Source organism: Aquila chrysaetos, chromosome 6 (assembly GCF_900496995.4).
Source record: "Aquila chrysaetos chrysaetos chromosome 6, bAquChr1.4, whole genome shotgun sequence".
Lineage (NCBI taxonomy): Eukaryota > Metazoa > Chordata > Aves > Accipitriformes > Accipitridae > Aquila > Aquila chrysaetos.
This window is the reverse complement of record NC_044009.1, coordinates 31023100-31143741: the sequence shown is the minus strand read 5'-3', so window position 1 is coordinate 31143741 and position 120642 is coordinate 31023100. Positions and strand designations below refer to the sequence as shown.

At 42.8% G+C, this 120642-nt stretch overlaps 4 protein-coding genes across 6 annotated transcripts; 3 read left to right on the top strand and 1 right to left on the bottom strand.

Annotated features, from left to right (window-relative positions):
* Positions 1–3429: 3429 nt before the first annotated feature.
* Positions 3430–6985, top strand: SP5 (Sp5 transcription factor). Of its 2 annotated transcripts, XM_041124632.1 has the most exons (4): positions 3430–3574; positions 4593–5010; positions 5595–6686; positions 6728–6985. In XM_041124632.1, exons 2-3 carry the CDS (start codon positions 4960–4962, stop codon positions 6645–6647), a joined length of 1104 nt encoding a protein of 367 aa, XP_040980566.1. In that variant the 5' UTR covers positions 3430–3574; positions 4593–4959; the 3' UTR covers positions 6648–6686; positions 6728–6985. The 2 variants fall into 2 exon arrangements, with proteins under 2 accessions (XP_040980566.1, XP_029875061.1); XM_030019201.1 differs by having other exon boundaries at positions 5595–6985.
* Positions 6986–44948: 37963 nt separating this feature from the next.
* GAD1 (glutamate decarboxylase 1) lies at positions 44949–80399 on the top strand. Its single transcript, XM_030016742.2, has 17 exons — positions 44949–45194; positions 46432–46564; positions 48525–48587; positions 53919–54077; positions 54734–54976; positions 57712–57802; positions 62476–62588; positions 63997–64112; positions 64218–64297; positions 64500–64554; positions 65631–65747; positions 65920–65984; positions 69408–69486; positions 71133–71282; positions 73596–73703; positions 74422–74511; positions 76184–80399. Exons 2-17 carry the CDS (start codon positions 46495–46497, stop codon positions 76355–76357), a joined length of 1773 nt encoding a protein of 590 aa, XP_029872602.1. The 5' UTR covers positions 44949–45194; positions 46432–46494; the 3' UTR covers positions 76358–80399.
* On the bottom strand, positions 49746–53869 carry LOC115342490. Of its 2 annotated transcripts, none has more exons than XR_003923781.1 (2): positions 52532–53869; positions 49746–52435 (listed from the first exon to the last, which is right to left on the bottom strand). XR_003923781.1 is itself a non-coding variant. In XM_030016753.1 (2 exons), the coding sequence occupies exons 1-2, from the start codon at positions 52678–52680 to the stop codon at positions 51638–51640; spliced, it is 654 nt and encodes a 217-aa protein (XP_029872613.1). In that variant the 5' UTR covers positions 52681–53869; the 3' UTR covers positions 49746–51637. The 2 variants fall into 2 exon arrangements, 1 of the variants encoding a protein (XP_029872613.1); XM_030016753.1 differs by having other exon boundaries at positions 49746–52142.
* A 21150-nt stretch (positions 80400–101549) lies between the features above and the next one.
* On the top strand, positions 101550–118494 carry GORASP2 (golgi reassembly stacking protein 2). Its single transcript, XM_030016743.1, has 10 exons — positions 101550–101734; positions 110855–110935; positions 111711–111914; positions 112334–112420; positions 112901–113031; positions 113642–113774; positions 113896–114019; positions 114382–114468; positions 116551–116646; positions 117440–118494. The coding sequence occupies exons 1-10, from the start codon at positions 101672–101674 to the stop codon at positions 117757–117759; spliced, it is 1326 nt and encodes a 441-aa protein (XP_029872603.1). The 5' UTR covers positions 101550–101671; the 3' UTR covers positions 117760–118494.
* Positions 118495–120642: the final 2148 nt, after the last annotated feature.

Here is a 120642-nt window from a genome sequence, read left to right as displayed (position 1 = left end):
GCCTTTAAATCCTAAATATGCCTTTGCATGTGCCGATCTTGTCTAGGGTTTTGTGTTTTTCCTTTATGCACAGAAAAATGCAGGAGATGCCATAGCAGCTTTTAATCTTTCTTTTATTTTCATCTACTGTTGTTCAAATCAAACTCTGTTAAAACTTAGGAGATATAATTGTGTTAAACCTGTATGTTGGTAATCTGAAGCCAATAAACAAACCATGTACACTAGCATGTTAAAAACATGAACTGGTGACTCCTCTTAATATGCCAGTCATGTTGCCTACTGTAAAAATGGGAATAAGCTGAAGTAAATAATAACAATATTAATGGCACATAACTCAAAACTGTTGGTAGCGTATCCACACATGCTTGGAGCTATACATAGGTTAATTTACCTTCTGGTGAAACTTCTTGCTGATGTGGATAGATGGGTTCTTTTAGTAAGGCTTTAAACCGGACAGTTGCTTTAGTAAGCTTTTAAACCAGACAGAATGAGGGATGGTGTAAAGACACTGCCTTTTGGAGCAAGCTTATTTAAAGCCTGTTCAGGTTTAAAACCTGCCACACTCTTACGGAGAACTTGACTAGGAGGTTTGGCTGAAAGTTAATGCAGCTGTTCACTTAAAAGCACTCTTGTTTCTGATTCTTTGTCACAATTGCTAAAGAACAGTATTTCCTTGAAGGCAGTGCCAGATCCCCAAGCTGGGGGCAGGCAGGTGGCCAGAGCCCATCCAGGCTCCCAGAGTCATTCATGGCTGTGCTGGAAGAGCTGAGGGACTGGGGGGTTCATGGCAGGGGACCACAAAGGTCTTGGGAGGGACTGGGGGTGTCATGAGAGGACCTGATTGGGGAGTTCATGGGAGGCTGTGGCAGTGTGAGCCATCACTGGGACAGGCTCCAGGGTAGGCTCCGGGATGGGGTGCTCGGGGCCCAGGAGGCAGAGGCACAGCGGAGATCGTGGAAGGGATCACTGACATCCAAAGCAGCTGTTACTCCCAAGTATTTTTTTGTGCGCTACCTGCATTCAAGCCAGGGTCCAAAGAGCCCTGCGTGGTGCGTCAGTCGCTCTGGGATACCTGTATTTGAAAAATCCTGATTTTGGAGACACCTGCCTATGAAGATGGTGATGGCGACTCACGTTTTATGTCCACTGTCTTTAAATCGCCAGTTACCATCCAACCCAGCGCAGCCTGAGCCCCTCTGGCCCCGTGGCTGCGGGTCGGTTCCCGTGGCGGAGGGAGCGAGCGGTCTCCCGGCCCGCCGTAGCAGGCAGGGCCCCCCGGAGGCTGCGGGGCTGGGGCAGCCGGGCCCCCCTCGCGCCTCGGCCCCGGGGCCGGAGCTCTTCAGGCTCCGGCTCTTCTTGCCTCCAGGCCGCCGTGCTCCCCTCGGGGCCCGGCCCCGCGTTGGCCCCGGCCCCGGCCCCGACGGCGCTGCCGCTGGCTCCCCGGCGGGCCCAAGGGGCGCCCCGGCCCCCTTCAGCCCCGCCGGTAGGGACCGTCCCCCTTGGTCGGCGGGCCGAAGCGGGGCTGCGGCAGGGAGCTGCCCGCCGGCGTGTGCTTGTCCGCGCCGCTCTCTGAGCGGCCCCTGGCCCCGGCCGCGCCGCCGGGAGCCCCCTCCCGCGCTGCTCCTCATCTCTGGTGTCTCTTCGCTTTACGCTAGGAGGTAGCGGCAGCCCATTTCTCATGGAAACAGTGCTTTGTGTAACTGAATTGACATTTGGCCTTGATACCTGTATCTCCTGATAGCTGAAACAAATTTCTAAAATAAATATTGTACTTTGATCTTCCAGCCCTGCATTTTTAATGACAGCTCTGAACATCACTTCATTAAGAATACATTTCAGGAGACTGAAATGCTCCGAGTTTGAACACTAATTATTTGTACAGAAAATTATGACTGCAACGTTTCATTATTCAGCCCATTGGTTTCTTCCAGAAATGAGAAATTATTCTCGATTTTTAAGTAAGATGCTTTCTTGGATGCAGATTTATGGCATTTGTAGTGTGGCATCTATATAGAAACTTACCCAACTTTCCACTAACTCTTTTGTAACGTGACAAATCATTTCGGTTCGTCGAGATATCCGAGGAAATAATGTACCTTACAGGTTGGGGGGAACCTCGGGATGTTCAGCGTCTCCTGAACTACCCATCGACTCCCCTTTCGTTTATAAATACTGTTCAGATTGTTCTCCTGGCAATTATTAGCTAAAACGAATTAACAGAAATCGAGGTAGGAATTGAATCGGGCACCCCGAAGGCGTCCGGGCTTGGCACAACTTTGGGGACACAGAAGTTTAGGGGAGGCGCAAGTGCGATCGCCGCCGTTTCCCGTGTCGGGCGGGTTACTGCTCCCCCAGGGAGCAGAGGTGCGGGCCGGGGTCCCCCCGTCGGGGTCCCCCCTCGGCCCCGGCTGCCCCGGCTGCAGCTCAGACGCGAGGGGAAGGCGAGCGCGCCCCTGCCCCGATGCGGCTCCAGTGGCGCGGCTGGAGCTTGGCCAGGGAGCCCGGGGCGCCCGACGGTGTGGCGGCCGGCGGGCGGGCGGGCGCGCCCTCCCGGCTGCGCTGCCGGCCGGGGCTCGCTGCGGTTCCCCGTCTCCCGCCGTGTCCCGTGCGGACGCGGCGCAGCCCCCGCCGGACCGCGCAGCGGCGGTGCTGGGAGGGTGTTTGTGTGCGGTGGGTGGAGGTGCTGGACCCCGCGAGCCCGGCACCCTCGCAAGGCAGAGGGGGAGCCCCGCCGCCCGCAGCCTCACGCCCCGCCGGGGGCTGGCGCCGGGCCGCGGGCTCCCGCGGCAGCGGCGAGCCCTGCCCCGGTGCCTCAGTGCGTGGTCGAAGGGCTGGGTGCGGGGCGCTTAGCTGCCTGTTACCGACCTGGCGAAGCGGTTACCTGGCACGGGGGAAGAGCTTGAAGTGGCTGCTGCGTAGGGGATCTGCGTTACACGGGGTCGAGCTTTTACTTCTCCCCAGGACTCAATATGGAGCCGTGGGAGAGGACTTGGCACTTTAATCCCTTCAAAGAAACCGATCTAATTCAAGCCCTACAACTCTTGAAAGTCTTTGAGCGGACAGTGATTGTTTCCACAGGAAAGCCAGATAAAGATCTCTGTTTGCTGGCGTTTAAAGAGACTTCAGTGGCCGTGTGAATACAATTGAACCCAGCGACTGCGGGGAGGATCGAGTTACCTGGGCAAACAGCTCCGGAGGACCAGAGCCAGCCGGCCTCTGCCCGAAAGGGCACACACACCCCCTCCCCCCCACGCCAGAGCTGAACGGTTGGTACCTGGCCAAATAGGCCGGCTTACACGTTTGCCATGGCCTCGGAGCAGATGGGGAAGCGGCGAGGAGAAGAGCGCGCTCCCAGGGCCCCCGGCGGAGCGCGGCGCTGAGCGGGCCCGCGGAGGGGCGCGGAGGGGCGCGGGGCCCCGCCTGCCCCTTGCTGGGCGGTGCAGTGCGAGGGGTCCCGCCAGCTCTGCGGATCGCTGAGCGGAGCAGCAGGCGGTGGCGTTAAGCTGTGACCCAGATGTGCCTGGTGGTGGTTACCGGGGAAATAGCCTCGCACACGCTCGAGAGAAAAAAGCAGGTTAGATTTTTCATGCAGACTCGCACACGTATATATATGTATGTACACAGGCGGAAAGGTGAGGGGTGAGGGAGCAGAGCCCGCGGGGCCGAGTTTGGCGTTGTGGCAGGAGGTGGGCGAGAGGGGGGAGGCGGAGACCCGGTGATAGCGTCCGTGCTCCCGAGGGGTCTCCCCGACCTGCTCTCGCCCCCGGCCCAGGCCAGGCGGGCTCAGCAGGGCCGCCGGGCGCAGTCCGCCTGCCGCGGGCACACGTCCCGCCTCCAGAAACGCTCTCAGGAGAGACTCCTGTCTTCATTTAAGGAAATTACGTCTTTTACACCCAGCTCCCCCTAGGCAAGAGGAAACTTTTCCGTTCGGTTTCTCGGCTGGCCGCTTTGTCGGTGTGCCTGCCTGCGGGAGTGCGTGCTGCCGGCGGCCCCCCCGCCGTCCCCCCTCCGAGCCCGGCTGGGCGCGCTCGCCTGGCCCCGCGCCCGGCGGGGGCTGCAGATAACAGAGGGTTAGCGCCGGCTGAGCGAAGCGAAACCAAACCCAGCTACCAGGGGGGAATATGTGCGGTTGTTTGCGGAGTCATATCGAGGGCATATCCCTCAGCCTCGGGGGAAGGGCGGGCGGAGGGAGGGAGCGGGGAGGAACCACCGCCAATTACTCCGGGGAAGTTTTACGACTGGGATCGACCAGCCCCGATCAGGTGAACTCGCTGTGCTCCTGTTACTTTGAGCCATTGAACACTACTATCAGCGGAATCCGGCGGCAGATTTCTCGGGCGATAACAAAGACACATTGTCACTTTAGGGCTCTGCCACAAATCCTTAATTGCAAAAAAAAAAAAAAAAAAAAGAGGGGGGATCCAGTGTCTTGCACATCCAATGCGAGGGTCTCCAGGCGGTAAGGGGTCCTTTGATCAAGAAAATCCAATTATTTGTGTATATACATTTCCCACATAGTGATTACTTCATTAATTGTCCCGCCTTTATCTCCTCCCTTCCCATCCCCCCTAATAATCAGTTCTTTTATCCAGACCAACAAACACACCATAGGAGCTTTGTGGATTCAAAGGATTTGCTTTCGCTTCTGAAAGAGCCGCTATTCTTTGATGATTGGGTAGCGGCAAACTTCAAAGCCATAAATCTTCCCTCTGACTGGCTGGCGGCCCAGCAAAGTCCTTATCAAATTCTTGGAGGTGATCCTGGTGCAGTCAGACAGTCCGCGGAGATCGCGCAGCGCGGGGGGGTGGGACAGGCACAGAGGCGAAGAGATCAGAGGGAAGGAGAGAGGGGGAGAGAGAGAGAGAGAGACGGAAACTGGGCAGCTCCTCGTCTTCCCCTCGGCGTCCCCATGCCTCGGCCGTGCCCCGGCGCCTTCCCCTCGCCCCGGGCACAGTAGCCATGGCCGCGGTGGCCGTCCTCCGGAACGACTCCCTCCAGGCTTTCCTCCAGGTCAGTACCCGCGCCCGGGGGCCGCGGCGGCTCGCGCGGCGCCGCGTCCCACCGTCGTGACCCGCGTTGCGCCGGGGCAGCCGGCGCCTGTCGCCTCCCTCCCAGGGCTTCCACCCCGCGGGCGGCCCGGGAGGGGTAGGCAGGGGCTCCCGCGGGGGTGAGGAGGCCGGGGTCGGGCTCCTCGGGCCGGCAACTTCCCCCTCCCGCCAGAAGCCCGGCCGTAACTACAGGCAGCGTCCCGGGGCGGGGGGGGGATGGGTGTTGAGGAGCGGGGCGGGGGCTGCCGCCTGCCCGCAGCGGCCGCTTCCCCGGCGCCCCCGGCCCAGGAGAGGCGGCGGGGCCGGTCGCGGGGCGGGGCGGGGGGGGGACGCCGGGCCCGTCTTGCCCGCTGGGCGCGTGCTGTTTTCGGAAAGTTTGCCGGCCGTGCGGGGAGCGGCGGGGCGCCTCCGGGCAGGCGGCGCGGGCAGAGGCGCGGAAAGTTTTCCGCGGGCGGCGCGGCCGCTCCCGCGGGTCGGCGGCGGCGGCGGGCGGCGAGTAACGCGCTCTTCTCCCTCCTTCCCTCCCTCCCTCCCGCTCCCGCGCAGGACCGCACCCCCAGCGCCTCCCCAGACTTGGCCAAGCACTCGCCCCTGGCTCTTCTGGCCGCCACCTGTAGCCGGATCGGGCAGCCGGGCGCAGCGCCCTCGGATTTCCTGCAGGTCTCCTACGACCCGACGCTGGGATCCCCCTCCAGGATCTTCCACCCGTGGAGCGGCGAGATGCCAGCGCACTCCCCGGGCGGGCTGCCGCCGCCGCACCCCAGCCTGGGGCTGACCCCGCAGAAGAACCACCTGCAGCCCTCCTTCGGGGGGTCGCACGAACTGCCCCTCACCCCCCCGGCGGACCCCTCCTACCCCTACGAGTTTTCCCCCGTCAAGATGCTGCCCTCCTCCATGGCCGCCCTGCCGTCCAGCTGCCCCCCCGCCTACGTCCCCTACGCCGCCCAGGCCGCCCTGCCGCCCGGCTACTCCAACCTGCTGCCGCCCGCGCAGCCCTGCCGGCAGCTCTCGCCCAACCCGCCGCCCGAGGACATCCCCTGGTGGAGCATCCAGCAGGCCGGCGCCCCGGGCGGCTGCGGCCACCGCTTCCCCGCGGCCGCGGCGCTGCCGCGGAGCCTGGTGCTGGGCCACTCGGACTTCGCCCAGTACCAGACGCAGATCGCCGCCCTGCTGCAGACCAAGTCTCCCCTGGCGGCCACGGCCAGGAGGTGCCGCCGCTGCCGCTGCCCCAACTGCCAGTCGGCCGCGGGCAGCGCCCCCGAGGCGGAGCCGGGCAAGAAGAAGCAGCACATCTGCCACATCCCCGGCTGCGGCAAGGTGTACGGCAAGACCTCGCACCTGAAGGCGCACCTGCGCTGGCACACGGGCGAGCGGCCCTTCGTCTGCAACTGGCTCTTCTGCGGGAAGAGCTTCACCCGCTCCGACGAGCTGCAGCGGCACCTGCGGACTCACACGGGCGAGAAGCGCTTCGTCTGCCCCGAGTGCGGGAAGCGCTTCATGCGCAGCGACCACCTGGCCAAGCACGTCAAGACCCACCAGAACAAGAAGCTGAAGGCGGCGGCGGACGGCGTCAAGCGGGAGGACGGCCGCGACCTGTGACCGCCGGCCGGTGGGGCGAGACCGGCCCGGGACCGGCGGCGGCCGCCGCACCTGCGGGCCGAGCCGAGCCGCGCCTGCGTCGGGGACCCGGGCTGAGGGCGCTCCGCGGCCGGGGAGAGCGCGGCCGGCTCTCGGACTCGCGTCGGGCCCGGCGAGCAGGGAGCTCGGCTGGGGGCGGCGCCGGGAGGAGCCACGGCCCCCGCGGACCCTCGGGCCCGGGACTGGACGCTCGTAGGGCCCCGGGGCCGCCGCCGCGCAGCCCGCGGCCCGGGATAGGCGTCCTCCCGGCCGCTGCCGCCCCGCGGCGCGGCCGAGGGGGGGAGGTCGGGGCCGGAGCGGGGCCGCCCCGGGGGTCGGGGCTTGTGGGCGCCCGCGGGTGGGGCGGCAGCGTCGGTCCGGCCGTGCCGGGGCCTGGCCGTGCCGGGGCCTGGCCCTCGGCGCTTTCAGGGGAAAAGACTGAAGTTTTGTGTACAGGTTATTTAATAGTTCTGTTTGAATACAAGTGTCTCCCTCCTCGTCCTCGGCCCCGTGCGGGGCTCCAGCATGAGATGTTTCTGTAAAGCGACCCGCGGCTGCAGCGTGAAATAAACACGTTAACACTGGGGTCACGCAGGGAAGGTCCCGCCGCGTCGGTTTCATTTGATCGTCCCCCGGGCTCTGTCTCGCCCCCCCCGCCCCCGCCAGCAGAGCGCCGGGCCCCTCCGCGCGCGGCCGCCGCCTTCCCGCCATTTCCCGCTGAGGCGGCGGCAGCGGCGGGCCGGGCCCGGCTCCATCGCCGCGGCCAAGCGGAGCTCAGCGCACGGTGACCCGGGAGCTGCTCATGGTAAACACCTTTAAAATCTCTGCCTTCTTTGGACTGATGTTGGCCTGTTGGTTCGGCTTTGGGTGGTTTTTTTAAATTATTGCTGTTATTTTGTTTCCCACTCATGAAGCTGTGAGAGAAAAGAGAAACCCATGGTGCCAATACTGGGAGTGAACGTACAGGTGAAGTACTACAGACTGGGATATACATTCGAGCAGAGGCGGACAGTGGTCAAGGCTAGTAATGCCCTTTCTCAGAGAGATCCAGGCCACGGGGCCTGCCACAACCAGCCATTCCCAGCCTGAAGCTGTCTGTGGCACGGCACAGCGAAAACATGCTGTCCATATGTTAACTTTCTGTAAAATTGCAGAATTTAAGGGTGAGACGCTTGTTATCCTCCCAGTGTGACAAAATAGCAGTCACTCTCCCACACGGGGGAAGATACTTGGCACAAAACTGTGTTTAAAAGTACTTGGTAGACAGCGACAGCTTTTAGGGTTCATTATGTCTCATTGGGCATCGCGTAAGTATGAGCTTAGGCATACATTCATTTTGGCAAATTTCTTTTAAAATAATGCCTGGTTTTTTTATTGTAGTGAGTTCCCTATTTCTTTTTTTAACTGAAATTTGTGGAGAACAAACAAATTAGGAACCTGATTAGTAATCTGCTAAATTTTGCATTTTAACATAGAGATTATGGTATTTGCTCCTTATATTTTTACCAAGTCAGCTTTATTTTCTGGTTACCTAATGAGACGGCTGAATAAAAAGTCCCATCGAAACTTCACTGGGACTAATCTGGAAACATTCAGCCTCAGACAGGTTCCTCTGGTGGCAGTTGTCAAACAAGCTTCGGCACAACCATAATAATAGATACACTTTGCCATGGACTTCTAAATCAAGAAATGCAGCAGCTCGGTAAATGTTCGTAATGACAGAACATGTAAAACTGATGTGTTTGTATGTGTGTCAAATACTGCAAAGGATCTATTCTCTCAGGAAATGAGATGAGACAATACCACCAGAACCCTCACATCTGAAATAATGAGAAGTTAATGGATAGTTACCATGGTACAGCTCCTCAACAATATTTTAATGCTTATGATTCTGAATTAATTTCCCACACCATATTCTTAGGGTCAACTTATTAAATTAATAACCAAGCAGTTATATTCTTTACTACTGAAGAGTCTTCTATAACCTGTCCTATTACAGAAAGCTGTGTGAGAAATACGTTTAGCTTCATTGGTTAGTGTCCTTTTGCCAAAGATTTAGGCTCTAGAAGTATGTTGTTGAAGGATATTAAGTAGAAGATGCCTTTAGTGTTCTAGAACGAGCGACAGCAATGCAGGAAATAACTGATGGACCTGTTCCAGAAGCCCCTAGTCAAAAAAGTCTTTGAGGCAAAAGCACATCCCATTTACTACTGACATATGATTTAAATGTCATCAGGAATAACATAATGTTTCTGCTTTGTAAAATGTTTTATGGCATACAGTGGCAACCTGCTTGCTTGCTTTGATACTAAGTTACATTAAGAATGTAGTGTTACAGAATTCAGGACTGGTTTAAAAGAGCGTTTGTTTCACTTCATAGTCTTTCAATTCTGTGTTCACATCAGACCTAGTTAAAGTGGACAGTAATGGCAAGTGCTTTGGTTGGTAGCAGTAGAGGGGAAACGACAGTATCCCGGTGTACTAAAGGTCCACTTAGAGGATACCATCATGGACTTGGATGTTGCCACACGGTAATGGCCTTTCACTGCTATGTAAGTGCCAAGATCAAGATGAAGCATTAAAGTGAGCTGAAGCAATGCATTAGATGGTTTCTGGCACAGGTTTAGCCTGACTAAGAACTAGAGAACTGTTCCTACTAGAACAGCTGTAACTAGCAGAAAATAGCGCAATAATCATAGGTGTAATGATTTCTAAGCTGAACCATTATGGAAAGATTTTTCTCCAGTTGGATGACAAACTGAATTTACCCAGCATCTGTGTTGTCTGGTCTAGCCAGACTATTTTGGGTTCTTACTCATTCCTCAAGACAGACCTTCTACTGAAATACTGAAAGTTCTACCACTCACTTAAGTGTGAGCCTGCAAGTAATTTAGGTTTGAGCAAAAGACCATAGCCCAGGCAGTGCCAGCACCTGTGTCAAGGGGGTGGTGGTATCTGATTTAAAAAAAAAAAAAAAAAAAAAAAAGCAGCGGCATGTTGTAGCCTATGCACCTTGCATACTATCTGTATAATGACTGCATTTAAAGCATGAAAGTGCACAGGTTAAAAATGTACAGTCAAAATTAGTTAAATACCTGTCATGAGAGAGAGAGAGATGCATTTAAGTAAAAACCCATGATATCAAATGCTAATGAAAATCTTAATCTGTGAGAATAGTAAAAAAAAAAGAGGGGGCTGAAAATTAGGGATTTATGACACAAGGTAAGTAAAAGTAACAGTTTAGAATATAAAAAATATTTAATGAAACATTATTTCTCTCTAAAGCTTTTAAATAGTTCACTGGAAAAAGAGGGCATATCCATCATAGCTATTTCATATTCATCTCTAAATAGCTAAATCATATGATAGCTTTTCAATTGAAATCGTTAAACTTTTATAGTAATATGGCATTTAAATATACATGTGACCTTTCTGATGTATGGGTAGAGCGTTACAAAAATATATTGCTTACATCTCAAGAATTTATTTCTAGTTGGCAAATTGCACTCTATAATAAAATTAACTTAATTTTGCATTCACAAAATACATTTTACACTTTTAGCTGTTTCCAATCAACTAGAACAGCTGTTCATTTTATAAAATTAAATGATTAATATTCTTTTTAATTATACATTTTGAGTACATATGCTGCTCAAGGTCAATTCATTTCTGAATTTAAAATCTTAAATGTCATTGGTATAATAGACACATCATATAAACTAATTCATCTTGTAGTTAATTCAAATTAATCTCTACCAAAAAATAGGGATGTGGTTTAAAAACTTGAGATTTGGCATGTTTTCTGTTTTGAAAAATGACTTTTACACTTGGACAAACTTTTAAGCAGAGAAAATTAGAAAAAAACCACAAAACACAAAAACCCCAACATTGTTCTTCAGGTAGTTTTTTTTAACATGTTGTTATTCAAATTATTTTTAGTTAAGGGCCAAATAGAATAAGACTTTCACCCAGAGAAGGTTGCAGGATTCACCTTGTGGTCCTGACTGACCAGATTCTCACTGCAATAATCCAACAAATTTATAAAGTTTTGTTTCATACCTCCTCAACTACTATTATAGAAAAAGTAGGATGAAGTTTTAAACTATATTGGGAGACATCCGTCCTAAAGACATCACAGTGTAATTCTTCCTTCCATACTAAATTATAGATGTAATTTTTGAAAGAAATATTTAATCTTAAATTATTTGCAGATATTGAGAGATTGCATTAAATTTTAAAGTAACTACAACTTAACTGTTTCAGTTTGTAAATTCTCAGCTATATGTAATACTAGTCTTGAATACTGAAGAAATAGGGAATATAAAATGCTGATGTCTTGAAAATCTTAGACAAAAGATACATTTTACTGTTCAGTGATATTCAAGGATTTTAGCAGACCTCTCAATAGTTCATAAATAGGGTAAATTTATATCTCTGTGCAAGTAGTTGCACAATTATCGAGACACTTTGAAATGAGCCTTGTAACATTTAATAGATCTTGTCAGCTTATCCCTGTACTGAGTGGTGAGAAACAAAAGTATAATGTTTAGCTTACTGTCAGATCTTATGGTTTGCTATAGAATCTTTTTTTCTCTTTTTTAGTTTCTCCAATTATTTTACACTTTTTATGAGATTCTTGTGAATCCTCTGGTAAAGATGGGGGGTCTGCCGCTCTGGTACGTGATAGAGTCAACTCAAAGACCTCTTAGATTTTCCTGCCAAACTTTTTAAAAATACTTACCAAACAGGCTGCCTAAGTCTTCGAGACTACTGAACTCAAAAGCAAAGCTTTCCTCCAAACTGATTGCCTAGCAGGTATCTTCAATAATTTTGCATTTAAACAGCATCCAAGCCACCAAGGACCTGGAAGTGTTCACCAACCAGCAAGGCTCCCAATTGTCAGGTAAGTGTTAATGTGCAGCATAGAGAAGAAGGATCCAAGGCCCTGGGCTGATTGAATGAATAGTCTTGATCAGAGAAAATCAGCAGAAGTGTATGTAATTCAAAGGGTCTTTTAAATATGTTTATGCGTTTTATTCCCTGTTAATATTTACTCCCAACTGATTTGAAGTCGTATAGGTGTTTCATTATGGATAACGAAAAGCAAAGAAAACATGTATTTTGACCTTGTGACTGTGACAAGTCAGTGGGAGATTATAGATAGTGAGATTTGGCCTTTAACCTGGAGGCCATCGATCCTGTTTTTCTTCTCATCATCTCTTAATTTCTTTGCGGTACACATTTACTTAAGTACACACAAAATGCCAGCATGTCCCTGACCCAGGTCTGGTGATTACATCAGTGCTTAGCCATGTTAACCGGACCCCAACCCGAGCCTGTGTACAAATCCTGTGTGCTCACTGAGAAAGGTTGCAGATACCCACTCAAGGGTGCGTAGGTACATAGTAGGGGTCCATCTCCTCCGCAGGTGGCTGTGCGGTGAATCCCATGCTGTGGTGTACTGAAGTTAGTGGCCAGGAACTCTTGAAGAAGTGGCGAGTTTGCACTGAGGTGTGAACTGGGTCGCTATTCTCTGAACAATTTAAGTACATTCTTTAATGGTGCAGAAGCCTTGTACAGAGTCTCTGTATAGGTTCAGGTTTCTCTGTTAGTGGTAATAAGGCTAGAATTTCCGTTCATCTAATTGAACTACCAAAGAAATCATAATAATCCAGTTTATGTCGTCTGATCCCCTTTAGCTCTGCCTAAGCGAGGAACAGTTTACCAGTGTAGGAATATTGTATACTAGAAGCCATTTTGTGTGTGCATCAACTTAGCGACCCTTCTCTCCTGCGCTTTTGCCTCCCCTCCTCCAGAGTAAAAAAGAAGCTGTACCAGTGAAAGTGCTGTCTTGTCTGTCCTGCTGCATCTACAGTAGAGTCTTCTGCTGGTGCAGATGTCTCAGTTAAGGGTTATGTTTGTTTCTCACCCATGACTGGCACAATTGTGCCTGCAACAGCATGTGGTCAAAGCCTGGTTTACCTCATCTTCAAGTGAGCACAGACTTTTTATGCTTTGGATTTAATTGTTCTCTCTAGCCTAACAATATAATGTAACCTTTGCCTTAAGGTAGTAACCTCCACCTAGCTCATCTTAATCTCCCTTCTCTAGGGCATCGGTCACCAGCTTGTGCTGGCCATTGATGCCAATACTGAGCAAGTAACTCACTTTAGGCAACATCATAATTTGCCCTTCCTGTCAACCTGTCCCATCATAAAAGGCAATCTTTTTTACACTTGTAATTTCCTGTTGCCCCTGAATCACAGAGTTTTACCATGACAGTGACTGAGATGTCCTAAACTGAGTATTACATCACCATAGCATTTAGTATAGAGGAACGATGAACCAGCAGGGGGAAAATGGAGAACAAGAAAACCGCTTTTTTTTAGGAGACAGTTATATTTGAAATGAAAAATAATATTCAAATGCCATAAACTGTGATATTTTTCACAAGATAAGTGTCTCTGTTTACAAATAGCCATATCACCAGCTTCATCAGAAACAATAGTGTATGCCTATGTTTTTGTATTTTTAAAAGGTAGGGTTGTCTGCAAAACCAATATATTCCTATTACCTGTAAGACCCTGTTCTTTTAGCACTACTGAGCTGTTTAAACAAAGTTCCAGTACTAATTTATATACTACTCAAAAACATTTTTCATTTTCCTTTTTAACATGAACCAGCCATCACAGAACACACTTTCAAAACAGGCTCTAATTACAAAGCAGGTTAAAAGAAATTTTATTAGACCAAAGCCCGTATCTTCACTTGGGGTCATATCCCACATGCTTTATTCAGGATCAGATGGTGTGCCTGTGATCTCCACATGCAGATCTCTCATCTGTATGGAAGGGAGATGTCAGTCACGCTGCCACATTCCCTGTTATTTTAGACAGCTCTCCACAAGTCTAGGATACACATGCAAAGAAGAGAAAGGAAAATGGGCCCAATTCACTCATTAAAGATTAGACAGGAAAGATAACACAGCCTGAGAATGTCAGGTGGTCTCAGCTACCGTATGTGAATCCCAAAGGAGCATGGAAATGGCTTCATTTCTTCCCCTCACATCTAAATAATTTGCTTTCCTTCTGACCAGGACTAGTGGTAGTGCTTTGCTTTTGTTGAACCCTGCAAAGAACAGCCAAACACTTGCCACCTGCTTATTTTACATGTTATAAAAAATAGCTTGTTCATCTTAGTAGCCCAATATAGGAGGCCCATTCTTCTCAGCATTACCTGATCCTTCAGCAGTGTGGCTCCACTGTCTTCATTCTGTTAATTTGCTCTGAAAGAACTGAAAGAAATAGTTTTAAGCAGGCAAAGATTACACTTCTATATTTTCCAAAATATTAACCAAATCTTCTTATGTGCCTACATGACACCTAAGGCTATGTCTGAGCTTCTTAATAAAATGCTTGAATAAATTGTATAATGATGCTGAGAAGCTGCATGCAAAGTGCTGTAATCAAGGCTATGTTCAGTGCTTGAATAGTTAAGTTAAAGAGACCAGAACTGTGAGCAGTCTTGTTAGGGGAAGCAGGTTCTCTGTAACACTATTTAAAACCGGCCAGAGCAGCTCAGTTAATGCATGTAAACACTGGAACTGTAACTGCTACCCCAATGGGACCTTGAACATACAAAGAACAACACCAAACATGCTCAGCACATCCTGGCAGTCTACAGGGAACTGTTTTTTTCTTGTCGGAGGAAGGGCTTGTAAAAGTTTTTCCCACAAGGGGAAAGAAGATGTTCATGGGTCTGAAGATCATTACCCTTCTATCAATCAGGAGGGTGAGGCAGAAGACAAAGCAGGTAGGGAACCTTTCCTTTTCATGGACCACATTTGCTTACCCTCACAAATATCAACACTAAGAGGGAGTCCTAGTTCTCTTCTCGACCTCCTGAATGCAGAGGGGAGGCAGAAGACCCTGAAATTTTTAGAAGCCTTTAGCTGATTCACTTCCCCCAGTTTCCCCACACAACTCACAAGTTTGTGGTACAGCCCCAAAGTTCTCTGTAGGGTGTTCCAGTATGCAGCTGTTGCATTGCCTTCATGGGGCTTGCTCTCTCCCCTGTCCCAAAAAAACCAAATCATTGTGCACAGTTATGCTATTTTGAAATAGCTCAGTACGCATGAAGAAGAAAGTTTCCTAAGCTAATACAGTGATTGCAGAGTACTGAAATCACTGAGACTTAAATGTGGGAATTACCTTCTAGTTTTACCATTCAATTATTTTTCTCATTAGAACCCCAGTTTTAATCAGCTAAGAAATATTAAATATTAAACAGCCAGTAAAGCAGAATAGTATGTTACATTAAAGTAATTCTTTATAAAGTGCCTAAGTACATTAAAACCTCATTTGTCTTTTTATTATATGCGTTCATTCATCCTAGACTTAATTTAAAATAGGTGTCAGGTATCAGCTATAATGCTCAGATCTGGATTCTGATCTAGATGTTAGAACGTCCACCACTTACTGAGCATGTTCAAGAAAGAAGAAGGAGGAGGGTAAGTTTAGGCCTGTTTTTAATAAGCTACAGCAATTAGATATTTTGCATACTCAGAACGATGTATTAGAATTATACAATTATTTGGTTTGTTCGGTTGCTTTTCAATACACTTGAGAACCAGCTCCTAATTAAGATACACACACTATCAAAGATGAAAAACTTAGATGGTGGTAAAAACAATTAGAATGATGATGTAGGCTTAGATTCCCCGTGGTTTTTGTACGGATCTGCAAGACAGCGTGGGGTATGGGCACGTGGAATTTGCCTTCTCTGCACAAGGTCCAGAAACAGCTGCAGTACAGAAACAGCTGCACAAGGTTCAGAAACAGCTGCGTGCCCTACAGGGACATGAGCCACCCCGGAGCAGGTGGGGTGCTCTGGGACGTGGTTCTGTTTTCCCTGAACTGGTTGGGTGCTCTGACAACAAGAGCTTTACCTTTCAAGGGAACTGCTGCATTTATCCATTGCCTTTGGATAAGGAGTTGTTCCTCTCTGCACAATTCCTTCTGGGGAGCAATAGTCTAGGGGTGCTGCAGTCCTCGTCCTGCTCCCATGGCCAGACTGTTAAATCCCAGCAGAGCCTCTACCTGTGGAGCATATGCCAATTATGTGCTAATTATTTCTTATTTCACTTTAGAAAACATTCCTTCCTATTTAAAAGGTATAAGAGGAAAGCACAGCATACAGCAAAACACATTTTATAAAATAGAATAAATGATCCAACCAAGATTACCTTCAATTATAGGCATGCCTCACCCCTTTAAAACTAATAGACTATGTAATATACCATCCTTAATATGTGCTGAATGTATTGCTCTTGATCTCAAAAGCAGTAAGAGCAGTCTCTCTCATGAAATCTTGCTGCAGAAATGACTGTTCCTACCATCTCAATGCCACATGAAAAACCTTAATCAAAGCAACCTAACCTCTTGACTTGCTGCTGATTCCACAGCACTTTTTTATAGTGATATCACTTTTATCTATCATCATTTATTCAAAAAGGTAAATCAAAAGCATAAAATAGTCTCATCTGATTTTTTGCCTGCAGGAGATGTCCTTCTTGTTGGTTAAGCCATGAAGTCTTACATCAGTCAAACTAAGTGGCCGACCTGACTTCCTGTTCTCCTTTTCCATGTACATAAGTTTCTTATGCACAGGTTACCATCCAGTATCAAAATTAGAATTTTTAAAAAGAAAAGAATTGTCTTCAGCAGCTCAGCTGACACAAAGGAATACTTGTTTTTAGAAAGGTGCAACATTTTTTTAATTGCTGATCAGAAAGCCAATCCTCTATTAATCCTAACCAAGTAATCTGAATGTATCACTAATGCCTGTTAGTGCAAGATGCTTTTAGAGCTATATTAATGATGATTAAGACCAAGGGTTTTTACAATTTGAATTCTACAAATAAATTCTAACATCTGTGTGTGCAAAGTCACACTTTTCTCACATTTTGACTTTTATCAAACTCACTTTCATTTAAAATAAGTCGTTAGGAAATCGCTTTGAACTAGACTGCAATAAGCAACACTTCAGCTGAAAACATTCACAGAAAGATTGGGTGAGCCCTAAAGATCTGCCCAGGGATGGGTGGCATGTTAGTTAACAAACACAGCTAATGCCTGTAAGTTTTTGTGGCCGGTGGCAACACAACAGTGTAGTTAGGAGCACATCTTGCCACCTTCAGCTCTCGGGCCTCAGTGATTAGGTTCTTGTGAACACCTCTCCACCAAGATGCGGCTTTTTCTAACTTCTTAGGAGGGCTCTGATTCATGCCTCTGGGGACGGAGTATTTTACCCGTTCCACTGTAATGCTCTCAGGAAAGACCTAACCGTATCCCAGCTACATCTGTTTAAAATCATTTCAGTGCCTTTGGGGGCGCGTGTGTGTAAGACCTTAAGGAAGCTGCAGAACTGCACATGCCCCGGGAGCCGACCAAATAATCATTAGAGTCGCAGAACGCAGGAAGAGTCCCTGCTACACGTGGCTTCCTTTGGCAAGCAGGAACGGAGAAGCTTGAAATGGTTTTCTCAGGGGAAATGGTAAACATAATGGAGATGCATAACTATCATGAGCCAGACTAAAGGTCTGTTGAACCTAGGAGCCTGTTTTCCAGTAACAGATGCTTAAGGAAAGTGGATTAAAAACAAGGCGTATATAAAACAGACATTCCCCTTGGCATGGCCTCTCAGCTTCTGGGGAACAGTGCTTCAGAAACTTCCTGAGCTGGAATCGCATTTCGTTTGTTGTGTTTAATAGTGGCAGATAGGCCGATCCATCACAGATTTCTCTCATCCCTTTATGACTGGATTTACGCTCTGTGTGTCCGCAACGTCTTTTGATAGTCATTTGTGCGGCTGGATTATATCCTCTCTGAAAAGAAAGAGCACGATGGCTTTATAACCGCTCCAGTTTCCCCTGGACGCCCCTCAACACCGAGGAATCGCGCCGAGCGGTGCCTTTTCCCGCTCTCCAGGCCATTCCCAACCGGCACGGGCTCGCACCGCGCTCCTCGGGCGCACAGCCGCCCGGCGCTGCCGCGGGCTACAGCGGCTCCGAGGCCTCGCCTCGGACCCCAGCCCGGCCCTTCCCGCCCGCAGCAGCCGCGGCGGGGGACCCCTTCCCGCGCCGGCCGGCGGCAGCCGCGCCCCCGCAGCAGGAGGTCTCCGCCCCCGGCGGGACAGCGGCAGGTGCCGGCCGCCAGCGCAGCTCCGGCCCGCCGAGCCCGGCGCCTGGGGGCGCCGCCCGCCTTCCTCCGGGGCCCGGGCCGCCGTGACACGGCCGCGCCTTAACCCCCCCCCCCTCCCCAGGTGAGAGGCGGGTACCTGAGGTATCGCTCTCCCGCCGGGAGCCGGTGTCAGGGCGGCGGTCGCGCAGCCGCTGGGGCGCGGGGGGCGCCGTTCCCTCACTCAGGTGGGCTCGCCCTGCTCCGAGGGCGCCGTTCTGCTCTGGGACGAATGGTGGCTGTGGGGACTTGAGAAAATAAACCTGACAGGAATGTTAGGCATATTTCAGATCTTTTTGCAGCAAATTGAAACTCATCTCGCAGAACCGTAGGTCCAAGCCTCTCAACGATTTTTTTTTTTTAAAAAGGAACCAACAAAAAAAAAAGTCATTTGGTAGCAAGAGTCCTAGCTTTTATTTCTGTACCATGGCTTGTTTGTCTTTCACTGCAGTGGTGTAAGCTCTGGCGTTGTTTTAGTTTGTTGTTTGTGAAGGTCAGGTATGTATGCACCGGCATTGCCATTCAGAGCTGTGTTCCTCACAGCTTGTCCCTGGGCTGTAAAATGTCACCATAGGCTGAAGCATGGTAGGCGAAGTCCACAGAATCTTTTCTCCTGTTAGTGGAAAACTTTGGAGTTAAAGGAATGAGTTAAAATATGTGGGTTTACTGCTTTCCAAACCTTTTTATATGCCTGTGTAACATGAAAGCTGATTTAATTTAAAGAATAAAATGTGTTTTGACAAGCAGATAGTCCTGACTTTTATCTTGTCCCTTTATTGCATTGTACAAAAAGATGAAAATGGTTAAGATGTTAATATCTGAAAGGTGATAGCCCTTCTGATACTTTATTTCTCTCTCAGGATAAATTTCCTAACAAGTTTTTATGGTCTTACGGATATGTTCCCAAGACAACACACAAAATCTGGCGAGTTTCCTGTATGCTTCAGGTGACAGATGTTTGTCATGAGATGTGGTTCAACATTTGGAGTCTGCACTACTTAGGCCAGGTGAAGTAGTTACTGCTCTCTTTTTTTTCTTCCCTTCTTCTGCCTGAGCTGTTTGTTCCTACTCTTGAACCAGCCCCTGCAATGTGTCTTTGAAGCAGATCCAGCTGGTAGGAGTCAACTGAAAAATAACCTACCTGGAGGAGCAGGGGGGAGTACTGGGTCTCATCAGTTCCCAGGGTACAAAAAGTAACAGCAGGTGAGAACAGGGCAACGGTAAGAGCGGCAGCCGTGTGGCAGTGCTGCCCATTCTCGGGGCTCTAGGAGACACCTTGTTGTATGTGGAGCAACTCTTAACTATAGGCATAGTTACAGGCACCCATAGGGAAATCTGCTAATCGCCTATGCTGCGCTGCTGTCGTTGTTTCAGTGGCCTTTTCCATCTGTTGTCAGAAGGGTAAGTAGGATTGCATCTGGGGTGTCGATGAGATGTCTGAGTTTCGGCCGCTTCCTCGGGTGGTAGCACTGTTATCTGCCTGTCACTTTACTCCACTGAAATACACACATTACTGAAGAAACTTGCTCCTCAAGACCTCTTTCTGCTCCTAATTAAGTCAAAGGAAAAACTTTCTCTGACTTTTAAGGGAGCAGGGTCTGGCCCTGCAATGGAATTCAAACATAAAACATAGTGCTTCCCTGACAGCTGTGTGCCTTCTGTGAAGAGAGGCCAAAACCCAGCAACAAAATACGGCTCACTTTGGCTGCTTCAAAGTGAGATAGCGGCAAAGAGAAAACGTTTATAAATGCCAGTGCTGGCAAGGAGGGCAGAGAGACATTGGTCTGTTGCCTTCAAGGATGCACAGCTACTGCGTGTTGAGGAATTCTGCTTTTTTGCTATAGAGTTTCATGTTGAGGAATTCTGCTTTTTGTGACTGAGCTTCTGATCTGTATGCTATAGGAAAATGTATGTATCCTTAAGACCAACCACAAAATAGAGAGTTTTATTTTTGACCCAGAGAAGTTGCAGATCTTTTTGTTGAATGTTCTTCATATTTTTTTTTGGCATATGGCTCCTGTGTCATAGGCCCTTTCAGCCTAAGATTAAAGGAAAACCAGCTGATTCTGTTTATAGGAGCCTTCAGATAACTCTACTAGATTTTATAGTAGATATGGTCGCTAAACTTGTTTAAAAATTATTTCTTTATGTTTTATTTTATTTCTCAGGTTTTTGGAACGCCAGAAGTGATCAGTCCAGATGTATTTTATTATGAGATATCTGTGACTACAGATAACATGGGTTTTTTTTGCGAAGTAAAGAGTTTCTAATTTCCAAGTGTTTTCTTAAAACATTGGAAAGTGTGTTTATTACTAAGCTAATTATGAGAGCATAAGTAGCATAATTTAATATCTAATATTTTTATTTTTAATTTTTTTCCAGGTTTTTAAGAAAGATTACTTCTTCTGTGTGGCCAGGCAGGCCCTGATTAAAACCAATAATGGCATTGTAGCATTGTCTCTCTTTTACAGTGTAGATTGTGTAGTTGACATGTCCACTTTCTGAAAAATCGCTCTGACAAGAGTACCCTACTTGAGATATCTATCATGAGAACACGTGTGTTCCCTCTCATGTCCCAAATGAAAAATGAAATCTTTTCAACACCTGCTTCCAACACCTCTTTCCCATGTTAAATGTATAACTATGAACACTATACTTCAGATTTTAAAATTATTTTGCACTATTTTTTCATGTCAAACTATGCAGTTATGTATAACATATATTTTAAATATTTATTGTTTAACATAAAATATTCATGTCAGGTTTCTTCCATTCACTGATCCCTAAAGTTTAAAATAGTTTCTCTGTGTTTGTTCATAAAATTAAACACTTTTTAATTAAGAAAATTATCCCTATATCTACCTAAGGATATTTTAGGAAAGAAAAAAAGCCCCACCTACCTCAGAAGTTCGACACACATTAGATACTCAGTAGTACACATAGTCTGTCCTCTATACAGTTGTCACATACAGCAAACCAATCAAGATTAGAGGCTGCAGTTAGAAATACCATTTAAATTTTGTTTAAATTACATTTTACTGTCATTACATAAAACCAGCATGAGCATACACTCTCAGAATTACACAACACCAGCCTTGTAAGCTCCTGTAAATTGTATTTACCAACCCTAGTCTGTAGAAATGTTTGTGTATATGCTCACAAAAACATGCATGTATCTTATTCTAAAAGTTTTAAACAAAGATTTTGTATTAGTAGCAATGCACAGCAAAAATCCTTATAGGACATCTAACGCTGTTAAGAATAAAATCACACATTAATGTTTCCGATATGTTTTATAGGATGATGTCTTAGCATGTCACTACCGGGGTGGTAGTTCAGTTTTTCACTAACTTTACACTTGTCATACTGTCCTACTTTCAGCTGGGATAGAGTTAACTGTCTTCCTAGTAGCTGGTACAGTGCTATGTTTTGAGTTCAGTATGTGAAGAATGTTGATAACACTGATGTTTTCAGTTGTTGCTAAGTAATGTTTAGACTAAAGTCAAGGATTTTTTCAGCTTCTCATGCCCAGCCCGCGAGAAGGCTGGAGGGGCACAAGAAGTTGTCACAGGACACAGCCAGGGCAGCTGACCCAAAGTGGCCAACAGGGTATTCCATACTATGGGACGTCCCATCTAGTATAGGAACTGGGAAGGGGGGGGGGGGGAATCGGCGCTGGGGGACTAGCTGGGTGTCGGTCGGCGGGTGGTGAGCAATTGCACTGCGCGTCATTTGTACGTTCCAATCCTTTCATTATTGCTGTTGTCATTTTATTAGTGTTATCATTATCATTATTAGTTTCTTCTTTTCTGTTCTATTAAACCATTCTTATCTCAACCCGTGGGTTTTGCTTCTTTTCCCGATTTTCTCCCCCATCCCACTGGGTGGGGGGGTGAGTGAGCAGCTGCGTGGTGCTTAGTTGCTGCCTGGGGTTAAACCACAACAGTCCCTTTTAGCGCCCAACGTGGCATGTTATGGTAAATTAAAAATGAAAAAATACAAATTGAAAAAAAAAAGTTTTATATGTAAAAATTGTGCTAAATGTACTGTGCCTGCTGTTTAGATGAACTCACTCTAGAGACATCTGTAACAGACAAGGAAAGAAAAGACAGACACATCTTCATGCCAAAAGTTTTTAGAAAGCCTTCGTTGTACAAAGCCCATAAGAAGAAATCAGTTATACTGATCTGGGAAAGTCTGGTCGTGGATGAAGGGGCTTTGGTAATGGCCACTACTACTACCATTTATTTGTAAATGTTTTTCCCCTGTTAAGTTATTTAAATGAGTTTTTCATATAGTAGTATGCAGCAATACATTATATTTGAAGTTAAAATGTTCCTGCTTTAGGTTTTGGTAATTTATGCCTAATACCTAGAGCATATAACATTAATTGTTTTATTTGTTTACTGTGATTTGCAGGGATATTACTCCATGACAAGGTTACATTGACCTATCATTTCATGCATCAGCAGTTCTTCTATTGCACTGATTTGATCAAGCCTAGTGGATAAAAGAGGAGCAATCCACCCAGTGGATCAGATTAGAATTATAATAAAAAGTGCACATTCTGAAGGGCAAAGTAGGTTAAGTATGGTACTTACTGCTCTGGGCATCATTTTTGTGATATGTCAAATGTTAAGCTTTTTTCATAAATATTTGTTCAAACTTCTACATTCAAATTTTGTATTTTGATTTTTTGTAGTTATGTAAGTGATGCTGTAGCTGCAGTTGAGGAAAAAAGTAGGGGTTTGTACCTATTGGAGGCTTTTTTAGTTCAGATACTTGTGAAAGTGCTTTTTCATTTGAATTCACAGTAATTTCTGGGTGTGTCTCTGCTGTACAACTCTAGATACTGCTGTTGATCATGCTGAAGAACTTCACCATTTTGCAGTCATAAAATGTCAAACAACCCTTCCTAGTTACCTGGTTTGGGATCTGCTAGACAAAGAAAAAGGCACTGCGTGGCATACAGCTTCACTCTGTTTCTAAAGCTATCTTGTTCCCACTTGCTCTCCTTGAATGCCAACAATAGCTCAGTGAATCAGGAGGGCCTGTATACCGTCTGTTCTCTCCCAGGTGAGGTTTAAACTGCTGTTATCCAAGGGATGGGCCAAGGTACCTGTCTTATGCAAGGTGTGAAATAACTGTTGTAGGCTTAAACATGATTTTAAGATGTAGTAAATATGATCTTCAAATGGCTCTAGGATAAGATATGTGGAAGTTATAACATAGAAGCTTAATTTTTTGTTTCTCTAATGACAAAGAGCGTACATTAGACACATTTTAAAAATCTGTTTTTATGATCTGCTCGTACTACATAATCAGTCTGTACTGTTGAAGGTTTGCTAACAGTGGAAAATCAATAATTACAAATTCTAGCACCTCATAAATGCTAAAGAGCACAACAGTAGCGTTCATGTGGTTTGCTTACTAAGGAATCCACAGAAAAATTCATTTAAGCACACATTTAAATTTTAGTGTTCTCAATAGGACATAAGAACATGCTGTGGTTGTTTACATAATTGGGCAGAGCATGAGCACATATATCAGTGCTTTGCTGGATAGATCACTTCTAATAGGGATGGAGACCCCAGGGAATAAGCCCACCTCAAGAGCTTGTAGAAACACTGGGAAAGTCCTGGTTAGTTTTCTTTGTTTCGTTTGTTGGATTTTTTTCTTTGAGTTAGACATTAAGTTGATATGAATTAATTGCTTCAGTAACTGAAGCTAAATAAAAACATGCTGTCCCAAGATAAAAAAAAAAAAAGTATTCTCTTTGTTTTGATGTTGCATGTCAATTTGGACAAATTCTGGTAGTCTACTGTAAAAAAAAAAACAACAACCCACAGTTTTTTGTTTTGTTTTTAATTTTCTACTAGGTACAATTGTTTAAAAAGGACAGAGACCAATAACGTAAGCATCAGCTTACTCCAGAACTTAAACATACACCTCCCTTGTGGCAATAGATTAGTTTTATTTCTTAGATATTCTGTTGAATGATGTTTTAAATTCCATTGCTGTGAATATTCATGCAGTAGATGAAATGATGCCAAAGTTTCAGTTTGTATCTTTGTGTGGATTTGTGTTGAAATTGCTGAAATTTTTCACTGCCTCAAGAATTTGGTAATACCATGAATAGAAAATTAATGCTTTTTGAAGTTACTGTTTCTATTTTGTGAGTAAACAGATAGGCAAAATGAAAAATTATGTTTTGGGGGGCCAAAAGGTAAATTATTTAACAATTGCTAACTTTTAAAACAATACTTGCTTTAAAATGCTTGTTACTTAATCAGGGAAATCTAAGTAAGCATGGGGTTGAGCAATTTGGTAGTGCGTATTTGAAGTGGAACTTTTAAAAAGATCACCATACAGCTTCAAGTTAAAGAATTCTAGAGTTGAGGAACAAAATTTGCACCAGGTGAACCAAAATGTGAAACAGCTGTTTTGTATTTGCTTTTCAGAAGTGGCTATTGAATCAATTCAAGCAGTACCACGGTAAGAAGATGTCTTTGGTTTTGCAGCTGATCTATTACATGCTTTTTTAAGCAATTAGAGCTCGATAATGCAATCATTTGTCACCCAATTAATTTTGAAAGACTAGAAATACATGGATGAACTCTTTAACCTATGGTTCACTTGGCACCATTGTTATTTAGATCAAATAAAAAAATATTATTAGTATTGGGTAAGCTACGTTATAGAAACTGAACATCTTCATGTTCTGTGACTTGTCATTTAATTTTTAAAATATTTTTATTATTACTATAGATAAACATATGGATAAATAAATGTAACATGTTTTTGGTTTGTATAGAATATGTAAATTAATTACAATTAGAAACAATAGCTGAAAAAAAATATTGTGAAAATGTTTCTCCGGGGTTGATTCTGTGCCCTGACGTCAACGGAAACTTTATCAAGGGCATTAGTCTGTGCAGGCTTCTGCCCTATATTATCTTAACAGCTTTGAAAACATCAAACGCTGAAGCTAAAGTTCTTATAAGGCTAAGAGAAAACTATGGGCATGCCAAAATAAACCAGATCCTATACTTTTTTTTATACTTCTAGTCTTGAAGTCGTGATACCCTGTTATTTCAGTGCATCAGAGTGATGCTTCATGACCAGATTCTGCTCCTCCCTGGGAGAGGCAGAGTAAAAGCAATTTCAATATGGAAAGTATACTGAGACCTAATTTCTAGAATTTCTGCACTGAACTTGTACACACAGCAAATGCTGACTCAGATTTTTGTATTCTTGAAAAGAGATGTATGAACTGTGGAATAATATATGTCTCGAGATTTTTGGAGGTCATCTGGCCCAATGCCCTACTCAAAGCAGGGCCAGCTTCTGTTGCTCAGGGCTTCATCCAGTGAAGAAACAAATATCTCCAAGAATGGAGATTTCACAGCCTCACTGAGCAGCCTATTACAGTGTTTGACCACCCTCATAATGAAGCTGTGTGAGTTTTTTTCCCTGATATCTAACCTAAATATCTAATTAACTGAAATATGTGTCTTCTTGCCTCAGATAATCTGAAAGCTTGGTATTTTTCACCCTCTTGGTCTGTGACTCTCTTAAAAATTGTATTTTGCATTTATAGGTTTTATTTGTAAACTCACCTGGAGTTGCCAGACTGGCAACTTATTCGTGCTAATGTAAACTTGGCATAATGCTAAGGACTTCAGGGGTGTACATCTAGATTTATTCTGATATAATGCTAATCAGATGTGGTTTTCTGCCACATCTTGCATGGAAGCCTTTTCTTTCTGCAAAGAGAGTTAAGTCATAATTCTGTGTATGTACATGCATAAATACTTTAAAAGTAGGAATATTAGCTCTCGAAAGATAGAATAAAAATAAGTTATTCTTTATGATTCAGCTCTGGTACAAGATTATTTGACTGTAGTGTGTATACTAGGTTAACACATTCCAGTATTAAGTGGTTATTTCATTACCTCTGTACTTTTGCTGAAGTTTAAAATAGTTTACTCAGTCAAGGAACTTCTGTATCCCTTAAGACTATAGACCTACTGTTACTTATTACATTTGTATGGCTTTCTAGGTGGATTATCTTGAAAAGAATACTTGCTCTAGACAAGCATGTTCTGGACTGAAAAAATAGAATTTGCCTGTAGTGTTATGTGAAACTATGTACAGTTTACTAAAATTGTGACACATAATGACTACTGCCTTTCTATTCATGAGGCCTGCAACCTCGCACTGCTCAAGAGTTCCCCAGCTTAAGTTTGCTGGGTATCGCCTTAAACGTGTAACAGAGCAGCACCAGGAACATATCCAGGAGAAGGCGTACCTCCAGTCTTACTGCTTTCTCTCGTATGAAGGCAAAATTAGCAGCAGCTCCCAGCTCTGCTTGGGGCTGCATGTGGCACTGAAAGAGACCGATAACTACTAATATCTCTTCTGGACATAAATGGCAATTCAAATGTTTATGCCATTTGGAAGTAGTATACAATTCTGGAGTGGGCACCATTATGCAGAAACTCTGAGGGTGTTTATTAAACTCTATTTAAAGAAACTTGTTTCTGTCCTGTCCCTATACTATTATAGACTTTTAAAATTGTTGGTTTGGATTTGAAAGATGAAGGCAAACCTTGTAAAACACTAGATAAATACACTCTGAATTTTGTGGCTGTGGCATGAACTACATTTGAAATTTCTGTCTCTGGGTTTATTTTTTGGAGTATTATTTTCAGCACGCTTATAACCAACAACGTAAATACTGTGTGATTTGATCATGTTGATGGTGATTTGGTGTTTGTGGAAGCTACTGATAATACTGATGTATTTATAAGACTTCCAATGACAAATAATTGAGGGGATTTGAACGTTCAATAAGCAGAAATAAGCTTTCCTTATGCTTTAACATAGTTACTTCATACACTCACTGTTTAGAGCAGTTTCAGTTGCTTAAATATGTTTTCAGTGTCATTCTCAAAGAACCATTAAGAAGGGGAGGCAAATATCTGTGAGTTCTAAACAGAAAAGTTCAAGGAAGTGAACGGAAATGCTGAGAGATGCAGACTCAATAAATATGATTTCTACTGTTGCCATCATTTAATATGTGTCAAAGAACAGAATGATGCTGTTGACCCCAGATGGGTACTCACTGTCTGGGAGCTTTCTGTGTCACAAATTATATTTAAGTGAAAAATAAACATGAAAAAGAACCTTTTCTTGGGACTCATGTTCACATCACAACCTTTTTTTTTGCCATGGTACAGACTGGAAGCTCACTAGTTTTGTTCAGCAAAAGCTGAAAAATACTGTATTTTTATTGGAATATTATTATAATTTTGGAGGAAAGTGTATCTTGTTTTCTCTGTGTGGAAAATCATTGATTTTTAGTGTAAGGCAGTTTAGGATTTGGACCACAAGTGGTAAGCAATGGTGTCTCCCCTGCAAAACAAATCTCTAAAATATCATTGAAAAGCAGGTCTGATTTCACCCCTTTATGTACTTTTGATTAACAAGTGCTATGTAAATATTACCAGGAAGGTTTTTTAATAGCTGTTAAATCCTCTGAACAATTTAGATAGTATCCAGTTCTTTTAATGGTTGGCCAGTGGGAGGTCTGTCAACAGGAGGTGGCTGATGGCCATTAGGAGGACATGCTCAGCAAGAAATCTTGCCACACTGACCTCTGTGGCTCCTCCCTTCACCTGTTCATGACCACGGTCTTGGTTGGCAAGATGTGCCAGGAACTATATATTTTCTATCCCAGCTTGTCTTCCTGATACACGGTAGATGTCCCAATGAGACTGGTGGCACAGATGAGGCAGCTGCAGTCAGCATGATCTGCTATTGCCTAGGGTGAATACAAACAGAGGGGAGAAAAACAGCATCTCAGGCAGCCAGGGAAAACAAGGTTTGAGCTGCATGGTTTTGTCTGCTGGACATAACTTAAAAATAAACATATTCTAAAATGTGGAGCTATTGTAAAACATTATTTTTTGTCAGTGAACCCAGCTTTGATCTGGGTTCCCTTGAAATTAATTGCAAAGAAAAAATTCATTATTCATCATACTCCTGGAAAGGCTTGGATAATAGAAGGCTTGTTAAAATGTGAGATAAAACTTTTTCTTTGTGGAAGGCAGGAAAGGAGAAACGTAGCAAGTTAAGTGACTGTTCCTTTCTGATACTTTATAAATGAGGAATTTTCAGCTTCAAGGGTGAGTTACTAATGCATCATATTATGTCTAGAACTATTTTGGCTTTCATTTTCACGTGTGTTCAGTTTTCAACCAACCCATTTTTCTGTAGAGAATTAATATTTAGTATAGGGTTATCACAGGATATGTTATTTTGCTGTGGCTGTAAAACCTCATTAGACATCAATTTGGTGAATAATGATGCAACTTTTAGTATCTCTCTTATTTATATGCTTGTTTATTTCTTTTTTCCTTTTTTTTCCCCCTACTACTGGAAAATTTCTTGTAATATATATATGGGATGTTTCATCCAGAAGTGTGAAAAATAAGAAAAAAAAATCCAGCATTCTTCCCCAGATGATATAAGAAAATACAGGTACAATTTGTATTTACTTAGTTACCTATGGTTTGTGGGTGCAACTGTTTGACTGAGACACTTGGTTGATTTACAGTAGTTGTGATTGTGCAACTCAGTTGTGCAAAAGAATTTTTTTTCCCCTCAGGTCTGAATATGCTGTCTTGGCACCTGTTTTTATCTGGCTTTATGGAGAAAGTTTCACCTGTGGGATGAGTGCTTATCTCAATAAAGCATTTGCCTGTAAACATACTTCAGACTATGGGAACCATGTTTTTTAGTTCTGTTATTTCCTGAATATAGCTCTGTAGAGAGTAGTCTTTTATGTAGTAACAAAAAGAAAATATTTGGCTTTTACCAGTGTGTTACAGAGCTCATAAATACATAATACTAGCTAGATTGGCATGGAACTAACACTTGATGGCAGACACGCTACAGAATAATTGCTCCAAAATAAAGTTTGTACTTTCTGAAGCTGGAGAGTCTGAAATTCTGGTTGCATCAATAACTTTGTGTAGGAGACAAGAAGATTTGGCCAGTGTAATGAAATTCTAGAGAGGCGTTCAGTGAAAATTTTATTTTATATCTCAACAGACAATAGAAATAGATTACTTTTTTTTTTTTTTTAGGTGATACAATGATCGGTTATTAAAACCTATTACTTGTATCTAGAAATCAAAAATCAAGGAAGATGGACATGAATATTTGAAGCGAAGTATACTCTGAATTATTGTTAATTCTCCATGAAAATACCTTTTGTAGAGTTTTCCATTTTTTTCAAATTTTTCCTTTTTGGCATTAATGATAAATAAATAGCCACTATGGGAAAGGGTTAGACGCCCAAGGAAGGATGCCTGTAATTCAACATGCTGAGCTGAGAAGCCTCCTAAGCCAGTAAATTGGAAATAAGGAGTTTAAGTCTCCTCAGAAGAGTTTCAATCCTGAGCCTTTTTGAAGAGTTAGGCACAGAGGAAAAGACAGAGCAAGAATGCTGTTCTCCCTTTTCCTGAAATCTGAGTAGCTGTACATTCTGAGGTTTTCTGAAACTCAGTTCCTTTTGCCTGCAGGGATTTAAATCTCAATTCCCACTCCCCAGGGGAAAAAAAAAAAAAAAATTACCAAATTGTAGGCCGTTATGGATAGGGGCTATCCATAGGGGAATGGGGGGACATTATTGCTGAAATTATTCCTTTTCCCATTATATTATTAAATATTCATCAAGGCAGCAAGGAAAGAACAAGTGTGAGAATGACTCCTGTGACAGCATTTTAGTTTTGTAATAAGCTAAAGATATAGGCAAGGTGTGAGGACAGAGGTAATGTCTTTTGTTGGACCAATTTGCATAACTGAGGAAAAGTGGATAAATACTGGACACAGAAGCACTTCTTCAGGTCTAATATTGAAACAGAAGACTTCAAAGCTAAGTGTAAGTTAAGACTAAGGTGGTCTGAGTTTAAATTGATATCTATAGTTAGACTGCAAGAGAAAAGATAGTTGGTACTTTCAAATAGAAGGGATATTAATTAAGGGGAAGGATGGGAGGAGTAAGGTGGTTATCTCTTAAGGAAAATGCATCAGATTTCTCCCTCCTAATTCCACCCAATCTTGTTCTTGCATACCGCTCTCTGAGCATATGTACCCTCTTCTGATTTTCTTCCTTCCTGTTTGCCTTCCCTTATTTGTATGGACCTCTACACACATGTGCAGGCTTGTACAAAACCACATATTTTACTACTTTCCTGCTCCCTTCACAGCTGGGTAGACCTAAAATACGCAGTACTGACTCATTGCCTTGACTTTGCTTAGTTTTTCTTACCTGAAACACCATTGGGTATTTTTCACCTAAAGTAAAGATGTCAATTCTCTCCTTTAATCTGTGTAACTCATTGTTTCACTGGAACTGCAACTGATATTTCCATAAAGACATTCTGGTCTGCATCAGTTCTTTGACTTTTTCATATGATATAAATTTTTACATTTTCTTTACTTTTTTTTTTCCTCGCCACTATATTTTTTGATGCCTACTTTTACAAAAATTTCTTTGCAACTGAATCCTATGGGACAAAGCTGGTAAAATTAATATTGCCGAGACTAAGTTGAGCCCAGTAATGTCATTCTGTTTGTAGCCTAAGAGTGATTTCTAAACTCAAAAACTTAATCATTGATGAACACATTTATTCAGCTTTTTGTCGTATGTGTCAACAGGAAGATTGCATTTAAAATCAGATGGGTGTATAGACAAGGGAGGTTTAGACAGCTATCATTTTGAGTTCTTACTAGCGGAAGATACCATCTCAGTCCCATTGCATTCTTGCAGTAAGAGATTATTATTTTCTTCTTCAGGTATAATATCAATATCTTTAAAGTTCATAAACTCTTTTAAATAAATTTTTAACAGGAACCTTTTTGATGTAATCATTAAATAGAAAATATTTTAAACTATATACAGAAAGACCTTATCAGTGATCACCATTAATGAATAAATGCTCTGCAAGTGCTATTGTTTGTTATTGTTGTCATGAATAGATTATTCTACTTTTTTAATTCAGATGAAAAAGAATCTAGGAACATTAAGAAAGCACTCAGTAATGAATTTGGTGCTGAAATTGAGCCAAATGCTATTGAAAATCAAAATAATGATGAGCCACTGGGAGAAATATCAGATGATGATGAAGAAGGTAGCAATGAACAAAGTGAAAATTAAGAGGGAAAACTTACTGCACCAATAGAATTGTTGGGAGAGGTAAATTTTCCTTTATTAAAATAACAAATTAACAGCGTGACTAAGTATTATGGACTCCGGTAAGCTGGAGCACCGATTCTGCAGTGAACACTTCTTAATTCTTGTCAACATTTGTCAGCAGTATTAATTACCTAGTTAGTCAGCTTTTCACTCCCAGACCTAGGTTTACATGTGATTTTGGCTTGTAGTAAAACATACTCATTGATGAAAATGATACATTGTGTCAGTTATTACCATGATTTCTCAGCAACGACTCCTGATGATAAATATATTTATATATTTTGCTATGTTTGCCATGCAGCATGGCTTTGGAGGCCTCAGACACGTGGTTGTTTCCAGTACAATTGTTTCTCTGTGGTCTGCCTGCTTGCCATCCGTTAAATTGAGTAGTTGACTTTAGTATTATATTCTTGCATCTCTATTGCTGTTGTTGTCTCCAAGTGACCTCAGCTGATTTCTCCTGGCTCCCTGTTCATTAGTTGGTCACAAGCTCCTGCATGCACTGTTCTTTAGGATGGGGAAGGGAACCTTCGTTTCAACACATTTAACTGTTTTTTGTAGAAAATGCAATAGAGGAAGAATGTTGAAAAGGGGAGGCAGGATGGCAAAACCCAAAATATTGGGCACTTTCTTACAACAAGAACAGTGAATTTTGTACTGTCTTGTGAAAAATTACAATTGCACAGCAGCTGTCTAACTGAATCTTGAGGGATTTAAGTAGGGCAGTTTTCAGCTCAAAAGTATTCTTCCATGTGAAATTTTTAAATTCGATTAGTCTTGCTCACTTTATGGTGCATGTGGTATGCCAAATAATATTAAAGCTTTTTCATATCTTACTATTTTTGTGTTTCTTTCAGGTTTATCCTGGTGTCTGAATTTTCTGTTTTTTATATTCTTGTTTATGATATAATTATTATATCAATTACCATCTTTGAGATCTTTATGATCTTATTGCTCTTAAATGTCATTTGTCTTCTTTCCATCCTAATTCTAAAGTTCTACCTGAAATTATTAATGCAATTAGCTGAGAATTTTTTTTTTTTTTTTTTTTTTGCATTGCAGACACTCAAAATTATTATACTACCCAAGAGCACAGGTTGTAACAGTAAGCTTGATATTCTTCAGGTTATGAATATTCATTTCTTATATATGTATATGTAAAGTTGTTCATTGGTATAATTGCACTTTCATGAACCATAAGTGGCAGACTTATTTGGGGGGTGGGGGGGGGGTCTGTTTGTCATCATATACATGTTTGTAATATATTATGTTGTCAGATTGCAGTTCTGATCTATGAACCAGAAAATACTGAGGCCAAGCAGTTTTTTCCACCTCTTGAAGAAAAGGTGTTGATGGGTAAGTTTGAGAATCGCAACTACAATATTTATTGTAGAGGCGTTCTTGCCTTTCACAGATAAACACTGAGAATTAATGTGCCAATAGGAATCTGACTTTGTGTTTAAAAAGCCAGTAATTGAGAAAATACTTCTATTACATCAGGATTTTCTACATCTTAAATAGGCTGCCTTGGTCTATAAAATGCCAGAGTAAACGTTCTCTAGTTGTTAGTGTTCAGTTGCAAGTATTCATTTTGCAGTATATTAAGGGAGGAAGAAAAGAGTCGGAAGTCTTCTTACAAATTTAGAAACTGTCTTCTAAACTCAGAACAAGTAGAGTGGACCAGGTGAGCTCCCATCATCTGTCTCAATGTAATATCAACTAGCTTAGTCTAAATCATCAGTAAAGACCTTAAACTAATCTGGCTTACCCTGCACCGAAGTGGAAGAGGAACGCTCAAGAAAACTCTTTTAGCACTTGGGCAGGAAACTTCCAGCAAAGAATATGTAAAAATTAGTAAAGGAAATCAGTTTTTAAACTACCCCAGATAGATTCACAAAAAGACATCTGATGACGCTGTGAAATGTTACCTGTGATCAAGGCATTTGAATTGTGCCAAAATGTAAACTGTGTTTGTCATGAAATGGCATTAGGCTGAAGGATGTTAACCTCAAGAAGCCCCTCTATATTCTGTAATATGAGAAGGAAAATTGAGAAGGAAAGTATTACAAAGATTAGTTTAATCCATCTTTGGATACTCCTAAACCTGGTTTAGATGTACGTTTTCTTCTCTCACATGTTAATTGTAGTTTACACCACTTACTCGTGATCAAGACTTTCTAGTCCTGTAGCAATTAGGATATAAAGATACCTGGGGCAGGGGGTAGAGCAAGGGGAAATATTCCATTTTCTTGCTGCTATCTAGCTACAGGAAACAGGAACAACAAAGGAGCTTAAACAGTGGCTTCATTCATCTGAGCATTCTCCCATAAACGAACGATCTTCTGGTGACCAGCTGTGCAGGTTTTAGAGCTATGTTGAGCCTATTCCAAGTGCAAAGTGGTCACAGCACATTTCAGGATACAAGCTGACTTCATAGTTTTAACTCTGCAGTCGGCCACACAATCATTACAGGGCTTTCTTCACTTGCTAGAGAGGATTAATCAGTATTTAATGATTTTAATTGAAAATAGGTGAAACTAATTGCCCTACTTGCCTGATTTTGACTTCTTTTTGATGTAAAATGCAGTGCAGCAATGAATGATCTTGTGTATTTTTATGGCAGAAGCAGCACAGAAACTTGCCGGTGGGGAGAGTGAAGATGATGAAGAAACAAGTGATAAAAGCAGCGATAGCAACACAAAGAGTACCAGCTGTTCAAATAGCAATGATGAAGAAAACAAAGAAAGTTCTGATGATTACAAGGAAAAGTAGTTTGGAGATTCTACAGTATTGCAGTTGATGACTTTGATTCTCCAACAGGCGTGTTGAAGTATACCATTTAATCATAATTTTTCTTAGGAATTTCAGTAGTCTTTACTAACATTAATATCAGGTCTTAGAATTTTTGTAGTCCTTTGAATATTTTCAAACTTATACCTGAAAAAATTACCTCGTTCTGTAACTTGATGACACATCCAAACTTGATAGATGCAGAAGTAATTGATAAAGTATTTTTCCAGTGGAGCAGCAAGTCACATGGAAACTGTAATATAGATTGTCAGTTGAGCAAAACATAGTATTTTAGGAGTATTAGACTTTCTACACTCCTTTGCACCACTTGAACAGGGGAAAACTAATCTTCCAGCATGATTATATGAAACTCCCTATTCTGCAAAATGATTATGTAGTTTTGAGTGACAGAAATGCTGCCTTAAAATAAAAACACTGCTTGCTGAAAACTGTTGTGATTTTTATAGCCTTGACATTAATGAAATAGCTGTCAAGAATATTTCAACTGGAAAAGCCTTACCTGAGATCTTTGTAAAAATGTATAGCTTCAGTGAAAGTCTCTTGTCCAGACTTGGAGATAAACCATATACCACTGTTGAATAAGCATCAGTTGTAAAATTGATCAGAAAATCTACATAACTGATAAGATTGTGACTTGTACCAATTTAGTATTCATTTATTGTTAACATTTATAAAAGTTTTGGAGTGAGATGGCATGAACTACTGTAGCAATGGTAGCTGTCACTGTGGTGTGAAATATTCATACTCAACTGGGGAAGTCTGAACTCACACTCCTGGTGAGTTTGGTCTGCATAAAGAGATTATAGGATTGAGACTCTTGAGTAAATTTACCGCAGATATTCAGCTATTTCTCTGGCCACAGCTAGGCTGTAGAAAGAACAAAAGTTTAGTTTCTAGAAATGGATAAAAGATAAGCCAGCTGCTTTCCAGAGACAAGTGGAGCACCTCCCTTCTCACTTAAATTGGAAGGAATGAAAATGATCAACCTCTTTGAGGTTGTGATACCTGAATTACTAATATTCCTTTTAGTATCCACATCATTCAGCTCCTATTGCTTGGGTTTTTTTAATTTGGAGATTTTTCTAAGAGAGAATGATTTGCTCAAGACCTCAGTTAATTCATATTCATGCTTTTAAAAATGACGGGGAAAAATCATAGACTGGGAGTCATTCTTCATTTATAAAGTCACACTTTATAAATATGCTGATTTTTCTGGACTGACATTAAAACTTTAAAATTATTCAGATATGCTTGAGAGTCAAATTCCCTTTTAGTAGAGTATCTCAAGAGATCAGATATATAAACTCAAGATGGTTTACATTTTGTGCTAATATCTTCTGCCATTTTTAACGCAGACATCTATGTGTGTTGTCTGCCATATGTATTACCTCAAATCAGTTGGTGTCCACATGGTGAGGACTAAGTGAACCATGTTACAATGCTGAAAGAAATAGATAATAAGTTAAATGTTTTTAAAAGTTTGGATATAAATTGACTGTCATGCCTGTAAAAAGGTATGCATCTAACTCAACAGATAGTGCAACTCTCTTGTTTTAAAATTATGAAAAAATACTTTGATTAAGCCGTGCTACTGCAGGTAAGGCTTGTACCCAACTCCTACTGTATTTACAGTTTATTTTTTAAAAGTAGTAAGAATTTAATTGTACAAAACCGTAAGTTATATGGGGATGGAGAATTGGACTGAGTGTAATCACATTCAGTAAAGTCAACTAATGAAAACCAAAGATAGCTAACATGCTGTTCTGGGGTAGGCAGAAGAAAAGATACAATAAACATATTTAATAAACACGAGTACATCAAAGTTTAGTATTGCTTTTCACTACAGAAATTCTAAGGCCTGATATTAATGTTTAAGACTATATAGTAGCCATTTCATGCTATAATTTTAAGGGTATATTTTCCTTTTACCTCAGTGTAAGAAAAAACTGTTTACCAATGATGTGTCTAAATGTTATTGAATAAATGCTTTGCATGTTCTTTTTCATATGAAAAATAAATGCTCAAGTACTAATGACTCTATCTAAGTTTGTAAGTCTTGGAGAAATAATTGGTTAATACTCTCATGCTCAGATAGATATGCCTATATAAGAAAGCTTCCATTGGTTTCTTACTGTCTTTAGCTGCTGTAGTATCTCTGTTTTGTGTTATTTTTAATTCAGTAATTCCTGACGCAGATCTGTTTAGGTAGATATGACAGAGAAACCGCTTATCAAATACTTGTGACTCGTAACAGGGCTTAGCTTTGCTGTGTCTGTTTCTTTGTTTAACCCCAGCAGCACAAAGGACATGGAACCACAGATTTTGAGATAACTTATTTTACTTGAAGAGATCTTCCTGTGTTGCAGAGGTGTCTTTGCAGTTCTCCAGTACTTCATCTTGGTACAAGGTACAATGTCTTTGTATCTCGGTGGCATCTAAGGTCATTCCTGGAGTCCCTGTCACTACCAGCATATTCTTGTTCTTCATGATTCTTAGAGAGAATTACTGCAGGAGGTAGAAATAAACAGACGCCTGTAAAGTTGAAAGCAGACGACGTTTATTGCTAAAACACACACATATTTATAATCACATATTCTGCAAAGTCACTGTACACACGCACAAGCATAAAATATGATTGGTTATATCAACTCTGTACACGCACATAAACATGAGACATAATTGGTTATACCAACTCTGTACACACGCATAAACATAGGACATAATTGGTTATACCAACTAAAACATGCGAAACCTGTCTCAGTCTAATTGGTCAAGATAATCTGCCGAATTGAGGTTCTTTGTGCCAAGTTCCCTTTATTGTGGAATGCGCACCTGTGTTCTTCTAATTGGCATCTTTCTTTTTTTGTCTTCTTGTTTATTCTGTTCAAGGTCTTCTAAAGGTGTCTGGAATGCTCTTGCAACTGTTAGCTAAATATGTCTCCACAAATTACTGCAAAGAGAAGGATAATTGTGGGGGTTTTTTTCGAATTACTTTCAAAATGGGCATGTCATCTGCTTTCACAGTCCCATGCTCATGAAAAAAACAAGGTACATGTCACAGTTTTCAGAAAACGGCCATCTGGGAATAGGGAGTGCTTAAAGTGCTCTGAAGTTTGAATGACCACCATAGCTATTTTATTGTTATCTTCATAGAGTGTCCATAAATGAGACTAGGAGAAGCTCACGTACTGTTACTAAAGAATTGGACAGAAAGGCATGAGCAAAGACAACTGGTCTAATATGGAGGGTCTCTGAAGAGCTCTGAAGTTTTACTGAAACTAATTCTGTCTGGTTAATCAAAATTAGGAACCTGTAAGGAGGATCAACCTAGTGACTTCAATAACGATAGAGATTATTTTGAGTAACTAAAACTGAATATGCAAAGCATAGTAAACAGATTTTTACCTCTTCAGCTGAAAGCATTGAAGGCTTTTAATGATGCTTTTCAGGGCTTCTCGGAACTGTCTGGGAAGTAGGCCTTTTTTAAAACCAGTTTGCCTTTACCTACATTTTTAAGGAAATAAGTGTTTGATTAAATATCTTGGATCTCATTTCTTATGTCTAATGACACGTTATATTTATAACTGTAAAACATAAAACTAATTTTCACTCTCTGCTGAATGTGGGGGTTTTTAAACCTCATTAGTAAACACTTGTTTCTTGATCTTTTGAGTGGTTGAAATTGGTCATATAGTTTCTGAAAGGACTTTGTGTCTTTTGTGGGTTTTTTGGTTTAAAATTTGCATTTTCAAACTGGCTGTTGACCAGCAAACATTTTAAAGTCTCGGATCAATCTGTAATGCCTTTACTTGAACAAGAATTTCTTAAAACTCAGAAGTTATCCTTCACTCACCTAGATTCCATGCTGTATGTGTCTTGAGGAAGAGCCTATTAACTTGCAAATAAATACAGTAATTTTTTTAACATGTTAAAAAAGAGTTACCAGAATGCAGTCATACCAGTCTTGCTTACTGCAGACTGCAATCTGTTGCAGCACTTTATATAGCCTGCCTCTAGCAAGCAATGGACATGTTAATATCTGAAGGCACTGAGGGGAAATTTACACCAATACACAAGCCAGATTCCAGGTCTAACATTTCAGACACTGGAGGGGGAAATTCTGGACTCTTTTGCATCCTAGAAAAGCTATGTGTTGGTCTTTTTGCAGTCTTCAGATCCCTAAAGCCTCTGTACAGAATTTTCTCTGAAGGAAGAGGCCAGTGGAACTACACCTCTAACTTTTAAGTTTTTCTGTATGGCATGAATAGCATAAGCTTGGATATCTGTCAAATCTTTCAGAATTTTTGCTAGCTCACCTTACCTTCAGTGTAGTTTAGTTTAGACTTCTGCTTAAAGAGATTATTAATCTCTGAAGAGAAAAGATGACTGGTAGAAGAATGCTGAGGAGTGAAGTCCCAGGTTGGTGTTCTCTTATTGTAGCCAGAGAGGAGTGCAAGTAGCCTTGGTACCTGTCCTGTAGAGAACAGGGGCTGTCAGAAACTGGAGCACTATCCATTGTGCTCTCTTGAATCCCTTCCCAGACATTTCCTTTAAACCCTTGCAAACATTAAGTATCCCTTAAGATTATAAAGAGAGAGGTTTGCTTGATTCATTGTTCAGAGCTGTGCTGCTCTTTATCTGATGTGCTAAGCTTTAAAAAAAACTTTGTTGTGGCTGAATATGAACTGTTAAAGATAGCATGGCTAAGTTATATCTCTTGTTCTAGTGCTGAGTTGCTAACACTGCTGCAGATGACAGTGGCTCTGCTTTTTCCTGGGGTCATCTTCTGGTGCAGCCATCAAAATACCAGCAAGAGGAGTCAAGAGCATTAGGTAATATGGGCTTGCAGAGATGTTTTGAAGGGCTGAAGTAGAAGACAGGAGTTTATTACATAAATAGATCTCAGTGTGTGTCTGTAACATGACAACTCTAGTCTGGTTTTCTGCCTGGGAGCCAATGTCTTCAGTTTGAATCACCTGTCTCTTGATCTGGGAGATCTGGTTTTTCCTTAAAATTGCCCCTCAGTGCTCTCATAATCTTCCATACTAATACTGAAGAGAGAGGCATGTGTAACAGCTGATGACTTTGCTTTAAAGTTCATGCACTCCTCTGTTACCTCAAAATAGGAATCTGTTTATTGCTAATGAAATCTGCTGAGATTACGGAATGTGAACTACTCAGAGAGAAAGAAGTTTTTTCTTACCTGCCCTTCTGTTTTCTCTGGTGGACAAACTTGGTATTTAACTTCTCAGAGTACAGTGTGCCAATTGTCCGTTTCTGTAGCTTTTCATATCATCCTGTTTGTCTTTCTGTGCTATGTTTCACCTTGTTATAAAATTCAGGCATTGGTTTTCTGCTTAAACTACTTTCATTTCAATCAGGTGCACTTAACCTTCCTTTTTGGAAAAGTTTTTCTTTTGATTTCTGTAATGCTGTAGCTAAAAAGAAACCAGAACGGTGAAGGATTTCAAGTATGGTGCTGCAGAAGGCCTACTATTTCACTAGTACTGATGACTATTCAGGGTGAACTGACAAACCCATCAAGGCAAAACCTGACTTATCCACCACAGAGAAAAGAGGGAAAAGAAAAAAGAAAAAAGAAAAAAACCCTAGTTAAGCTCACAACTGTAATGATCCTGAAAACTTTTGAGACTTAGGAAAACCCATACCTGAGACTGAGTTATGATTTGAGAAGTGTTTTTTAAAAGTAGCAGAAAAGTCCATGTTTCTTGTTTCCTGAGAATTATTTACAAAATATGCTTAATTTAAGTAATCATGTATTTTAAAAATCCCAGAGTCCAGCTCTCCAAGTTCATTCTGAGATTGGAGAGCCATACTTCATTATCTCCTGTAGCAGCATTATGGAAATTACTGAAAGTTCTCATTGTAAACTGATGCCCTCCTATGGGATAAAAAGATATAATTCAGTGAGACATGTAACAATTATAATAACATATCACAAGGGGAAAATCCAGACATTAGCTGTCTTGGCTCTACAGGGTTATTGGGGGAGGCGGGAAATAAATTTTATTTCAAACACAGGGTAAACAGTTGCAATTCCCTAAAACTGGTAGAGAGCAGACTTACTGGGTATACTATCACTTTTGTTATTTTTTCATGCTACAATTGCAGTTCCCCAAATTAAGTAATTCTTTTTTGGATCCTTCCAGATAAATAAGGTTTTCTGCTGGGTTTTGTTTTGTTACAGTTTGGAAGTAAGGGGGTTCTTTGCTTACTTCCATGTTTGCTTGGGGGTATTGAGAGTTGGGATTTGCTGCTGCTGTTGTTTCAGGATGTGGGTTGTTCTTTGGGATGTTTTTCAGATGAAGCAGATCAAAACGGACAGCAACACATGCCAGCATGGATCAGGAAGGGGACATCCTGAAACAAGAAGCCACAAAGTATGTAAAACAATGTGCTTCAGATTAGACTTTTCTAAATGCCCTTTATCACAGTAATGCTGAATGTTCTAGCTGGAAGCTCATCTTGATCTGTCTTTGAAATTCAAGTGATGGACGTGATCCTTAAATACGGGACAGTTGGGTACATCAGTGACTGACTGATCATAAAACCCAAGGCAAACATGTCGCTCACCTTCAATACATTTTTAGCAAGTTCCATAAAACAGCAGAAATTATCTGTAGAACAGGAGTATAGATCCGTAGTCTCCACCAAATTTCCATTTGTAGAATTTTCTGGCCAAATAATTAGAGCAATAGTTTGTTATTTTTTCTTGGCATGTTCATTTTTTTGCTTACAGATTGTTGTGGCTTAACCCCAGCCAGCAACTAAGCACCACACAGCCACTTGCTCACACACCCCCACCCAGTGGGATGGGGGAGAGAATCCAGGAAAAAAAGTAAAACTCGTGGGATGAGATAAAGACAGTTTTATAGGACAGAAAGAAGAAAATAACAATAACAATAACAATAATATGATGATAATAATAATACAGTAATAATAAAAATGAAAATAATAATAATAATAATAATAATAGGAATATACAAAACAAGTGATGCACAATGCAATTGCTCACCACTCACCGACCGATGCCCAGTTAGTCCCCGAGCAGCAATCAGCCCCCCCCGTGGCCAGCTCCCCCCAGTTTATACACTGGGCATGACGTCACATGGTATGGAATACCCCTTTGGCCAGTTTGGCTCAGCTGTCCCGGCTGTGTCCCCTCCCAACTTCTTGTGCCCCTCCAGCCTTCTTGCTGGCTGGGCATGAGAAGCTGAAAAATCCTTGACTTGGTATAAACACTAGTTAGCAACAACTCAAAACATCCATGTGTTATCAATATTCTTCTCATACTAAATCCAAGACATAACACTATACCAGCTAGTAGAAAGAAAATTAACTCTATTCCAGCCGAAACCAGGACACAGATACACAGTAAATTATATCTGTATTTTTTAGCACTGCAGGTGATAGCCAGGAAAGTTCTGAAATACTTAGTTTTGAACAGTTTTCCAATTTTTCTTTGTCAAGAGTTAAGGAAGTTTATCATTTAAAGTATTCCATTCTATCAAAGATACAGGTAAATGAGACATAATTGTGTACCAGAAATGGTGGGAAAAGAAGCAGATACCTGATGCAATGAATATGTTTTGCAATAATGTACTGGATTACAAATTATTATAACTGTGTGATTTAAAAAAAAGTGTCACAGGCTGCAAAGATAAAAATACAAACCCACAATTTCAGGAACATCACAGATGTTCAGTGTCCATACTGTTGTACACATTTTTAAGGAAAGAGCGTGCCCGATCCCAACCAGCTGAAATACTGACAATCCAAACAAAATGGCATTTAAAAGGCAACAGAGAGAGCACACTCATGGAGGGAAAAACCACAATCATCATAATCACCAGAAGGCCAATTTACTGCCCTGCCTGCAGATAAATGCATATATAACATGACCATAGTTCAGAATATGAAGAAACATTATGGCACAGTGCCTTTCCCCTATTTGCTTTTCCATTGGCAAGTAGTTACATCCAGAACTTCTTACAGTAGTGTAGGCAGGAGGTGCTCCTGTCTCTTCAAATACTGTATGCAGCTCCTAACACAAAGACTCCTCAAACGCACAGGCTGCGATACAAATAATAAACAGTTTTTCTCTGCTCCACAGTCATTTTTTATATGCCCACAGTTATAAACACTGTATAATCATTGACTGGTCTTTGTTGCTGAAGATATTTATTGCATCGCTTTCATTCCTGTGCCCACCCAGGGTGCTCATGTCCAGTTAGAGGATGGAGGTGAACTTAAAAGATACCCCACGGTCTCTCACCTCGTGATTTCTAACCGCTGTGCTGGTTACAGGCTTCAGCTAAGGGAATTGTACATCTGCATCCTGCTGCCTTGCTGATACTGTGGGTCAGTGGTTTTTCCTGTGTGTTTCACATCCTCAGTCAGTGTCTGGGTTCAAAGCAAAAACCAAGTCTTCCGGGGCTCCACCCTGCAAAGAGATTCTCTGTCACCCGCGCCTACAGTGCACTCGAGCGGTAGCCGCGGGGGGGGCTGACAGCTGGAAAGAGAAAGCAGCCGAGAGGGGTTGAGCAGGAAGCTCCGGCAGCACGGCCGGAGGGGAAGGCTTTCAACTCCCACCGAAACCGGGGCCTCGCCGAGTGGCCCCGCCTGGGCGTGTACATCTGGCAAGGGTGTTTCAAAGGTCTGTCTCAGTCGGTGTGGCGAGCACCGAAGGAAGTCTCCAGAGCTGGAGCGGTTTGGGTTTAGGTCGGATCTTTAAGGGGGTCCGTTGCAAATGAGAGTTACCAAGCGTTTCCCCGCGTGGTGTACGGCCGCGCTGTAGTTGAGCGGGGGGAGCGAGGGGGGCACCCGCTGAGCCCCAGGGTTTGCTGCCTCCCGCTCCTCCGGTCGCCGCCGGGGCCAGGACGAAGAAACGCTCGTCAGCACCGGCTCCGAGCCGCCGCAGCCGTTCCCGGGCGGGCTCTGGGCAGGCCGGCCTTCCCGGCCGTCTGGGCTTGAGATACAGCACCACCTAGAGGGGACGCGGGGAGGGGGAGCGGTGCCGGCCTCGGTTCGGTTTGGTTTCGACATTCGCCTGCCCGCCCGGGAGCGAGGGGGGTTGCATTCCCCGCCTGGGGCCGTGCGGGGCTGCCGCCCTCGCCGCGTCCCCCCTGGGCCGTGCCGCTGACCTTGCCGGGGCAGCGCGCCACACCGCACCGCGCCGGGCCGGGCCGGGCCGGCGCGGGCGGGGCGGGGCGGCCCGCCGGGGGCGGGGCGGGGGGCGGGCGCTGTCCGCGGTGCTGAGCGGAGCGGCGGGGCCCGGGCCCGAGCGGGGCGCGGAGGGGCGGGGGGCGCCGCGCCGCCGGGGGCATCGAGGTGCCAGAACGCCTCTCGTTTCCAGCGTGCCGCGGGAAGCCCGCTGGTCTTCATTGTCTGGGCCCTTCCCCCGACAGGCCGCAGCTTCTCCGAGGGTGTAAATATTTATGTTAAAACGTGTCTGTTTACTCCAGACACACGCACTTCTGGAAGGCCCGAAGGGAAGGAACGAGCGCACACGCTGTGTGCCTGCCGGGCACAGACCCAGCCGGGTCGCGTCCTGCAGTGACTGACGGCTTAGGGGTTCTTTGCGTGACCTGTCGTTGGCTCTTTGTACTGCAATCCTGCCACGATTTCCTATGAATGCCTGTTTACCTTTAGAAAGACAATTAGCTACAGTTATGTCGTTATTTCTCACGCTCTGCACTGAGCAAACGTTTTGCCGGATTGGTTGAAACCACCTTTAAAACAATAGCCGGGAACAGAGGGAAAAAGGTCATGTCAGCTAGGGCTGTTAATACCTTTAAAGCTATGTGTAAAAGCTGGCTTTTGTGCCGTCAGTGTTTTTGTTACGCGTCCAGTTCCTAGACAGTAGGTGTGCTCGGCAAAGCAATCGCCTTGGCTACTTAATGCTGTCAGTCGGCCGGTCTCCTTTCCAAATAAGGGCTTGTAAGTTCTTGCTCTTCCCTCGAGTCCTTCAAGAAGGACACGTCCCCGCCGCTCGTTGCACTGCCCAGCACCCCCCGCACGGAATGAAATTCCCTGGCTCCACCGGGCTGTTTCCCCTCTTCCCGTCTCATTGCAGATTCCTCCCAGCCCCTTACGTGCCCTCTTTGTGAGAAGGGTTTGGTTTAGGCATCTGCGTAGCTACCGCGACATGCTGAAGTGTAGCACCGCGGTCACCGCCGCAAAACGTTGGCGAACCATGTTTGGGGGGGTGGGATAGAGAAACACAGATTGGAGCTTGTCGGGGGGGACAAAAAAGCAACGTTGTCTTAACGTTTCCCGTTTTAGCAAAAGGGTGTCCGGTATAAAATCGTAATCTGACGGCAACACTGAGGGCGAGTCACAGAACCCCAGGTGTTCCCCTACGGCCGGGAAGGCGAGCAGCGCGGCGGTGCCTGTGCCTCTGCCACCCTCTGGCGGAGAGCGGGGCGGAGGGCGCTGCTGGCGGCCGGCGGCGGGCACGGCGGAGTGAGCCGGCGGGGCACATCAGACCCTCGGCACAGCGGGGGTGGTTTGCTAAGCTACAGTTGACCACGGGCCCCGCCTGGCTCACTCGTGGCCCGCACCCCGCGCAGGGCAGTGCCGGGGCCGCAGGGACGGTCGGAGCCGGAGTTCGGCCCCGTCGCCTCTGCCGGTAACGCTGACGGGTGCGGTGCGGTGCGGTGCCGCCTGTTAGCACAGCCGGCGACCTCGGGTCAAGCCGGTGCCACCGAGGGAAAGCCTCCGGCGCCGTCCGCACAAGGGGCTCGGCGGGGGACTCGCGAGGCAGAAGCCCCTGCCTGGGGTGCCGCCCCCGCCGCTGCTGGGCAGCCCCACCCGCCGCGGGAGCCAGCCCCGCCGCCCCGGGGCGAAGCGGACCGGCGGCGACGGCAGCCGGGGCCGGGTGGGCCGCCCCTCCCCGCCCCAGCCGGCCGCCCCGGCGGTCCCCAGCCCCCGTGCGGAGCGGCGCGGAGGGGGTGGCGGCAACCCTGTGACTCATGCCTGCGTCGAAGCAGATCAACCGGCGATTCACGCTTTTAAAAAAGCAAATCCGAGTACTTCTGGAAAAAAAGGTCATCTCGCATTAAATTCCGCGGCGCGATTGGTATTCCGACGTCGTTTCTGGCGGAGTTTATAAGCGGCGGGTCGCTCCCAGGCTGGAGTCGCCCTGCCTGCCTGGACTCCGGCAGTAAGAGTGTCTGTCCGCTCGCCCCCTCGGTAAGTCTCCTCTAAACAGCATCCTATTTTTTTCAAACCTTCGGGCACCTCTTTCAGGATCTGGAGCTCCCCCCCCCCCCCCCCAAAATCGGTTTTCGTCGCTTTCGTACCTATGGAAGGATAACGGGTATTTTGAGACAGCCAGCGCCTTAGACATTTTGTTAACCTGTTACTTCACTTCCAGGCATTGTCTAGAGAATCTCTTCTGCTTTATGGTTGTTTTCCTTTTCCTCTTAAAAAAGTGAGATACCTGTTTTCCATCGAAATCATTGATCCGTTGCGTTTACACGCGGGCGTAAATCCGCCCATCAGTGGAAATGAATCGGTAGCTACCGACTTGAAAAAAGCAGCTAACAAAGAAAGCGTTCGCTCGTTACCGCGACCTTCATTTTCGTTACAAGGGGAATCAAATAAATCGCAGGTAGCCGTGGGGACAAAGCGACGAGCGGGGCACTGACCGGGCAATTCTCGATCAGCGACCCTGTATTGGTTATCGGAGCGCCGTGTCGGCCAGGAAAGAGCTGAACATCTGGCGAGGAGCGAGGGCTGGTCCAGCACCTTCCTTCCCCCAGACAGACGTGCCTTTCCTGCCATTTGTGCGGCTAAAGCGAGCGCGGGCACGGGAGAGCGCTGGAGCACGTACTGGTCCCGATTTGCTGGAACATGTGTGTGCGAATGCACATGTGTGTGGCGCCTGTCATTGGACCTGAGCAGAATGCACCTTTGTAGTGGCGGAGGTTTATCTGCCCGTCTTTCCTGAACGCTTAGCCTGGCGTGTGTTTGGGGCTCGCATGATAACGCACAGAAACGGGCTCCGTTTGGGATTGTAGGTCGTTCGGGCTGGTAATTTCGAAGCCCGCTTTGCACGTTGGTTTCCCTTTGAGGCGAGCCACGTAATTGCCCTGCTCAGCGGCCACCGATATAATTGCGATAGACTTCATGCTCTGCTAAATCCGTCATTCAGGCGCGGGGGGTAGCGCCTCGGCACCCGGCGAGGGGACGGTTTCGCTCTTCAGCCTGTCGAGGCATTTTCCCGGCGCGCCGCTTGCGCCTGGCCCCGCGGCCCCGCCGCGGCCGGCTCCCTCCCGCCCGCCCGGCCCCTGCCCGTCCTGCCGCCGACCCGGGACCTGCGCGGCTCCCGCCGGGCTGCGGACTGCCGCCCGCCGGCGTCCGGACGGGACTCCGGGGCGGCTCTCCAGGAGACCAGACTGCTAAAACCGCCTTTTCTTCCTTCCAGCAAATTCCTTGCTGCCCACCCCTCTGAGGAATATCGCAGGAAACCCGGGGCTTTTCTGAAAGGATGGCTTCCTCCGCTCCCTCGTCCTCCAACGACGCTCCGGACCCCACCCCAACTAATTTACGACCCACAAGTAGGTTTTAATATTTTCCTCGTTTAAAGTGTTTCGGAGGCTTTCTCCACCTAGGCTTGGAAAGACCGGTTTCGAAACGAAACGATAAATCGGTGAAGCCCTGTTCCGCGCCGTTAAGCAAGGTGCGGAAAGTGCTCTACACAAAGAAACCATCTTCCTGGTGGGAGCGGGAGAGGTTGGACCGTGGCGAATGAAATGCTGGGAGGAAAAGCCCACCTCAGCGGCCAGCGCTGCCTTTATCTTACAGCCACACTGGAGGGATTTAGACAATAAACTGAACGCCCAGATGGCCAAAAAATCGGGATGTTGTAAGGGGTGTGGAGAAAATGAATCAGTTGAAGGGCGAAGTTACACCAGTGGCTTAAAGCGGGTGTCGTCCCCCCCTCCCCTTACACTTTATAAATGCTAATGCTGCAGCTTCCTTTCAGCCTACGCTGAAGCCTGTAATCAAGCGAAATTTGGATGCTAATTGTAGCTTTTCAAAGCCTTGTATTCCTAATTGCTCTGAATTCGCCTTGAGTTATTGAGGTGTGAGTGGGAAGCAGAGGCTGCTGCAGGTGGATAGAGAATCAGTTTATAGCACTGCCAGGCAATTCAGACCGTCGCCTACCGAAAATAAATAAAAAAGAGGCTCGATGCTATAAAGCATCGGAGACAAAGAGCGGGCAACAGTAAGAAATGAAAGGCTGTCAGGCACAGCAAAGCGGGGAATAGCTTTTACCCTGAAAGGGCTACGAGGCACGAGCATCGGAGTCATTATTATCATTATTCTCCAACTGGAAGGAACGGGGGAGGGGGCGAACGGCGGCACTGGGTCTTGTTCCAGGCGGGGGTGACAGGCACTGCCGCCTTCGGCTGAGGTGTCACACGCGGAAATCGAATTAACTGGCAACGCGGCTAAAACTGAGATAAGCTCTGACAGCAGCAGCAGCAGCACCCGGCCCTGCCCGCCCGGGGCTCCCCGCCCGCCCGCACGGGCAGCTCCTCTGCCCAGCGGGCTCCTCCGCCCGGCCGGCAGCGCCGGGGCGCTTCCCCCGCTTCTCCCTCCCCGGGGGCCCGGCCGCCGCCCTCCCCGCCCAGGTGAGCCGCCCCCGTCCCAGCCCCGCTGCCGCCTTCTCCCCTCACGCCCCAGCGCCTCCTCGGCGCCGCGGCCCCGTCAGCGCCCCCGCCCGGTCGCCCCCTGGGGTCCGCAGCGGCCGGCCCTGCGGCTGCCCGGGAGTCGCGGGCCAGGGGCCGGAGAGGCTCTGCCGCGCCCTGGGCCGAGGCCGGCGCCCTCTCCACCTCAGCCCCGGGCGTCGCTCCCCGCTTCCCCCGGGCAGAGCTGGGGCCGACCGGGGCGCGGCCGGGCCGCGGCTCCCGGGGGCTGGGAAGGAGCCCGTCCCCTCCGTCGGTGCGGTCGCGCCCCCGGCGCAGCCCCCGCGCGGGAGCCTCCCGGCGGCGTTTCTTCGGGCGTGCAGGGCCGCTGGCCCCGGGGCCGCCATATAGAGGGCCGGGCCGGGCCGAGCTGGGGGCCCAGGGGTGTTCCGGGGCAGGGGCAGGGCCGGCAGCGTCCCTAGTGCGGCCGTCGGCGGCTCGTCAGTGCGGCCGAGGCTCGGCAATGCAAGTCCGATCATCTAGTCAACTACTATTTTTCACCCAATTAATTCCTGAACTCTTTTGTGACCCCATTTCACGCCACTTTATTTTAAGCTGCCACTTCCCTGGAGCCCCGCCAGTAAGTTATTAGATGTTCGGGTCCCGGGTGCCTTTCCCTCTCCTCTCGGCGGGCCAGCGTGTCACCTCGCTGTCACCCGAGGCTCAGCTGCCACGCGCCCGGCACGCTCCGGCGCCGCCGGGCTCGGCAAGCTGCCGTCTCTCCCGGCGAGGGGACCGCGGGGGGCTGTGCAGGGGGGCCGGGAGGGCGGCACGGCGGCCGGGCAGGCCCGCCGCCCCAGGGGAACGACTCTGTCCTCTCTTCCAGCGTACGACTCGTGGTGCGGCGTGGCTCACGGGTGCACCAGGAAGATCGGGCTGAAGATATGCGGTAAGTCCGCCCGTGTCTCGCCGCACGGCACCCCACACACCCACGCTTGGCGACGCGCCCTGCCTCCGCCGGCGTCCGGGGCCGTCCCGCGGCGGGCCGCCACCACGGCCGGGGGCCGCGCCGGCCCATGGCCCCCGGCCCCGGACGACGGCCTCGGCGCCCCCTGCCGGCCGCACGGCGGCTCCGCTCCCCGGCCCCGGCCCCGGCCCCGGAGCTGACACCGGCCACCGGCCGCCGTGCGCCCGCCCCCCTCCACCCCCCGCCTTGGCTTTGCGTTGGCCGAGGCCTCGTCTGCCGCGGGAGGGACGGCCGCGGGCCCCGCCGCCCCTCCTGCGATAAACGGCGGTGTGCGGGCGCCGGCCGCCCCCGGCGGGGGGAGCGCAGGGCCCGCCGGGGAAGCCGGCGGCGAGGAACGAACGGGGGGGGTTTGGCCGCCTCTCACCGTCTGAAATTTTTCAACCTTATCTGACTAGAAAATACGGATCTCCTGGGGGAAAAAGATTAACGAGAGCCTTATTAAAGAGCAATTCGTCAGCTTGCTGTGCTGGTAAGATAGCGCTGGCAGCCAGTCAGCGCGCAGGCACATGAAGTGCAGGAAGGGAAACAAATGCACAATCAGATCGCAACGTTATAGCAAGAGATTCATTTGCAGATAACAAGCTGTCTTCTTCAGATTTCTCAGTAGCGCCTTCGCTTTCGGAGACAAACAGTCAAATCTTCATTTTCTGATGGGGAGAATCGTTCGCCTTAGCCCGTGCCCCTTATGAATAGAAATTATTTCCCGTTTTCCCCAGCTACCTCTTTTTGGGGGGATGGGAAATTATTTCGAGGGGGAAACGAGCCTTTTTTCAAAGCAAAGGTATATTTAAACCTTTTGCCCTACTTGCCCGAGTCGAAGCTCATTTGCTAAACGTTTTGTTAGCTGGAAGTTTGGACTGGAAAAGAAGCGGGGAGTGAATGTTTAGCCCTGTGCCTATTCGAGATTTCATTGGTACCCGCAGGCGACATTAACGAGTAGTCGCTTAGTTCTATAAATAGCTCCTGATCTGGGTTTAATGGACCGTTTCCCTACCAGTCCCTTCAGTGGCTGGAGCGATGGGCTTTTTCATCATCATTTTAATTTAGCCCGGCAAGCAGAACTGATAAAGTAACGCACCGTTAGGCTTGTTTCGTGTTGCTAGACTACCGGGGTTACAGAGGGACATCGCAGCTTCTCTCAATGAGATCAAATACACTGAAAATGAAATATCCCACCATTTTGGATCTGAGAAAGGCAAAAGAGATTGTAGTAGAGGCTTTGTGAAGGGAGTTCAAAACAAGCAGGGCTGCTGTATTTTTGGGGTCGGGTTTGGTGCTCCGCTTTCCTTTTTTGACTCTCTTCTGGTTTGCACGAAAAATATACCCCGAATAGTGACGGTGATTTGGAATAATCGGATTCGATCGCGACCATTGTTTTTGCTTGTATGAGCCCTCCCACTTGAATCGAACACCTTCACAAAGACAGGGAGGGAAGGTTGCCTTTGGTATAGAGTGAAGTATTAAGGTTGCCAAGAATCCTAATTAAACATGCTAAAGAAGTTGACGTTTGACTGTTACAGATGATATCCCCTCGTCCTTACCTTTCACAAGACATCATTCCGGACCTTAAATATTGTGCAGTCACAAAGCTATAGTAAACCAGGCGCCTCGGAATTGTTCTCTCTGTGTGTGTCACACAGAAATCGATTATTTTTGAATGCAAACTTTAAATAAGGGTTGAGCTCAGAGAAAAGGCAGGTCTTGAACAATGAGTCGGTTCTTCCACCTGTGTTGTATATTGTGTGTTTGACATTTTCAGTAATTACGTATCCAAGATGTATGTAATTTCTTCTCAAACAACTGACCGATTTAAGGATTAGCTCCTTTCCTTTCTGGTTGAAAGCCACCGCCTTAAAAGCGCCCTGCCGCTGCCACACCCCCACGCTCTTCGTCTCTGCACACATCCACTTACAAAAAGAGAACATATTTTAAAGCGGTTTAATGAACTGTCACGGCGGGCAAAGCATAGGCAGATTTTCCCCTGTGTCTGGAGTTGCGTGCTACACCTTTCACTCCCACCTCGGCAATTATTATTGCTGCTGGGACCGATCCTGCTAACGTTTGCTTGGCATCGGTGGAAATACTCGACGGAGTAAAACTGCCCAGGTGCGTCTTCAGCTGGTTGGCCCCGGCCAGCTGATGATTCCCAGCCCGGCGAGCAACGCAGGAGAGTGGGATTTCAAAATCAGCCACCTAAGTTAGCAACTCGGCTCGTCTCCGGAGTCAGTGGGATTTATGCTGCCAAGTCACACAGGCGGTGCTGAACCCCTCCCCGGCCGCGGATCTCCTGCAGCCGCCACCGACGTGCATCGACCGGCGGCCACGGCACCGGCCGGGACCCGGCGGGTCTGTCCCTGCCTCGGAAGCTGAGCTCCCCGCAGGGCGGCGAGGCCGAGGGTGTTCACACTCCTGCCTTGTGCGGGGCCTGATGCGAAATCACGCCGGATTTGTGGGCACGTCGGGGACCGAGGCTCTCCCTCGCCAGTCTGGTCTCGCTCGGTTTTTAAAAACCCGGTCTCTTAAAGCGCATCGATGAAAACACCTCTCAGTGGAGCACCTGCGGCAGGTAGCGGCTGCTGCTGGGAAAGGCTGTGCTCTCCGCTGCTACAGGAGAAGCAGCGCGGACGCTATTTCATACGCTGCTACTTGCTGGATCTCTCCTGCACCGACCTCGTTTCTCCCACAGGTTACGGGCGACAGGCTTGCTGCAGTCACCCGCTTCCCCGGGGCGCCGAGGGAGCCCTCGAGGGCAAGCTGCCCCGCTGCCCTTCAGCCCGGGGCGCTGGTGGGCGCCGGGGAGCACCTCCCCCCTCCTGGGGGAGGAGCTCGGGGAACAAGAGGGGCCGGCGGCCCCAAAGCGGGGGGCTCCCCCATGTCCCGGACCCTCCAGGTCCGTGGGATACTGCCGTGGCCGAACGACACGTTGTCTGCAGCCGAACGAGCTGATGCAGGGCGGCAGCAACTTCCTCCCTTCAGGCTTTTTTTTTTTTTTTTTTTCCCCCCTTTCGTCTCCGCCCTCGAGCCGCCCCACGCGCGGCCCCGCGGGCCCCACGCGGCGCACGCTGACAGGCCCCGTGCGAGGCCGCTCCGAGCCCCTCGCTGCCGCCGGCTTTGGGACGCGGTGAGGGGGCCGGGGAGCCTCCGCGGGCAAGAACCGCCGCGAAGTCGTTTGGACGGGGGTGAGCTCCGCGCCCCCGGCGCGCTGCCGCTGCCGCCACCGCCTCCCTGGCGCGGCTCTGGTTAGGCCAGACCCTTCGGCGAAGCGCCGGCCTCTCTGAGCCCGATGCGGGCCGAACTGGCGGCAGCTGCAGCCTTCCTCGGTTAGTGAAGCGCTGCCCCCTCCTCTCCCAGCGGAGCCGCCGAGGGACGCGTGTCCGCACGCCGAGAAGAGCGCCAGTTGCGCGGCGGGGAGCGCGGCTGTTCTTGCAGGCGTCTCTTCTCACGCAATTCTTTCCACTGAGCATCACCACCGAGAGCCTAGAAGAAAGACAAGTGGAGAAATGAAGCAACGTGAAGCCGCAGGACCTGGGGAAAGAGGATCGGTCCGGAATTCAGTCTAGACTTGCACCTGCTTCGGTATCAGCTGCTCCACCTAATGAGCAGGCGAGCAGCACTAGCTGTTGCAGGACCGTTAAAAGCAGTAACAACAAAACTAAAAAAAGCCAAAGCAAACAGACAAACAAGTCATCGATCCTGGACGGCTACTCTTAACTTATGCACGAAGAGAGTTTCCCTTAAACAGTCTTTTTTTTCTCGCGTAACTCGTATTCCTAAAAGCATCATAGAAAGAAACTAATTAGTAGGAGAGCAATATTTATTAAAAGGCAAAACGTCAAGTGTTCACTGAAAGGATGGGCTTGACAAACCTGCCTGCGAACAGCCCTCCTGGAGAGGCGTTCGGGTGCCCGACTGACGCAGAAGGGGCTGCCGGCGGGGGGCTCCGTTTTCGGCAGCTCTTACGGGACTCCCAGGCTGACAGCAGGGTCCGAGGCACAGGTACCGTGCCGGGAGCCATTCGCCCAGCGGCTCAGTGTCGCTCCCTTTTCTCCGCACGGAGATGCAGCCCCCGGGGGCCTGCCCAAGCTGCAGGGGGGCCGGGCGGGCCGGCGGTGGGCGCCCGGCGGGAGGAGCCCGCAGTCCCGGTTCGCCGTCGGGGCTCCGGAGGGCGGGGGCACATGGCCGGAAAGCGGAGGGCGCTGGAGAGGAGCGGCGTCGGGAACGTGGGTGCGCGAAGTTACGGCGCTGGTTTTCCTCCTCTCCGACGGATATCCACAGCCGCGACGAGCGTTGGTTTCAATTCCTGCTTGTTTTAAAAGAAAAGAAAGAAAAAAGGAGGCCGGCGCTGCTCCAGACATAGAGGCACGATCGCTCCAGCCTGGGAGGGCAAAATCCCGAAGAACCCAACACTGTGCGTGTTTTAGCGGGCATGGGTTTAATGGATCAAATCCTGAAAATTAATTGTTCTTCCTGCCTTGTTAAAGCAGACGGGTCTCGTTACTCGCCACGGGCCCTGCGTGGCGCCCACCGCCATAATTCTTGGGGTGAGGGGGTATGTTGCTGCCGTTGCACCTAACCACGGCAGTTGCGATCGGCTCCGGGGCACCAGGGCTGCGTCTCCAGTGAGAGCGGAGCTCCTGGAGACCTCGGGGATGGTTAGTGTTAGTATCAAAGACATCTTTTCGTGTGGAAAATCCGCGTCTCCTGGACACGTGCTGGTACGTACTGGTAACAGGAAGGTGGGGTTGATGAGTGCTACCGTGTCCTTGGTGTCCTTAGAGCTCTGGTGCTCTCAGGACGGCTGCTCCAGAAAGGCTGCTTGTTCTCATGCCTTTTGTGCGTGACAGCACCACGAGAACTGAAAGTGGCCCTGATTTTAATCATACATCATTGCCCCTGTCTGCTAGGTCCATAAACTTCGCCTGCAGGCTGAAATAGCATTGACTCATCCTGAACTCTCTTCCAGTGGCTGATTACTGAAGTGGAATCTGTCTGATCGACTTAATAAGAATTTACCACTGCACTAAATGACGAAAATTTGTTTTTTGCATGGCTGCGTTTTTGCAGTTGATGGCATTTTGAGCTTTCCCTCCTGGAGGCAAATAATCCCCATAAATACTCTTATTCCTGACCTCATTAGTCAGATCCAGGGCCAGCACCGCTTTGAACTGTTGTCTAGAGAGCTGCTTTAGGTGTTTCTAAACATGTTGGGAAGTGAGAAAACTCTGACCTGTGCACCTTGCAATAACAATGTAGGGTTCCTGCAAAGGACCAACAGCCTGGAAGACAAGGGCCGGATCGTCAGCTCCCTGAAGGAAAGGCAGTCCTCCAAGAGCCTGCTGGCATGCGAGAACAGCGAGAAGGAATCCAGGTTCCGGCGCACCGAGACAGATTTCTCCAATTTGTATGCCAGAGGTAAACACTCTTTACAGCTTCTGCTTGCTCCATCTCAGGCACGGCCCTTAGTAGTCTGCCCTTGCCTTCCTTGGAAGTGCAGCCACATTTAGACCGTGCTTTTGCTTGGCTGTTTTTGAAGGAAGCTCTGTGTGTGTGTTTGCCGAGAGCCGCACTGGCGATGTGTACAAGTTTCCTGAAATGCAATTTTATGTACTTTGGGCTGATCCTCTGCAGCTGAGCTCCAGCAATTCTTCCAGGGTCACTCCAGATCCAGCCTCTGGGAGGAGAGTAATTTTATATTTTATTTCCTCCTCTGTAAAATAGCAATGAAACGGTCTGTGATTGCTGGTATGAGGGCATTGACGAAGAGGGTGGGGAAGGGAAATCACTCCTTTTGCAGGCCTGGGGGGACGAAGCGTTGCAGTAGAAGGGCAGGTGTGGGTTTGGGTTGCTCTTGGCCCCTGGGAGGTGAGTGCCCCACACTGCACAGCATTAGGGTTGCAGGGCATGCTTTTGGCCAGGGTTCTTCGCAGGTGCCCCCACTGTTCCCATGTGGGATCTGGGCTCACCCTTCCCCACCAGGCAAGAAGGGCTGGGAGCCCCGGGGGCAGCGGCAGATTTAATCTCCACCTCTGGCTCCCAAAGCAAACACTGACAGCTGGTTTGTCCCGCAGATTTGCTGCCCGCCAAGAATGGCGAGGAGCAGACCATGCAGTTCCTGCTGGAGGTCGTGGACATCCTCCTCAACTATGTGAGGAAGACGTTTGACAGATCCACCAAAGTGCTGGACTTCCACCACCCGCACCAGCTCCTGGAGGGCATGGAGGGCTTCAACCTGGAGCTCTCAGACAACCCCGAGTCCCTGGAGCAGATCCTGGTGGACTGTCGGGACACGCTGAAGTATGGAGTGAGGACAGGTAGGTTCTCGCACACTACTCTGGAGAGTCCCTCCTGGGGCTTTTCTCAGGCCCAAGGTAAAGGGAGTGGGCTTGAGCCCACAGAGGTAAGCCCACACCCTCTCCATGCCCTCGACTCTGCCTCCCTGGAGGCTCAGCTCCAGGGCTGTCTGCAGGCACTGGAAATGTCTCTGCTCGGAAACTTAAGTTATTGATGCTCCATCCGTCCCCAGCGGGCAGGGCTCGGTGCTGTTTGCAGAGCCCAGAAACAAGTTTTTAAGACGTAATCTCTTTCACTTGATGAAATGCGAGCTGTCTGTATCTCCGGGGAGCAATATCATTAGGTAAATGAGGGCATAAATGACACTGAATTTGCAGTTTTTCTTCTTTATGTTCACCAGACGTTTAATGAAAAAGAGACTGAAATCCCAGGAATCATCAATAAAGGAACCCTGTGGATTTCAGCCCATTACCCAGGAGCCCCGCCTGTCCAGGTCATTCTGAATCACACAGAAATGCCCGTTTATGATCACTTCTTTTACTGGGTGAGCTGTAGCCAGGCTCTAGAGCGAAGTCTGTGCTCTTCCAGGCTGTTTGGCCTGGAACGTTTTACATCTGTATCAGCAGAAAGCAGGGCTGGCAACGAGCCCTGACTGCTGTACGTACCCAAGCAGGTCAGGAACTGGAGTGGTAACGGTGCCGGGACCGTGTCTCACCTCCGCAGTCCTGCTCCAGCGTTTCATTCAGGGCTGCTGAGCTCTGCCCGGCGAGCAGCCCTCGGGGCAGGGCAGGGAAGGGCAGGGGAGCCGTGCTGCCATGGCGGGCGGCGGGGGGGGGGGGGGGGGGGGGGGGGGAGCTGGCCGAGCGAGGCTTTTGTCTGAAGCACGGGGGGCTGCTTCCTACGCTCTTTAGTTATGCAGCTGTGAAAACCCAACGCAGTGCATTCAAGGAACAGAATCTTGACAACAAATGTGGCGGTTAGCTTCCTGTCTTTTCCCGTTTACGTGGTGGTTTGATTTATTCAAGAGTATCAGGGGCGTATTTTGATTTTGTGTCCTTAATCAAAGGGGAGCGTATCTCACTCCCAAACCCGTGGGTTGTTGAACAGGTGGCCAGCAGCAAAGCCAGACTCCCTGCGGTCTGTGTGCTTGCACCGTTATTCCGCTATCCATTGCGCCGGGATGTCGGGCAAGCTCTTACCCTCACCCCGCTCTCCCCTGAAGCTTTTGCGGGACCGGTAGGACCCGTCCCCGGGAGCTGAGGTGCAGGTATCCGATCGGACGCAAGCTCTGTTCAAAGCAGTACCTGGTGCAGCTTTGAAGAAGAGCTGCTCGGGCTGTGTGACGACCCCAGGACACAGGCCCTGCCTTCCCAGGCCCCAAGGGCTCACGTTCTCTCTCCCTCTAAAGCCAGCGGGGCTGAATCTGCAGCCCAGCCTCAGGAGACCGCAGGCTCTCTGACAGCTTTGGGAGGTCAGCGAAATGTCCCTTAAAATAACTTCCCAAACCGTGTGTCATGGCAAGGGAGAGAAGTGCTGATGCGCAAAGCAAATAGCTAAGCCGTGGTGATGTTTCTGGGCTTTAGGCCGGAGCCACTTGGCTCCCCGGGGTGGGAGCAGCCCGGCCACTTTGCCTCCGTGTTCCCCCGGTTTCCCCGGCAGCCTCCTCTTCAGGATGTGCCGAGACGCGGCAGCGCCGGCGGGCTCACGCCTCCAAAAGGTTCCCGCTGACATCGCTCAGAGCAGAACCGCATTTATTTCTTTATGTCAAAAGATGCTGATGTTCCCAGTGTTGAGCCAAATGCGACGTGACAGGGTCCCTCCGGGCGTCGAGCGCTGAACGCCCCATCTCGGGCTGGGCTGTCCTCAGTGTGTTATCTGCGTGTCCTTTCCCAAGAGAGCAGAGATAAGGGCTAAATCACGACACCTTCTGCCTCCTCTCAAAGTCCGTCATCATTTGTTAGGAATGTCATCACTTCATGCTAGAAAAGCGGGCCCCCAATAGTCGGGCTTATCGCTTACAAAAGTTGTTAAGGCGACTTCGGCTGAAATACAGGAATATGATTGATGTGTGTTTGACAGCAAAGCCTTTGTTGATGAGGTGAATCCTAGCTTTTAAACCACGTGGGGACAACGCCCGTGCCCAGGGGCTCTCGGGGGGCTCTCGGCGCCCCGCCGCACCGGGACGTTTCCCGCCGAGACCCCGCCAGACGCCGCTCCCGCGGCCGTGCGGCTCAGCGAGCGACTGACTGGCTCCTCGCCCCCCCTCCCTCGCCCCTACAGCCTCGTCACAAGCGGATCAGCCTTCCCCTCTTTCTCCATTCAGATGCAAATGGCCCCAGCACCTGCAGGCTGTTACTGCCAAGTGTTCAAGTATTCCTGCTCCCCCTTTCCCCCCGAGTTCGCAGCGCGGCGGAGCTCGGGGGGCAGCTCTGGAGATGGGCTACTCCGAGCCCTTGCACAGGTTCCGGAGGTGTTTTACAGGCTCAGTCGGCTCTGAGGTTCTCTCTTGTCATTTAAACGCTAATGATGCGCCATACGGGAGTTCCCTCCGAAGCGGTTTTTCAAGTTTGTGACGAGGCATCCCTGAATGTTGGTTAACGGTCTCCACATAAGGAGGACTTGCTTGGGAACCACCTCTGCAAGTGTGTTACGAGTGCAAAACCATCGCTGGTGTCACGAGAGTTGGGCGGTTTAAAATTGAAACCTGAGAGATACCGGTGGAGTTGTTCTAAGTTGCTCTCGATTCTCTTTCCAGGTCATCCTCGCTTTTTCAATCAGCTGTCCACAGGACTGGACATTATTGGTTTGGCTGGGGAGTGGCTGACATCAACCGCTAATACAAACATGTAAGCAGCGTCATCTTGTCAGCGTCTGTGACTGGTGCTTACAGGGGCTGCCATCTATCATGGTAGACGTGTATTGTCACAGGCGTGTATAATTTTCTTCTTTAAATGACGATTGCTGCATCTTCAATAAAAGCATCTTATATTTTTCTTAATGTGGCAGTAATACAGTGAAAACAGTTATATAAAGCTGAACAGTTTTACGTTTCTGATAAATAGAAATGCAAATATCCCAGAACACATGGTAAGTAAAACATAATGATTCTAATATAATAACATGAAATTATTTTTCTTCTCTTGGACCAATCTTCTTTATCTCTTTCTGATTTTGTTTTTTAAGCTTCATCCCTAGACTGAGTAATTCTGCAGCTATCCATATATTAACACTAATATACAAAATACATACAAATTTATTGTCTTTTTTCCTGTTGACTTCAGAGGTAGTAGGCTTGGGGCACTACCTTCTCCTGTTCATGTGCTGGTAAAGAAGTGGCTTCTGGATGGCTTCCAAATGATTAAAAATGTAACATTAAAAATTAATTTGATAATAATGGAGTTAGTCTAAGATTTATTAAAGTTGTGTGTAAATAAATAAATGGAAGTATAAAAAAAGTAAAATTTTACATCTAGAACACATCAGTGAGGAAACTTTTCCTAATTTTTCTTGACCTCAAAATTAATGAAGGCTAGATGTAAACGTAAGGTATTATGTTGAATACATGCAACAAAGAGGGTAATTAATGAAAAAAACTCCACCAAACCTAAAAACTTCTAGCCAGTTTTTATTTATGTGTGGATTTGTATATGCTCGAAAATGTGATGGGAGACCAAATACTTGGCAGGTAACAGACTGCTCTGGTTTAGTCCTGTATTGGATGTGTTTTAACTCTAAAGCTACCTCTGTTTTGGGTAGTTTTCTGCTAATTGGCAGAACGCAGGAAATATATCTGCAGATTGGAAAATGAACAATATTTTCACTGGCCTATCCATGACTATATGGTTCATTAAGTATAGCTGATTACTAGCAGCTCTATGTGGATTATGAGCTGTGCTTGTTTTGTGACATTAGCACAATAAAGAAAAATACATAAGGTGCTCCAGCCAAAACCAGCCGGCTCTTCGTAATAATCATCTTCTCAATTAGTTCTCTGTTTGCTAAAAATTGGTGCGAGACATTCAGATTTAAAAGCTGATTGGGAAGAAAACCCAGCATCATATATTTTAATCATAAAACAAGTATTGCAAAGTGCTTTAAAGTGCTTTCTTTTTTTTTTATACCACAATTAAAACTGAAAACAAACCTGATTACATTTCTAAAAGAAAACTTTGCTTAAATATTGTTCCTCTGTGACAAACACATACTTCAGAGACTGTCACTTTTTGGAAGCCCCTTTTCCTTTGACCAACTAAGTTATCCTAGCTTAGTTACCCTTTTGTAATCAGTGAAATTGCACAAATCTGATAGGACATAATAGAATTCAGCTCTGTGGCAGACTGTGATAGTATTATGAAATATTGCCATCATTATTAAGAACATCACACTCACTTATTCTCTTCTGAAAGAGTAACTTTTTTTTTTTTTTTAAATGAGGTTGCTTTTTCCTTTGGTTTTAAAAGTAAATTGTTAAATAGCTATTTCTATAAAGCTAGTTTCTGATCAATTTATGCTTTAAACAAGAACATATCTTGAAAATACTCTGCAAGCATGAAAATTGAGTATCTATTTGCTTGTATGAGGCTTAGCAAATTCAAAATAATGCATTGTTCTCTTTTTTTCAGCAAACCAAGGTCAACATTATATGCTTTCAAATAACACAGTAATTGAAAGTAAGGTTAAAGCAAGATGTTTGTAAAATATCATTCAAAGAACTGACAGAGAAGGTTATTAAAAATAGCCAAATCGTCTCTGTCAGCTCTAGGGAACATATTATTTGTTTTGAGCAGTGTTCCAGCACAGAAGAGCAGGTTCTGACCTTTACCTAGAAACTGTTCTAACCTATTTCAGCTGCACAAGCATGTAACACACAAGTGACAGTAACACTGGATTATGGTAGGGAATGTTTTCCATTTGCCATTTTTTCTTTTCTACCTATAAACAATACTTAAAATATTTGCAAACAATTAAAAAATGTGTTTTCTTTCACAAATGAGTTTTGAGTAATCAAAACATCTGTACTCTCTTAAAATTTTAAATTGTCATTAGGAAATACTACTTAAATGTCACTCTGAAGTTAACATATTAAATTAAACATAGTTAGCTTCCCACATTGACTTGGAAATAATGTATCAATGTGCTATTCATAGCTTAATCGCTAACCATAAGACCTTCAGGGTGGAAATTTCAGAAGTTGCTGTTATTCATCCAGCTCTAGGGATCTGTACTACAGGGCATTCACTCACCATGCAGCAGCCAGCTGAGGTTAGAAAGCAATAATATTATCTGGAAGTTCATTTTATGCCCACTGTTAGCCAAGACAAGAGAATAGTATTGGTATTTTGACTATTATGCATTTATAGTTATGAAAATGTAACATAGAAAAATGGTGTAAAATGCTTTACGTTTATTCTCAGAATGCTTTTTATGTACTGGCAAACAGGAGGACAGGTAGCTAGAATGATTTGGCCTGATAAAATGATTTGGCCTTTAGGTAAGAGCAGAATTAAGGCAGCACTGGCCACTACCAAAAACCTCATTCATTTATTCTGTTAGTAAAGAGCTGAGACTTGTGACTGTTTTAGCTAATTCATAGAAATACCTGTAAATACTGTAACTGTACAAAAAATCTAATCAGCATTTTTTGTCAGGAGATTGGTTCTAAAGTTGGACAGGTTCTTCCAAGCCGAATGCATTTTCTGCGTTTAACTGAATTTTTTAAAATCATTTAAGTTTAAAACAAATAGGTTGGAGTGAACTTTAGCGAGATGTGATTTTTAAAATAATAGCCATCATCTAATATAGCTGCATTGGCTTTATACTTTATAATTGTCTGCAATCTTCTTTTATTTCTTTGTCAGCCTTTGGAGAGTCAGAAAATAATTATGTAATAAAATAAGTATTTTACTTGGGTTTAAGTATATTCAAAATTCCCCTTGTGAACACTTGATATTCTATATACAGAAAACTTGCTTAACATTATATTTTTTTTTTTTTTGTACAAGCTTTTAAGTCTTCTGGGAAGTATGTAGGGATTAGTGTCGAAGGTCTCAGGACAAAAATCAAGATGTGTTTAAACTGGTGGAAAAAAAAATCACATTGACTTAAATGTATCTTGTATTAGACTACAGTGATCTTGTACACTGCCAAGTTCCTGTTGACTTCAGTTGGTTATTCTGCCTAAGTAAAGATTGGAATATATCCTAGACTTGCAGTGCTTAAAAACAAAACAAGAAACCCCCCCACTGTTAGCAGACACCAACTGATCTATTAATTTTGTGTCTCTGTAAATATTGGCAGCACCCAAACTTCAGATTGGTGTTCAACTGTCTGTCTCTGACAGTTCTAATTATAATAAAAGCAAAATAAGCAGTATTTTGGGTTCTGAAAATAGTAATTACAACAATTAAATTACAAATGCTGTTTAATCTTAAAGGAATGTTTTAAAAAATAGTAGTGGTGGACTAAGGACACATAAGGATTGAAAAAAAAATTAGTATTTTAACTAACCAGTGTAGCTGTAAATAAAAGCTTTTCAGACACAGGTTCACTTCTTCATATCACGTCTTCTTAAAGTTTGCCATTCTCAAAATGTCATTGTGGTATTAGAGAGACAACACATGTTTTGGTGAAATTATTCAAGTGGAAGACATGAGTCAGATCAGAGTGTCAGGGTGTCATATTCTTATAGATTCCCTTGGAAATCACAGGTTGATTGTTTAGTTTCTCTCTGCCTCCATTTCCCCCCTCCTTTTTTACTTTTTTTTTTTTTTTTTTTTTTTGGCATACACAGCAAGCAGAGTTTGTTTACAGCAGTAGCAATTTATCCATGTACCTTAATCATCAAAAATGGTTGTATGGCTGTCACTTTCCATCCACATATCTGTCTGTGACATCAGGGCATACCAGACTATGCAATGTTTTTTGCCCTCATGAAGTGGATACAATAGTTGACTGCTGACTTGTTTTTGGTAATTAGAAAATCATCATTTATAATTACTCTTGACAGTTATTGATCGCATGGTATTGTAGAAATAAGTTGTCCTTGGAGATCATCAACAGAATAAATCCACATAATTAATTGTATTTAGACTTTGAAGCCCTAGCTCAATACTTCTAATTATGGTTGTGTTTAGCTCAGTGAAGTTCACTGTTTTCATAAGGATTTGGCAATGTCTTACTCCACAAGTGTGGAACTGGCACTTTGGGAAACAAATGTTTTACAGTACAATCTTGTACAGCAGTTGGCAGTGCTATGATGGCGAGCATTAGGTCTTATGTTGGTTATATAGAAAGTTGCAAAAGAGGTAATACTGCAGTTTTTATTGACCAATATTTCCAGTATTGCGTTCCTGAGGATTTTTGTTTGGGTAAAGGTTGCAATATCAGAACCTCAATTTATAGAAAAACTTTTAGGAATCTTAAGCATTTTCACAAAGAATCATAGACTGGGAATTTATTGTGTGTTTTTAGAATCTGTATTTGATTTTGTTTGGTGGGCTTTTTTGCTTTATCCATGCAGGTTTACCTATGAAATTGCCCCTGTTTTTGTTCTCATGGAACAAATAACACTTCGAAAGATGAGAGAGATTATTGGATGGTCAAATAAAGATGGTGATGGAATATTCTCACCTGGTGAGTTTTTTCTTTCTGTTTTGGTGGTTTGACTAGAACTTCAAAAGTTAAAATATATATAAGCTGTGTCTGAATGCCCACGATATCTGCAACACAAAACAATGCATCAGATATTTAGAAGTAGGAATGCTTTGTTTAAATGCAAAAGCTGGCGGGGGGGGGGGAAATTATCTTTCAGTGTGGCTATGTATTGTGGCTGGTCAACATTTTAAAACTTGACTACAAGCTCTGGTATATAGTTAGGCATTTAAACAGCCTTTTTTTTGCACTTAATTTCTGGAGGTGCTGAGCAACCACAATTCCTGCTGACCAATAGCTCTTGAGAATCATGTACTGACTTCTTTGGTAGTCAGTGAGGATTTGGGCTCACAGTCAGAAAAAGACTGTGACTGCCTGTCACTTTCTAGGACATATTATCTGGGACTTAATCTGACTGGATTCACAAGTATGATTCCAGTATGAAGACCAAGACAAAGTGTCTTCCCATGAATGTGATATAAAGGCAGTCAGCAGTGATTGAAAAGACTGGTAAACCATGTGGAGGTCCTGGACCCACGTGTGGACAACATGGGTGCCCAGCAGAACTCCAGATTTCTGGGTTTGGCGTGGGGGGACACCATCCTGTTTCAGAGGATGAATGACAATTCCACCTCCTTTTGGAACAGCCCACATAAAATCCAGGAATGCATACTTGCTTCATCTCCAGGCCCATCTGCTAGAAAAATACAGATCTTTCTCAGTGTTCTTGTTGATGAAGAAATATTAGAGGAGGAAGTTATCCTAGACTTTATGGATGAGAATCATCTTACTAAATCTTGAGGTCTGCATTGTAGAACTGAGCTAATTGTCCTGGGCTCTTTTTAGCAGTAAACCAAGAGAAATAGGTGCTTTCCCTCAATTCACATTCTTCAAAAGTAAGTGTCAAAATAGATTAGCTGAATCATAGGCAGCAAAGTTCCTCTGTCCCTTAACTGACTATGAGGAAGCTTAGAATAACTAGCTCGGCTGTAGAAATCTACCTTTAAGGCATCTACTTCTGTACCTACAGTGAGATGGGATAAATCCATCCAGTATGCGACATTTCTTCAGTGTCAGACTATTTGATAACTTCCTGTTTTTCTTGCTAACAAGAAGCTGTCATGCAAAAGCAGCACAATGAAAGCTGAACTTTTAAGGAATGTGTTACAAAATGTTAGCAATTGAAAGCGATGATGGATAGGAAATTCTATCAGTATGACTTTCTAGAGGGTCTGTCCCTCTGCTGTTTAGACAGATGACCATGCATTTCTGAGATTTATTTTTCCATAGTTCACTGCCACTTCCACTGCATAATGCAAATGAGACTTGTATGTCTTTGGTCTAATATGCATTTTTTTCTCATTATCACTATTTTATTATTCATTTACAGGAGGAGCCATCTCCAACATGTACAGCATAATGGCTGCACGCTACAAGTATTTCCCTGAAGTCAAAACCAAAGGCATGGCTGCAGTCCCTAAACTGGTTCTCTTTACCTCAGAACATGTGAGCTTTTAATACACTGCTAATTCTTAATTTATTGATGTATGTTGTGAAGATGTTTCATCATTAAACAACCATTCCATTAAATGTGCCTATGTTTTGCTGCAGAGTCACTACTCAATAAAGAAAGCTGGAGCTGCACTTGGATTTGGAACAGACAATGTGATTTTGATAAAATGCAATGAAAGGTAGGATGAATGCTAAAGTTTTGATATATTAAATGTGTTCATCTGTTAAATTTGTTGTATTGTGCTTAAGGACTGGTTCAGTACAGTGTGTCAAGGTGCTAATGGCCTGTTGAGAAAATCCTATTAAATTATTTCAACTGTAGCTAGTATTTCCATATGCACTCTAATTTTCTTTGTCTTTCTGTTTCTACAATAATTACAGAGGCAAAATAATACCAGCTGATTTGGAGGCAAAAATTTTGGAAGCAAAACAAAAGGTTTGTGTTCTTAAAAATCAGTGCTTAAATGCTTGGCTTAGTAAAATTACCTCTTCCTTTGAAGGCTGAGGGTTAACATTAAAAGAGAAGACTATAATGATATAAATGTTATAATAATATTTTCAGCTGCTTAATTATACATTCATGTATTGTTTAGGGAATTATCTATATGTCTTGCGAAGGTTTCCATTTACTGTTTAAAAACAAAGTATTTTTAACTCTTGAACCACATCTGTATCTTATGACTTTTAAAAATAACTTTGTTTGGAAATATATGGAAAAAAGTATGAAAACATGAAACTAAACCTACTTTTATCCAAACCTTAAAGTTTAGCCAAAACCATCAAAAATTCTATTGAAGTCCTAAAAATTCCCATAGATTTCAAGTGTGAGACTGCAAGGTTAGTAAATATAGCCACTAAGTTTAATTTTTTTGAGGCATTCATTGTTATTTCTTGAATCAATGCAATGAAAAATCCATTAATTTTCTATAAACCCACCAAAGTTAGAGCAATCAAGATTATTATTTTTTTACTTCTTTACATTTGAGCAGTCTATGAAATTGAAGTTCACATTTATTTCATCTAATTCATAATTGACTCACTTTGATAGTTCCACATTTATTGCTTTTATTTTCGATTGCTTTGTTCTGCTTTGTTCTGTTTATTAGGAGATAAAGACTAAAAGAACAACTTCAAGCCTTCAAATCACAACTTACATATCACATTAATTAATTTTCCTTTATACTGCTGTAAACGTCTCAACTTTACTTGACTATTGCTAGTCTTCTACTAGGATGTTTGAATCTCCTCACTGAAAGAGATTAGACAAAATAATATTCTTTACCTTCTGACTAGTTAATTTTGTGAAGTTACAGTACAATAAAAACAGAGTTTGTTCCTACTATGTATACAATTTGTTAGTTTCTACTGTTGCTTATATGTACCTTTCACATGGAAGGAAAAACATTTTTAGGCCGGAAAATGGGATAGCAACATTTCTAAAATTGTTTTCACATATATTTTTTTTCTGAAAGAGGTTCAATTTTGTATTTAATATTTTTATTTTTATTGTAGGGATACATTCCTCTTTTTGTAAATGCAACTGCAGGCACAACAGTTTATGGAGCCTTTGATCCAATACAGGAGATTGCAGATATATGTGAAAAATATAACCTCTGGCTCCATGTAGATGTAAGTAACTAAATGAAGTGCTGTTTTTCAGGCAAAAGAGGATTTTTTTTTTTTTTTTTTTTTTTACACATTTTGTCTTGAATTAAAGTATTTATTACTAGATCCTAAGTAAATTAAAATATGTTACGCTTTTCCAAAACAATGAGTCTTCTCTTTTTTCTATCTCTTCCAGGCTGCCTGGGGAGGTGGACTTTTAATGTCCCGAAAGCATCGTCATAAATTGAATGGAATAGAAAGGTACTATACAGTGCTTACTTGTAATACTGTTATTAAAGTGCTTTCATAAGGTACAGGACACTTCACAAATTAATGAAAAGATTAATTTGCTGCATTAAGGAGTTTAAACACTAAATTAAACAAAAGCAAGACATACAGGAAAGGTTCACACTAGGAAGATTGAAAGAATACTACAGAAGAAAACAGTGAAGTACAGCTGAGTGAAAGGTAAGTTTTCAGCAGATTTGAAGGAGGATGGGGTATTGCCTGGCAAAAAGGAAGGGAGATTGTTCTATCCATAGCTTTGAAGGGATCATAAGTCTGGGAATGGGTGAAGGAGGATTTGAGGAAATAACAAAGTCTGAGAGCTAGACAATCTCTGAAATGTAGGGCTTTTTGAATAGCAGTGAGAAATGAGGAATCCAGAGAAGGTGTTTGAGTATAAATACCTATGATGGGAAGCCATGACATGGTGGAAATTTACTATAGAGACTCTCTCCTGAAAGATGTTTGCAGTTATTTCCAGAAAATAAAGAGTGTATGTTCTGCCTGAAAAGGAGTGTTCTATAAATGAAAGTTTATAAATATATTTATATGCTTGCTTTTGTATAGCTTATCTATACACACACACACATAAATATATATGTGTATACAACAAAGAGAGGAACACATGCTAGAGACTGAATTAGCAGCAATTTTTAGGGGCAAATTTCAGTACCTATAAGGCTGGAAAGGACTATGATAGCACAGAGCTGGTATAATTCTACTGTGCCAGGCAGAAGACTGAGGGAACTTACAGGGAGGCCAGAAAGAGTCACAGATACTCACCGTGTCTCAGGGCACAGGGGCTTATGAGTTGGTGCCACGTGGCGATTACATGAAACAAGCACGAAGTTCTTGTAGAGGCCAGAGTGAAGTCTGCAGAAAAGAGTGCATGTGTGCCCCCAAGCACATAACCCAGGTTACCAAGGTGCCCACTGAGACCAGAAGCCAGCCTTTATTAAATAATTAATTGAACCAAATTTGAAAAGGCAAAGCATTTGTGTTGAAAGTGATAGCAGAGTGAGAGTGTGTCCCTCCCCCTGGTCCTTACAATTCAGACTTTGGAGGAGTCCCTTGTGTAGTCTTTGGCACGGTTGTTCCCATATCCAGTGATGACAAGGCTGTAGTCTGTAGAAGATGCTATGTTTATATCCCCATGGGTGTGTTTGTCTCTAGATTTCCTCTGAAACTGCTCTACCATAAAAGGCTGCCCGTCTGAATAAAAATCAGAAAAGCAATGAAGAACCAGAAACATAAGATGTTTCCCATCATTGCAGATACCAGCTTCCAGGGAAGCAAAACAGATTTGAAACAAGCTCTACCCATGTACTCTCAAATTAGCACCAAATTGCTTCCTTGAGTCAACGGTGCTGAATGTGGGCACTGTGTAAAGGCATAAAATGAGAGCAGTGAACAAAGCTCTTCCTTAGGGGAAAAAAAAACTTTCCTAGTGGTGGGCATCTCATACAGTAAGTGAAGAGCAAGTACAACATAAAAAATAATGTACAGAAGAACTGGTAGGAAAACCATGTGGACCCTTCTGTCGCAGGGACAGCCATGTCTGGTGTGGGAGGAGTGCTCTGAAGTAGCAGAATCGTATCAGCCCCTGCCCAGTCCAATTTGCTAGTCACTCATGTTATGGCAACATGTCTAATACGAGGTCAGCATTGTAAAGTGGTTTCCTTAAGCTACACAGGTTTGGTCACAGTAGTTTGCACACCTCTTTTGACCTGAGGTCAACCCAGAGGTGCTAATCAAGACCGTAATCTTAAGCAAATACAGAAAGCTGCAGGCCACAAAGCGTGATATTATTTCTTTTCTGGTCAGCTGTATGGATCTGCAGACGTGGGATGGGGCCCGCGTGTGCTGTGTAATTGCCCGTCACGGGCCCCAGCTGGGGTCTGTTGTTAACGCTCAAGCCAGACTTGGCCTGCCCGGAGACATAAGTGTGTAAGGACTGGCACGCTGCCGTGGTACAGAGCTGGGATTGACTGTGTGGGACAGCCTCCGGCTGGCTGGCTGTGCAGGGTAGAGAGTGACATCTTGGTGTTAAAATAAACCTAATGCTCCATGTGAAAATGACTTGAAATTGTCTTTGTTTGGAACCCTGAAAATTAAATAAATGAGCTCAACTGAAACCATAGCACTCTCAAAAGGAAATGAGCTGTTATATAAATTCCTGTTTCTTGACTAGTCCATCTGAAATATTAGTGAAGTTTTTTTAAAAGGTAATTGCCTCCGAAGTCTGAGCTATATACCTGCAGGTTTGCATTGCCTAAGCAGGAGATTTTAGAAGGGTGGTGAGCTCCCCAGTTAGAGCACAGACTGCGCTGTTCTTCTGGCTGAGGGGTGCTGCGGTCTAACCTAGTGCAGACAGAGGTTGGAATCATATCTGGAATCTTTATGGAATTAGTGGTCCTCAGACTGGGGTGAAGGAGTCATTGTGTTGCTCAAAACAGAGGAACTGTGCTTGTGTCTGTGTCCTCTGAGAGCAGGCTGTAGAAGAGGAGGAAATACCTTTGCATTTTCTTTCGACGACATTGTAAGAACACATGCATAGTCTGTGAAATATGATTATACACTTTCCTTCTCTGGAACACACAGTGAATCAAGGGGACATTTGTTAATTAATTACTTAGGGTGAAGAGGTCAATGGATGTGTGATGTTGGCACATTTATTTTGGCGTCATCATTAAACTGTCTAGGATAGTATGTTAATAATACAGAACAGCTCATCTGTTTGGCTAGTAAATTAGGTGATCTTGTGCATCCACCTGTGTTTACACGTAAAAAGTTTTAAGCTTTACACACAGAATGGTAGGATTGTGATGTAGTTTTATAGCTTTTAACAGTGCATGGGTTTGACAAGCTAGTACAGAAAAGGTCTCTTGTGGCTCTAACTGGAAAAGCAGGTAAGTACGAGGAGTGTCTTTTCCTTTGCTTTCTACTTCTGCGGCAGCTGCTCAGTAAAGAACTGTATTCTCCCAGAATTCATATTATTCCCTTAATTCTCTGACACCCCCCTCTCCCAATCAGTACCTTGAATTGATATAACCTGTCAGACTGTTTTTGTTAGTTTTATTAGTGCTATTTCTAGAAGTGGAGTCTTCCGGGGATGAAGTTACTGTATCAGCTAATCAGCATAGTCTGACACTAATTAGCTGGTATTAGTAATAATATAAACTAATCAGAAGTCTGACATTGCAATGTTAACGCATGAAAAATTCCTTTCCTGGACAGTATAGCTGGGAAAGATGACACTTGAGACAGTAATAATCTCCATAGTGAAATCATCATGGTCAAAACTCCATACAGTTCTATCTGAAAGCAGAAAACAAAGGTGACTGCTTTAGGTTAAATTTCTGTTTTCCAAACCTATCTGAATGTGTAATTTTTTTGCAGAGCCAACTCAGTCACTTGGAATCCACACAAGATGATGGGAGTGTTGTTACAATGTTCTGCCATTCTTGTCCGGGAGAAGGTCTGCCTTACATTTAATAATACAGCAGTTTAAAAAAAAAAAAAAAAAAAAAGAGCAAGGAAATATCAAGCCCTACTTTTTAAGAGCGTAGTGCAAAATCAATTTAATTTCAAAACTTCTTTTGGAAGGAATAATTGTGTGGATTTACATTGTCTTTGGGAAGTTGGTTTTTATCTTTTCTGTTTTTGGGGGGTTTGGGTTTTTTTTTTGTTTGTTTTGTTAAAGATGCAGACAATATGGGTCAGATCTTTAGTTGTTGAATCTTTGCATATTCTAATAACAACACTAGAGCCATGCTAATATTTCATCTGAGCATCTGCCCCATTGTTTCTGTGATATACTGAAGATACACTCTTGGTCTTAGTAATTTGTCACAGTCTAAACTGCTTAAATAAAAAGCAACTTTTTTACACTGCATAGTTGTTTAAAAGCTTCTCAGTTCTGTTGAAAAGAAAACATGCTGCTTTTATTATGACTCCATGTATATTTTTAGGGGTTTCTTCTAGATACTTCATTGTCATCAATGAAAGTAAGACCAGTGTCTTAATTCTTTTAAGCAATATGTATTTTTCCTTAGATGACAAAAAAAAGGTCATATCATCTGTGGATAGGACTAATTTTGTTGTCTACTAATTTCTGGCATGTCAATTGCTGCTAGAAGAGGTTAGTTGAAGAAGTGGTCCCTGTCCATAGAACTGGGATGAAGGAGTTGTGGATTCCAGCCCTAGGTCTGTCACTGCTCTTCCAGGTGACCCATCTCTAAACTGAGGACTGCAGCATTTATTTCCGTTTATAAAACACTTTGACATCCATTGGAGGGAAGCACTAGCCATTATTTAGTGGCATGCATGCTTATCATGCTAACTATTGCAGGATTTTGGCAACATTTTTTATTCTCTATATGAGAACTTTGATAGGTGGTTTTGTATTTATCAGATATACCAGTGTCTTCGAGCTCCTTCAAAGAACCACTAATAAACTTTAAAGGAGGCACAGACCGTTTTTAGAAATGTCACATGTGTAAGACTTCTGTGTAACATACAGGAATTTGCTCCCCTCTGTGTTTCCTTCAGAGATATTTACCAGGAATCCATAGGTTTCTGTTGGTCTGAGGACCATATTTATTTGTAAGCAAAAAATGTCTGGTTTAGGTCATTTGTACTTATATTTATCACTAATGTTAAGTGTCATAAAGCTGGACAAAGTTGAAGCCTTCAATTACTTTTTTTTTTTCTTCATTTTCTGTAGCTCTCTGCTGCACTGAGAGACCACAGCTTTATTCTAGTGTGTAATTTAACACATCAAAAATTTAAGTCTTAAGAACATAGCCTTAAAAGTGAAGTGGACAAAGTTAGTATCAAAAACTAAGAATCCAAATTAATCTGAGAATGTTTTTTCAGGTGTGGGTGTGTGGGTGTGTAAAACCATATGACTACTCAGGGACTTCTAAGAGAACCACCTTAGGTTATGAAATTATTTTTGTGGCTCAGGTTTACAAAACAAGGTCAGTATTTTATAATTTGGTCCATTAAAGAACAATTCTTCTGTATATATTTGAAATACATTTTTTAATATATTATCAATGCATACAGTTTCATAAGCACATATGCCATATAAGTCATATAAGTACATGTTTTTCACTACAGGGTATACTTCAAGGCTGCAATCAAATGTGTGCAGGCTATCTCTTCCAGCAAGACAAACAATATGATGTATCCTATGACACTGGAGATAAGGCAATACAATGTGGTCGACATGTGGACATTTTCAAATTCTGGTTGATGTGGAAGGCAAAGGTAAATAATAAAAGTTCAGCTCAAAAATCAGAAATTTATATATTTAATTTGTAAGTCTCATGTAACGGAACACTTTTTTAACATAAATATTTGTATAATTACAGCCTCTAAACACACAGGTGTCTGAGTATCAAGTCAGAAAAGAGCCATGTGAATTGTAGAACAATGTTAGCCATCAATAAATTCAGCTGGAAATTAGAAGAAAGAAATGGTCTTCTTTTTTTTGTGATTTTATACACTTCCATATGTATTTTATGACAGATCACTTGTAGTAGCAGCAGAGTAGACTTGATGACTTGCAAGGGTCCTTTGAGCATCATGTTTCAATGCATAGATTTTATAAGCAACTTTGAAAACAAAGCCTTTTACTTAAGAAGCTTTGCCCAACTGATGATTTAACAGTTGATTTCCTGGTACTACTGTGGTATACTTGGATGGCTGAATTTAAGCATGGGCTTATGTACAGGCTTACATGTTCACAAGATGAGGGTCCATGTAGTCAAGAAAACACATTTCATTTTTATTTCTTTATCTGCAGGCATCATATGACTATTCTTCTTGCTCTTCTGCTGACAAAATGGGAATTAAGTTGGTTAACCTGTTCACAGTCTAATCTTTTTTTATAAAACTGAGATTAATTCTAACAGCAAAACGTACAATCATAAAACAGTTTTCACTTTGGGTGAGAGCTAGACAGCAATAGTAAATAAATAACCTGTGATGATAAAATGTTTTTGTGCAGATTTCCTCAATATTGAAGACTGAGGGAAGAAAGTAACAGAACTTTAGATATACAGTTGCTGTTAAACACATTGTAGAATTGCCATTGTTTATTTTAAAAAGTACTTCAGAAATGCAACACTTCAATACAAAATACTTATGACAATTACTTTAGTAATCAGCATAGATTTGATTACCAGGCTAAGTACATTTCAGTTCAGTCTCAGTTCTTCCTCCAAAATAAATCATTTTGGTACTGTAATCCAGTAACGTGAAACTGCTTATGACACATTAGAATCAGACCGTGACTAGCAACTTTGAAGCATGTTGTTTATGGTTCTAATTACCAAGTGCTGACTACAGACACCATCAAAGCATGGACTGAACATTTTTCTAAACACCAGCTGAACACATTTTGTTAAAACTAGCATGCTGATTCTACTTCTGCTGTTATATTCACCTGTTAAACTGACCTCACTAAAGAAGTAGAGCACTTCACAATAAAGAAAAAAAATACAGTGGAAACCATAATGGATATGGGTCATATTTAAAATTCAGAAGTAGGATTTTTGTGGATGTGATTCTTTAAAAATAATATAGATTAAAATTGCTAAGTTGATCTGTATATCTGGAATTTAAATTTCCCTAGAAATTAGTTACTTTGGATTTCTGTTTGGTCTTGAGACAGATTCAGATTTCTTGGGCTTGAGTTCTCTGAGGTATTAGATAGAATCTGTTTCTAGCAGATTGTGTGTTTATATTACAAAGATGTTAAGAAAACAAAATATTAGGAGCTATGGACATTTTTCCTTCAGCATTAGCCACCATGAGTGATCATACTCTTGTCCTCACAGTAGAAATACACCGCCTAGGTCCAGAAGCATTCTTGTTGCTTTACCTTCAGTCATTTTATTCAGTACAAAAAACTTACCCCAAATATGCAATAATTTAAGAGTGTACTTGTCTGTCTTCTTCATTCATGTACAAAGTGTGGGTTTTTTCTTAAAGTACAACTTTTTTGTTTTTCTTATTTATTATCAACATTGATCTACTTTTTCTGGGATTATGATCTTTCAAAACAAATCAGATATGACAAAAGATCAGTGGGTGGGCAAATGACTTTTAGCAAACACTGCAAGCTTTTACTGGCTGACTTTTTAAAATGCAAATTTCTAGCAAACTGTTCAGAGGAAATAAATTACTTCCCAACTCTTACCCTTCACCCTTACTAACTGAGTTTCCATTCCGTGTTCCTAGTCTTTCAGCAATAGCTGGGAAGCCAAGACGTAATATTCATAATATTTTTGGAAACTGGAAAAAAAAAAAAGAGCTAAAAATAATCTATTAAAAATATCAAAATACCTTGTTATTTTCATAATAAATTCTCTTAAAATGAGAACAAAACCAGTGATTACAGTTCGCCACATTTAGCCACTTTTGTAGTGTTGATTATCTTTACTTTTAAATTACAAGAAGTAATACTGCTAAATGTTTTCTGACTGAAAACATTTAAGGGTGAAGCCTACCTGAAAAGATGATGGCATTGGGGGAGGGAAAAATGACCGTACAATTAATACTTTCTTTTTAAAACAGGGTACAGTAGGATTTGAAAATCAGATCAACAAATGCCTGGAGCTGGCAGAATATCTCTACACTAAAATCAAAAACAGAGAAGAATTTGAGATGGTTTTTGAAGGGGAGGTAAGTTTTCTTTCATCTAACCTGTGTGTAGGAGCCAAATCTGTATGGAATTTTGAAAACAGTCTTCATACTTCTTACAGTTCTGCAAGCCAGCTATGCAAAACTGCTCTTATTTTCTAGAGAACTACATGACTATTGGCATCTGGGCAGTTTTTTGGCCAAAAACCATGTGGTTTTGTACCATAAATGTCTGATTTGTCTCCTCTCCTTCTCTTCTGCAGAGGACTTCTCAGTTTAGGGCATGAAGACAACATTAATACAAGCTACTCATGCTGAGATTCCACTTTATAACATACGTAACTGAGCATCTGCTATTTTTGCTGTATGTTCTGTTGCTAGTGCCACTACATAAGCTCTTGGCTGATAAAATAACAAATATACTTTGTATCTCCATTTACTGCGAAAAGGAAAATTTGGTTGCGCTTGCTGCAATCCTAGAAAACAGTTCCTCGTAAAACTGCGTGTAGGTGAAAAGCATCTGCACTTCATTAGCACCCTAAAACATTGTAAATAGGACAATGTATAGAGAATCTAAACCAGCAGATGCAACCAGCAGTACTGTAATCTGTTTATTTTATTTTAACATGCAGAACTAGGAAAGTTAATACTATATTTTGTCTTTCATCTCTATGTTAAAATATGCTACTGACTAGCCTTTAGTGTGTGACTGATCTGTATTATTTTGTTTACTGATGTATGTGTTTGGTTCTTTTTGCAGCCAGAGCATACAAATGTATGTTTTTGGTATATTCCGCCAAGTCTCAGGGGCATGCCAGACTGTGATGAGAGAAGAGAAAAGTTACACAGGGTATGTGGCTTTTGTTAAATGCTAAAATATAGTCTACTCTTTCAACCCAAAGTATTCTGTTTATTAAAAATAACATATCTGTGTGTTGACACATGTTCTAAATTCTGGGACGTCAGTTCTCCAATTGCTTGTTATGACCTTGATATTTGTTCACCTTTGTCTCCTATTTATACTGAGGTTGAAGTCATGTTTCCCCTATAGAACTAGATACAGGACATACTCAGTTATTCTTTGTTTTGTATCGCTTCTGTGCTCCCCAAAGTGTTATGAATCTTTAAAAAGTAGCTAGGCATAAAGATGTCCCAGTCCTGTTTGAGTAGGACAGCATATCAGCAAGAGAAATGGAAAGGTAATTACTTGAAAATGCTGGGACAGGTAAAGGAAATGGAAACCTGTAAGTCCTTGTCAGGTCTTTATTTTGATTTTAAATGTGCTTGGTTAGTCATGCATTAATGCATTTCAGTGAAAATGAATACCCTTTGGAGGACTTTGGGATAAATTTATTTGAAGAAATGATAGAGGGAAGTGAAGGCATCGTAGAGGCACCACCAAGAAAAGTATTGGGTTACTTAGGACTTGAGGGAAGTGAAATACATTAATTTTGTAGTAGCATTGTAGGCAGACAGAAGTGGAATGAAATAGATTCAGGGGACAAAAGAATGATTTTATAGTTGTCAAAATGAATTGCTTTTTTTTTTTTATATTTGGGAAGGGAGAAGAATGGGCAAACTTGGGAGGTTTTGTAGAGCATTTTATGTCTGCATCACACTGAGGAAAGAGGACAGAAGAGAATAGAAATTCCTGGGTCAACCCAGTGACATGTTAGATAAAGAAATTGCCAGAAAAGAGAGAAAAGAGGAAGATAGACAAGACTGGAAAGAAGGATAAAGTGTTTGACTTGTCACTGTTAAATGTTAGAGGACATTATAAAGCATCCTGCAAAACAGCAGAAGAGCCAGTCATCTGACCTTGGCTGGCGGAGAGCAGAGCAGGAGAAAGATGGTCTGGATGGAAAAACTGGGCTCAGTCAATACCAAATATTAAGATTGTCAGAACATTATTCCTTGTAAATTAAAGTGAGGAAGTGAGATTGCAGTAAATGCACAGTACTGCAAAACTACTGGAAGGTTTCCATGGCTTATGGTAACAGAAAATATTGTTTATGACATAGATCTTGTTGAAAAATTTCCATTGTTGTTATTCTCCCCACCTCCACTCCCAGAAAATGACTTTGATAATACATAATACTCTCATGGAAAACATCCGTTACCCTCAAAAAAGGTGGTTCTGGAGTAGGTTTTCATAAAAAGAAAACATTTCTTCATGACAAAGTCTTCAGCACAAAGAAATGACATGTACATTTAATACATTTAATATATAGAATTATTACATAGTGAATACTCCAGGATGCTCTTAGTCTATTAATCAAAAAGATAGATATTGTTGTCAGTTTTCCTTTAAATAGTCAGTTCTACATATTTTGCTTTTCAAGCTTTTTCTGGTACAGATCTTTTTATAAAAACTAGTGCCTTTCTGATCTGTCCATTTATTTTTTCCAAATTAAGAAATGTTGTGACAGACAAAGAAAGGACAAATTTTTTTAATTACTCTTCTCTCTCTCTCTCTCTTTTTTTTTTTCTTTCTTTTTTTTTTTTTTTTTTTAATGATAAAGGTGGCACCGAAAATCAAAGCACTGATGATGGAGTCAGGTACTACCATGGTTGGATATCAGCCTCAGGGCGATAAAGTCAACTTCTTCCGAATGGTCATCTCAAACCCAGCAGCAACTAAGTCTGACATTGACTTCCTCATTGAGGAAATAGAAAGATTGGGACAGGAGCTGTAGTACAGTGGTTGAATTATTTCTCTAATTCACTGTTTTCCAGCACTGGCTATTTTTTTAACCCAGTTCTGTAGAACATGTTTTAAGGAAATTCTCCTTCTCTAAGTTCTGATCTCCTAAGACATTCTTAAACAAAACAACTATAGGCTACTGAAACATATATGTATTGGTAGATCATATTACTGAGGGAAAATGTATTATCTTGAAGTTGAAGTACTATTGACTCTTACATTGGTCTTGTTTATTGTAGTCAGGAAATTAATAAGTACTAAAATAGCAAATTAAGAACTCTGCACAGTATATATGTACAGTATAAATAAATATATATAATTATATATATATATACATACATATATATATAAAAAGTGGTTATAAACTTAGATCTAAGCCACAGCATGTTTTCCACTTTAAGAGAATTAACTTTTCCTTCAACAACTAATGATGTGGATAATGTGCTACAAATTTTTCTGCCAGATAAAAATAGACGTATAGAAACATTTCTAAAATGTAGATTCTTAGGAGCTAAAGAAAATGTATAACAGTATTAAATCTTATTGTTGGTGCTTCTCTCACGTACAAAAGAGCAATCTCTAACAGCACCTTTGAGTAAAATAGTTGTATTTCCCCTTTAGTGTCACATCAGGGGATAATAGTAGCAGAGTCATTGTAACAGGTATATTATGGCTGTATTTTTAGAGGTTAATTTGTGTAGATTGTGTATATTATTGTTAAATGACTTTGTGTAAAAGGATTTAAATGTAATAGTTTTACAGCAAGATAACTGTTGAATTGTAGGTATATGAAATATTTGCTTATTTATATGCAGAGATTTACCATGCTGAAGAGTTGTCTTGTATTTTCTTCCATTTGTAATGTATCCTATTTATATATTATTGAAGTTCTAAATAATGTTTATGGTATTTTAGTGTCTTTGTGAGCCAAAGAAAAAATACAAAAATATTAGTTGACACTTTGATTTAAATCCTAGTGCCCTTAAAATTATAACTTACAGATAATTTTACTGAATATAAGGAATTCTAACATTGTGTATAGACTGTCAAATGATGAGATCCCTTTAACCTATTAGAATTTTCAGTTTTATTTATTGTAATGTCAGACTGTCTGTTCAGTGTTCTGAATGCTTTTCTAGTGCATATTGGTTGCTAACCAAGGCCCCTGTTTTCGAGTTGTATTTCAGGACTAATCTCTATGACCATTTTAACTAAATTCTGTGGGAGTTTTAACCAGCACCATTCTTCTAGTGATATGGAATTCAATATGTGTTTGGAGCTTATAAAATAAATAAAAACAAAAGTAATCTCAGAATCTTTAAATACAGCTGGCATGTCACAACAATTTCAACTGGCTAGACTTTTCAAAGTATAGACACCAGAGTCATCTGCAGCTTGTTCAGTTTTAATCATTAGATAATCAATACTACCGAGTGGAAAACTCCATACTGGAAGCAGAGTAGTGGAACAAAATGAGGATTCAATAATCTACTGAGTTACTGTCATGGTGATAAATGGAATATGCTAATTTCAAATCTTTTTATACATGATTCTATGGCTATCTTCTATGCAAGTCAGTAATTAATTGGTTTTTCTTTTCTTTTTTTTTTTCCCAAATCAATAAGAAAATTAAATTATTTTAGAAACATTCAGTGAAATGCGGTCATGCTATGCAGTTTTTGCAGCCTCTCTGAACCCCTTCAGTCCTGTGGAAGGGCAGCTACACCAGGAGAGATTACCATCCTGCAGGTCCCACTGGTTGTCTTCTGAGGATGCTGTCTCACATCTTTGGCTGGGTCAGAGCAGGGAGAAGGAAGAAGCTGTCATGGTAAATGCCGTATCATATAGCAGAGCCTTTCCAGCTTTTCATAGGACTATTGCTTATTGCTCTTCCATAACCTTCTGTAAAACTTTCTGTCGAAATTATTTGAGTTGAATCTAAAAACTATTTTAAATTTGTCAGTCTTCTAGATTTATGAGTATGACTTTCAAAATATCATCTAACTTGTTACTTTTATGCCATGAAACCCCCCAGTAATCTCATCAGTACAATATTTTTTTCATTAGGTTATTTTCCTCAAGACAGCGTAGTCGGTCTCTTGCCTTCTTGATCTTAAACCTCAGTCCTCCTTAATTATAACCCTGATATCTTACCATGTCTTCAGTACTTAACATTTCTTGATGTAAACATCCATGCTGTATGACCTGAGGCCTGCAATACAGAAGTAGTCAGTGTGAACATTGACTTCAGTACCAACTTCCATAATATTAAATGCCATTCTTTATAGATAGCAGCTACTCATCAAAACTAGAGGGCCTCTCATTGACAGCTGGTTTTAGAGTACAGAAATAAGTTTGTTTTGAAGTAGTAGAACATTTTGATTTACAGGCTTCTGCCTGAATTCTGGTCTCTGTCACAGTTTTACTTTATTCAAAGGGCAGCTAGAGAAGATTGAAGGATTTCCCTCAGTCCTCCTTGTTTATGAGAAACAATACGAACTAGTATAATCAATACAAATAAGTATAACTGCTGACCTAGCTTCACTAGGGGATTTTATGTCTTCCACACAAGCAGCACCATGGCCCTTGTGATTTCTTCAACCAGTTCTGAGGTGGGAATTTCTGACTTTCTCCATCTCCCTAGTCAAGATATTTCAGCAATACTGTTACTAAGGTTCCCAACTTACCCTTAATCCTCTAACCTTAATATTTTAACCTCATGGACCTTGTATCCAGATCACCATCTCAGTATTGTAATAATAATTATTGTATTTGAAATGTTATATCTCCTCAGAGCATATATACTAGGTAAAGAGAATCATCCTCATGTAACTGATCATGAAACTATAAGAAAGACTGTAATATGGCTTACTGGCATTCATACAGCAAGCCTTGGACAGTCCTGTGATACAGTCAGAAATAGATCTAGACCTCTTCAGCACATATACAGTGTTTTGCTCACTAAAATTTCTGCTTCCTCATTTAATAGAGTATCTTGTATTTGGGAGGTCAAAAGCGTCAGAGGTTCTACCTATTGCCCTTGACAGTTTGCAGCTAGGTGGGAATAATGGAGCTTCTCCTGCCTGTTTCAGAAGTGAGACCAGTAACACAGAGGTATTTTCTCTGTGTTTAGATATATCTTCCTACCCTCTGCATTTTATCTTGCCTTTCTGCAGTGCTGTGTCTTGACACAGATGATACTCACAATTAGATTTTTGCAAAGCTTTTAGTTCTAATATCAGACTCTGGAGTGTTTCCCTATTAGATGTACCTGCTTCCACAGGCACAGGGCTCATATTAATTTCCGACTTGGTTAGCTAATTTTAACAGAGCAGTTACGGTCATCAGTGAGAAAACTCATCTGTGTTTTCTTCTCAGTAGGTAATTTTCATCTGAGTAATATGTTACAGCTTCTCAGACAAAAGCTTACCTGGAATTTTCCTGCTTTTTAATCCATACACTATTAACTGTGAGAGATCAGGAAGTATGGATATACAGAAGTGTTGACTAATTCAAAGCATTGCAATTCCAGGTAAGTAACTTTGTTTTTCTGAGGTTTAAAATATACTCTAAGGTAGCAATTTTGCCTTTAAAAATCACACGGACAATCACTGTAATTTTGTGTGAGTGAATTCAGATCATATAAACAATAGGCAAGATCTTAGCTGAACATGTAGCTGCAGTGCTTATTAACTGATGTAATTTATTTGGAAAAGACTGACCATTGGATAAAAATCAACAGCAGTTTTTGATTTTGAATGAGAAAAATTCTGATTGTATTATTAAAGGTAATTTTTAGTGAAGATAGTTAGATTATACCATTCACGGCAGACAGATGGAACCATGGGCCTTGGGAATAACCCAGGATTTTAAAATTATCATTGACTTAGTTTACAATCTGTTTTTTGAATGGTGACAAATATGAAGAGATTTTTTAAAGAGAATCTCTGTTTTATGGTTTAAGAAATGTTGAAGTTATAAAGAAGATATGCAATGCAGTTTAATTTTTTCAATAAAAGTTGATCTTAAAACTGTCTAATTTGTCTCATACCATTTTTGTGAGTTCCTTTGTTTCCTTAAGAATATGAGACAAAAGCCATACAACATTATCCCTCACATTAAAAACAGTAAGGCAAATGCTAAGCCTACTTTTTAGTTTTAATTGTGAATTGAATGTGAGCTTGTACCAACACAGACTGAGGAAGAACCACAAACTCTAGACCTTGATCAGTTTGAATAGAGTTGTCGAGACATTAGTACTGTGTAGAAATGCTAAAAAACAGAGAATCTAAAAATCTTTCTTTGTGGTGTTTTGTGTGGTTTCTGAAATCCTCATCCAGCTTATACAGAGGACCCAAGAAAGTAAACAGGAACCTTGGAATGGGTAAAAAGAATAAGATCAAGCCCTTGTGGTAAAAGCCCTGCTATTTAATCTGTGGATATATTTATAAAACTTACTTCTTGTAATGCAGGTCTTACTCCCAGGAAGACTTGAATACATGCTTAACTTTGCACACTTCGCAATGCCACTGGTTGATCTCGGTGTTTGTTTATTAAGCACATTTAAATCTGCACACAATCAGAACTAGGATATTTTTATGCAATCAAAAATCTACTTGACTGAAAAAGTACTTTTCTGTATGTAAAAAAAATGCAGGACAGGACAGGCCTAGAGGTGTTTTGAATAGTGTTATGTTTCAGCACTTCTGTGCTTGTCTGGCAAGAAATGATGCAGAGATGGCAAGAGGAGCCTTCAGGGTCATACGACAATACACTGTGGAATCAGAACTACAGGATACTGGGTGCCTGACTGCAAAAGCATTAAAGTTTGCATAGCAGAAAATCTGTGAGTATTCTTACCAGAGTCAGTTGGAACTGGGTTTCTTTGTTCAGCCACTTTTTTATTAAGCATTATAACGCACAGTCTTTTACAGTAAATATGTTTCCTTGAAATACAAATAAATGAGATATTGGCAGCTTTATTTTGTGAGTAAAGTAAATATGTTTCTTAAGAATAATTTTGCAAAGGTGTACAAGGGAAGCCTAATCCTGCCACCACAGAAGTCGACGGGAGAATTGTTGCTGATTGCATGAATCAATCTTTCCCATTCTCAGAAATGAAAGACCATTTCCTAATAAAACAACAGAATGACACCTTAAGTCTGAGGTAGGAAAAAATACTGAAGTTCTTATATTCTCTAAAAAGGGCTATGCATAATGCAGTAACATTAAACAAATTCAATGTATTTTGTATAGAATCATAGATGTTATTTTAAAATAACACCAGAAACCGAGTTTGAGCATAAAATAGTTGAAATATAAAATTTATAAGAATGCCATAACTTCAGGGAAACACTTTTTTTCCCTGACTGGACTTGAGTGAAGCATAATAATTACAAAACACAACTCTTTCCCTTTGTAAATATTGTATGAATTAAAGCTTTTGGCACATGATATATACTTGATACATATCATGTATAACATGAAGAAGGTGATTAAAAATTTTGGGTTCTAGACCATATTTGGGGGTAAACTGCCGTTCTATTACGGCTGTTAAAATATTTTTTAGTTCTTTTTTTGTATACCAAATATATTGAAAAATAAGAGCACATTCTGAATTCATAAAAGTATAAAATTATATTTTTCATAATATAGACAAATTCTAGTTTATTACTGCTTTATGCATTATCCATAGAACTGTCATTGATTTTTAACAGTATGTAACAAATTTGATTTTGATTGCTTTAGGAGGTAGGATGAGCATCCTTCAAGTAGGATGAGTTTTCTTAAGAACAATTTTCTTTCCAAGTTAAAGAATTTTATGCAGCAAACTAGGCATGAGGAAAATACGTGCTGCAAAGAAGCGTACCAAGTCCATTAGTGTAGCATACAAATACCATAACATAAAGCACTAAAAATTATGGAAGGTGATTGTATTGTGTGACTATTAAGGAATGTTCAGCTTAGATACAGACTGTTCAATAAAACGTTAGGAGCACAATGATACTGTTAGCAGTTATGTACAGCTTGCTGTGGTCAACATAATTACATCTGTCTGAATTTCTTCTTTTAGTGTTTTATAATTTGCAAATTGTGACAGTTATGCTTAGGGTGATGATACGTGAATCAGGAGTACTACTCCCACAAGAACTGCAACTGAGTGAAGAGGAAATGAGAAGACGCAAGAATTGACTGAAAGCAAAGGTTAAAAGGATAGATGGACAACATGGAAGGATTTGGGTTTCATCAGAGCACCTGGACTTGTGCAAAGCATTTGACACTGTCCTGCACAACATCCTTGTCTCTAAATTGGAGAGACATGGATTTGATAGATGGACCACTTGGTGGATAAGGAATTGGCTGGATGGTCGCACTCAAAGAGTTGCGGTCAATGGCTCGATGTCCAAGTGGAGACCAGTGATGAGTGGCATTCCTCAGGGGTTGTTATTGGGACTGGTGCTGTTCAACGTCTTTGTCAGTGACATGGAGAGTGGGATTGAGTGCACCCTCAGCAAGTTTGCTGATGACACCAAGCTGTGTGGTGCAGTCAACGCGCTGGAGGGAAGCGATGCCATCGAGGGACCTTGACAGGCTTGAGAGGTGGGCCTGTGTGAACCTCATGAAGTTCAACAAGGCCAAGTGCAAGGTCCTGCACATGGGTCGGGGCAATCCCGAGCACAAATACAGGCTGGGCAATGAATGGATTAAGAGCAGCCCTGAGGAGAAGGACTTGGGGGTGCTGGTTGATGAGAAGCTCAACATGACCCAGCAATGTGCACTTGCAGCCCAGAAACCACTTGCATCCTGGGCTGCATCAAAAGAAGCGTGACCAGCAGGTCGAGGGAGGTGATTCTCCCTCTCTACTCTGCTCTTGTGAGACCCCACCTGGAGTACTGCGTTCAGCTCTGGGGACCCCAACATAAGAAGGACATGGACCTGTTGGAGCGAGTCCAGAGGAGGGCCATGAAGATGATCAGAGGGTTGGAGCACCTCCCCTGTGAGGACAGGCTGAGAGAGTTGGGGTTGTTCACCCTGGAGAAGAGAAGGCTCCGAGGAGACCTTATAGCAGCCTTCCAGTACCTAAAGGGGGCCTACAGGAAAGCTGGAGAGGGACTTTTTACAAGGGCATGTAGTGATAGGACAAGGGGTGTAATGGCTTTAAACTGAAAGAGGGTAGATTTAGATCAGATGTAAGGGAGCAGTTCTTCACTGTGAGGGTGGTGAGGCACTGGAACAGGTTCCCCAGAGAGACTGTGGATGCCCCGTCCCTGGAAGTGTTCAAGGCCATGTTGGATGGGGCTTTGAGCAGCCTGGTCTAGTGGAAGGTGTCCCTGCCCATGGCAGGGGGCTTGGAACTAGATGATCTTTAACGTCCCTTCCAAACCAAACCATTCTATGATTCTATGATTCGGAAGAATCAGACTTATGGAAAAAGCAGAATTAAAATTATGGTTAGAATAAAAGATAAGATGCAAGCAGAAGTTTTTAAGTAGACCTGGTAAAGAAATAAAAAAAATTCTGGTTCTCTGTTTTAATAGATCTATCTACTGAGGAAAAGTGGAGCACTGTTGAGTGATGATGACAACAGAAAAATTTGAAGATAAAATATTACACACCTGGATTTATTTCTGCTATTTATTAGGTAATCTGTTGAGCATCTGAATATAATTATTTCAGACTGGATAAGTATACTTTACTTGTATTTGTGAGTGTATTTATATTTCTTGATATAAAACTCAAGGACACATACATGCACATACTCAGTGTGTATCAGAAAATAATGAAGTCTTGCATGATGTTGACCATTTTGTGTAGGACTTTTTAGGACATCTGCAAAGATTCTTGAAGTGTAACATTAAACAAATATAACATGAAGGAAATAGTAAATTATTTTCCCTTACCTTTGAAAGTATCTGTGTGTGTTGTGTATGTATATGAATGATTAAATCCCTATCATGTGAAATTCTTAAATTATATACCTTTTAACAGGATACCAGTCAAGTTCATCTGAGAACAGTTGGTTTGAGGCAGGAATTACTGTGTGAAAATTTTTGGCCTTGTTTTATGTGGAAGGCTGTTGTGCCACGACAGTGTGAACAAAAATATGTAAGATCATTGCAGGTGATACTTTTTCTCCATTTCCTAAGTTTAACGTTTCAAGAAAGCCTAAAAAAATGTCACTACAAGTAAAATCAACAAATGTAAGTACAATTACTATAAATGAGATTTACAGAAGCCTATCATCTGTGACTACACTGTAAGCTGATTTGAAGCCATATCCTCTTGGTGTGACATCAGCAAGAGTTTGGATAATACCGGTGTATAAAGCAAGCATATTGGCCTTCAAAAAAAAACCAAACTTGAATGCTAACTTTAAACTGGACAGGTAAAAGTGTCTCTAGAAAGCAAAGTGAGAAAGGCATAAGATGTTTCTCACTCAGTGTCATGTTGATTAGTGCTTTTTATCTTCTAAATATTGCACGTATTATAAATTACATTCACTGTTCAATGTATTGCCTTATTAATGAGGACCTTCCATGGGCCCCAGCAAAAAAGGCCATTAATCTTAATTAAGCTGCTTCCTTTACTTTTAGGAAGGCTGCCTGCAGGGTAAAACTGACATTTGTGCTTGTGGGCATAGGGCCAGACTGACCACTAGATTGTACGGGATGAACTCTTTATTTCCATTACTTTGAGTTTTTTATGGTTTCTTGTTGCATTGCCTGGCTATGAGCATCCTTTGAAGAAAAGGCCCTTACTGACTGTCTCTTTCAGCTAATTCACTCTTCTGCCACACGCGTGGCACTGGCAATTGCTAAACGTACTAGCATGGCTCTTATCTCAAGGAGTACAGCTTTGCTGGGCAATGGGGTGAGATCTCCACATGCTGGGTTTGACAGTGCTGAACCAAAGAACCATGGTTGTTTTAATTACAGCAGGATTTCCTATTTGTGGAAAAAAATGACTTTTACTAATTCATTGTAACTATAACTTTTAATAACTCATTGTTTTAATTTGCTGGTAGTTATGCTGCTGCAATAATTTGGTGCACTCACTTATCTTGGTCACACTTTTTAAAAGTATATTACTTGTACCTGATTATGTTGTGTTTCAGGGCCATTACATTTCTTTATACTGTTTTGCATCATCATGGCTCTTCAATTATTCTACATATTTTTCAAGAAGAGGAGTATTTTCTTTCCCACTACAAAAGAACTAGGTTTAGTTCCCCTGCTGTAAATACCCGATATCAGTGAGTAGTTTTTACTGGTTTTACTCAGTCCTAGTGAAATGCAGTTATTCTGTAAGTATAAATTAATTACCAGCTCTATCTTAGAGTATAATGCAATGCATATTCTCTTGTCTTCCCAAGGATATGAGGCCTGTCTTTTTGCAAGATATGATGAGAAGTCACGGATTGCCAATCTGTGACCTGGCTCCCTAACACTGAGAATTGTAATTGCCATCAAACAGCTCCCTCTGGTTTCTTAAGTGAGTAAACACAGACTGATTGGAGCATTAGAGCTAGCGTTGCAGCTGAAAGAAAACCCAACAAAATTTCTTCCTTTTGAATACATCAACATTACATTAAAAAGAGCTACTAGGCCAAAAATTGCTACAATTTGCCTTCCCGAAAAGCCTAATTTTAAGTTGTGGGTTGTTTTGTTTTTTTTTTTTTTTTTCCTCCCAGAAATTCTGTGACTGTAGTGTAAATAATTATGCTTAGCTATTGTTGAATGACTTCAGAACTCATGTTAATTTTCTATATATAGTGCTGCTATAATTGTCCAATTACTGGTGTACTTGAAAGAGCTCAGAGGTGGAATGGAGGTTCTCAGGGGAATTTGAAGACTCTTTCATTTACTCTGTAGTTCAGTGCAGAGCTGTTTCTGTTAAGCTGGCAAAGTGGTCAAAAGAAGTAACTGAAATCACTGGATTACACCATAGACACTTGTTTGGATACTCAGAAAAATGTACATGACTTGAATTTACAACAGGAATGCCTCTTCCCTTTTCATCTCTTAGCATAAACAATTAATTAAAAGAGCTTCAACAAACAAATGGCCCTTACTTGGGACTGTGTCCTCAGTTTGGGGTTTATGTAGTGAACTACTAATTCATATGTCTGCCTACCTAAGTAATTTCTAAATGAACATAATTCATGTACAAGTGTACATCTCTAGACTTGCAAAAACAAATTATTCTTCACTTACAGGACATCCACAAAATTTTAGAAGTAAATAATGCTTTCTATATCCATCTTCCCAGCATTGCATGTTGCTCATCCTTCCAATGAATAGATCAACAGATCCTTTCAAATATGTGTGTGTAAGAGAGAGAGAGAGCTTCTCTGTTAGGCTACCAAACCAGTCTTTTACACCTACCTTTGGATGGTAGAGTAGACTGGGAGGTTTCCTAACACAAGAGAACAGAACTAATTCAGACACCCTGACTTTGGTGGGGTTCTTAGGTACAAATGAAAGGGGGAAGAGTGATAAAATGATTGGTGGTTTACGCCAAAGAAGAGTCATACAGGGCCAATTTCAAATATTAAAATTGCCCAGCAGGCAAAAAGCAAATATACAACACACTTCAGGCTGAATAGTTTACAAAGAGGTAAGACATCAGAAGAAGCCAAGAAATAATTTGATAACAGAATCAGCACTGAGTAAGTGACACTTATTGCATATAGTTTGAAATAGATACCAGTTTATAGTATGTTGTTTTGTGGGAATACATTTGACTTTGAAATGCATGTGAATATCTACCTGTCCCTAACTGCTTGTTTTTATAATTTTAACTGCACAAGATTTTTCTAGCAGTAATATTTTTTCATTACATCCATAGGCAATAGAAGCACTTTTTACCACCTACATCGCTCAGCAAAGGGTGCAAAGAGGAACTGTGTAGAGAGGTAAAGCTTTCTTCTACACACTTTTTTTACTTATGTTTAGCTATCTTAAATCAGGTTAATTTTCTAATAGTATGGAATTCTATCAAATTATGTGTTGGTTTCCTAGGCTAAATAATGCAAGTTTCATTAATAAAATAATTTGAAATGGCAAAGGGCAAAGCAAACCAGTGGAAAATATACTGTATAGAAAACTGTTGCAATGACTTGTAGAAGCAAGTAATGTGAGCTAACAGATTATTCTACCTCTACTTGCTTTGAGTCTGATGTGCTCTCTGAAATGCAGATTCAACAATTTGGGAAGCTGTTCAGCAGTTACAACAAGGAATACCAAGAATTTAGAAAAAAGGAGGCCCATTTCCCTTTTACCCTATAAAATCAGACTTTTATGACCAGTTGTGAATGGAGATGAGATCTGGTAGGTTCTTGACCCCCAAAATCAAGTCACACTCATGCTTTCACTTTTTTTTTTTTTTAAATAAATCAATTACTGTTTGAAAAGCTTTTATATAACAAGTTATGCAGAATCTTCTCATGGAGGTCTGTGTGTGTACATACATATATGTCTCTGCATCAGACCCAAATCTTGATCAGTTATTCTATAAGCAGCAAAGAAAACAATATAAAATAATAGTTCTAAAACATATACATATAAAAATATGTTAGAAAGATTTTAGCCATCATTTGGGTTTGCTTTCTTTTGTTACATACTACACACTACAAATAACTTTTAAACTACCTTATAAATTGAAGATCTTTATCATGTATTTCATAGTTATCCATGCTCTATAAGCCACATCATAATTGTAGCTAGTATTATTAGTCTGTATTATTTGTAGGCCTCTGGACTCAGTAACATTTTAGAAGATGCAGCTGTTGAATTGCTTTTAGCTGGTTCAGTAATCATTGCAATTGTTTTGCAGTTGACTGTAATTCCTGGGATTTAGTGGGATTGTTATTTAAAAAAACCCACCACCAAGAACAACAAAACAGCAAACCATCAACAAATTACATTCCTAATTTATGCTGTTAGGTTGTAATCTGTTGATGGCTCTCTAGCAGATTAAGACCTAACAGCATAAAGAAGGAGGTAGTTTAGAACCTAACATAAAAAAACCAAAACAAAACAAAACAACAAAAAAAAAAAAAAAAACAAAACCAAACAAAAAAAACCAACCCCAGCGAACAACCCAAAATAGTGCCTTCACCCTGGTGTAATTCTATTGAATTTTAGTGAAATTACACAAAGGAAAATTGGGGCCAAACTTAATGGACTAGAACCAGGTGTATTGCTCTGGTTCTACAAGGGATGTGGCTATAGTAGAAGAAATAGACTGGTTTGGGGAAGAATGAGGCCAGGGTGACCAGAGGAGATGCTCTGCATCCCTTTTGTCAGCCTGTGCCTGGGTTTCCAGCTATGACTTCAGGTTTGTATATTATGGCTGAACATCCAACAACTTTAACCTGTCAAACTTTGCTGCTGTGGTACAGCTGCACATAATAGTGTAAGAATGGTGGGCACTGTACTTCCTCTGTGAATGAACTGGTTATCTTGTCCAAGCCCCCTACTCAAATGGGGCCACCCAGAGCAGGTTGCCCAGGACCACATCCAGATTGCTTTTGAATATCTCCAAGGATAACGAATGAGCATCAACCTGATCTCTGGTGTCTCCTATTTTCCTTTTGTATGTGCTGGAGAAGACTTTACACATACCTGGAAGCGGGAGTAGATTATTCCACTTGGGGTTGGGAGGGAGACCTGGTTAGTAAAGTCTTAAATAGAAATCTACAAAAAACCAAAACAACAACAAAAAACCCCAAACAAACAAGGAGAGACACTGTAGAAAGGGAGGAGCCAAAATGAAATATATCCATCCCCTTACCAGACATCAGAAGAGTCAAATTTCAAGATTCAGCTCTATTAATGATTTTTATTTATTTGGCCTCAACAAATATAATATTAAACGTGCTGGAAATATCTCACAGGTAACAAAGAATTATATTATGTATTTACAATGGAGAAATAAAACTATTTCCTTCCTAATCATCTTAGTATTTTTGATGGGTGTTAACCATTAGAAAACTCTTATATTGAGTCAGGGGGTTCCCTAAGAACAGAGAAAATATTAGAGGTAGGGAGAGGGCGTCCTCTGTGGCTGATGTGCTTCATCTACTTCATGAATGACTGGCATTGACTAAGGCAGTCTTTTTAAATTGTGCTGCTGTTTTTAAAGTTGTTGGGTTTTGATCCGTTTCAACAGCTTTGCTAACACTTTGCAAATCACAACTTTTTAAGGGAACTAGAAACTAACCTGTATTTTTTTGAACTGTATGGGATTTTCTAAACTGTTACCCATATTACAGTAATTATTTTAAAAGCTCTCCGATATTGCTGTTTCTCATTATGACAGAGTTAGGTCAATGAGTTGTGTATTTTAAAAAAAAAAAAAAAACAAACAAACAAAAAAAACAACTGTAACAAATGAGAACCACTTTTCCCAGATGTCTGTGTAACTTTGCAGTTTTGCTGCATTTTGCACTGATCAGATTTTGGAATTGCCACTTTCCAGTTCTCATTTTCCCAGCTAAGTCTCTGCATGCGGGACATTTTAAAGCCTGAGCAAAAGGGAGTGGCCAGTCTTACCAGGGAGGGTGCAAGGAGGAAAAACAAGGTAAAACTGAAGTAAGCTAGAAAACCCCTACAAGTCTTACATTGTGTATTTTAACAGACAAAATTGGCTTATATGAAATGGAGATTTGTAATGGAAATAGTCCCACTGCCTTTGATATTTTGATATGAAAAAATACAACTCTAAAGTTTGCATACAGCCCCCAGTCAGTAGACTTTGTGTTTCACACTGGGCTTTCAGTAGTCCTTGAAGAAAAGCAGTAGTTGGAGAGAAGACAATTGCAGAGAAGGGCAGGGGAGGAAAACTGCACACAGGCGTCTGGGCGAAGACAGAGGTCACATCGAGAGCTGGGTCTGAGAATTGCTCCCAGGTAGGCCTGTGACTGTGAGCCTGTGACTCCTTCAGCTCCTGCTGGATCTGGGCCTTAGCCTGCAACTTCTGACTCTTGCAGCACTCTTTGTTCCTTTTCTGAGCAGTTCTGTGGCTTCCATCGAAACCAGTGGGTAAACTGCCTTTCCCCTGCTCGTTTCCTGGCCGCAGCAATTCCCTCTACGCTTCTGTTTGTTAGACTCTTTATGGTGACTGCATTTTTTCCCCTTCATGCTGACTTAAGTAGGAAAAATCCCAAATGATCATCTGTACTCAATTTTCTTCAGCCATTTAACTCTTTCTATCCTTGATGTTGCTTTGCCACATCTTTCTTAGCCGCTTCTCAGCCCAAATCCCTGTTCCAGCAGTGCCTAGGCTTAGGACAACACCCAAGTTTGTGATGGGATTGGAAAGCCACATGGACCATCCCATAGTTCACTGGGTCTGACACCATATGAAGACAAGACACTCAAAGAAATATACTTGGTAGGTGGTGTCTGCCTTCCTGAAACCAGGTAAAACATCTTCCAGAAACATCCTTGAAAGTCCTAGTTAATGCTTTGTTCATCAGTTCTCTCTAACGCATGGCAAAATGCTACCCCTACAAGTAGGAAGGAAGAAGCCCTCTAATAGTTAAGATTCAATCATCGTTAAGAGTAATACCACACTCTTCACAGTGTGTTATAACATAAAAGCTAGTCCCTGCATTCAGAGGGCTACTCCGGTCCTTGCAGGACTCGAGCCCCTTTGCTTTAGTAGTGATCTGCCCAGAACAGCAAGAGGAGAGCCAGTGACAGCAGGAAAAATGGGGCAGCTCCAGAAACTGGCTGGGTCTTTCCAGCTGGTACATTACACTAAATCACCAGTCCTGTTGATTGCATTGACACCTGCAAATCTCATCTCAAAATAAATAAAACATATTCCAGCACATCCCAGTGGGACCCAGCTGGGCTCACCAGCTCCTATCTCCCAAACTTTGTGCTTGCTGAGAAAAGCCTTTGAACAGGTGGCATAAGCGAGGACTGTTGAATCATTCTTGTCAGCAGCACGGAAAAGCATTATTGTTCTGTCTCATTTGGCTTTCAGTGTGGTGATTTCAGATGACAAACTGCTCATTTGATTCTTAAGCTCAACACATGGGTGACATCCTCTGCTGCTGCCTTCGGGACACTGCAGAAAGTAGAGAGAGCTCCATCTGCCTGCAGTGAAGTGGAAACCCATGTGAAATAGATGCGGGTCCAGGGACCGTGCATCTTGTCATAAGCTATACTTCAGTTTAACATATCTAGGTAGCTGTGGAAGTAACTTCTGACACGTTTTCTCTTTCTAAAACTCATTGGCTTTGCTAATTCACCCAGGAAGTCCCGTAGCATTTCCTCTTTGGAAATGGTGCCAAGAGCACTCAGATAGCCAGTAAAGGAAGGATTAACCTCAGCTCCAGCCTCTAGCTGCTCTCATTAGTACATGTGAGAGGACACAAAGTCACATTTTTGGGGAGAAAGGTAGGGTACTGCATTGGGACGACACTGCTTTATGGCTAGGCTAATAGGATCTGATTATATCCCAAGCTTTCTCTCTCTTCTTAACCAATTTTTTTTGTTCCCTCCAGTGACAATTCATTAAGAGAAAGGTCCTCTGGCTTTAACGAACTCTGCCTACAGCATAACGCTATCAAGTAGCATTCTTACTAGGATTTAAGGTGGTTATTTGAGCGTTGCCAGAATAGAGGATTCCCACTCCCAGGGCAAATATTATGTTACGTTACCAATTTGTTTGATTGTATTCAAACTTCCAAATCTAATCTCCAAATAAATAAAGTATGTTCACAAGGTCCCAGCAGAGGCATCCTGCTGTCTTGGTGATGTGATAAATAACAGCAAAAGCCTAGATCCTACTTTTGCTCAAAAAATATATTTCCTTGTTGTGGAAGATAAAAGAATCCTTCTCCTTGAGGCTTGAAGGAAAAGAAGTTATCAGCTGTTGAGGCAGAAGAAAATAAATCACAAAAGACTTCTCAGGGTAAGACAAGATAAAGGAGAGGGAGTTGATTTTTATTTTTTTTTTTCCTGAAGGGGGGATTAAAAATAGCTTAAGAAATACACAGTTGTGGAAGCTTTCACAGAACATGTCAGGGATGAAAACAACTCAAAATATAACAAAGACTAAAAAGATCCTTTCCTGAGGCTAAAGCAGATTGCTTTCTCTGAGCTAGCAATGTATTGTTTCAAGCATGGCTGGAAAGAGGCTAATGGTGTTTAGTTTGTAGCTGTCCAGAAGATGGAGGAATGTGCCCTTCTGTGACTAATGAATGCACTTTGGAGAGCTGTCAGAGAGCTGGAGCTCTGTGAGCAGGGAAGAAGGAGTATTGTGAAGAACATGTGTAGCCTATGGGGTCAGATCATCCCTGTGTCAGAGTCTGAGTGCAGTATTTGCCCTGTTTATCTCAAATTCCCCATCATAACATTTGTTTTATTCCTTCTTTCTGTAAAGAGGCACCTTCTAGGACCATTGTATTTCTTCTTCTCTCACCCTGTTCACCTGTCACAGGCAAGACAAAGTGGTAGAAGCCCAGTAATAGCACATTTGTAGCATATGACAGCATTTAAAGACTGGCCAGTTTCAGAAGGTCACTGTTCTGTATTTAGGTATACAGAAGAAAATGCCAGGGCTTCTGGGAGAGGCAACGCTCTGGTAATTGTGCCTCAGTATGTAGGCAGTCCCTGTTTCCTACGGCTTTTAGAACTGCTCCTGTACTCTGACAGCCAGATCTATGAAGGCCAAAGCTATAAAATGAAATATTGGGGATGAAACCATCACAGGGATTTCTTTTATCCCTGATGCTCAAGAATTATATTTGGCATTTCTGCCTGGTCAAGTCTGTCAAGCCAAGTGCAATTTCTTTTCTTAATGTTCAGCGTATTTGCAATAACTCTGTAAGGCCTATAGAAAGGGTCTGGACTTTCTGCCAAGAAGGGCCATGTTTTCAACCTTTGTGGCAGGTACAATAAATGGAGGACTATTCAGGATGGGATACTAAAGGATTTAATATATGATCCATTTTTAAATACAGGTCTTTTTAGCATAAGCCTTTCTCCAGTACTGCTTTCTTCCAGGGGAGTCTTCATCAGCATCTGTTCAACACATCCCGCAGCAGAACCTGGCAGTTTGATAATACAGTTAAGGTGTACATGTGCTTTTCTGTCTTACTGCTGGTTTATCTTAAAGCATAAAATCTGAGTTGGGAAACTCAGAAATAGGCCTTTTTTTTTTAATTTGGTTTATGTATACTGACATCTGTCATTTGTGTTTCAGTCTGAACTCTAGATAAAAGGCTCTAGAAAAACTCTAGGTAAAGCAAAGTGTAGCTGACTTCTTAATTTAAAAGAATTTCAAGTACTTTATAGAACTATAGCTGAAATAGTACATATAACTGTATGAAGTATTGGACACCCAAGACACACTGCAGAAGGGATTGTGTGAGCAAAAACATTTCTCTTGTTTGATTTACTGTGTTTAAGAAAACAGGATTTAACATGTCCTTGGTAAATAAAAAGGATCGCAGCAGCAAATCTTTGACTATCACCCAAGTCTCTTACTGTAAGCAATTTCTAAACCTCCAGATTTTAGGCAAACCACTTGGGTCAAAAATGACTGACAATGCATGTAAGTATCATGTAATGAAGTGGTTGGAAATTACTTAATTCATCCTCCATTATGAACCCTTCTTCTGCAGCATCCTTAGCTACAGTACTCCCAAAGCCAGCTGCTATCTACAGCTGAATAGTAGCAGGCCTATTAAGCCTCTTAAATACTTGCATTCTAATTCCTAAATTGGGTGGCCAGAACCTTAGTCTGTGCAATTTGCTTCTATAATTAAGATTCTATCAGTGTTTCTATTACGAACCCTGTTTTCAGCCCAATATAATTTAAAGAGGCTTCTTTTCTTTTTTAACAGTGAAGCAAACCTATTGTCTGTGATTTCGTGTACATTGTGTTACTTTGTAGTCAATAATCAAGTGAATCTTTGAAACATTCTGACATTTGTCATTAATTCTGTGCCCTCCCTTAACCATTCACCAATGGGTCTTTTATTGTGAATACATGTATTTAAAGGTTATTCTCCTCTATTATGCCTGCTCGTAGTCATACACAATGTAAAAATGCTTAACACTGTCCTTCAGGCTGGAAATCGGGGTCTGATGGCTATGTGAAATGGGACAACAAGCCAGAGTATGGACTGCAAGTTTAAAGTAATAACTTCTGGAGGCAGAGGAGTGAGGACATTGATTTCACTAAGCCCATTCCAATATTCAGGCACACATTTTCAAAGCTTTGTAGGAGCAGAAGATGTCTATTTTGGAGTTTCGTCTACTGTCTTAGAGTCTCAGGTGAAACCACTGTGGCCGCAAGAAGCAAGTAAAGATTGTATAAAAAGCTATTCTGTCAGAAACCTATAGCTACAGTACCTTTAATTGTCAAACCTGTGCCCCTTACGGATTTGTGTGAAACCTACTTACCAGTGTCTAACTCAAACAGAGCTACTGGGTCTTCGGCAGCTTTGGGAAGACAGGCAGAGTTATCCCATGTTACAGCCAAGTCAATCACTTCTACAAGTTAAAGTAATGAAACCTTTAGTTAATTTCCCGTGTTCTATTAATAGCACCTCCACAAATCAGTTTTGCTGAGTTTCTGGTTTCTGAAACACAAGCCTTGATTCTGGTCTCAAGTCACTTGGGAAAGAGGGCTGTAGATTACCTTCACAATCCCTCTCCCTCTGATTTGTTGATGGCATCTGCAGTACTCGGTGCAAATTACAGCAGCCAGAGGAACTGTTCCTGATAATAACCAGAGCATGACAACACTGACTACATCTCTAATACATGCCCATGCTAGGAGCCTGGGGGGAAAGGCAGAGAGCAATTCTGCCAGCTATCTGCCACCTGAGCATTCCCCTGACAGAGATGCAGTGTGCTAGCTCTGATCCTGCTGACATTGTGGCCCTTCCCTCCCACTGACAAAAGGAAGTTGCTGCATGTTGAAATATTATCAAGTTAGAGTTTTCAGCTGAAGGCTTATTAGCTCCAGCTCTTTCTCTGCTGGATACAAGTCGCTCCTAATTATCTCACTGAAACTGCTTCCATTCCCTTGTGCATTAGTGTACATCGGTGATAATGCAATGAAAACGGATGGGTTTTTATAGTAGTAAAAAATGTCAAGCAGTCAAGACTAGGCTTTCTGAGTTCAGCATGGTCTTTTTGTGCCTTGCGGAGCACAAGGGGAGAACTAGCCCTGCAGCATTCTCACTGGCAAGACTATGCCTGAGAGCAACCTGTCCAGCTAGTGCCTTCCTCCCTTGCATTTCATTCCCTTTTCAGCTGCATAGCAACTAATGGCCATAAAACCAGCTTTACAAAAGCCCCACATTACTCCTGTATTTAATTAACTTTTAGACCATCAGACCGTATTATTTAATCACAGCCTGCCGAGTTTCAGGGGGTTATTTGGTCTGAGGCTCACTAATGCTTGGCTTCCATTCAAAGTGCTTTACTGTTAACGTCTCTTTACATTTCAGACATGGTCTTGTCTTTTCACAGCTGTTCCCAGCAGCAGGTCAAGAACAGGTTCAGTCTCACACCTCTCACATTTGCACACATGCTGATCATCGCTACCTTACTTTTTTTAATTGGATAACCTCAGTTCCAAAACTCGTATTGCTCCTAAACTGAGACTGTGGGGAGTGTATGTGAGTACTGCTGCAGCCTGACAGATGCGTGTAAGGCTTCTATGTGTCACCAGGCTTTTACCAGCTGTTTATGCAAGCTAGAGCTACTTTTTTTTTTTTTTTTTTTGTAGAGCCAAAGGATCTGTGCTTTATGCCTTCTACTAAGGTGAAGTTCTAAGTACTGAGAGTGCACAGCCAGGTGGATGCCTTCCAAGTAGCCGTAGTTTGTTCCCTGTATGCTTGCGAAGGAGATAAAATCTACTTGGACACTGCTAACAGAGGAGCTGCTCTCAGACGCACACCAGACTCTTCATGGCACCTTCCAAACCCAGTCCCACTCTGCTGGGACTGGACCCAACAAGTAGATATTCTGACCTGCAATTCCTCATCTTGGGCAATACACTAAGAGCAGGAATGAATGAGGTCATGCATTGATTAGGGGATAAAAGATGTTACAACCAAGAGCTATCTTACGACCCATCCTCTTCTCAGTCACCAGACATTGCTGCTCTATTTCTGCCTAAAACTATCTCTTCCAGTGTTTCCTTATTGGGACAATCCCTTTTATTACTTTATCCACTGGAGATGCAGGCCTTCCCATAACTCTGGCAGTATTCACTTAATTTCATTTTAAAGGCACCCATTAATTAAAATTATTCTATTTACTGATTCTTAATAATGCCTCTGAAGCTTTTGTTCTGGTGTATTTGTCTATGTTTGAGCTTAAGGCCATTTCTGCAATAAATCATCATTTTCTGCCTGTCTTAGCCTCTAAATGATTTGGGTCAAACAGGCTGATTTGTACACTGTATTTCAGCAGCTCCCTTCCTGCTGCACATGCCTAGGTTTCTCTGTCTGTCTTTATTCCCATTTGCCCAGCACCAACAGTACAGAAGGGTTTAAGGAGGGGGCGGGGGGAAAGCAGCTGCTTTTCTTCAGCCACTGTATATCCAGCTCTGCAGAGGGGTGCTGGCCCCCACTGAAAGCATTTGCCACACACATTCTCTGTGAAGGGCAGCGTGGCTGTTTCATCTGTTGCAAACTGGATTTTAGTCAACAGCCTGTCCTGGTTTCGGCTGGGATAGAGTTAATTTTCTTTCTACTAGCTGGTATACTGTTATGCCTTGGATTTAGTATAAGAATGTTGATAACACGCTGATGTTTTCAGCTGTTGCTAAGTAGTGTTTATACTAAGTCAAGGATTTTTTCAGCTTCTCATGCCCAGCCAGCAAGAAGGCTGGAGGGGCACAAGAAGTTGGGAGCGGGCACAGCCAGGACAGCTGAGCCAAACTGGCCAAAGGGGTATTCCATACCATGCAACATCATGCCCAGTATATAAACTGGGGGCAGTTGGCCTGGGGGGATCGCTGCTTGGGAACTAACTGGGCATCAGTCAGCGAGTGGTGAGCAATTGCATTGTGCATCACTTGTTTTGTATATTTCAATCCTTTTATTAGTATTGTCATTTTATTATTGTTATTATTATCATTATTAGTTTCTTCCTTTCTGTTCTATTAAACTGTTCTTATCTCAACCCATGAGTTTTACATTTTCCTTTCTGATTCTCTCCCCCATCCCACTGGGTGGGGGCAAAGTGAGTGAGCGGCTGCATTGTGCTCAGTTGCTGGCTGCGGTTAAACCACAACACAGCCGTAGCTGACAGTTTCAAGAAGGCCACTTCCCCATCCAACTTACTCAGACAATTGCACGCAGTCTCCAGACTAATAATTCATCATTTGCACATGTGTGCCTTCTACTTCATTATTTTATTAGCATATTAGAAAGGCCCTGATTTATTTATTAAATTCATTATTATTCTTATCAAATGATGACATGTTGTTATCCAGGAAGATGCACTTGCTATCTCACAACTAATTATGCCAATTAAGTTTTCATTATTCTACCACAAAGCACAGCTCATTAACTTTAATTACTTTTGAAATGCAGCTGCTGAGATACACACAGAAAGGAACAGGTAGGTTATATCTGTTAGTTAATTTCTGCAAATGGAATTTGTTGTCATTAGGTCTTAAGTGATACTTTCAGGCAATCTTGTTCCCTATTTCCCAGGTAAGTTTTGTGTCTTTTTTACCTAAGAGGGTTCTAAATGTTTCTTTTTCTTTACAAACTAGTCTCTTGCTATAGAACATTGGACCAAGTTAAAAGATATTTCCTCAGATAAAGCTGGTGGTTTAGTTCAGCCCTTAATGGAAATTGATGGACATCTGGAGAGAACATCTTTCTTCACTGGGGTGGAACCAGCCCAAAAAGAGTGACGGCATTTTGATGGAAAGCTGAGATGCTATGGTAAGGCAAATGTTCCTAAGAAAAAGCATCTCAGGTCTTGCAGCAGTACATGTAGTTTATGTCTTCAGAGAGGGGCCAGGTTCGTATTTCTCTGAAGGGATTGACTAGAGCGATTAAGAAGAACAAAATATGGCTGCCCATTTCTGGGTTCACGACATGCAGGCATGAAACTTTTACAGATTTCCTGAGGAAGAGTGAAATAGAATTTCTTTGGTTCTGTGAGAATAAGACAAACTGACTACTGATGCAACGGTATGGACTGGCTCTCAGAGGGCGTAATGTCTGAGCAGAGTCATGGAGTTGCAAAATCTCTGCCACCTTGTTTCCCCACTAGCACCTTTAGGAAACATGAAGAACATTCCTCCTTTGATAATGTTTCACTCTTGCAACTGCAGTCAGAATAGAAATAATTCGTATTCCCTTGTACAAACAGCTGCATGCAATAGTTGCTGCAAATTGCCAGGGTGCTTTTACCTCCTCCTCAGCCCCTCACACACCTCTCAGTGGTCGCAGGAGCAGAATTCAGCCACAGAAGAGTTACTGCCAGTGACACAGGCTTTCTTCACCTTCTACTTTGTATGTGGTGGTTTTGGCTTTGCCACTTACTGGGAACTGGATAATTAGAAGTTAGGCTCATCAAACCAGCACTGTGCAATTTGGCGAATCCCAGCTTTAAGGCTGTTTACACATTTAGAGGCCAGATGAAAGTGTGTGAAAGACTAGTATTCACTTCAGGGATTTTCAAGCACATTTTTCATCAAAATGGCAACTTTTCAATGGCAAAATGCTGTTACTCTTTTTGGTTCTGGTGTTGGTGGACAGAAGTATCGAGTTTGGGATAACAGTCACCTTTTCTTCACAAAGAAATCAAAGTTCAGATCTTTTCTCTATGATGGTTAATGACATGGAAAAGGGCCTCTAAGAGGTATTTTACAGTGTGTTTCACTGTGATGTAGTACTCATGTTATAGTAACCTCTGCTGAGAGATAATTTTTTAAGGATGAGGTATGCAACACACTGAAGTGAGGATTTCCTGTCTTCAAAGCAGCACACGAACAATTATCACATCTAATGAACATAAACTCTGAGTAGGAAGTGCCTGCCATTAATGAAATGTTTATCAGCTCCAGAGCCACTCAGCTCTTCGTAATCTCTGGGGAAACAGAACTGTCCTGAAATTTACTGTGTGGTCTAAAAATGCTCTGGAATGACTGGGGAAAGAAGCAACCCATTGCAGTGTTGCTCGAGTTGTGTTATTTTTTTATTTTCTTAACAGAGCAATAGTAATTCAAGGGTCTTCCAGTCCAAAGGCAAGGTAATGAAACTGAATATACCCTAGAGAAGCCTTCACCAAATGCAGGTTTTCACCCATAGATTCGTTCTCAATGAAGGAGGGGCCAGCATCACAGAGCCAGTCAGCCAGGAGGACACCACCTGGCTAGTATCTGCCTCATGGCCACAGAAAACCTACAAGCAATCCACAAAATTGACAGCACCTACCTAGCAGCATAAGGAGAGGTGTCATACAAGAGCCACTCTCCCAGAAGAGAGTGAAAGAATGACTGCGGGTGGTAGATTGCCACCAGCTATGCATCCTTCAGGAAGCTTTGGGTAAAGGGTGGTGAACCACAGCTGCTCTCCATGGGTCACACTGTGTTATACTGCTGTCTATCGTGATGTCTAATAGCAAGAAAGAAATTAATATGGCTGGGATTTGCCTCCCAAATCTAAATGGCATGTGCATGGAAGCATAAGCTTTCCTTAAGCTGGTATAGTTTTTAGCCTTGCGTGTGTGACTTTTATCAGCTCACTGTAACAAACTTCTCGTTCTGTATTAAGAGCACAGAAATTCTTGTAAGATATAGTTTATGTATGCATTATTCCCTTTGCCTTCTTACTTTGTATTGCTGCCTCCGGGTATCCTGGAGTCGATTTCTTCTGGTAACGATGAGGAGAGACACTGCGTAGGGATGTAAGCATGCCTGAACTGGTGTGCAGACACGATCCCGAACTGGCGGTGCCCGACGAGAGTCCCTGGAGAAACGCTGGCTGGCTGCTCCGCTGGAGGCACCTGGGCACAGCGAGGTGGCCAAGGGCGGGAAGGGGGTCGGTGGTCTCTGAGGCAGCGCTGGGGTACATCCCAAGCACAGTGCAGAGAGGCTTTTAATACTAACCAGCAAGGCACTGTGATAATACAGAGGGAAATGAGTCCAGAAGAAGTGAGGTATGCTAACCCGAATTTCCTTTCTGTGCTCAGTCGAGGGTCTTTACGCCGCGTTCCAGTCCATGAACAAATGCTGTCTCTGCACTACCGAAAGCGGCCAGTGACGGCGGCGCTCCTGAAAGAGGTCACCCCTCCCTGGAAGTCCGTACTACCGGAGGCAACCGGGAGGCACCGGTTTGCGTGGGCAGGCTGTGCAAAAGCTTCACCTGGGGCCTTCAGGCACAAGGGCCGCTCTCGGGGAGAAAGGATGGTCCGGACCTCGGGTTCATAACGCTCCCTGACCGACCGCCGGCCGCCTCCTCCGGCTGCGCTGTGCCACCGGGCCGGCTCGGCGCCGGATTTCGGGGCAGGCCGCGTGGAGCCTTTCACCGGCTAGCGGCTCCCCCCGCGCGGACGAGCCAGGGGGAGCCTGTCCCGTTACCCCGTGGGTGCCCGCGGGGGAGCGTGCCCCGACACAGGCTCGTGCAGGGTGCTGGCCTGGGGCGGCGATGCCCACCCGATTCTCTTCCCTACCGACGCATTCGCCCTTTCACGCCAGCTACCGGGGGGCTTCGCGGCGGCGCCGGCGGTTCCGCCCCGCGCGGGGGCAGCGGGTCGGCTCTGCCCCGCGGGCACGGCACGGCACGGGGCAGCCCGCGGAGCGGCTCCACGGGGAGCTGCAGGACTCGGGAAGCCAGCACAAAGCATGACCTGCCCCAGCTTGCCCCTTCGCGTTCTGTGCGCCCGTTTGCTGTACGCCGTTAATACAATTAATACTAACGTGCATTAGCTGCCTGTTCCTCCCTAGCGTCCGACCCGCGCAGAGCCGCGCCGCCGCCCCGCGCCCGGCAGCCGCTAGGGGGCGCCGCCGCGCCAGAGACGAGCGGGAGGCTCGTGGTCCATCGCGGCCACCGTAGCGCCTCCGCCTTCCCGGCTGCTGAGCGGGCCAGGTCTGTCCCGGGGCGGCCACCGTACGGCCTCCGCCTCCTGCCGGCGGCGGGCGCTGCCCGGCAGGGGGCGCTGCGGCGCGGCCTCCCGGCATGCCCCGCGCGCGGCCTTCGCCCGCCCCTCCCGAGCCGGGCGGGAGGGAGGGAGGGAGTGCCACGTCCCTGGTGCGTGGGGCTTTGTGCGGGGAGCAGCGCCGCCGCCGCCCGCCCCCAGCCATGGGCGCCTCTCAGAGCGTCGAGATCCCCGGCGGGGGCACCGAGGGCTACCACGTCCTGCGGGTAAGGGCGGCGGGGAGGCGGGCGGGTGCCCCGGCGGCCGTTAGGCCGGCGGCGCCCCGTGGGCCCGGCGGCCTCTCCCTCCGCGGGTCCGCGCTCGAGCGGCCCGATGGGCTCCCCGGGCCCCGCCGCGCTCCCCGCTCGGCGGGGAGGCGCCTGGGCGGCGGCGGCGACCGGGCCTGCCGGCGCCCGTGGCCGGGCCTCCGCGGCGGCCAGTGGCAGCGGTGGGATCCGCGGCGGGGTCCGCGCTGCCAGCTGCCGGTCCCGGAGGAGCGGGGAGGCGAGCTGCCGCGCCGCTCTCCGCGCGGGGCTCTCCGGGCGCCCCGCCGGCAGGGCTCGGCTCCGCGCGGCCGCGGCCCGCGCCGTGTCCCGGCCCGCGGCGGCAGCCCGGCCGGGCTCCGAGCCGCCCTCGCCCCGGCTGGAGAGATCCAGGTGGCCCGAACCGCTCCGTCGGGCTGCGCCGCCTGCGCTTCGGTTTGTAAAGAGGCCGGGAGGGAGGGTGCGCGGGAGGCGACGCCGCTTTTTGGGCAGCCTTCGAGGGCCGCCTCCCCTCTAAGAAACGCTGCGAGCCCGCCAGCTCGCCCGCGTTCCACCGGCAGCCCGAGAGGCGCAGCCCTTCGGGTGCCTGGCTCGGGTAACGCGTCAGGCTTGCTCTCGGTCGTTGCATCGTGATCCGATCTGTAGCTGCTTCGCCCCCCGACAGTAGTTCCGGGGGTGTTAGATCAAGGTATTTAAATGACAGGCATCACACCTGTCGGAGCTGCCTTCATAGGGAAGGTGGTGCTGCTCTTTTTCTTAGTTACATAGTTTTTGTTCGCACCGCGGCCACAAAATTTTGGTTTTGCGTGCAACAAAATATATTGGTAGGCTGCGTTAAAGGTCTTGTGCGCAGCCTTTTGGAAGTCCTTTCCTTAGCGTGTGTTTCACGTTCAGCGAGCAGAACGGTACCTGGGTTGTGTTCTCAAATCCGATGCACTGGGCGATACAGTAACTTTGCCAGAGTTACCAGTAACCTTGCCCACACCATAGCGCTTTTGCCACTGTAGCTAGAGCGTGAGTACCCTTACTGTAGGCACCGTGCTGGGCTAGTTTTTGTTGGCATCAGGCCTTCTCGGATCAGCTCTCTGGTAGAGCTAGCCCCGCATTTTAGACATGTGAAAGAGCACAAGACCTCCACTCGCATGGATTAGTACTACCTTACTTGGTCCAGCTTGCTAGCAGTGAGCTACAACTAATATGTAGAATACCATGGTGAAAAAAAGAACCGAGATCATCTTTCAGGTGTTAAAAAATACTGCTGTAATGCTTTTGAGAAGCAAACATTGATGTTCTGATAAACTCCAAATATTCATCTGTTAAAATGTACATATAGGCTAAAGTCATACTTGTCTTTGTTTCTCCCTTTTAATGTTACTAATATATAACAATCCAATGTTACTAATGTGTGATAATCCATTTTGTCTTCTCCTTTCGCCCCACAGGAAAACTTCTGCAGTTTGGTAAAAGTGGCAGACTTTTTGTTTGTTTGTTTGTTTTTAGCATACTATAGTGTAAATATAATGCCCTTTTTACTCTTAAGGGTTGTAAAATCAGTAAGTACTCTGCAGTTAGAATATCAGTTATGTCAGATTCATCAGTTCATACTGTTTGATTAAAACACATTAGTAAATTGAGTTGCATCTCTTTTATGAAGTATGACCTACTTGTTTTTTCTTGTAATCTTGCCTGAATCTGGCACCTTTTGTTTTCATTTAGGCACCTTTTGGTTGTAATATTTTTGCTATGACTTGAAGTGGCAGTGTTTGATTGCCAGTCTTTGTAAATGTAATTGGTAGGTGCACTTTAAAGTAGTTGATTTCTGAGAGGACAGCTGTATTTACATTAAATGCAGGAAAGGACCTGCCTGTTGTCTTAAGCAGACTGATGTCTCTGTTTTTCCCTGCCTTATCTTCTTGCTGATATCTTCAGATGCTGCAACATAATGAGCAATTTTTTTCTGTTGTTGTGGACAGGCATCTTAAATTGCATAATGATCCCAGTCTTAACAGGAATTAGGCCTCTGCTTATATGTAGTCCAGAGTGTAGCTTCAGAGTAGAGAAAAATTCTGAAGTTTCACAGTTATAATTTGGAATGTTTATATCGAAATGCATGTGGCACAGAAGTAACTAGAATTTTCCTCTATAGTTCTTCCAAGTTTAATTTTCCAGTTGGTATTTTGTAGTAAGTTTGTTACAGACAGGTGTGTTCAGCTCACACTGTTAGAGGAGCTCTGCACAAATGCTCTGTCTGCATGGACTGACCTTTGGTAGAACTTGGCAATACTGCCATTTTCTTCTAATTTATTCTCAAGTAGACTTTCTTTCTGAGGTCAATATTTCAATCAGATAAACAAGAATGGTAAAAGGAAAATGGCAGTAGTCTTTCAGTGTTACAGATCTAATTCAGATAAGGCCAGATTTCTTTGATAACGCCAAACTTATGTAAATAGTAAATAGTGGTCATTTTTAAGATTTCATTAGTTGTTGGAAAACTAGAGAATGTCAGAAAATCTTTTCAATTATTGGAAGAAATTGCTTGGGTTGGGCAGATAAATGAAAAATATGTGTTAAAAGGCCATGAAACAAATGAGGTAACATCATTCAGAATGACTAGGAGCCAAGTACAAGTTGCCAGAGGGATGAGCAACCTGAGACTGTTGCAAGTCCCAGGTTTCTTACAGTGAGGCCTTTAGACTGTACATGCTGCCTCCCTACAAAACTGATAGCAAGTTTCTTGTTCTGTTCACTTCAAACAGGAGCAGAAATACATACAGCAAGTGAACAATACCATCATTAATTTCTGACACAATTTTTTGCAGATTACTTAATTCTTTTTGGCTGCTCCTGCTAATGGTCAGTGCAATATTGCTTTCATTGTGAGCTTTTTTTATCAGTGCACTTGTAACAGGAAATAGGAACCCTCTAGGACTGAAGCGCTGTCGAAGGAAAGTGATTTCATCATGAGCATACTTGACAGGAAAAGTTGCTGTGAGTTGCACTGTTGGGGTTTCTAGACATTGAAATGTAGCCTTTTTTTTTTTTTTTTTTTTTTTTTTTTTTTTTAAGAGGGAGAGAACATTACAAACTGTTCTGTTGCCCTAGTCTCTTCATAGGTAGACCTAATAATCAGTCATTTGTTTGAAACAATTATCTGGAATACATTTTTATTCCTCATATGTGCTTTTGCTGTTAGACTACCATTTATTGATTCATGTAATGTGCTCATAAATCTTTCTTTTAACTAGTACCTCCCAGGCTGGTAGCATGCAGTGCTGCTTACCTCTAGAAATTTTCTCCATTGTTTGTTTTTTCTCCTCCATAAGTTTCCTTCAACATAAGTTGTATGGCTGATTAGAGCAACTGTCTGACTCTGTGTATTGCTCAGTATGCATTTGTTTCTGCTCTTCAAAACAGAATGAGGGAAGATTTTGAATAACTTTCCTGTTCAGCAATGTGAAACTGCTATAGTTTGCCCAGGCTGTTGTAATGACTTGACAATTTCTTCAACTAATAGATGATGTCACAGCAACCCCATGCAGCGCTACAGGCTTGGGGAAGAGTGGCTGGAAAGCTGCCTGGCAGAAAAGGACCTGGGGGTGCTGGTTGACAGCCAGCTGAATATGAGCCAGCAGTGTGCCCAGGTGGCCAAGAAGGCCAACGGCATCCTGGCCTGTATCAGAAATAGTGTGGCCAGCAGGAGCAGGGAGGTGATCATCCCCCTGTACTTGGCACTGGTGAGGCTGCACCTCCAATACTGTGTTCAGTTTTGGGCCCCTCACTACGGGAAAGACATTGAGGTGCTGGAGCGTGTCCAGAGAAGGGCAACCAAGTTGGTGAGGGGCCTGGAGCACAAGTCTTATGAGGAGCAGCTGAGGGAACTGGGGTTGTTTAGTCTAGAGAAGAGGAGGCTGAGGGGAGACCTTATCGCTCTCTGCAACTACCTGAAAAGAGGCTGTAGTGAGGTGGGTGTCGGTCTCTTCTCCCAAGTAACTAGTGATAGGACGAGAGGAAATGACCTCAACTTGTGCCAGAGGAGGTTTAGATTGGATATTAGGAAAAATTTCTTCACCGAAAGGGTTGTCAAGCACTGGAACAGGCTGCCTGGGGAAGTGGTGGAGTCACCATCCCTGGAGGTATTGAAAAGACGTGTAGATGTGGTGGTTAGGGACATGGTTTAGTGGTGGACTTGGCAGTGCTAGGTTAATGGTTGGACTTGATGATCTTAAATGTCTTTTCCAATAAACAACTCTATGTAAGAATTTTTATTGGTGAGAGATTTGTATGCTACTGTGTTATGTGCTGTTCTACATAAAAGATACTGAACAGCAGTGCCCAAAATTTAGATTTCTAACTTTTACAGGAGTGGTTCGGTTTGTTGTAGTAGAGATACAAACATGTTGCCATAAAGAGATGACTTATTTTTTAAGGGAGACTCACATTTTAAAAACTCAAGTTAAATTCTCTGTGCTAAAATAAAATTTGATGCTACGTATAGGGAATCTATTTTCTTACAAAAAGCTTATAAAGCTTTTTGTCTTGAAAAACTGGGTGTTTCTTAAGGAAATTCAATACAGTTATACCATGTAATGTGTTAAACTAGCTGACAGAAATAAAATAGATTCTGTCAGACCTAACAGGAATTGCTTATATGCAATACATAATGAAATTTTATTACCAGTTACAGAATGGGTGGAAGAATTACAAAAAAACTTCTTTCAGCATTTTGTTGGTAATAAAGTAAATGTTAGGAAGCATTTCTTATGTGGAAAAAAAGAAGCTTCAGAGCTTCTGCTCCTTGGAAGTTGTGTATTTAGTGCTTGAAGCTAAGCTTCTGAAAGTTTTAAGTGAACACTAGTATAAGTTATCTGACTTTCAAAAGTGGTGAGAGCCTTCATCTGCCTCCGAAAATCAGGGTTTCCATGCCTAATTCCATTTACAGTAGCACTAGTCGCTCGGGGCTTAAATTTGTGACCATTGTGTTGCTGAGAGGCCTTATTATAACGTGTAATGTACAATATATACTGTGTAGGCATAGAGTGATAGTGTTGGGAAGGGTGTTCAGCAAAGAGAAGCTTTATGTATTTACCAGAAAAGAAGTCTTTTTAGTAACGCAGATTAAAATTAGTGTCTTGACCTTGAAACCCTTTCCCTGTTTAATTCTTGACAGTGAATTAAAAGTGAAATAATTAGTGTGTAATCTATGTGCTCAGCAGCCCTGCTGTCGTCTTGGTGAGAAACTGAAGTCCTGCAGCATTTTATGAGGCTGAAAGACTCATATAGCCCTTTTCTGCCTTCTGACATTCAGCATTCTCGATGGAGGTTTTCTTTGCTTGCTCTTAAAAAGCACCGGTGGTGGCAGTTCCACAGCTTCTCCGGGTAGTCTGTTCCACTGTTTTCCTCTACTGTTAGAAAGTCATGGCATTTACCCACAGGTGTCTGTAACTTAGATGTCTGAAATAACAGCTGGCTTTGAGAAAATTAGGCTTCCCAAGCTGCCATGGATGGTATCTTGCCTGCAGTGGCATCTGTTGTAAATGGTGTTACTTGATTATTTCTCAGTCCTTATTCAATTACAAAGGCAAGTTACTGAATACCTGCTTGGGGCATACAGCAAAGCTGCACAAAGCCAGATTGCTTAGGAGGCCTAGAATTTATGTATATATACATAGAATCTTTATTTCCATCATTAATAAAAAGGTTTTTGTGCCCTTGTGTTTCCTAAGATCCCTGGTTATCCTTTGTTGCTGTAGTTCCTGGAGGAGAACCGCAGCCACAGAGCTTTGGGCAGAGAGCTGCGCTGTGCATTTGGCACTGCGTGATGGTGATGAATTGTGCAGGTAGCCGGCTGGAAATAAGGTGGTGTGACATAAAAACTGTATGGGGTCAGTGTGATTGTTGTGCAGGGCTGAGTATGTCACTTCTTTAAGGAGGAGACTTCTCATGTGGAATGAACTTGGAATTTCTGTTTTGCATTTCTGGGACCACCAGGCATAAAAATGCTTTTCTGTCAGTGATGTTGGCCCAAACAAGCTAGGGAAATAGGAAACTTTTTGTGACTGAACCTGTGCATGGCAGCATGAGGAAATGTGATGAAAGAAGGGATGCAACTACATGCTTCTGAGGTGTGTATATGATTGATGCAACTGTTAAGAGCTTGATTTCTTTTAGCTACAGCTTCCTGGTAGTTTTACATGCCCACTTAGAAACAAACCATGCAGAGATGTTCAGGATTGTGATGGATTTGGGGGAGGGTGTACAACATCTGAAGATGCTTTCTGCAAACTAATTGTTTGGAACTTGGTGCAGTCCCTTCATCAGTTTGGGGCAGACTATAAATAATTTACTTAGAATACCAAATCTATCTATACATCCCAGGTGTCAGCAAGCTTGACATTGATGGATGCTGAACATATGTAATTCTCATTTATTGTAGGTGCTCCTTCTCATTTTAAAAGATTACCTTATTGAATACTGGTCACTGTTGGTTCAGTGTTCAGGATGTAATCTATTGGAGGTTGTAAGGGAGGGATATTGTATCAGAGTGTAGGGATTTTGTTGTTTGGGGTTTTTTTAAGAAGCTCATTTGGAAATGGAAATCTCTGAATAAACAGTGGACCATGTCAGGGCTGCTTTTGCAGCTGTCTTACTGGCTGAATGAACTCTGGCTTTTCAGAATTTCAAGGCCAAGAGACATGTATCCAGTCCTAACAATCTGATGTGTTATCTGAATAAATGTATCAGTTTGCTGGATTTACTGATTTTTGATGACGAGGTTTAGAAAGACATGTTCTGTCTTTAAAATTCTTGTTTTCCTAGTAACTTCTGAAACCATCTGCTGATTTCACTTTGGTACAAGGCCTTTGTGTCAGGCTCATTAAAAACACAAAATGTAAGTTCTTATATGTCACATGCAGTGCAATGGGTGGTGGAATGAGAAAGAGAGAGGCTATTAAAGTATTTTCATGTCATGCCCCTAAACTGAGGGAAGAGCAACAAACAGCACAAGCTCATCCTACATTTGCTGTTAGAAAAAACATGTTAGAGGAGAGGATGTTTTGAATTACTTAATTACAAGAGAAACTTCAAGCCTGAGAATGCCATTATGGAGCCTGTCCATAGGAGATCAGAGTTCTTTAATTCTGTTTTCATGAAACTGTTCGTTTAACCTTTCCTTGGCAGGAAGGCCTCGAGTACCCAACGTAATAAGTAAATGCTTTCTACATTTGAGAAGAATAATTCATGTCATGTATTTTAGCCTCTCAGTGGCTTTTCTCATAAGCTAAAAATTTCTGTTTGTGGAGGCTGTTCTGAGGTAGCTCTACCTTATTGAAAGTTTTAGTATCTAAAGTTAAAAAGGAGCTCTAGGGACAGTCTACTAATGTCAAAGCAACAACCACAGTATGCCCAGGAGTTTCTATGCAGCTGGTGTTGGAGGGCCTGCTACATGGGGCTTAGCTTGTACTTTTACCTGTTTACCTACCACAGGTTGCTATCTGATCTCTAGTTATTCTTGGTGAGAGGCATCTTGAACTGACAGATTAAGTAACGTGGAGGCAGTAGTTTGGATCTAGTTAGTGGGACTGCAGGTTAGTTCAGTGATTGAGAGCTGTGGGTCTGTACAGTTAATACTTGACAGAAAGAGACAATACCCTCAGTTGTAGGAAATTATTTCCAAGGAGCATACAGGCATCTTGAAGAGACACTTCTGCAGATGCACTTCCAGTTCTAGTTAGAAATTATAAATGTGGGGTTTGGGGATGTTATTGCTGCCTCAGTGATTTTTATTACTTTGGGATAATGTCTGTTTCATGCTTTTTTGCTGCTTTACAAATCTTGGACAGCAATCAGTGTGTGTGATGTGGCTCTGGAACTACTGATTCCAGGTTATTTTTTCTTTAATGAACGTTTAGGTTATGTGACACTAATGTTCTAAGTTTCTGGCATCTGTTACAGAAAGCCACCCACAAGTAATCTGAGTTTTTTCCAAGCTCTGATTTTGTGAATGTGTTGGGCAGAGGTAAATAGACTCTAAGAGGATGGTTTTAGTAGCAATCAAGCTTTTTTTTTTTTTCCATATTAGAATATTTTGTCCTAGATGAGTCATATTAAGAAAACTCAATTCCTGCAGAATCAGACTGGTATTGAACAAATTGGCAGATTTGTACCAGTTCTGTCAGATGGAATAACACGTAAGAAACCACACTGTAAAGGGTAACACTTTTAAGATCTTTTTGGAGGATGAATGTAGCACATAAAAGAAAAAGCCAGTGGGTAAAATGAATCAGCTTACAAATAAAGAAAGATAGTCTTTACTGCAAAGGCTGTAGGAAAAATCTGATAGCCATATTGGAGTCACTTTTGTCTGTCAGCAATGCATGTAATAGTGAAAAAACAACACTGGCAAAATGTCTCTCAGTTACTCTATTTGGAATTAGAAGCATACTTTAAGCTTCTGGGAGTGACGTGTATCCAGTACTTAGGCCTTGTCCTAGGGAAGTGGTTGAATTATTTGAGTTGCCGTGACTGCAGAATTGCACGTGTCCCTTTTCTTGCAGCTTGTTGGTATGTTAATGAATCATTCATTGTACAGATACCCTCTGTCTCAAGAATGTCAACAGGTGGTGTTTAATCATGAGATAACAACTTGTGCGTACACAGACTTGACTCTCCTTTTCCTCTAGTAAGTGTAAGATAAAAAGCAACATCCAGCATTGGTACTTCTGTGGAAGGATACTGCTTTTTAACCAACTTTTTCAGAATTCATTAAGCTTGTTCTTTGACCATAATCTCCTTTATTGAAATACATACAATTTATCTGCTGCAGCTGTTAAGCAGTGCTTGTCCCAGGGAGTGGCTACTGTTGTGTCATTCCTCAATAATTTGTAAATTACTGATTCTTTTTAAATGTTTCTTTTTTTTAAAGGGAGATTTTTTTTCTCCAAAAGATTATATTTGAACATTTTAAAATCATACATAAGAACATCAGTAGCTTCTAGAACTACAGCTTGCACAAGTAGAAAGATAATTCTAATCTACGAATTAGCATTGGTACACTTTTGCTAAATTCTTATTTAACTTTGTTAGGTACAAGAAAACTCACCAGGGCATAGAGCTGGATTGGAGCCATTCTTTGATTTTATCGTGTCCATTAATGGTTCAAGATTGGTAAGTGTATTGCTATTTTATAACTCTGAATATAAACAATGTGTTGAGAATCTTATTTTTACAGGTAAACCAATACATTTGTTTTATTTAAATGTATATAAAATATTTCTCCTTAGTTTAACATGAGAAGGCCTAACTGCATCAGAAATTAATTTCCTTCACCCTGTAGTTATAATTCCTTCAAAAATTTAGCTGGAGAATAAGGATGCAGACAGACATGCTCTCTGCAGATGTCTACGTCAGCAGAAGATAGTACTACCTACTGATCCATCACTAGCTGCTTGTGTTAGTGCCCCTCTAGTCCTGTCTGTAAAACTGCTTGTGTGAGAACTTGCAAACTCATTTCAGTCAAAACAGGTTGATTGAAAGAGCTGTTGTCAGAGCTGTTAGCTGGGCAGGAATCGTGGGAGAAAGTTTTCAAGCAGAGCTGTAGTGAGACAACAAGCCATCATAGCTGTGGGTAAGCTCTTCCACCAGTACGGCTGGATTCAAGAAAGCCTCTGAAAAGCTGCAAGGTGCATCATATCACAGGTTTAATTAAAGTGCTTTCTTTCATGCTTGGAAAGCATGACCTGTTACTGTGAAATCCAAGGTTTTCACCAGAGTTGTATTCTAGAATTGTGAAGGGACTGGAAGCTTGTTGTAAAATAGCTGTAGATACGTATTTTGATAATGCACAGTGTTTATAGGACCTGTGAAATACAAAAGGGGTGCTATGAAACTGGATGTCTGCTGTGTTAAACACTAAACCAAGCTCTTGTTTGAACATTTGCAGAATAAAGACAATGATACTCTCAAGGACCTGTTGAAAGCAAACGTTGAAAAACCTGTAAAAATGCTAGTGTACAGTAGCAAAACACTGGAACTGAGGGAAACGTCAGTGACCCCCAGCAACATGTGGGGTGGGCAGGGCCTGCTGGGCGTGAGCATTCGTTTCTGCAGCTTTGATGGGGCCAATGAAAATGTATGGCATGTTTTGGTATGTACGGACTTCCAAGTATTTTTCTTACTGTTGCTTACTGTTAAACTTTTTATCTTTTTACTGAAAAGTAACTTGCAAGGGGGTGTACAAGTCATGAGATCAAATTGGTCTGTTTGCTCTTCGTTGATTTGGGGTTTGGAAAGACTTTTGAGCTAGAACTGTATGTCTGTGGGTGTATTATCAAATCTTGTATTTAAATTGGTGGTTTTGTACAATACTCGGAGCTCCTTGTAACTGTATCAAAAGAGACTGTCATCTAGCCACTGTTTCACTAGTTCAGTGACTATTCTACTAATTGTGTTGAATCTTGACTGGTTTGTCTGTCTGACTCAAAACTTGTGTGAAGTGCACACCTAACTGTTCTGCTACACGCTGACAGTTACGCAGTGTTTTGTAACTTTCCATCTTAAAACTAGGAAGTGGAACCAAATTCTCCTGCTGCATTAGCTGGACTTAGACCTCATAGTGACTATATCATTGGAGCAGATACTGTCATGAATGAGGTAAGTATATAGAAATAAGATTCTGATTATTTTTTTTTTTTTTTGTCAAAACTAAAAAAAATTATACCAGGGCAGTTTGAAACATCCCCAGTTCTGTGTCTCTGTTCAGTGCTAATGGAAGTAATTAATGCAAAGAGGAAGTTGCTCTGGCATGGTGCCTCTTCTTTGCGCTTAAATGCAATTCTGGAAATAAAAACTGCTCTTAAATATCTTCATGAAGCCAGATAGAAACATTTTTTGTATTCTAATATTTCAAATAGCAGATTTGAAATCTGGGTTGTGCCACATGTCGTCTTAGTTGCGCTAGCAAAGCACGTTTTAAAGTTGGCCTTGTGATAGAACAGCAGCACTGCAACAACTGCGACGTGTAGCTGTTACCAGGTTCTGTTACAGAAAGTTAGGACTAGGAAGATGATCATTCTAATGTCAAATGATAAAATAAGGACAAGAAAGCCCTTACTCGTTTTTATCCTTTTGCAGTCTGAAGATCTCTTTTCCCTTATTGAAACACATGAAGCAAAGCCATTAAAACTTTATGTGTACAACACAGACACAGATAATTGTCGGGAAGTGGTGATTACTCCAAATTCTGCCTGGGGTGGAGAAGGCAGGTAAGGAGACAATATGATGCAGGGGGATGGGTTGAGTTTCTTACAGCACTGGCCTAAAAGCTGCTTGCTTAACTTTTCTACAAAGACAGGAAAAGAGTGTTGTTATATCAAAGGCATTTCCGCTTTAATAAATAACATATTTACTTGAAATTCAGATTTAGTTACTTGGGGGGGGGGGGTGTGTTTACACAGTACATTAGCTAGTGCAAAAATGCACAAAGTGCAACAGTTGCTTTCTGCATTAGGCTTCAAATAGTGATTAGGCTGTAGTATATTCTTAAAGTATTGCACAGAAGCCAGAACAGAGGACTGCAAGTAACAAATGAGCTGCATTCCAGGCTGTATATCTGATAGAGCTGCTTGGTTTAAATAACAATAAAGTTTGTTTTGTGCTAAATGCTTATTGCTAAAAGCTACAGAATTTCCTTTCAGTTGTCTCGTATTGATTATTTCTCCATAGAAAATGAGGCAACATTTGGGGGGGAGGGGGAAGCTGTACAGAACTTTTCTTGAAACTTGTTGGCATCTTGAGTCATTCAGGCATTGCTTGCTATGGAGTTTGTAGCTGTAAAGTCACTTCCCTGACTTTTAAATGTTCATATTTTAAAAGCCTAGGATGTGGCATTGGTTATGGATATTTGCATAGGATACCTACACGCCCATTTGAAGAGGGAAAGAAAATTTCTCTCCCAGGACAGCTGCCTAGTGCATCTCTCAGTCCCCTCAAGGATGGCTTCACAGAGGTAAGTTGTAGTCTTTGGCTTGGTAGAAATGGATTATGATGTTATATTGCTTTTCTGCTTCTGTTGGTTCTTGTGGAAATGAACCCTAGTGATGCAACTTTCTTTTTTTCCTTTCAATAAGGTTCAGCTGTCATCAGTTAATCCCCCAGCCACATTACCCCCTGGATCAGCAGGCCTTGAACAGAGTCTTTCAGGACTTTCTATTAGTTCTCCCTCAACTACTGTCAGTAACGTTCTCAGTACAGGTTAGTATGGAAGTAAGTGACTCTTGAAATGCATAGGTTTTCTGACTTTTTTGCACCCACAGATGTTTCTATCAATTAATAGAAGGCAGGAGAGAACAAAATTTTCTCTTCATCAAACTTTTCTCAACAAAAAAGGCTAGAGTACTGTAATTGTGTCCTACTTGTTAACAAAATAATCACAAAGAAAGTGTATCAGAAATACGATGCGTATTATTTGGAATACTACTTTTCTTCATCAACATTTTATGGTTAAGGCAAATAGTAATTCTCCAGTAAACAATTATTTATTTGTACTCCTTGAGGAAGGGAGCTGAAGTGTTGTATGCTTAAAATTAATGTTGTTTTCCTGTATACTCCACCAGGTGTTCCAACAGTTCCATTATTACCACCACAAGTAAGTCAGTCCCTTACCTCTGTGCCACCAGTTAACCCAGCAACTACATTACCAGGTCAGTAGGTAAAATTTCTTAAAACATGTCTGAAACAAAAATCTTAAGGGAGCAAGGGAAGAGACCTGTCTCTTCCACCGCTTTTTGGGGGCAGGAGGGTATAACTTGATAGAACTTACACATTTCATGTTAAAGATCTCTATACAACCTCTTCAACCTTAAGAATTTTTTGATTTGGAGTGTGTGCACAGCGTGTCTGCAGCACAGAGGACTGAGTTGGCAACAGAGTTTAGAATCAGTTACCTTTTAGGGCCCCCTGTACGATAGATGCAGCATTCAGGATTTCTCAGGAAGATATTAGCTTTGCTATTTGCAACATTTCTTGAGTTGATATATTGTTACTTTCCACAGTTCACATATTGTATGTTGCAAAATACTTTTGCAAATAACTTCACCATTTCCGATTTGTCCTTTGCACTCAGACAGCATGACAGAAGAAAACTCTTGAGAAGGCATGTCTTGCCTGTTTTTTGCATTCCTTTCACCCATAAAACCTCCCTTTTAGGAAACTCCTTTGTAATATTCAGCTTGATTATTCTTCCTAGTATAAATAGAGGGTTAACAATATAGAACTGTATGTTGCAGTTACTGTTTCTGAATTATTTAGTAATTTAAACTGGTGTAACAAAAGTAAGAATATGTCTACAAAGTGGTGTGCATTATTTCCTGATAATAATGAACATTTCAAGCACTAGTATTCCAGAATTATTCACAGTGGGTAAGATGAGAATTGTGTGGGATTTTGCCATGTAGTTGGTGCACTGGTGCAGGACTCAATGATGCATTCCAAAACACTGATGGAGTTGTATTTTATGTTTTGTATGTTATGAGACAAGTAGATAAAGATGTGTCCAAAAATTTTAAGTAATGCTTGGAGGTATGCTCTCTAACATAGAAAAATGTGTAGTAGAGCTAAGTGCATGCAAACAAGGGCAGAGAACTTTAATCTTGTACTGCGTAGAGAAAATAGCAAACTACTAAGAAGTTCAGCTTCTGTTAATGCCCTCTTCTTCCCCAGCCCCCTATCCACCCCTTCCCCAAAATCTGCAAATATGAATTTTCCTTTCACCTTGTTCTCTGAATAGTATCACTGCTTTTTTGAAAGCTATTGGATATTTCTTGCAATTTACATGGCCATACAAGTGGAATTGTAAGTATTAAATGTACAGGAAGTTTAAAATTTGAGTGAATTTGTGCAAAGTTCAGCTTTTTTCAGATCTTAAAAAAAGTTCAAACCAAAGCTGCTTGTAGCTGAGCTGAAAGCTCGTTGAGTCAGATTATGTCAGCCTTTGTGGCTAATGAATTCACAGGTAGGTAAAGATGACTGGTTTTTAATCAAAATCTGTGTACTCTGGCTTTGCTTTAAGACTTTTCTCCTCTCTGTCTTATTACTGTAGTATCAACAGTTTATTTCGGAATTAGCCTTCTGTGAGCTAAACACAAAGTAGGCCTCAGAAATGCAGGTATTCTAAGACAGGAAATTCAGGAGCGGAAAGATGTTCCATAGCAAACACAACGATGGAAGGATGTGTGTTGTGTTCATCATATGCTTCTCTTCTATTTTCAGTCCTTCCTGACTTTGAAAGTTACTTTGTCTTGCCTTTTCTATATATTTTTGTGTTTAATTCTAGTTATGAACTAAATAGAAAAGACTAATAATAGAGTAATCAATATTAGAGATGGAAATACTATGTATTTCATCCTATTACTATCTTCTGCCATTCAAATTAGCAATGGAGGGCATCTGGTACAGTGCTGCGGTGAAATAACTGCCTTTGTTAAAAGCTGAACTTGGAATGCAAACCTACTAAATCCTTGAAATAAGATTCTACTTTCCTCAGAAAAATCTGAAAAGTTGTGATTATGTATTTGCTAGTCCAGACTTCCTGCAATAGGTATCTGTTTTTACTGTGCAACTTAGAAGCTGAAACTCAGGTGAATTTGCATTCTTATATGTAAAAATGATAATCAAGATATAAAGCAATATAAAATAACTTTAAATGGTCAATAAGATCTCAGAATCAGTTAGGAAAAAAAAGAAAATATAAGTTTTCAGCTGTAACTTTTCCACTCTTCTCTTAGGTCTGATGCCATTACCAGCAGGGCTTCCCAACCTGACTGATCTGTCCAAACTTAATTTACCTGCACCACACATTGTTCCAGAAATCATGCAGCCTGGTATGTGCTTCTGCAAACTGAAACACTGTAATAGTGGGTCTCTCCTTGACGATCCTTGACACTCTCATTTAGAGCCATCTGGTGGAGTGCTGAAGAGGATAAATTGAATGTTTGCCTGAGGTGGAAGTTGACGGTAGTGCCCAGATTAGGTAGACAGGGAATATGTCTTCAGATAAACTAATTCTAAACCTGTGTCTGTATTTAGTTGTTTCATCTTATATTACCTGATGTATGATCTCAAAAGAGATTGTGCCAAGAATGAAAGTATATAGTTTTATGGGTAGAAGAAAATACAAGGTGTTTCCTTGTATGAGGAGATCGAAGCACCCTGACTGAATGCCAAAAGTACAAACTAATACTAGATTTATGGTTTTGAATAAAACAAAACTGCTGAAGGTGCACATGGAGCAAGCAAAAAGAAATTGGAAGCTTATATGGAACAAGTTTCTTGGTAACTTCTTGTTTCTGGCAGGTTAGTGAATGCCAGAAAAATCTAATCGTCAGTATTAATGCATTAAATACCTTGTCCTCTGGGGAGGTAGAAACAAACTTGAGTTTATTCTGATTCTTCAATTCTGAAATCTGAAAAATGTCAGGCTTGAAACTAGCCTACCGAGTCAGTGCTGCACATATGTCATGCTCCCACGAAGTTCAAAAAGCTTCCTCCTCTGCAAGAGTAAATAGGAGATTAAAGAAGGTAAAAAATTTTAAGCAACAGAGAATCTCTCCAGATCTGTCTGTGGTATGCAGCAGCCCACTGCCTTTTTTTTTTTTTTTTTTTCTCTCTCCTTAGGTTTGCCATCCCTTCCCTCCTTGCCACCTCTGAATCTAATGGGAATAACACCTCTATCAATGCCACCCAAATGTGTTCCTCTGCTTCCTTTGGTCACAGAGGCATCTACAGTGCCTACAGATTTGCTTCCCTCCATTACTCAAGCAGGAAGCTTTTCCGTCAACCCTGGCACTACTGTAAATGTAGAACAGACCTCTACGCTCACCTTGGATAGTGCTACCCCAACTTCTAAGGCAACTATTGTTGACAGATCAAGTGAATCCTCTGCAGTTAATGAGAAAACATCTGGAGTCACAGATACACAAGCTTCTGAATCGTAACTCCAGATCACTCTGGATTGGCTTGGTATTTATTTAGCCATGGGATACATATTTGAAGAGCAAGCTATCATTAATTTCATACTAGTTTGTACTTAATCTTTAGGAGTCCTGTAAATAATATGGAGGTATAATAAAAATAAAAAGGGGTTTATAAAGTGTGTATGGTGGGAGGGGAGAAGGAGTACTTGTATGTAACCAAAAAAAAAAAAAAAAAGTCGAGGCGGTAAATAGAATTCCACTGCCAAACTCAGAGATACATGTTTTTGATATAGGCTGACAGCCTTAGCCTGCTAGGCCCGTCCTTGCTTATAATTAGCAATTTTTGCTTCTGATAGAAATGAAGCGGTTCTTGCGTGTGACATTTACGTACCATAGTTCTTGTTCTTTGCAAGTATCTTGTTACTACAGTGGGGATGAGAATGTTTAGTCTGAGTTGTAAATTTTAACACTGCAAAACTTCCACCTAAAGATATTTCTATTAAAGTTGCTGAGTGACCTGTTAACTGACATCTCGTTATTCAGCTTGTACACAAATCTTTATTTTTAAGCTCTCGAGAGATGCTCAAGCCATGTTTTGTAACTGCTGCTGCGTTGTTTCATACGCCCACTGTAAAATGGCATTTGGAAGGGAGTACAGGAAATGTTAAATGTAGCACACAATTTGGCACTTCATGACTACTGTAAGACAAATTAATGGATTAAGCATACATACAGCAATAAATTCCTGGAATTTTATCATTTGTGTGACAAAACAGCACATTTACTTGTTTAATGCTTAAATTCTCATTTAACTGTTTAGCTCATCTCTCTCTAGCACAGATCCGTGAAAGGGCTCCCCTCCAGAGGAATGGATCCAAGAGGGAATGCCAGAGTTCTTAATGGCAGGCAGGATCAGCACTAGTGGTTAGATCTGTTGCAGCAATGAGTCATAAAATCTGCCTGGATATGATTCATACTTGGCTTTTTAAATTGATGTTCAGGGTGAAAATTGTAGATTAACTGTAGATTATACACTTGTATAAACTGCTTTGTGCGCTGTACTCCAGGTGATAGCCTTTGCTCCTGGTATCAGGTACAGTTGACGTGGAAGACTCTTCTGTACTACTCCAGTCCTTCTATACTACTGGGATTTCATTTATATGTGTTTGCTACAAGCATATGCAAACTTTAGCCATATCATCAACAGGCTCGAGTCAAAGCCTGTCTCAACAGCTACATAATCCCTTTTGGCAATGTAGTGTGCCTGATGACTGTTTGGAATAGTAGTTGCATCTAACTGCTGATCATAATGTCTCAAAGAATTAGTTCAAGTGGAAGCCTTATCTAGTTCCTGTTGTCCTGTTTCATCTTTATCACTTCAGTATTTGTCTTTTTTCTGCTCCACTACTGCACATTTCCTTATCACCTGTTGTGTCAAAAGCCTGTGTCAAAGACAGACCCCAAATAGTTTTTTTTTTTTTCATGCTGAGCTGTTTCTTTTCTCAGCTGCTTGGAGCGTGAAATCCCTCTGCCTTGTTAAGTAGGGGGCTCACTGTTTCTCAGAATGTATCTTTTATTTACCTTTGTAAATCCAGTGTCACATACCTCAGAATTAAACCTTGGCATGAGAAGAAGGATGTTCCCTCTTTTCTTTGCTGTATACAGAGAAAGTATGTTAGTATTGAGCTTCATAAAGCCTTACAGGTCTAACAGTCTTTCCTGTAACTTCCTTACACACTTCCACAGCTAGAGTCCTCATCATTATTGTTTTCCTTTTCTAACCCAAGAACAGTAGAAATAGAAGTATTGTTACATACCAAATTTAGAGCAATTGCTGATTGTAATCAGATGCCTGAACTAGAATCCTTGGGTAGTTTTTTTTGTTCTTACAGTATGGCATAGTGTCCTTTGGAGTAACATCTGAAGTTAGCTGGCATGTTTCTATGCTTTCCAACAGCAAGCTGCAAACTTCTGTAGGTGTTGTGCGGTTGTCTCTAGTAGCAGACAAAATAAGATGCTTAGTCTGAAGTCATGCACTTCTATTAGCTATTTTAAGGTCCCTTGTTGCTGACTTTATAGCTCCAGCTTTTTGATGGGTATGAGAGCAGTGGAAGTAAGGCAGTGTTTAAGTGTAACCACCAGCAATTCTGCTAAAGATAACATGACTTTAAATTTGGAAATGATTCAGTGGTGCAGATTTTAAGCTGTAATCTCTCAGCTAAAAAGTCATGAACATTGAGAAGTCAAAAACTTTACCACTTAAAATAGAAGCAAGGACCTTGAAGTCATGTTATTGCACTCTGTCCCTGTTTTTTAATTCCCTCAACTAGATTTAATGAAAACATACGTTAATCACTTCTGGCAAGGGTGTCTTAATGACTTATTTTTCCACAAAAAAGAAAGTAATGAGGGATAAGGACTTAAGATCCACCAAGGGAGTGACAGCCAATGTAACCTTGTCTCCGTAAGTTCATGTATTCAGCTGTTAATGAACAGTTACAAATAGGCAAACTACCTTTATTTAAAACATTGACACATGGAGTTCTTTAATAAGTACTGACAGCAGACAAGAAGACAGATGTACCATGAACATCCCCAGCCTTGTATATAATTAAGAACAATTAACATGTGTGTGACATACTGTAAAATTAATAAGGTAATTTCTTGCTCCGCCAAAGCCTGCTCTGGGGGCAGTGGTGTTCAGTGGTACGCATGTTTGTTGTGAGTGCAGGGCCATCTCTACAGCTCTGCTCGAGAAACTGTGAGCACATGCTGAAGAGGTGCATTTTGCAGCTTGAGGCTCTGCTGCTGCTCCAGAAAACAGCTGCTCAGGCTGGAAGGTCAAGCCAGGAGTGTGGACAAAGCCTTAATGGTTTCATAGCTTTGGTGGGGTCATATAGTGGG

Coding starts and splice junctions, on each gene's coding strand:
- SP5 (XM_041124632.1), top strand. CDS start 4,960: ATGGCCGCGGTGGCCGTCCTCCGGAACGACTCCCTCCAGGCTTTCCTC. Junction 5,011..5,594: donor CCCTCCAGGCTTTCCTCCAG/GTCAGTACCCGC, acceptor GCTCCCGCGCAG/GACCGCACCCCCAGCGCCTC.
- GAD1 (XM_030016742.2), top strand. CDS start 46,495: ATGGCTTCCTCCGCTCCCTCGTCCTCCAACGACGCTCCGGACCCCACC. Junction 54,078..54,733: donor CTCCAATTTGTATGCCAGAG/GTAAACACTCTT, acceptor TTTGTCCCGCAG/ATTTGCTGCCCGCCAAGAAT. Junction 64,298..64,499: donor TTGATAAAATGCAATGAAAG/GTAGGATGAATG, acceptor CAATAATTACAG/AGGCAAAATAATACCAGCTG.
- LOC115342490 (XM_030016753.1), bottom strand. CDS start 52,680: ATGGCTCCCGGCACGGTACCTGTGCCTCGGACCCTGCTGTCAGCCTGG. Junction 52,143..52,531: donor GGAGGGCTGTTCGCAGGCAG/GTTTGTCAAGCC, acceptor TCTTTCTTCTAG/GCTCTCGGTGGTGATGCTCA.
- GORASP2 (XM_030016743.1), top strand. CDS start 101,672: ATGGGCGCCTCTCAGAGCGTCGAGATCCCCGGCGGGGGCACCGAGGGC. Junction 110,936..111,710: donor CCATTAATGGTTCAAGATTG/GTAAGTGTATTG, acceptor GAACATTTGCAG/AATAAAGACAATGATACTCT. Junction 113,032..113,641: donor GCCTGGGGTGGAGAAGGCAG/GTAAGGAGACAA, acceptor ATATTTTAAAAG/CCTAGGATGTGGCATTGGTT.